At 43.3% G+C, this 144,179-nt stretch overlaps 1 protein-coding gene across 1 annotated transcript; it reads right to left on the bottom strand.

Annotated features, from left to right (window-relative positions):
* Positions 1-34,475: 34,475 nt before the first annotated feature.
* PWWP2B (PWWP domain containing 2B) lies at positions 34,476-109,205 on the bottom strand. Its single transcript, XM_073595670.1, has 3 exons — positions 108,931-109,205; positions 94,531-96,190; positions 34,476-34,764 (listed from the first exon to the last, which is right to left on the bottom strand). The coding sequence occupies exons 1-2, from the start codon at positions 109,071-109,073 to the stop codon at positions 94,543-94,545; spliced, it is 1,791 nt and encodes a 596-aa protein (XP_073451771.1). The 5' UTR covers positions 109,074-109,205; the 3' UTR covers positions 34,476-34,764; positions 94,531-94,542.
* Positions 109,206-144,179: the final 34,974 nt, after the last annotated feature.

Here is a 144,179-nt window from a genome sequence, read left to right as displayed (position 1 = left end):
GTATGTAGGCAAACTTCCAAATTCTGCAAATCATTTTTTTTTCCTTACTGTAATTCTACTTTAAGACCTGTTAGGCTCTGCTAGAGGTTTCATGGTCTAGCAAATTTTATGATGGTGCTTAACCGCTTCCCGACCAACCGCCGCAGTTATACTGCGGCAGGTTGGCTCCCCTGCGCGAGCCGTCATAGCTATACGTCGCAGGGTCGGGATAGCAGGCGCGTGCCTGCTACACACTTCCCTGTTCTGTTCTGACAGGAGTGACAGATCGTGTGTTCCTATTAGCTAGGAACCACGACCCGTCACTTCCTCTAGTCAGTCCCCTCCCCCTTCAGTTAGAATCACCTCCCAGGGAACACAGTTAACCCCTAGATCGCCCCCTAGTGTTAACCCCTTCACTGCCAGTGACATTTTTACAGAAATCAATGCATTTTTATAGCATTGATCGTTGTATTAATGCGAATGGTCCCAAAAATGTGTCAAAATTGTCCGTTGTATCCGCCATAATGTCGCAGTCACGATAAAAATCGCAGATCGCCTCCATTACTAGTAAAAAAAAATAAAATAATAAAAATTCTATAAATCTATCCCCTATTTTGTAGACGCTATAACTTTTGCGCAAACCAATCAATATACGCTTATTGCAATTTTACCAAAAATATGTAGAAGAATACAAACTGAGAAAAAATTAGCTTTTTAAAAAAAAAAAAATGGGGATATTTATTATAGCAAAAAGTACAAAATTGGCATTCTTTTTTTGTTTATAGTAAAAAGTGTACTAAAGTGCTGATATGAACTAGTAAATAAAAAAAATAAGTGACAAATACTAGAAGATGACCAAATAATATAGCTGCAATTATTGTGTATGTGAACTTTTCACAGAAGAGAGTTTAACAAGACTCGTGGCCACTCATTACAATTAGAAGAAAAGAGGTTTAACCTTAAACTACGTAGAGGGTTCTTTACTGTAAGAGCGGCAAGGATGTGGAATTCCCTTCCACAGGCGGTGGTCTCAGCGGGGAGCATTGATAGCTTCAAGAAACTATTAGATAATCACCTGAATGACCGCAACATACAGGGATATACAATGTAATACTGACATATAATCACACATATAGGTTGGACTTGATGGACTTGTGTCTTTTTTCAACCTCACCTACTATGTAACTATGTAACTGATATCACACAAAAATTGAATATATACACTTTTTTTGTTTATAGCGCAAGAAATAAAAACCGCAGAGGCGATCAAATACCACCAAAAGAAAGCTCTATTTGTGGGGAAAAAAGGATGTCAATTTTGTTTGGGTGCAACGTCGCACGACCGCGCAATTGTCAGTTAAAGCGACGCAGTGCCGAATCGCAAAAATGGCTCTGGTCAGGAAGGGGGCAAATTCTTCCGGGGCTGAAGTGGTTAAAGCGTCCGGAGATTTATTAAAGACGTTTTAAGGATTATGTCAGGCTAATTACTGACCCACCTGTTCTAACTTTGGGCTGTGTTGATGGAATTTTTGATACTTTGCATTTTTTTTTTCTGGAGCCAACATATGAATTTTGAAAAAAATAAAAAACAAAAATTAGTGTGGCACTGTGCTCAGTACAAATCCTCATTCTCAGACCTCATTACTGTCCCAGGAGTAATCTCTCAGTAATGCAAGACACTTCAACGTACAATAAAACTTTTTGCAATGCATGTATTACCACATTGCAATATAGTGTTAACAGACCCTATATGTTTTCATTTTATTATCTGCATTGACTTTAGAGCACTAGTTCTTGAATCTAAAAATGTATTAAAAACCTGAAATCAAATGTCTAGTGTTTGGCACCGAGATTACCTCTTTCAGTTTACTTAGAATCTAATCCAGTCAATATGACATACAGCTTTACCCAAAGCCAGGGTTCTGGCATACTTTCACTTACTCATATTAATTAGCTTAGTCATTTTCTATAATTAAATGACAACATAAGTATGAATGCTTCTCAGTTTGCTTCTCATTTTGAAACCTGTACACATGATTTAACAGGAACCATATTTGGATGCAAAGTGCGTGATCTGAAAATCTGTGACTAAAGATGGTACTTTACCATGACATTTTTTATTCAAGTCTAGGTGCTAAAGAATAATTGTTCTAAAACGTTTTTCAAAACAATGAATTCACAAGCTTAGATGAATCAAAATCATGAATTGTTACATTTGCAGATAGAAACATCTGTTCATAGGGCAAAATTGGGCACCAAAGGGTGACAACAAAAACCATTAAAATCTATGCATTAACCACTTAAGCCCATTTTGCTGGCCAAAGACCACAGCACTTTTCGCGACTCGGCACTGCGCCGGCTTTAACTGACAATTGCGCGGTCGTGCGACGTGGCTACCAAACAAAATTGACGTCCTTTTTTTCCCACAAATAGAGTTTTTTTTTTTTTTTTGGTGGTATTTGATCACCTCTGCGGTTTTTACTTTTTGCGCTATAAACAAAAATAGAGCGACAATTTTGAAAAAGAAAATATATATTTTTTACTTTTTTGCTATAATAAATATCCAAAAAAATGTTTTTAAAAATCAAATTTCTTCATCAGTTTAGGCCAATATATATTCTTCTACGTATTTTTGGTAAAAAAAAAAAAAAAATCACAATAAGTGTATATTGATTAGTCCACAAACTATGGAAAAAATGATTTATGGCATTTTTATTTTATTTATTCTATAATAAATATCCCCAAAAAATATATAAAACAACATTTTTTTTCCCCTCGGTTTAGGCCGATACGTATACTTCTACATATTTTTGGTAAAAAAAAAAAAAAAAAAAATCACAATAAGCGTTTATTGATTGATTTGCGCAAAAGTTATAGCCTCTACAAAATAGAGGATAGTTTTATGGCATTTTTATTAATAATCTTTCTTTTACTAGTAATGGTGGCGATCTGCAATTTTTATCGTGACTGCGACATTATGGCGGACACATCGGACAATTTTGACACATTTTTGGGACCATTGTCATTTTTACAGCGATCAGTACTAGAAAATTGCACTGATTACTGTAAAAATGACACTGGCAGTGAAGGGGTTAACCACTAGGGGGCGATCAAGGGTTTAAGTGTGTCCTAGGGAGTGATTCTAACTGTGGGGGGGGGGCTGTGTGTGACACATCATTGATCATAGTTCCTGTTCACAGGGAGCAGAGATCAGTGACAGTGTCACTAGGCAGAATGGGGAGATGCTTGTTTACATTAGCATCTCCCTGTCCTTCCTCTCTGTGAGACGATCGCGGGTATCCCTGCAGACATCGAGTCCGTGGGACCCGCGGAGCTCGCGACGGGCACGCGCACGTGATGGCACGGCGGCAAATTCAAAGGGACGTACAGGTACGCCCATTTGCCTGTCTGTGCCATTCTGCCAACGTACATCGGTGCGCGCCGGTCGTTATGTGGTTAATAGGGCATTATGAGATCGGGGGGGTTGAAGCCCACTCAGACTTGTGTGCTTTGGTAATGCACGCTTATGCCCCGTACACACGGTCGGACATTGATCGGACATTCCGACAACAAAATCCATGGATTTGTTCCGATGGATGTTGGCTCAAACTTGTCTTGCATACACACGGTCACTCAAAGTTGTCGGAAATTTCCGAACGTCAAGAATGCGCTGATGTACAACACGTATGACGAGCCGAGAAAAATTAAGTTCAATAGCCAGTGCGGCTCTTCTGCTTGATTCCGAGCATGCGTGGAACTTTGTACGTCGGAATTGTGTACACACGATCGGAATTTGCGCAAACGGATTTTGCTGTCAGAAAATTTGAGAACCAGATCTCACATTTTGTGCGACGAAAATTCCGATGGACGCCGTCCGATGGAGCCTACACACAGTCGAAATTTCCGACAACAAGCTCCAATCGCACATTTTACGACGGAAAGTCCGATCGTGTGTACGAGACATAAAACTTGTGCATTAACGTGAATTGCCACAATGATGGCATGTATATGCAGCTGTTCTATGTGCATTGTCATTAATTGTGAGGTCTACCAGCAATGCCAAATAATGTTCCATGTTACAAACACCTCCGGGAATATCAACCCTGTTGCACAGCTGTGTCATCAGCAAAAAAGACACACACTATATTGTCAAAAGTTTTGGGACACCTGCCTTTACATGCACATGAACTTTAATGGGATCCCAGTCTTAGTCCGTAGGGTTCAATATGGAGTTGGCCCACCCTTTGCAGCTATAACAGCTTCAACTCTTCTGGGAAGGCCGTCCACAAGGTTTAGCAGTGTGTCTATGGGAATGTTTGACCATTCTTCCAGAAGAGCATTTGTGAGGTCAGGCGCTGATGTTGAACGAGAAGGCCTGGCTCGCAGTTTCTGCTCTAATTCATCCCAGATGTTCTATCAGGTTGAGGTCAGGACTATGTGCAGGCCAGGCAAGTTCATCCACATCTTTATGGTCCAAACCATTTGGTGGAGGGGGGATTATGATGTGGGGTTGTTTTTCAGGGGTTGGGCTTGGCCCCTTAGTTCCAGTGAAGGGAAATCTTAAGGCGTCCACATATCAAGACATTTTGGACAATTTCATGCTCCCAACTTTGTGGGAACAGTTTGGGGATGACCCCTTCCTGTTCCAACATGACTGCACACCAGTGCACAAAGCAAGGTCCATAAAGACATAGATTAGCGAGATTGGGTTGGAGTCCTGACTTCAACCTGATAGAACATCTTTGGGATGAATTAAAGCAGAAACTGCAAGCCAGGCCTTCTTGTCCAACATCAGTGCATTGCCAATGAGGAGGCAGAGACACGGGAGAGCTTCTGCTCTCGTGCACATTGCTGGATCAGGCTCAGGTGAGTTTAAGGGAGACTGAGGTGGGAGTTGCATAATGAAGGTTTTTTACCTTCATGCATAGAATGCATGAAAGTGATAAACCTTCAGCCTTAAAGAGGAAGTAAACCCTGATGGGTTTTACTTCCTCTTTATATCCCTGCAAAGTAAAAGCATAATGGGCTAGTATGCATCGCATACTAGCCCAGTATGTTGCACTTACCTGGAAACGAAGCCCGCGATGTCCGCGATGTCCCCGCTGATCTTCACCCCTCTTCCTTCCGGGGCCGTGGACTCCGGTTCTGGCTATTATAGGCTTACCTGTAGGTAAAAGTGGTGTGTAAGGGTTCACAGCCACTTTATGAACCACTTTAATATTTAGCAGAATTAAGTTTGGCTTTCCACAACAGTCACAGTTTCTCATGTGGCAAATGAATTGCCAACCCCTGTACTTGCCCATACTTACCTTATTCATCCTTCAGCTACGTCACTTACAAACAGAAGAAATACCACAGGACCCTTGTGGTAGACCACTAGTGACTGGTCTCTGTTCTGAGTGAATCCCATTTACAACCACACTCTGATATCTATCCTTTACCCAACTTCATATCCACTGAAGAGTTAAGTCCTAGCTTATACAACTTTTTTTTTTTAGATCATTATGTGGAACCATATCAAACCAATATGTCCACAGCACATAGTAAAAATAAATCCAATTAGATTGAATTTGCTGCTCTGAGTTGGACTTTAGACATACATTATTTGGTGGGTTGTGATACGCCCAAAACTAAAGGTTGTTATTAAGAAATGGAACCAAGCAAAAATCCCCCCCCCCACAAAAAAAGATCTCTGACATTTTCTGTAAATTCTTCAGGCAGCATGTTTGTTGGAACTTGAAGGAATAAGCATGTAGGACTTTAACAAAATCAGCTTCGTGCTGTGAGAGGCCTGAGTGCCTTCTCTGCATACCAATCTGATGTGGCAGCTTCCTGTCACTTGTAGTTTGGGCTGGGAATGCAATGATATGCCACGGCAGTTCACCTCTGTGAGACAGAACACTGCGCCCCCCAAACCAGAGACCTGCAGCTCTAACAGACTCAGACTGAGCCTTACCAGAGCTCTTCTTAGGTGGGGTGGCCATATGATGCCAGACACAGAGGAGTGTAAGGCTCCTGACAAGGGCAGAGCACTTTGACCCACCTAACCAAAGCCAGATGGAAACCCCCTCCTTGTGGCCAGCCCTCAGCCAGACCCGTTTAAATCAGGAGGTGTTGAAGAGCCTTTCATACCAGGGAAGTGCTGCCAATCCCCTCCTTACCCAGTTGGAACTGCATTTGGGTTCCTTCCCACAAAGAAGGTCCTTCAGGATACCATCATACCATGTAGGGTATTCCACAACCAGCAAAGCCTGCCATAATGCCAGTATAGAAGAACATCTCCTCTGCCAGACCATAATAAGAACCAGTGGCGGCTGATGGTATATTTCGGGAAGGGGGGCAGCAAACAATGCACCCACAGGCATATACCCACCATGACCCGCTTCCTGATTAGCGGGGAGGAGATTCTGTGTGAAAATAGCGAATATTCATTCACTATTGTCACACACTGTCCTTTTATTTTTGTATCAATTTTATTCCTATTACAAGGAATGTAAACATCCCTTTTAATCGAACTATGGGATGACAGGTCTTCTTTATGGAAAGATCTGGGGTTAAAAAGACCCCAAATCTCTTCTTTACCTTTAAAAGCAAAAAATAAAAACTACTTACTTTCAGCCTTCGATGACGCTCCGGTCCTCCAAGGCCAGAGTCGATCAAAGAGTATTAACTCTTTGATCGCCTATGGGAGCAGCCAGGCACACCGTTGGATTGTTTTTCGGGCAAACTGGTGGAAACAGTAAGCCCAAGAAACATCATCGAATGGCGGGAGGGAGGGGGGGTGGGAACGCTTAGGAAATCGTTCCAGTGGCTCATGAGCCACTCAGATCGGCTTCATGAGAAAGCAGGCCGTCGGCTGCAAAAAATAGTAACCGTGAAAACCGTAATATATATATATATATATATATATATATATATATATATATATACACATATTGTGGTCGGCAAGTGGTTAACACTTGGGAGGGGGTTCTTCAATCCTATTCCAAGAAGGTGGCTGTGCAGACACTGGGTGGTGAACTGTGGAATGAGCCCAATATAATGGTGCCAAGGTAAAATGGCACTTTGCTTTTTCCCACGCAAGTGCACCCGGCCAGGGCCCTCTTTAATATTGGTCGCTGGGCAAACATTTTCTTGGGCCCCCCCAGAATCCACTTATCAACTATTTTTAGGCAGACTCAAGGGGTAGCTGCTTTGGGCCCCACAACAATGACTGTGCCCAGGGCAGCTGCCCCTTTTCCCCTGTGTAAAAAATGTCCCTGCACCCGGCACTCCCACATTAACTCCTAGGGCAGAGAGAACAGTGAGCATACACCAGGTTTCCACTGAATGGTTCAAGGACACCCTATGGTCCCCATCAGTAGATTACAGACAGGTCAGCATGAACAAAGCCTCATCCACACAGCCTTTACCCTCCCGGTAGGCATTCTCCCTGGGGAGTCTTTAGGGACAGGATAACTACCACAGGTGTACACCATGGCCCTGGACCTGTAAAGCACTTTGTGGCTAACTACTAAGTAGATCACCGAATGCACAGATTAATGCTCAGGACACATTGCAGTTCGCTGGGGTCTGGTTTTGGCCTCCAAGGCTATGCCAAGGATAAGCAAATCCAGATGCTGCAACATCAGAAACATGTATGGATTTGCCTGTCTCATAGAGGAGATTACCAATCTTCTAGGATGCTATCGAAAAACATGATGGCATAGTTGCCAACATTGTAAAAAAAATTATATTCATCTGATTATATCATTTATAGTTTCAATAGACAATGTATACATAGTCATCTACATACAATAGTCCCATAGATGACAATATATATATATTTTTTCTCATCAGATTTCTATTTGTTTTTTATTCCCAGAGTCCTTTTGCATTTGCTACATTTGATAATTTACCTATTGCTGGAGTTCCTCTATTCAGATTGTGTTGTTGTACACAATCTCCACTAGATGGCTCCAATCATGAGCACATGAGCTCCTATGAGCCTTCGTCCTCTATGCTTGAGGAAGGCGCATGCCTGTAATACACAGTGCGCATGCGCCGAAATGTCGTCGCACAGCTAATGACGTCACCGCGCCAGAGGCCTGCCTTCCACAGCTCATCCGAGCCAAGCCTTGTTGTCATCCCTGGGACAGAGCTTACATATCCTGCTGGACGGGACTGTCTTTCCTTCCTCTCTCCCATGGACAGATCTGATTTACAGGCTACTCACGCTGGGACATCACTACTTGAGGAAAATCTGTGCTCTACTTGCCTTTTATCTATGTAAGTGGGCATATTCGTTTTGTATATTAAAGTCTTTTAACTGATCCTGATCCGGAGGCGCTTCTCTTTTTGTTTATCTCCTCCTGAGATGACCCAGGCTGCTGGAGAGAGAGGGGGGCAGATACTGACTCAGGTGCAACAGATCCTGAGACAGGAGTAGTACTGGGGCCACTATGTGAAGCCACTTCCTTACCCCCCATCCATACTGTTGCCATTACTGCGGCATCCACCCTCTGGCTTGTACTGGCACAGGCACTCTCCTTCATCTCTTGGAATCTCTCCTCATTCTCACACTTTTCTCTTAACACACCGGTGCTCTCCTTCAGAGTGGCGACCAACTTCTCCTGCTTTTTTAATGCCTCCTCCAGAGACTTCAGCTTGGATACTTCCCTCTTACTGTTTCCAGACTTACTTTGCAGAGATTTCTTTTTCCTGAGATCTTCTGTCATGACAGAAAGTTTCTGTTCCACTTTAGCAATGCGGCGAAGTCTGTTCTCCACTTTATCCAGGAGGACTGGTAAGGACTCCTCTTGCATAGGGACAGGCCCAGGATCCATTGCAGCTTGAGCACATGGAGTAGGCCTCAGTGCCTCTGGAGAGCCTCCACCTTCGTCTTCACTAATATGGTCCATGCTTGCCTGGGAAAAGCCTGCATGAGAGGCCCCAGGCTTGCTGCTTCTCTCAGCTGAGATCACAATGGAGTGTGCCAAACAACACCCTGCAGAACAGCACCACCTGGTGGAGAAGCTCCTCTGGTGCAGAGACTGATGTGACTGGCTCAGTGTTCTCTGTACAGCACTATGGAATATGTCAGAGCTATGTAATTGTATAATAATAATAATAATGATAGCGTGTGACTGTTGTGGGGACATTGAAGTGTAAGCTCTTCTGGCACAGAGACTGATGTGACTGGTTCAGTGTTCCTTGTCTCCGCCCCCCTGACAACCTTACCCTAACTCCTCCCCCACCTCAATTCACCCCTGCCTGGCTCCTCCCTCCCACCTTGTGATGTTTTGCTCATCTCCTATTTGCAGTGGAAGGAAGCCAGGCAATTCCCTAAGAGAAAACTCTGGAAAATTACAGAACGATCTGCACAAAACCTCCTGAAGCTACATTTCAACTTTCTGATCATTTTTCCTCCTGCTAGGTGCAGGAAAAGGATCTTGGTGGTGGTGGGGGAAGGGAGGCCTTGTTCTGGTGATAGGTGTGTGTTGGCTTCATTATAAGACACTTCTGGGGTCTCTGGGGATAAGAAGGGAAGCGATGATGCTGCGACAATTATCAAGGGATCGCGCGTCAGCGACTCCTGGAAACAATCGTTCGCTAATGACAGGATGTGACACCCTGATGACACCACTGCCAATGGAGGCGACATTTGTATGGCTTTTTTACATCACCTTGCACTATTGTATGTGAATGGTGGGACAGACTGGCAATAATAGTGTAGGGCAGAAGTGCAATGCTTTGCAGGCTCACCAAAAACATATAAGTGTGCAATGCACCTTGTAGTATCAGCCACTAAGAAAGATGCAATGCTCTGCAAAGCTCACTATTATATAGTCACATGCAAGGGTGCAATGCTCTGCAAAGCTCACTGTGCTATAGTCACAAGCAAGGGTGCAATGCTCTGCAAAGCTCACTGCGATATAGTCACATGCAAGGGTGCAATGCTCTGCAAAGCTCGCTGTGATATAGTCACATGCAAGGGTGGAATGCTCTGCAAAGTTCACTGTTATAAAGTTACACGCAAGGGTGCAATGCTCTGCAAAGGTCATTAATATATAGTCACATACAAAGGTGCAAAGCTCACTGTGATATAGCCAACATACAAGGGTGCAATGCTCTGCAAAGGTCATTAATATATAGTCACAGGCAAAGGTGCAATGCTATGCAAGCTCACTGTGATATAGCCCACATGCAATGGTGCAATGCTCTGCAAACCTTCTCGCGGAGAGCACTCCTCACATCAGCGTCCCCAGGCAGCGGTGATCTCCTTAATTACAACAGTAGCAGCTACGTGTTCAGTGGAGAGGGGCGGGGCAGTGCAACCAATATGCTTCAGTGTACAAGAGAATTGTCCACTGTACACTGAAGAGAGCAGCCGATTGGCTGCCCCTCCCCTCTCCACTGAACACAAGGGGAAATGTGGCGGCCATCTTTTTTGTAGCCCGCCGGCCGTTTTTTGCCTAAAACATTCCCGATTTTCCCGGAACAAAAGCAGAATCCCGGGAAATTAATCTAGACGAGTTCCGATCGGGACGAAGGTCCCAAAATCGGGATTGTCCCGGGACTGTCCCGGGACTGTTGGCAAGTATGTGATGGCATGGTGGAAGTGGTGTTATACTGGGCTGTCTTTACAGCTCTTGTTTGCCAGTATCCAATCCCCTGAAGGCAGTAGCATAACCCTATGTACCTGAATGTTCTTCCTATGCTCCGTAATGTACTGTTAGGACTCATATTAGGACTCATTTGCACAGGCATAGTGACACGAACGTAGTGACGTACTACGTGGTTTTTGAGCTCTTTAGCACCACCCTTTGGGCTCCTTCTGCTAATTTCGTGTTAGTAGAAGTTTGGTGAGTGTTGATTCGCGCTTTTAATTTCACGCTTTTCAATTAGTGCTTTTTAGTTCGCGCTTTTCATTTCATACTTTTCAGTTTTGTTTCTGAATAGCCGTTCATCAACCAGACATGTTGCGGAATCGGAGGAGATAACGTGTTATTTATTATTGGCCTTGGAGTTATTGCTTTGACCCAAGTCCAGTCCAGGAACAGGTTGAGGAGGATTTCTTGGACCAAAAATTGGTTGCTTTATTAATCGTGACCAATTATGTGATATGCCTTTGCTGCGGGAGCTCCAGGAGAATAATCCAGATGTTTTTCGGAATTATCTCCAGATGACGGACCCCTGCTTTCACCAACTCTTGGCATTGTTGATCCCCTATATTAAGAAGCAGGACACATGCATGAGGCTTTTATTTTATTTTTTGGTTGAATAATAATGATTTGATTTGGTATATTTTCTATATTTTTGGATGCATAGAATGCACTTTTTGGTAAAGTTCTATTAGCAGATAGCATGTCTAATTTTATTTGTTTTCTTTTTTTAATGCACAATAAAAAAAATTGTGGAGAATAATACTTGGCTGTGTGTTTTACTTCAAATGACAGTTTGGGAGTCGGCAGTTACATTTAAAAAAATACAATGTAAAATTGACACCAACATAGTTGTATCTTTGATCTTAAAAACTACGTTCTGCACGAAGAGGAGATATTTGTTCTCAGGCACTTTGATGTTTTTTGCACAAGAAGACAAGACTGTATTGCTGTTTTGCACAAAGAAGTCATATTACCTGTTTTGCACAGTTCATTGAACTTGGACATATTTTTATTTTCAGCACTTGTTTAACATTATTTTGCACTTTGGAATCAGTCACTTTATAGTATATTGTGGAGAGTGTTTACATTATTTATTTATTTTCGCTTATTTATCAAATCATTTGCATTTGTATTACTACCTTTAGCAGCACATTTCTCCTTGATAGAATACCTTGACTACTTGGTTTTCTGTGTTAGAACAGCGCAGCACCAACCCCCACCTGTTTAACATTTCTGTATATGGGTATGGATTGACCCTTATTCGGTAATAGCAGCTGTTTTATACTTATTGTTAATACTCATATGGTACCCTGTTTCCCCGAAAATAAGACCTAGCGTGATTGTCGGTGATGGCTGCAATATAAGCGCAACCCCCCAAATAAGCCCTACCCTGAAAATAAAACCTACAAGGACTTTAACTAGGGCTTATTTGGAGGGTAGGGCTTATATTGCAGCCATCACCGACAATCACGCTAGGTCTTATTTTCGGGGAAACATGGTAGCGCGGGAATATATATATACATATGTATATATCTTATTATAGCTTGAATATGCTTTGGTATATACCTGAAAAAAAAAAAATTTGTGCCTGTGTCCAAATATATATGGACCTAACTGTATACTACACCAGGGATGGATGGATGGCTCACAAGATTGTGTGCAGCACCTTACAAATCCATTGCAGGTACAGTAGTTGCTATATTTGTGCTTCCACTGTGGGTGGAACGGCTCGATTAGCGTTGACCTTTTAGGCGATGGGAACTGAGCCCATGTAATGTTTACTCTCCGGTTTGCATTTTCTCTTTCCCTCACCAGACACAGGGAGAGGTTGCACAAGTTTTCAGACTGCATTGTTTTGCAATGTAAAATTGATCTTTTTTGTATCAGCTACAACATTTGCTTTTCAAAGGATAGTCGCGTTCCCATCATACAATTGTGTTTGTAGAAGGAATTTTTTTAAAGAACCTTAATTATACAATTTTTAAAAAAAAAAGTGTACTCCCTTTCTCTGTATCAGAGGGAGAGGGGTCCCCAATGAAACCATATGTCAAGTTTATATAGAATTTATCAGCTAAATATAAAGACCTAGGGCTAGGCTGCAATTTTCAACTGAAAAAAGCAAAAAGTAAAACGCAATCCTACATTGGAGGTAGTAGTATTGAATACATAGGAAATGTTTTAGCCCATGCATTAGTCATTTTTTCATTCAACCAGTGGCTTGAATGAAAAAAATGACCCAATTCCCCCATCCACACACCCAAGGTGGATGGGGGAATTCTCCTCGCTAAGTTGTATTCTGCAGCAGGGAACTTCCTCGCTGTCAGACATTGGTGTGCGCAGCCTGTTGCATTAGGGTGTGCACACCAGAGCACAATCACACATTCATGTATATCAGCAGAGCAATGGACTGTGTCAGTAGAGCAAAGATTGGTGTTGGGGCAGTGGACAATGCCAGTCGTTTTTTTTTTTTTATTATTATTTTTTACAATTTTATTTTTTTCATTTTTTTACAATTTTATTTTTTTCATTTTTTACAATATTATTTTTTTTTATTTTTTATTATTATTATTATTATTTTAGGAGCCCCGTTATGGAGCTTTGGTGAAATATCAAGGGTCTCAACAGACCCCTGATGTCTCACTTTTGATACAGAAAGAAACTGAGGACATTGATTCCCCAGTCCATTTCTCTGTAGCCTGCAGTAAACATAGTTTACTATGCTTCCGTTTAGAATGAAGACAGGAGCGATCAGTACAGATCACTTGCTGTGTTCATTTAGAAATGGAAGAGGAGGGAAGCTGGCAGCACTGCAGGGGGAGAGAGGAAGCAGGGGGAGTCAGCACCACACAGGATGATTAGGGTGTGCCCAGGCACACCCAGCACACCCTGTGCGCACACGCCTATGCTGTCAGAATACACTGATCAGTGCTGCTGGTTACAGCCGATGGCACTGATCGATTGGAAGAAATCCAACAGGGCGGCTGTACAGAAGTCATTCAGTAGAGTAACTTCTGTACAGATACCAGCGGTGCACTTACAGTGGATATAAAATGTCTACACACACACACACCTGTGAAAATGTCAGGTTTCTGTGCTGTAAAGAAATGAGATAAAGATAAATCATTTTAGAACTTTTCCACCTTTAATGTGACCTATAAACTGTCCAACTCAATTGAGCAAAAAATGAAATCTTTTAGGGGGGGGGTGAAGTAAAAATTTAAAAAAATGGTTGCATAAGTGTGCACACCCTCTTATAACAGGGGATGTAGCGGTGTTCAGAATTAAGGAATCACATTCAAACTCATGTTAAATAGGAGTCAGTACACACCTGCCATCATTTAAAGTGCCTCTGATTAACCCCAAATAAAGTTCACCTGTTCTAGTAGGTCTTTCATGACATTTTCTTAGTCGCATCCTACAGCAAAAGCCATGGTACGCAGAGAGCTTCCAAAGCATCAGAAGGATCTCTTTGTTAAAAGGCATCAGTCAGGAGAAGGGTACAAAAGAATTTCCAAGGCATTAGATATACCATGGAACACAGTGAAGACAGTCATCGTCAAGTGGAGAAAATATGGCACAACAGTGACATTACCAAGAACTGGATGTCCCTCCAAAATTGGTGCAAAGACAAGAAGAAAACTGGTCAGGGAGGCTGCCAAGAGGCCTACAGCAACATCAAAGGAGCTGCAGGAATATCTAGCAAGTACTGGCTGTGTGGTACATGTGACAACAATCTCCCGTATTCTTCGTATGTCTGCGCTATGGGGTAGAGTGGCAAAACGGAAGCTTTGTTTTATGAAGAAAAACATCCAAGCCCAGCTAAATTTTGCAAAAACACATTTGAAGTCTCCCAAAAGCATGTGGGAAAAAGTGCTGTGGTGGCCTGATGAAACCAAGGTTGAACTTTTTGGCCATAATTCCAAAATATATGTTTGGCGCAAAAACAACACTGCACATCACCAAAAGAACACCATACCCCCTGGGAAGCATGGTGGTGGCAGCATCATGCTTTGGAGCTGTTTTTCTTCAGCTGGAACAGGGGCCTTAGTCGAGGTAGAGGGAATTATGAACAGTTCCACAAAACCTTCAAGCTTCTGCTGGAAAGCTGAACATGAAGAGGAACTTCATCTTTCAGCATGACAAAGACCCAAAGCATACATCCAAATCAAGAAAGGAATGGCTTCACCAGAAGAAGATTAAAGTTTTGGAATGGCCCAGACCCGAATCCAATTGAAAATCTGTGGGGTGCTATTCCACTCTCATGAGGGGATAGTGGGGAGCATGCATGAGTTCTTCACGTTCCAGGATCCAAATATCTCGAGTCTACAATGGGATGCCTTCAAGGCGTACTTGCGGGGTCTCCTGGTAACTGAAATGAACAAAGTTAAACATGCTTCCTCTGCCCTTAGGGCTGAGGTGGAATCTTGGGTTCAGGCTATGGAGCAATTGTACATTACAGATCCCTCTGATTCGACTAGGGAGGCTTGGCAGGCTGCCCAATCTGCCTATGAGCATTTGCTCTCCTCCTTGGCCGAAAAGAAGAAATTCTTCTCTAGACAGCCGTTCTTTGAGGAGGGTGAGAAAACTGGCTGCCTTTTGGCAAAGGTCACAACCTCTCACCAAAGATCCCCAGCTATAGGAGCCATCTAGTCCCGGGCGGGGGCCCCTAGTGCGCTTACCTGAGCTGATCATGCAGGAACTCACAAGTTTCTATGAATCTCTCTACAACCTGGTACTTCCTATGCCCAGGAAGACCTTGACCTCTACTTACAGAATGTCTCTTTCCCCGAACTGTCCGAGAGCCAGAGGAAGGAGTTGGAGGCTCCACTTACCATAGAATTGCAGGTAGCGGTTAGTTCTTTGCCCAACTGCAAAGCGGCAGGGGAGGATGGTATCCCCATAGAAGTATATAAACAATATTCTGATGAGTTGCTACCACATTTGCTGAAAGTTTTCAATGAGACCCGGGAGAGGGGTGTTCTCCCCCCTTCAATGTCAAAAGCAAATATTATTTTATTGCTCAAACCAAGTAAGGACCTGATTGATCCAGGGGCATACCGCCCAATTTCGTTGCTGCAGAGCGACGTCAAGATCTTGGCAAAGGTGTTGGCAATTCGCCTAAATAGCATAATAGCATCTATTGTGCATGATGACCAGGCTGGCTTCATGCCCAATAAATCCACGGCCATTAACCTGCAATGGCTGTTTTTAAATATTCAGTCCCAGGCGGATAACATGGGTAGCAGAGCGTTATTATCATTAGACGCTACAAAGGTGTTTGATAGTATAGATTGGAACTATTTATGGACAATATTGAAGAAGTTCGGATTTGGCCCTGCTTATATATCATGGGTGCGCCTTCTCTATAGTCAACCGCAGGCTGCTATCTGGGCCTTTGGTACCTTGCCTCATTGGCATTAGGGAGGGGAACTAGGCAAGGATGCCCGCTGTCCCTCCTCCTTTTTGCACTGGCTATTGAACCACTGGCAATTAAGATAAGGGCTAATCAGCGTATTACAGGTTTCTGTTATGGTAATATACAGGAAAAGATAATGCTATACGCTGATGATACCCTGCTTATGCTGGGAGATACTGATCTTTCCTTGCGGGAGGCCATGTTGACCATAACCAGATTTTCCGGTTTACAAATAAATTGGTCAAAATCTGCTCTACTCCTATTGGACGGGGATGACACACAATCTGTGACTTCCGCATGTCCTATACCTATTGCCACCTCCTTTAAGTATCTGGGGATTCAGGTCACATCTAGGCTGAAAGACTACATTCATCTAAACATCTCCCCCCTCCTCCGACGGTTTAGGGAAAAGTGAAAAACGTGGAACACCCTCCTATTATCGGTGGCGAGCAGAGTAAACTTGATAAAGATGATACTCATGCCGCAACCTTACTTTCTTCACAACTCCCCCATGGTTATCCCCTTAAAGATCTTCAGAATAGTAAACACCATTTTCCGCTGCCTCATTTGGAAAGATAGACCCTCTAGGATCAAACTAGAGCACCTACAAAGGCCCAAAGACGATGGGGGCTTGGCTTTACCAAACCCTTGGTTGTATTACCTGGCAGCACAGCTGCAACATCTCATTGGCACATTTGTATCTGTGGGAGAGGCAGAGACTGGGTCTCAAAGTTCTTTGCAGACACTGATGCTCCATACTGTACGCAGAGGACAAATCCCTATGGCCTTGGAGGCTCTAGCCTTTGCTAAGCCACATAAAAAAGTACCCGACCTATAGTCTAGTTCAAAAGGTGTGGAATAAATCCAAATATCTCCAGAAGGTGGATGGCTATACTGCTTATAGTCCTTTTTGGCTGAACAACACTTACACTGAATTGGCCAAGCTGCTAGGTGGAAAGCATATGGGGTTACCCATCTTAAGCAAATTTTCCATAATGGGGTGCTATGCACCTTCACCGACCTGAAGGAGACATACAACCTACCGTCCTCAATGCATTTCCATTACTTACAACTCAGCCACGCAGTTGCGGCACAAAGCCGGTCTTCAGAGCGACATCTATGCCCGACCCCAGTGTTTAGCCTTATTAGGGATGCTGTTATATCTAAAGGTTTTATTTCCCAATGTTATGCTATGATGTTACAATCCATTTTGAAGCAACACCCCCTGAAAGTGAAGGAGAAATGGGAGGCAGACGTTGGGCAGCTAGATGGGGAGCAATGGGAAGAGATATTTCAGGCGATAGGTACTTGCTCACTGAATGTATCACAAAAACTTTCCCAGTTATACATACTGTTGCGAATTTACTATACTCCCCACAAACTCCACCTGATGAACCTACAATCCGAATCCACATGCACTAGATGTAAACGTGATCATGGAGACCTCATACACCTACTATGGCGCTGTCCCAAACTACACACATATTGGGGCGGAGTAGTGACTACGTTCAACTCAGTATTTAAAGTTTCGCTTCCACAGGACCCAAGAGCATGTCTCCAGGGTGCAATGGAAGGATAGGAGTGGGAGGTGCACACTAGAGAGGCTATTCACAGAGTCTTATTCCAGGCCAGGAAACTAATCATGATACATTGGAAATCTGAACATCCCCGACCATAAAGGAATGGATTACTAACATTGGTGCGGTGCTAGGAATGGAGAAACTTATATATCAGCACAGGGGAAGTACACCCAAATTTGAGAAATTATGGACACCATGGCTAGATGTACTGGGACTTGCCCCGGTGGATCTGGTAGCAGACAGATTATTGGGAATCAATGTTGGTTGAGTACTAGGTTATGAGGAATAATGGAACCTGCGAAAGAGGATTTAATGTTGTATATTGCTGTTGTTGTGATGCGTGGTACTAAACTGTATTGCAGTGATGATAATGTTTGCATACCAATTCTGTAAAATAAATACATTTTTGTTGGATAAAAAAAAAAAAAAAATCTGTGGGGTGATCTGATGAGGGCTGTGCACAGGAGATGCCATCACAATCTGGAAGATTTGGAGTATTTTTGCAAAGAAGAGTGGGCAAATATTGCCAAGTCAAGATGTGCCATGCTGATAGACTCATAGCCAAAAAGACTGAGTGCTGTAATAAAATCAAAAGGTGCTTCAACAAAGTATTAGTTTAAGGGTGTGCACACTTATGCAACCATACTATTTTATTTTTACTTCCCTCCACCTAAGGTGGAGGTTCTACAGTTTTTAGGTCACATTAAAGGTGGAAAAAGTTCTGAAATGATTTATCTTTGTCTCATTTTTTTACATCACAGAAACCTGACAATTTAACAGGGGTGTGTAGACTTTTTATAGCCACTGTAGCTCTGCAAAAGATCAAAGAGTGCAGTCTCTACCTGCCAGACAGGTAAGTATTCTTCTTTTACAAGTTGCTGCTAGTTTAACCACTTCAATACCGGGCACTTATACACCTTCCTGCCCAGACCAATTTTCAGCTTTCAGTGCTGTCGCAGTTTGAATGACAATTGCACGGTCATGCTACACTGTACCCAAACTACATTTTTATCGTCTTGTTCCCACAAATAGAGCTTTCTTTTGGTGGTAATTGATCACCTCTGCGTTTTTTATTTTTTGCTAAACAAATAAATAGAAAAACTGAAAATTTTGAAAAAAATAAAAGTTTTGCTTTTGTTTCTGTTATAAAATTTTGTAAATAAGTACATTTTCTCTTTCACTGATGGGCACTGATAAGGCGGCACAGATGAGGTGGCACCAATGAACGGGCACTGACGATGGGCACTGGTAGGCGGCACTGATGGGCATTGATAGGCGGCACTGATGGGCACTCATGGGTGGCACTGGTGGGCACTGATAGGCGCTGAAAGGCTGCAAAGATGGGTTCTTATGGGTGGCACTGATAGGTGGCACTGATAGGCATCCCTGGTGGCACTGGCAGGCATTGTGAGTGGGCACTGATTGGCAGCTGCCTGGGCACAAATTAGTATTTCCCTGGGGGTCTAGGGGGGGCATACCTGGTGGTCCAGTGTGGATGGCCATCCTGGTGGTCTTGGGCGGCATGATGGTGGTCCTGGGTGGGATCCGAGGGGGGGCTGTGCTGATAAAAAAAATCAGCACAGACCCCCCTGTCAGGAGAGCAGCCGATCGGCTCTCTACTCGCGTCTGCCAGACGCGAGTGAGGAAAAACCGATCACCGGCTCTTCCTATCTACATCGTGATCAGCCATGATTGGACACGGCTGATCACGTGGTAAAGAGTCTCCGTCAGAGACTCTTTACGTAGAACGGAGTTGCGGTGTGTCAGACTGACACACTGCAACAACCATCGCCGCGATGCACGCCCCCGGGGTGCGCAGCAGCTTAATATCCTGAGGACGTCATAGGACGTCCAGTCAGGATGTTGAAACCACTTTGCAGCCGTCATTCTGCTATATGACGGGCGGCAAGTGGTTAAAGCAGAACTACACTGCATCTGAGAACCGCAAATGCAAAACGCTATTTAAAGCGTTTAACCTTAACCCAAAAAAATTAAAGAAAATATGGATACTGCTCCTTTAAAGCATGTTATATGACACAGTGCTTGTCCTGTGTCATTTGGCCCCCCTGTAACACCTAAAAAACCTGGCTGATCCTGCCAGTTTCTTCCCACCCCTCTGTAAACTGACCACAGTGTATAATGTTTGCTGAGACCAGACAACGTGGTCAGTTTATGTTCCTCTGTCATCAGCAGCCTGCTATCTGCTCTACTCTCTACTCCTGTGTCCTCCCTCCCCCCTCCCCCCTTCCTGTGCTCTCATAACATTAACCTGTATACACCATCAGCACTGCCTCCTATTGCAGTGTCCCCCTCTGTGAATGATTTATAAATATAAATGCTGTAAATACCTTACTTTACGAGCCGAGATTGCAAACACATGACCAGCCCACTCTCTCCTCCTCCCTGCCAGACTGACATCAGCAGAGGAGTCTCAGCCCCACCCACTGCATCTCTCAGAAGAGGAAAGGAGAAAGCTGGCTTGTCATGTGATTGCCATCTCAGCAGTGAAATTAGGTATTTACATCATTTATTTTTATAAAATCACACACAGAGGGGGACACTGCAATAGTAGGCAGTGCTGATGATGTATACAGGTTAGAGTGGCTTAATAACCACTTTAATTCAGTTGTAATATTCAAAGCAAACTCTCCCATCAACCCATGTCTCAATGCCTTATTTTGCTGAGAAATAGCTTTGAAAAACACCCCCAAGCTTTTCTAGCCGTGGCCATCTTGAGTAAGGGCAAATAATGCATGTAGCTTTTTCTTCCTGGAATCCATCTGCCCTTAGCTCAGGTATGCAAGTAGGAGGTTTTGCTTAGCTGAGAAAACCCCTCCTGAAGACTCCTGGATTTAGGCCAGAAAACCAGAAAGTAACTGAAGAAATGTAAACAAGTAAATATGATATACTTTCCTGTTTACAAAGGCTAACAGCATAAGAATTAAAAATAGTCAATGTTGATTGAGAGAGTGAAATATTTAATATGAGGGCAACTTTGAAATGTGCAGTCCAATTATATCACAAAAGAGGGTGCCATCTAAGTGCAGCCGTCTTAACCTTTATATTCCTATTATGGATGTGATGTTGCAGCTGGGACTTCACTTATTAGAGCATTTGGTTGCTTTTGTGCTATAACTAGTGTCTTGTATAGTCCAATTATACCAGAAGCTGTGCAAACAGTGCTTGAGATCATCCTTCTAATATAGCTTAAAGGGTCAGCTCATCTTTTCAGAAAAACGGAAAGGTGGACACTCTACACACTCCCCCCCCCCCCCCCCCCTGCTGGTCCAAGATGTCAGGATGTACTTACCTCCGTGAACGATGAGCTGTTAAATAGCCACAGAGCCAGTGGCAGCGAATTTGAAATCCCCGCTCTCTTCCCCTTCTTTCTTCTGTAGCACTTCCAATATGGATCAGAACGATTCTGATTGGTCCGCTCTGGGATGTGACCACTTTGACCAATTGGAATTATTCTGATCCGTCCCGGAAGCCCCACAGAAAGAAGGGGAAGAAAAGCAGGGATTTTTTAATTCCTGGACCGCTACCAACATTTAAAGGACCAGCACACTAACGTCTCATAGACTTGAATAGGCTGTACTTGTATCGCAGAAGCAACACCATGGGGTATTAGTATGTAGGCCTAAGCAGCCTGCCACTAGATTTTTACCAGCCAGGCTTCAAACAGAAACCACAGCCATCGGGGGGGGGGGGGGGGGGTAAGGGACAGATTAGATCCCTTTCATACTGAGGAGTTTTTCAAGCACTTTTGCAATAAAAAAAAAACGCCTGAAAAGCTCATGAAAACTGCTCCCCATTAAAATCAATGGATGCTTTCACACTGGGGCGGCGCACTGGCAGGGAGGTGAAAAAAAGTGCCTGAAAAGCTCTTCAAAAGCACCTCAAAATGGTTCCTGCAGCAGTTTTGTTAAGTCACGTGACCTTCAAAAAAAAAAAAAGGCGCACCGCTAACTACTCAAAAGCACCTGAAAAGCGATCGCCCTTTTATACGCAGTTTTCAAGCTCCTCAGTGTGAAAGGGGTCTTACAGAACATTTGCTTTCATTTATTTATGTCTTCGCACAGCGGTGCGTTTGTGAGGTCCTGCAGCTCAGTAACCTGCGGCATGGTCAGTTGCAAGGTGGGAAAATGCAGCATGTATCAATGACATTGTGGTGTGAACAGGGCACACAGGGTACACGTCTTTGCATTGATCTATGCAGATCCAGGCATGTGGTTTGAACAAGCCTAGGGAGATCAGTATGTGATATGTTTGTGCATACTGTGACATCACTATGACATTACACACGCTGATTGGTTACCGTATATTCTCGAGTAAAAGCCGAGTTTTCCAGCACATTTTTTAGGCTGAACCCCCCCCCCCCCCCCCCCCTCGGCTTATACTCGAGTGAGGGTTGCCCATCTGCAGCCGTACCTTTGATTACTAAAACAGCGGGTGTCTCCCGCTGTGTCATGCAGTCTGTTCGGCGGCCGTCCATTGTAACAAAGCCGCGCCTCGTCCGTGATAGACAGCACACTGATACAATGCTGGGAAACTGTATCAGTGTTCCGTCTACCACGGACGAGGAGGAGGCGGGGCTTTGTTACAATGGACGGCCACCGAACAGACTGCATAACACAGTGGGAGACACCCGCTGTTTTAGTAATCAAAGGTACAGCTGCAGATGGGCACAATGAGGCTGCAAATGGGCACAGTGAGGCTGCAAATGGGCACAGTGAGGCTGCAAACGGGCACAGTGAGGCTACAAATGGGCACAGTGAGGCTGCAGATGGGCATTTCCCACCCTAGGCTTATACTCAAGTCAATACGTTTTCCCATTTTTTTGTGGTAAAATTCGGTGGGGCTTATATTCGGGTCGGCCTATACTTGAGTATATACGGTAGCTTTGCCAAATGTCACTTTGCTAAAAGTGCTTCAACGTCCTTGTAGTGTTAATTGTTTTACATATACAGAAAGGTTCACTGCTTCGCCACAGATATTATGCTTCAGCACTTCTGATAATAGGTGTTGCCTGCCAGCAGCTCACAATCTGCTTCACAAATATACCATATGGATAAATGAAAAGAAGCTGCACCCCATAATAAAAGCCATAAAGCCCATTTTATTCTTTGGTGCACAGACAATTCCACCTGAGCCTCCCTCCTTTATAATATTAATTCACTACTCAGGAAAACACAGCAGAGTCTACAATAAAGCAGTATTAAACCCTAAAAGAGAAATGTAATACATTGCCGCATACCAATCCTTAAAACGTAGTGTCGGCATTTGTTTCTTTTTTTGGCTGGGTTCACACAACTGCAATCACAGACATCGCATCTAATTCACACCGCATTTCTTTGCAGATCACATGTGATGTCTGTGCGATGCAAATTCAGGCATACAGCCGCATTCGAGGATGATTTTTTTTTTTTTTTTGGTCCACACTGGAAATCGGATCGTATGGGGTGTTCCTGCACCATTTCACAGTTCGCACTGCAAACCGATCTGGGGTTGTTATTAACTTTACATTGATACCTGCAGATGTCAGTGTGAACCGCCGGCGACTCTGGTGCAATGCGGGAACCCGCACAGGAATTGCGCTGGTTCCTGCATCGCACAAGTGTGGACCGAGCCATTTTTTTTTTTAGTGCATTTTCAGTTTTTGCAGAAACACACTACAGTTTATTTAAAATGGTTTCCTACAGGTCACGTTCACATCTGTGTATTTTTTGGAAAGGGCCAGGGACTTTTTCCTGGTTTTTGGTTCCATAGACTTCAATAGATCAAAATTGTGTATTGAAAAACGCAAAACGCACCTGGAATGTGCAAACTTTTTTTTCCCACCTGGTGATCCGGCCAGTAACATTTCCTGTTGGAGAAGCAACAGAAACACTCTTGGACAACAGCATTGTCAATCTGGGGAGAGAGTAGTGATAAGCCTCGTACACATAAAAATAATCAGATGAACGATTGTCCGTTTTTTGTTTTGCATGCTAGTCTCATATCTAAAACTAGGGTGGCACCGATACTAACATTGATATCAATACCGAGCATTTGCACGAGTACTTGTACTCGTGCAAATGCTCTGACACCTAATCCGATACCTGGGCAGCCTCACAGATGATTGGTGCGGCGGGGTTGGTTACAATCACAGATCTCCCTGTGTGGCTTTCAATAAAGCAGCTGACAGCCGCTTCTCCTCCTCCTCTCCCTCCTGCGGCTTTCAGCTGCTTTAATAAAAGCCACACAGGGAGATCAGTGATTGTAATTGCCGCACCGATCACCGCCGACTGCCCTCCTCCTCCGGTCCCTCTCTGTGTCCTCCTCTGGCTCCCCCTCTATGTTTCCCAGGTCCCCCCGATCTGTCGGACTGGAGAGCGGAGGAAGGAGGCGGTAAATCTGTCATTTATCGGCTCCTTCCTTTTCTGAATGAACAGAGTCAGTGACCACTGACTGCCCATTCATAACTGAGCATAGTAAACTGTGTTTACGATGCTTCAGTTTACGAACGGACAGTCTCCTGTCCATTCATCTTCAGTGCAGCTGAGGCTGCTGAGAAAGGGACTGGGGAATCTATGTCCTTAGTCCCTTTCTTGGTCTCAAAGGGGAGAGGTCAGGGGTCTGTTTAGACCCCTGATATCTCACTAAAGCCCCCCACTTAGGGCTGATAAAAAAAAGAAAGAATTGTAATAAATATTTAAAAGTTAAATTGTAAAGGATAAAAAACACCTCCCCAAAAAAGAAAGCATTGTAAAAAAAAAAAAAAAATACTATCTATAATATATATAAAAACTGACATAGTCCACGCCTCGTCAGTGCCATCTATCAGTGCTGCAGATTAGGGCCACTGTCACATGACATTTCAAAAACTATCGGTATCAGTGAGTACTTAAAAAAAGTATTGGTAGTATCGGTGCAACACTATCTAAAACCAATAGGTTACAAAGTTACAAAAACTCTTGTAAGACAGAATACAACTTTCCGAGCATTTTTTGTACAAATACTATACAAATTACACAAAAATCGTTTGTATCGTAGGAGAAATATTTTTGTGTTTGTCCCTTCGGATAATTTCACATGAACTGTCGTGTTTGGCTCTCGAAAGCTGTGTGCTAACAAACAGATTATCAGACGACGGCTCCAAAAGCGGTATTTTTTTTATCCGATTTTGGCGCCTTTCACATGGACGGATGTTCTGCCGCAGGTAAAAGCATATAATATGTTCTGTGAAATTCAAGACTCCAGGCACTGCGATCAGCTACATTTGTACAGTTAGATTACCTGCGTTTAGCTGCGTTTGGAACATTCTTGACATTTCTGATGTGCTTCCTGTTGCTTTTCTTTCCTTCTTGCCGCTGCTATCCGCAGGAGAAATAGTACTCTGCTATTACCAGCAGTTATGTGCAGATAGCTGCGCTAAATCGCTCCTGGACGCAGTCAATTCTGTTTTTTCTATCCACACAGAACCGCAAGTAACTAAATCGCAGCTAAACGCAGTGTGTGTGAATGGGGCCATAGGAAAGCATTGTGTGCTTTTAGCTGCGGTAGAAAACTAGAAAATCCGCAGCTAAAAGCACCATTCTATCCGTCCATGTGAAAGGGGTCTTTGTGTTCATTGTACTAGGCATTACACATACTAGCAGATTTAGATGGACTTGACTAATAAATTAAAGCTGAACTACAACTAACACTTGTTAAGTAGTTGCAACCAAAGTTCTTTTTTTTTTACTTTTTGTATAAACTTTTTACATAAATGAATAAAATCTCACCATTGTAAACACTCCTGTCAGTGGTAAATGGTTTGAGTTTGTCACAATCCCCTGACTGCTATTTTTGCTGGACAGCTTGTTCTGTTAAAAGAAGTTGAAACATATCAGACTTCGACCCCTTTCACACTGGGGCGGTTTTCAGGCGTTATTGCGGTAAAAATACCGCCTGCAAACCGACCCAAAACAGCCGCTGCTGTTTGTTCAGTGTGAAAGCCCGAGGGCTTTCACACTGAAGCAGTGCGCTGGAAGGAGAAGAAAAAAAATTCCTGCAAGTCGCATCTTTGGAGCAGTGAAGAAACGGTGTATTCACCGCTCCTGCCCATTGAAATCAATGGGGAAGCGCGGCTATAGCCGCGCTATGCGAGCGCTTTTAACCCTTTTTCGGCCGCCAGCGGGGGTTAAAACCGGCTAAATACAGCCGCAAAAACTACGGTAAAACAGCGCTAAAATTTGCGATGTTTTACTGCCGATGCCCCCACCACCCCAGTGTGAAAGGGGCCTTACTGGCCAGAAAACCAGGTGAAAATAAAAGGGAAAATTAAATAAATAATGCAGTCACTACATCTAACAATCAGTAAGCTGGAACGTGTTTGATTTTTGTTTTTGGGGGTTTAATACTGCTTTAATGTGGTTGTAAACCTTGGTCTTGAAATCTGAGCAAAGCACATATATCTGCAGTGTTTACTTATCTCTCTCCAAAGCTCTAAGGCCTCATGCATCCTGGACGTTTTTTTTTTTTTTTTTTTATTACAGCTGCTGTTTTTGGCTTTAGGCATTTTTTTTTCTGCAGCCAGTAAACTCCCCAGCATGTTATCCTATGTGTCCATGCACACATAGGCTGTTAACAGCATTTTTTGGCAGGAGCGTTTTCTGGTTGCAAAAAAAAAACCCCCAGAACTAGTGGGTTTTAAGAGTTTTTCAGCTGTAAAAACACTAACTCTGATAAAAGGTTAAGCTATTCAGCGTTTATCAGCATGTTTGAGCCATAAGTATTTGTGAGAGTATAGTTGTGCTAAAAAAACGCTACAGTTAAAAGAACACTACTGCAAAAACGCAGAAAAACTCATTCTTCAGCGAACGCTACTGGCGTTTTTTATAACGTCCTGTGTGCATGAGGCCTAAGTGTTGTTTCTCTCTGGTGCTTTGTTCCTTTTATCAGCATGAGTCACTTCTGAGAAGTTTTCCTGACACAAGATAAATTTGTGTTGGGAGAGAGGAAAAGGGGGGGGGGAGAGCTCAGCACACAGCTGGTCTATTCACAACATAGTTCTTCTGCCTATGTGGAGGGGGGTGTGTTCCTTTTCTCCAATCAGCTCTCACACACTAACTGCAGCTCTCCGCCCCCTCCTATGTGCTCTGACAGATGGAGGAGGATTTTAACATTTTTCTGCCCTTTTGAAGAGGTGTAGAGAAGAGATATGCAGATGATAACACACCAATGGCAGAAACTGAACTACTAAAGAGTCTCTTAATGATGGTGAAGGAGGAGAGCGTAAAAGCTGGCCTGAAATCGAACATTAAGAAAACTCGGATCATGGCAACTGGTCCTATCACTTCTTGGCAAATAAGAGATGGAAACAGTGTCAGATTTTATTTTCCAAGGCTTCAAGATCACAGCAGATGGTGACTGTATCCATTAAATTAAGAGACGCTTGCTTCTTGGGAGGAAAGCAATAGCAAACCTAGACAACACTATAAAAATCAGAGACATCACCCTACCGATAAAGTGCCGTATAGTCAAAGCTTTGGTATTCCCAGTAGTAACCTATGGCTGTGAAAGTTGGATCATAAGGATGACTGAACAACTAAGAATTGGTGCCTTTGAACTATGGTGTTGGAGAAGACTCTTGAAAGTCCCTTGGATGGCAAGAAGATCAAACCAGTCAATCCTGAAGGAAATCAACCCTGAATATTCACTGGAAGGACAGATCCTGAAGCTGAAACTTGAATACTTCAGCCACCTAATGCGAAGAGAGGACTCATTGGAAAAGACCCTGATGCTGGGAAACATGGAAGGAAAAAGGAGAAGAGGACAACAGAAAACAAGATGGATAGATAGCATCATCGAAACAATGAACATGAAGTTAAGCAGCTCCAGGAGGCAATGGAGAACAGAAAAGGTGGCGCACTATGTTCCATGATGTCAAAGAGTCGGACACGACTAAACAACAAGAGAAGAGAAGACAGCAGATAAACAAGTAAAACCTATGTAGGAGGATTTGTTTCATCTCTGTGTATCACATGAGGCTGTTCACTTCACTGGGTATATGTGAGGGTTTACATCCACTTTAAGCTCACTTTTGAGGGAGATCAATTAAAAACTGCATTACAGCTTCTTTTGGAGCATGGCTTTCTTTTTACATGTGGTATAGTGGTGCTTTACATGCTTGACCAGAATATAAAACAACGTTGGAAGGCTGGCATGCCATAGTCACCGATCACACGGTGCCACTATTTGTAAAGACCACCTTACTTCTCCAGGGATGGTATTGTAACTTTTTTTTACCTTAAGAAGAGATTTCTTCCTGCACGACTATCACCATGACTGAAGGGAGGGAAATACATTCAGTAGAGAAACATTGGATTTTTTTTTTTTTTAAAGCTAAATGAAAAGCCAGGATCTCTGAAAGACTGCTATGCCCACCTTTAGAAGCATGCTACACCCATTTTTAGGGTGTAACACGTAACATGCCCCTAGCAACCCACCTCCCCGCTTTGTGACAGCGAACAAGGGATCTTCTTCCTGTACCTGCGGTCACAATTTCAAAACAGTGGAGCCATGTGGGGCTCCTTCCACAAAACTGCCTCATTTATTAACGGTTTCCAGCCAAAAAGGAGGTACGTGCAGACAGCTGAGTGTTTGCAGGATCCAGGTATTGCACCCACTATCTGCAGACTAATGAACTATGAGAGCGCTCACCAACGCCCTTGCAGTTCATTGAATCCTACAAGCCAGCCGCTGTGGTGGAAGATGGTAGTTGTAGTTCATTTACAACCGCACTGGTTTTAAATTGTGGCAGTGGGTGTAGGGAGAAGATCCCCCAGCCACTGTCACAGCAGGGGATCGGAAAGGGCCTGCAGCATTACAGGCCTCCTCAGACCACCGTCCAGAGCACTCTGCAGCATTACAGGCCTGCTCATTGTCCTCAGACCGTCCAAAGCTGAAATGTTAAAAGGACAAGACCCTTTGCAAAACATGTGGAGCGACACTCGCTCGTAAAAATACAAACAAGCTTGAAGCATCATTTGCGGACATTCCGGACAACTCATCCCGAAATTCTTACAAGGTAAGCACAGTATACTTAACTCCACTTTTGGACTAAAACGATTTTCGTCAACTAAAATGTACTGGAGATTTTAGTCAAATAAAACTAACACTATTTCAGTAGACTAAAAACAAGATTCAAACTAAAATGTCATTTTAGTCCTAAGACCAAGACTAAAACTAAATCGAAATTTGATGCCAAAATTAACACTGGTGGACAAGTGTCTTTTATACACGTATAGAGTTGTCGTTAGGAGCGCCTTCTTAAATTGACAGGACTAATCTGTGTACCACATGAACACATACTGTAGCCAGTCCGTGGGAGCCAGAATTATTGTTGGTTGGTAGGGGATCAAATGCTAATTTTAGTCACTGGACTGCAACTTAATTTATAACATTTGTATCATGTGTTTTTACTGGCTTCTTTTTATATCCTGTCTCTATCATATAAAATACATCTATGATAAAAAATGATAGATTCTTAATTTCTTTGCAAGTGGGCAAACTTACAAAATCTGCAGGGGATCAAGTAAATTATTTCCCCCCACTGTACACCATGTCAACAATTTGATTTGCATCTTTAACTTGTGTTGTGCATGTATTTTAACCACCTCCTGACCGGGCGTTGTAGCTAAATCGCCAGGTGAACTTGGCCTTAGCCTTTCTACCTTAATAGCAAAAAAAATAAATAAAGTAGTAGTTTTAAATACCCCCAAAAATAAAAGGATACAAGGAGTCACTCGGGAACACAATTGCATAACCGAGCATCAAACTATTACAATTCCTGGCTTAGGGTTTTAATGATTACAGAGCCGCATTAACATGAAACAAATTAATTGTTGCCTAGAGTTCAGCTTTAAAATCAGTGATTAACCTGCAGTTAATGTTTGGCGACAGCGATGTTCACTGCTTTATAAATAGCTCACTAAGCTCCACCAATTTTTTTTTTTTTTGCTCCATTCAAAACATTACAGGGAGTTGGAGTTGCATTTTATGTACTTCTGAGAATTCCCACATCTGCTACTGCAGTCAAATGGCAGCATATTCTTTAAATGCTTTAATGCAAGTTACATAGGCACACATTTAAAGGCAACTTTTTGACAATACATTAAAGTTCCAACACTCCAGCCAAGGGTTGGAGACCAACTGGTTTATTGTGGTCCAAGTCCTAATTTGAGGGATTTCTCAGGTCCCAAGCAGTCACTGGGACAAGAAGTGAAGCCTCAAGAAGCCAAGTCCCAGATTAACAAAAAAAAAAAAAAAAAAGTGTGAAAGACCTTCAAACCATTACCCACATTGATAATTTCACCCCATTTTAAAAAAAATAATAAATGCACTTTTTTTTTTGCAGTTAAAAAATTGGGCATTTATTATTTCATTCTAGGAAGCCTGCAAAGCATTGCACCTGTGATCAGCAGATAATAGGTGCAATGCAGGGCTCTTGCAGACTCAAGATAGCTGGCTGCTCGTACCTAGTACGGCAGGCAGTTACTTGAGAGCAGGAAGAATCGATGAACTATGAAGGCACTCAGAGCCGGTTCACACAGGGGCGACTTGTCAGGCGACCTAGCCGCCTGACAAGTCACCTCCCGTTCTGTACAATGGAACCGTTCTAACAGGAGCGACGCAAGTCGCTCCGACTTAGAAAACGGTTCCTGTACTACTTTGGGGGCGACTTGCATAGACTTCTATACAGAAGTCGCCGCGGAAGTCGTTTGCAGGTCGCCTCGCTGAGGCGACCTGCAAGTCGTGCCGCCCCTGTGTGAACCGGGGCTCACCAGCGCCCTTGCAGTTCATTGAGAAATACAAGCCACCAGTTGCAATGGCTGAAATTAGTTGTAGCTCATTCATTCATAGCAGGTGGGTGGAAAGGACCTGCTGTCACAGAGTGGGGGAGATAGGCAGTATTGGCAGCACAAATTAAAACATGTTACATGTTCCACCCGAATTATGGGTGTAACATGTTCCACAAGGTATACTTATAATTTAAAATATGTATAGTTTTCTTCTAGAACTACTGTATGTCAAACTCTGCCAGATAGTGGACTTTTCTTGTCATTTGGGTTTGGACTGTGCAGGACAAGAATTTAATGGCCTCAAAAAGAGGAAGGCGCTTGAACTAATGGAAACACTGGCTACATTATTACAGTACCATTCTGAAAATAGGATTACCACCCACTGTAGTGATTTAGAGCCGGCTGTGACAAATGCCAGGATATGCCATTATATGTGTACTGTAGGGTTAGAGAGCTGCATAATTCTGGGAAAAATGAGAATCGTGATTTTTTTTTTTTTGCTTAGAATAAAGATCACGGTTCTCGCAGTGTAACATGATCTTTCACGTTATACAAAAAAAATGGGCTAACATTAATGTTTAGTTTTTCTTTTTTTTTTAAATCATTAAAGTGTCTTTTTTTTTTTTTGAAAGACCGCTGCGCAAATACAGTGTGACATAAAATATTGCAACAACCACCATTTTATTCTCTAGGGTCTCTGCTATAAAAAAAAAAAAAAATTATATATATTTATTTATTTGGAAGTTCCAAGTAATTTTCTAGCAAAAAAAAAAACAAACAGATTTTTAACTTGAAACCAACAAGTGTCAGAAAAAGGTTTAGTCTTTTGTGGTTAAACTTCCCTCATTAACAGACCAACTTCATTCCTTTGATCTAAAGAACAAAACGTTACAATGTTTATAGTTAGCTCAGTGGCTGAGGGATGTTGTGAAACTTGGCAGACTGCCTGTTTTTTTTCTTGTTTTTTTTTTGACAGCTGTCGGCTTGAGCCGAGAACTCTGCATAGAATCGTGAAAATGCTTTGTTAAGATCGCGAGGGAGGAAAGACTCGTGATCTCATCTCGATTCTCAACGATTAATCGTGCAGCTATATGAAGGGTCAGATCACGTAAAGGTCTTTATAACATATTGGGTAGAGCTTCAAAAAACACAGCCAACATGTTTCAACTATGACACCAGCCATTTGATGGCTTGATGGTATGGTTGAGAGCTACTCAAGGCATGCCAGAAATGGAACGGTTTTGGCAAACCTTTAAATTGGAGGGTTTAGTTCCACTTTAAAGGCAAAGTTCACCCTTTCTAGAAAATAGCCAATGCAGTATAGAGGTCACAGTAGTTAAAGATCTGTGCAGCTTTGTGAAATGTTCATAATTTTTTTTTTTTTTTCCTGTAGGCAATTTGAGCTCTCCTCAGAAGCCCGACTTAAACATCTCCTAATAAGCTAACCCAACGTCCTGACTTGTTGCTAGGATGTGAAAACCCTCACTCCCAACATTACAGGCGTAAAAACTAACACTTTTCACATCCTAAGAACAATTTTAGATGTGGGAGTTGCTAACTAGAAGTTTTATTATCCAGGCTTATGGGCAGACCCAAATGGCCTACAGGAAAAAAAAAAAAAATGAACATTTTACAAAGCTGCATTTTAATATCTACATGGGCCCCTTGACTACCTAGGTTATGTTCTGAAAAAGGCAAACTTAGCCTTTAAGACTAGCTAAAGATTAGCATCTCCTAATGGCACAAAGAATGGCTTGGTGGGTGAGGACGTGCCCTTAGGATTGGTGAGTACCAAAACATGGTGTAGGAAAGGCGCGTTCCGTGCAGGTTTCCCACACCACGATGAGAATGCACTGCCTTTGCGATCTGTTGCAGATGCCAGTACCTTAATGGCACTGGGGTTGATTCACTAAAGGCAAATGCACTGTGCACTACAAGTGCAGTAACTGTAGATCTGAGGGGGAAGAGCTAAAATGGGGGGGAGCTGAAATGGGGGGGGGAGGGAAGCGGAAATTAGGGGGGGTGCAAGAGTCGAAGTGATGGGGGGAGAGAGAGAGAAGAGTCGAAGTGATGGGGGGGGAGGGAGAGAGAGAAGAGTCGAAGTGATGGGGGGGGAGGGAGAGAGAGAAGAGTTGAAGTGATGGGGGGGGGGGGAGAGAGAGAGAGAGAGAGAGAGAGAGAGAGAGAGAGAGAGAGAGAGAGAGAGAAGAGCCGAAGTGATGGAGGGGGGAGAGCCAAAGTGATGGGGGGAGCTGAAATGAGGGAGGGGGGGAGAGCTGAAATGAGGGGGGGAGGGGGGGAGAGCTGAAATGAGGGGGGGAGGGGGGGAGAGCTGAAATGAGGGGGGGGGGGGGAGAGCTGAAATGAGGGGGGGGGGGGGAGAGCTGAAATGAGGGGGGGGGGGGGAGAGAGCTGAAATGAGGGGGGGGGGGGGGAGAGCTGAAATGAGGGGGGGGGGGGGAGAGAGCTGAAATGAGGGGGGGGGGGGGGGAGAGAGCTGAAATGAGGGGGGAAGCTGAAATGAGGGGGGGGGGGAGCGGGAAGAGCTTAAATGAGGGGAAGCTCTGCTGATTTCTATCATCCAATCGTGTGCAAACAAATATGCAGTTTTTTTTTTTTATTTTCCTTGCACGTCCCCCTCAGATTTACAATGACTGCACTTCCAAGCAGGGCTGCTGATGGGGGTGGGGGGCACCAGTTCTCCTGTAGGGGGCCTGGGCACACAGGGGGGCCTGAATAGCAGGAGAAATCAATGTGGTTGGGCGGAGGGACAATTACAGAAAGATGCCCTGTGCGGCTCTCTGCAGCAGTTGAAAGCTGATTTCTCTCCCTCCTGCCAGCTTTCAGCTGCTGCAGGGAGAGAGACAGGGCATCGTTCCTGTAATTGCTTCCCCCCACACCGGTCCCCCTCGTTCTGCCTACTTCTAAAACACACATCCCCCCGTGTGCCCCCTGTCACTGTGCCACAACCCTACCCCTCTCCCGTGGCACTGCCAGCTTCCCTGTCCTGTAAAAAAAAAAAAAAAAAAAATTAAACATTGTAAGTAAAAATGGAAGCTTTTTTTCAAAAATTATAATTTAAATAAACAAACAATTTAAAATAGGGCCAATTCACACAGGTTCTCGGTTAGGTTTGTGTTCGCTAAAAAGGATTTTAGTGTATTGTGTGTGAAAATATTGTTTTGACATATTAGGGGGACCCTACCAGGTAGGCTGTACAGGGCCCCGTGATTTTACAGCTGCCCTGCTTCCAAGTGCACATTGGATTTCCCTTTAGTAAATAAACCCCACAGGGTTTGTGGACACCAGATCACATGGTACTGCAGTACCACGTGATTTGGTGCGCCACGCTTTTTTGTAGCGCATGCACCACTTTTGCGCAGTCCGGTGCGATCTGTAGCCCATTCAAATTAACAAATCGCACTGCGGACAGCATTCCTGTGCAATTCTAGTATGAACCGGCCCTTAGTCGATTGCAATTCAAAATCCTCATTTGACTGCTATGTACCTTTCATTCATTTTTAGAAAGCAGACCAGCTGAAATAAAAAAGGCACTGGAATACAGTAAATAAAAAAAAACAAAAAAAAAAACTTTAAAAATAAAATAGGTTTTTACTAGTTTGGGAGAAAATCAACCAATACAGAGCCTGAAAAAAGTTCATGTAATCTAGTAAATACATGAAGTTCACATTAGGATTTAAAAACAAACCAAAAAAAAAAAAATAAAATAAAAAAAATAAAATCCCTAAAACCATTGTTAAATAAATACTAGTTGAAACTACAGTTTCCTTTGGTAGCGATTTCAGAAAAAGAACATTTTGTGCAGAAAAGATCCAGATTGGGTAACTGATATTTTGAAACTGTTGAATTTTACCTTTGAAGACACTTATTTTGAGTTTTCTAGGATGTTTTTAGCTTTGATTAAATACTCCTGTTTGGTTATGTTGTTTCATAGCTTTTAGTCTATTACCTGTAAACTAAGCAGCAGCAAGATTTTTTATTTTTTTTTGTAGTTAAAAAAAAAAAAAAATTAATAAATTAAAGTTTGCGTTTGTTTGTTTTGCGGTTCTTAAGTCCCTATTATTAAAATGCAGAGCAGATTTATTTGTGGGTCAATGTCCTTGAGAATTTTGCATGTCAGCTCTGTAGCAGGCTCCTCTTTGAGGTCCAGGTGACCGCCGTCCTTCACACATGACCAGAGAACTCATCTCGCTGTCAAAAGTGCGGCCGCTGCAAGAATCTCCATTGGGAATTTGTTAGGATGGTTATAGGCGTAGTGAAACTCTAGTAGAACAGCTGTGTTCCGATCTTCTGATCTAAAGAAGAGAAGAGAAAAAAAAAATATGAATTATGTATGGCCACACATTTATTTACTATTGACAAATGACGAAGCAAAATCAAGATCAGATATTTTACCACAATAAAGGGCTCTTCTACACGGGCTCCATAGTTTTTAGGCATTCGAGATTTTTTTTTTATTTTTAAACGGATTTTGATTTCTGTCCATTGCTTTCAATGGGCCTGTACACAAAAGGTGCATAAATAACCGTAAACTAGCACCAATTTTACAGCAAAAAAAAAAAAATATAAAAAATAATAATTCACGCAAATCTCACCTTCCTCCCTTGAATAGTAGAATATATTATTTTAATATTTGGCACTAGAGGATTTTTTTAATGTACATATACAGAGGAAATTCACACTTTACAGACCATACGTGTTTTTTTTTTTTTGCGCAGGACCTGCCAAGAAGATCCGGCATTCATACACAAATCGCACATGGAAAAACGCCTTAGACAGGGTTCAGACTGCCATACGGAACGGCTCACAACAGGAGTCTGGTGCCGTCCCTGCTCACCGTTTCAGGTCCGATTTGAATTCATCCAAAAATTCGGACCTCAAATGGACCAAAAGACGCACAGGAACTCTGTGCAATTTGCACCGGAGATGTGTAAGCCGGCTTCAGAGAGCCAGTCACAATCTCCTAACATGCAAATTGGATGCGGGGGGGGGGGGGGGGGGGGGGCCCATATCCAATTCGCAACAGTGTGAACCCAGCCTGGTTCACACCTATGCTGGGTGCAGTTTGCGTTTTTCAATGCACGTTTTTGATCCATTGAAGTCTATGGAACCAAAAAACAGAAAAAAAGTCCCTGGTCCTTTTCTATAAAATGCCCAGATGTGAACTACATCCATAGGAAACCATGTTAAATGGACTGTAGTGTGTCTCTGCAAAACTGAAAACACACTAAAAAATGCATTTTGTATTTCCCCCCTCCGAGGTACGGCGTATAACACGCACCTGCGATTTTCCCCCTATTTTCGGGGGGGGGGGGGGGGGGGGTGTGTGCGTGTTATACGCCAATACTGTAAATCATATCTATATCAGGAATAGTAGAATCAAGGTATTTTAGAGCGCAGGCCACACAGGGAAAGTGAAACTATTCAATGAGCTGCATAGAAAAACTAAGATGCAAAATTCTGTTAAAATTCAATTTTTTTTTCTATGAAATCTAATATTGGAAGCACAAATATAAAATATATACAGGTATACAAGTATAGACAATACTCATGACCCGTTTAGTAGTTGTGCAGGCTCTTGTGTGAAGAGTTGTGCCCAGTGGGACAATGTTTGGTGCCATGGAGGACAGTATACCCTTATCTTCAGCTGGTCAAGGAATGTCCAAATAGACATAACAAACAGTCCTTGAAAGGCAACAAGAAAATATCTGTTCATTTCCCAACAAGACAAATTCAGCTCCAAGGCCTATATGATATATTTCGTGAGCTCTGTTATCTCCCAAATGCTTCACATGGAATCGTAGGTGAACCAATAAAAAAAAAAAAAAACAAAACAAAAAAAAAGAAAAAAGATGAATGAGCAAAAATTACACACAAAACATGCTCATTTAAAAGAGGAGTTTCACCCGAGGTCCAGTCAAAAAAAAAAAAAAAAATTAAAAGTCAGCAGCTACAAATACTGCAGCTGCTGACTTTTAACCACTTCAGCCCCGGAAGGATTTACCCCCTTCCTGACCAGAGCACTTTTTACAATTTGGCACTGCGACGCTTTAACTGCTAATTGCGCGGTCATGCAATGCTGTAACCAAACAAAATTTGCGTCCTTTTCTTCCCACAAATAGAGCTTTCTTTTGATGGTATTTGATCACCTCTGCCGTTTTTATTTTTTGCGCTATACACGGAAAAAGACCGAAAATTTTGAAAAAAAATGATATTTTCTACTTTTTGTTCTAAAAAAAATCCAATAAACTCAATTTTAGTCATACATTTAGGCCAAAATGTATTTGGCCACATGTCTTTGGTAAAAAAAATGTCAATAAGTGTATATTTATTGGTTTGCGCAAAAGTTATAGCGCCTACAAACTAGGGTACATTTTCTGGAATTTACACAGTCTTTAATTTATGACTGCCTATGTCATTTCTTGAGGTGCTAAAATGACAGGGCAGTACAAAACCCCCACAAATGACCCCATTTTGGAAAGTAGACACCCCAAGGAAATTGCTGAGAGGCATGTTGAGCCCATTGAATATTCATTTTTTTTGTCCCAAGTGATTGAATAATGAAAAAAAAAAAAATTACAAAAAGTTGTCACTAAATGATATATTGCTCACACAGGCCATGGGCATATGTGGAATTGCACCCCAAAATACATTTAGCTGCTTCTCCTGAGTATGGGGATACCACATGTGTGGGACTTTTTGGGAGCCTAGCCGCATACGGGGCCCCGAAAACCAATCACTGCCTTCAGGATTTCTAAGGGCGTACATTTTTGATTTTACTCCTCACTACCTATCACAGTTTTGAAGGCCATAAAATGCCCAGATGGCACAACCCCCCCCCAAATGACCCCATTTTGGAAAGTAGACACCCCAAGCTATTTGCTGAGAGGCATGTTGAGTCCATGGAATATTTTATATTTTGACACAAGTTGCGGGAAAGTGACAATTTATTTATTTATTTTTTTTTTTTTTGCACAAAGTTGTCACTAAATGATATATTGCTCACACAGGTCATGGGCATATGTGGAATTGCACCCCAAAATACATTCTGCTGCTTCTCTTGAGTACGGGGATACCACATGTGTGGGACTTTTTAGGAGCCTAGCCACGTACGGGCCCCCGAAAACCAATCACCGCCTTCAGGATTTCTAAGGGTGTACATTTTTGATTTCACTCCTCATTACCTATCACAGTTTCGGAGGCCATGGAATGCCCAGGTGGCACAAACCCCCCCCAAATGACCCCATTTTGGAAAGTAGACACCCCAAGCTATTTGCTGAGAGGCATGGTGAGTATTTTGCAGCTCTCATTTGTTTTTGAAAATGAAGAAAGACAAAAAAAAAAATTTTTTTTTTCTTTTTTTAATTTTCAAAACTTTGTGACAAAAAGTGAGGTCTGCAAAATACTCACTATACCTCTCAGCAAATAGCTTGGGGTGTCTACTTTCCAAAATGGGGTCATTTGGGGGGGGGTTTGTGCCACCTGGGCTTTCCATGGCCTCCGAAACTGTGATAGGCAGTGAAGAGTGAAATCAAAAATTTACGCCCTTAGAAAGCCTGAAGGCGGTGCTTGGTTTTCGGGGTCCCATACGTGGCTAGGCTCCCAAAAAGTCTCACACATGTGGTATCCCCGTACTCAGGAGAAGCAACAGAATGTATTTTGGGGTGTAATTTCACATATTCCCATGGCATGTTTGAGCAATATATCATTTAGTGACAACTTTGTGCAAAAAAAAAAAAAAAATAATAATAATTTGTCTCTTTCCCGCAACTTGTGTCACAATATAAAATATTCCATGGACTCGACATGCCTCTCAGCAAATAGCTTGGGGTGTCTACTTTCCAAAATGGGGTCATTTGGGGGGTTTTGAACTGTCCTGGCATTTTATGCACAACATTTAGAAGCTTATGTCACACATTACCCACTCTTCTAACCACTTGAAGACAAAGCCCTTTCTGACACTTTTTGATTACATGAAAAAATTATTTTTTTTGCAAGAAAATTACTTTGAACCCCCACACATTATATATTTTTTTAAAGCAAATGCCCTACAGATTAAAATGGTGGGTGTTTAATTTTTTTTTTTTCACACAGTATTTGCGCAGCGATTTTTCAAACGCATTTTTTGGGGAAAAAACACACTTTTTTACATTTTAATGCACTAAAACACACTATATTGCCCAAATGTTTGATGAAATAAAAAAGATGATCTTAGGCCGAGTACATGGATACCAAACATGACATGCTTTACAATTGCGCACAAACGTGCAGTGACAACAAAATAAATACATTTTTAAAAGCCTTTAAAAGCCTTTACAGGTTACCACTTTAGATTTACAGAGGAGGTCTACTGCTAAAATTACTGCCCTCGATCTGACCGTCGCGGTGATACCTCACATGCATGGTGCAATTGCTGTTTACATTTGACGCCAGACCGACGCTTGCGTTCGCCTTAGCGCGAGAGCAGGGGGGACAGGGGTGCTTTTTTTTTTTTTTTTTTTTTTTTTCTTTATTATTTTTTTGCTTTTTTATCTTATTTTAAAACTGTTCCTTTCATTTTTTATTTTTTTTAATCATTTTTATTGTTATCTCAGGGAATGTAAATATCCCCTATGATAGCAATAGGTAGTGACAGGTACTCTTTTTTTTGAAAAAATTGGGGTCTATTAGACCCTAGATTTCTCCTCTGCCCTCAAAGCATCTGATGACACCAAGATCGGTGTGATAAAATGCTTCCCCAATTTCCCAATGGCGCTATTTACATCCGGCGAAATCTAAGTCATAAAATGCTCGTAGCTTCCGGTTTCTTAGGCCATAGAGATGTTTGGAGCCACTCTGGTCTCTGATCAGCTCTATGGTCAGCTGGCTGAATCACCGGCTGCATTCTCAGGTTCCCTGTTGAGACAGGAGAGCCAGAGAAAAACACGGAAGACGGTGGTGGGGGTGGTGGGGGCATTCTCTCCCACTGCTTGTAAAAGCAGTCTAGAGGCTAATTAGCCGCTAGGATTGCTTTTACATGAAAGCCGACCACTGGCTGAAAAGAATGATACCAAGATGATACCTAAACCTGCAAGCATCATTCTGGTATAACCACTCAAAGTCGTGAATGCTGTACCTGAAGACAAAAATATGGTTAACAATAAAGCACAGTAAACGGTAAAGTATAAAAAATTGCATACCTGAAAAGCAAACATGATAAAACATAATAACAACAATAAAACATTGCAGAATAGAATACAGTAAAAAAGAGCAGAACAATAGAGAGAATAGAGAGAGAGAGAATAGAGAGAGAACAATAAAACGACAACTATTATTTTTTATTTTATATTTTTGTTTGTGTTTTTTTTTTTTTTACACTTTTTTTGTAACTGTAAATTTTATAACTGTAACCGGTTCCAGGTTCGGGTCTCTCAAAATGCGATGGCATCTTGGGAGACCCTGTGAAAGTGTGCCTAGTCTGTGCAATGCTGTACCCTACGCTAATACTCAACTAGTGAATGGTAGCGTTCAAAACATTCACCAATGCAAAGACCAGGATTGTCAGGACAGGAGGGACAATAATAGCGGGTGTCACGCCTATATCCGCGCTTGCTGCAGACACAACATCTTTTTTGGGGGGGGTTCGTTGGGTAGGGGTAGGGGTACATAAAAATGCCTCTCATGCAGCCGACTGCATTTGGTTGGGGATGTGAATGGGGGAAGTACGGGCGCTGCAGAAGTGGTGGGTTCCCAATTAGGATTGGCGAATGCAGCAGGAAGGGCACTATGGGCACGACGGGCCTGTGTTTGTCTTTTTGGTGGCAGCGGGACTCTACTTGTGCTTGCCACCTCACCAGCTTGAACTGCACTTATGGGACTCGCCACGTCACCAAGTGTTACTGCAGTGCTGGTTTGACTACGACCGGGGTGTACTAGGCCGCTGGCGCTTGCCAGTTCACCAAAACGCTACCAAAAAAACTGTTAACGATCGCAGGGATCAGGCCTGACTCTGCGAACGCTGCAGTTATGCATTTAGTGTTTTGTAAGTGACAGTGATCGATCGATACTGCACTTGGGTGGGCTGGGCTGGGCCGGGCGGAGGGGCAAAACGCAGGTGCTAGCAGGTATCTGGGCTGATCCCGCTAACACTGCGTTTTTGGGAACCCTAAACTGCTGGGGACGCCAGTATAGATCTGATCGGATCAGATATTGATCAGTTCAGATACTATACCACTAAGGGAGGTGTACGGTGCGTGCGTGGGTGTTAGCGCTACTGGCACTAACCTGACGCTGCCTGGGGCTGGTGCTTGCCAGTTCACCAAAACGCTACAAAAAAAACTGTTAGCGATCGCAGGGATCAGGCCTGACTCTGCGAACGCTGCAGTTATGCGTTTAGTGTTTTGTAAGTGACAGTGATCGATCGATACTGCACTTGGGTGGGCTGGGCTGGGCCGGGCGGAGGGGCAAAACGCAGTTGCTAGCAGGTATCTGGGTTGATCCCGCTAACACTGCGTTTTTGGGAACCCTAAACTGCTGGGGACGCTAGTATAGATCTGATCGGATCAGATATTGATGCGTTCAGATACTATACCACTAAGGGAGGTGTACGGTGCGTGCGTGGGTGTTAGCGGTACTGGGACTTACCTGACGCTGCCTGGGGCTGGTGCTTGCCATTTCACCAAAATGCTACCAAAAAAACTGTTAGCGATCGCAGGGATCAGGCCTGACTCTGCGAACGCTGCAGTTATGCGTTTAGTGTTTTGTAAGTGACAGTGATCGATCGATACTGCACTTGGGTGGGCTGGGCCGAGCTGGGCGGAGGGGCAAAATGCAGGTGCTAGCAGGTATCTGGGCTGATCCCGCTAACACTGTGTTTTTGGGAACCCTAAACTGCTGGGGACGCTAGTATAGATCTGATCGGATCAGATATTGATCCGATCAGATACTATACCACTAAGGGAGGCGTATGCTGCGTGCGTGGGTGTTAGCGGTACTGGCGCTAATCTGACGCTGCCTGGGGCGACGCATATCACCGCCGGGCGATCAGGGGGCTAAATCTTTATTCGGTAATAAACGGCGGGTGCCCTGACACTATAAAAAATAAACAAACTAACCAGCGTCACCCGTAACGGTTATATAGTGATCAGTGGTGAAAGGGTTAACTAGGGGGCAATCAAGGGGTTAAAACATTTATTAGGTAGTATATAGGGGTCCCTGTCGCTATAAAACGCTGACGGCGAACCTAAATATTTACCTCCCTAACTAGCGTCACCAGCGACACTAATACAGCGATCAGAAAAATGATCGCTTAGCGACACTGGTGACAGGGGGTGATCAAGGGGTTAAAACTTTATTAGGGGGGTTAGGGGGGTACCCTAGACCTACAGGGGGCCTAACACTCACTGCCCTGACACTGTAACTGTCACAAACTGACACCAATACAGTAATCAGAAAAAAAAAAAACAAAAAAAAAACCTGCTGGTGTCAGTTTGTGACAGGGGGGGGGATCGGGGTGTTTAGTGTGCCTGGCATGTTCTACTGTGTGTAGTGTGTTGGTGCACTTACATTGCAGTCTTCTCTCCTCGGCCCGGAACGGAAAATACCGAGCCGAGGAGAGATGACATCATTTCCTCTGCCTCTGTGTACAATACAGAGGCAGGGAAATGATCCCATTGGCTGAGAGCGATCGCGAGGGGGGGGCCACGAATGGATGGCCTCCCCCTCACCTCCGATCGCCGGGGGAGATTTGCCGACCGCCGCAGGCACCGGGGGGGGGGTCCGATCGGACCCCCCACCTGCGGGCAGGCAAGGACGTACATATACGTCCTTTTGCCTGCCCGTGCCGCTCTGTCGACGTATATAGTCGTGCGGCGGTCGGCAACTGGTTAATTGGACACTTACCTGTCCCTGGGTCCAGCGACGCGGGGGATCGAAGCCCCGCTCGTCTCCCCCTCCGTTCAGCGGCGCCGGCATTGCAACTGTGGGCGCCGGGCTGTGGCTTCACAGCCTGGCACCCACTGCGCATGCGCGAGCGGCGCCACGCGCCGTGATTGGCTGCTCAGTCACCTGGGACCTGTAATGGGTCCCAGATGATTGACAGGAGGGAGGGAGTAGAGCCGAGCCCTTCCTGTGCCTGGGGGGAAGTGATGTCACCAGCCCAGGCACTGGAAGAAGAGGCAGACTACGAGGGACCCCCTAGCAACAGGCATTTAGAGGTAAGTAAAAAAAAAAAAAAAAAAAAAAAATCCAAATTTTTTTGGGGTTTTTTTTTTAGGATTTTTCATGTACTTTTTTTTGGGTGGAACCCCACTTTAAGACGAAACGTTTTGCCTAGGAACAGGTAGTGCAAAGTGTCTATGATTTCACTTATTAGACAGAAAACCCTGTTCTGTGCACCCCTTTGATTTAGTTCCTCTTTCATACTAGGGCCTTGCTTTCCCCGATATCTGCCATTAACCTGTACAAAGTAAAGCTGTCCATACACTAACAGTATTATGTTAGAAAATCTTTATTTTTGGAATGTTCCTTTAATTTTCCCAATGGTTAATGGGGTGAAATCTGCAATTGTTTTCACCAATAGTGCCTAAAAATAAATTCAAGGGAGCAATGAAGAAAACTGTTTTCTAGAACAAATATAATTCTAACTGTGAATGTGGTTTTTGTTATGGAAAATTCATACATATTGTAGTACATATGTTCTAGGCACAATACGTCTAGATCAGTGGTCTCCAAACTGCAGCCCGAGGGCCGGATGCGGACCTTTGCTGGACTTTATCCGGCTCTTGGGGCACTATTCCTCTCAATGATATGAGGCACTATTCTTCCTATTGACACCAAAGATGGGCACTATTCCTCCCAATAATACCAATGATGGGGCACTATTCCTCCCACTAATACCAATGATGGGACACTATTCCTCCCATGACACCAATGATGGGGCACTATTCCTCCCACTAATACCAATGATGGGACACTATTCCTCCCATGACACCAATGATGGGGCACTATTCCTCCCACTAATACCAATGATGGGGCACTATTCTCCCACTGACACCAAAGATGGGGCACTATTCCTCCCACTAATACCAATGATGGAGCACTATTCCTCCCACTAATACCAATGATGGGACACCATTCCTCCCATGACACCAATGATGGGGCACTATTCCTCCCACGAATACCAATGATGGGCCACTAGTCTCCCACTGACACCAATGATGGGGCACTAGTCTCCCACTGACACCAATGATGGGGCACAATTCCTCCCACTAATACCAATGATGGGGCACTATTCTCCCACTGACACCAAAGATGGAGCACTATTCCTTCCACTCACACCAGTGATGGGACACTATTCCTTCCACTCACACCAGTGATGGGACACTATTCCTTCCACTCACACCAGTGATGGGACACTATTCCTTCCACTCACACCAGTGATGGGACACTATTCCTTCCACTCACACCAATGGTGGGGCACTAGTCCTCCCACTGACACCAAAGATGGAGCACTATTCCTCCCACTGACACCAAAGATGAGACACTATTCCTTCCACTAATACCAATGATGGGACACTATTCCTTCCACCAATACCAATTAGGGGACACTATTCCTCCCACTGACACCAATGATGGGACACTATTCCTCCCACTAATACCAATGATGGGGCACTAGTCTCTCACTGACACCAATGATGGGGCACTATTCCTCCCACTAATACCAATGATGGGACACTATTCCTCCCATGACACCAATGATGGGGCACTATTCCTCCCACTAATACCAATGATGGGGCACTATTCTCCCACTGACACCAAAGATGGGGCACTATTCCTCCCACTAATACCAATGATGGAGCACTATTCCTCCCACTAATACCAATGATGGAGCACTATTCCTCCCACTAATACCAATGATGGGACACCATTCCTCCCATGACACCAATGATGGGGCACTATTCCTCCCACGAATACCAATGATGGGCCACTAGTCTCCCACTGACACCAATGATGGGGCACTAGTCTCCCACTGACACCAATGATGGGGCACAATTCCTCCCACTAATACCAATGATGGGGCACTATTCTCCCACTGACACCAAAGATGGAGCACTATTCCTTCCACTGACACCAATGATGGGACACTATTCCTTCCACTCACACCAGTGATGGGACACTATTCCTTCCACTCACACCAGTGATGGGACACTATTCCTTCCACTCACACCAGTGATGGGACACTATTCCTTCCACTCACACCAATGGTGGGGCACTAGTCCTCCCACTGACACCAAAGATGGAGCACTATTCCTCCCACTGACACCAAAGATGAGACACTATTCCTTCCACTAATACCAATGATGGGACACTATTCCTTCCACCAATACCAATTAGGGGACACTATTCCTCCCACTGACACCAATGATGGGACACTATTCCTTCCACTAATACCAATGATGGGGCACTAGTCTCTCACTGACACCAATGATGGGGCACTATTCCTCCCACTAATACCAATGATGGGGCACTATTCTCCCACTGACACCAAAGATGGAGCACTATTTCTCTCACGGATACCATTTATGGGGGGCTATTGTTCCTCCTACTGACCACAAGTACTATATTTTTTTATTTATTTTTACCTTCATTGACTACCAATAGAGGCCCTTTTCTACTCTCATTGGCCAGTCTGGCCCTCCTAAAGTTTAAAGGACAGTAAACTGGCCCTTGGTTTAAAAGAAAGTTTGGAGACCCTCGGGCTAGATCATCAAAACCTGTATACACAGTGGCTATGTTGGTGTAGACAACCAACTAGTAAAATTGGACTTTTACCCTCCCCATTCACTTCCTGCCCCCTGCCTTTCACACAATTGATTGCTTACATTTATTTATTTTTGGACAATACCATTCCTGGGAACCCCTTACAGCACTTATGGGTGTCTCGCCTAAACGAGAATTACTTAATACAGTTAGTTGCCTGCAGCCTCCTGGGATGTGTGATGTGGGTATCCCAGGAGGTCACAGGGTACTTTACGGCATATGGATTGTGCTATCAGGGGGGGCCAACCGTCTCTTCATGGCTTTCACAGCCTGTCCGGTAATGACATGCATGCGCATGGACCTGCTGCAAGAACCCGGACGAGATAGTCAGCCCCTCTAAAGACATCAGAAGAAGATGGTGGGGCCGGGTGGGCTGCAATGGAGAGGCAGATCCCTAAATTACACTGCGGGCGGTACAAGTATGTTTTATGAGCAAAACTCAGCTATAGAGGTGGAATTTCTCTTTAAGTTAAGAATGCATTAAATCAATTTTTTTTTTTTTTTTTAAGTGAAATATGAATGTGTTAATGATTTTATTCAAGTCTTCGGATAACACCTGCTTTGAAGGGAATCATAAAGCTGTATCTGGCTGCAAGCTTTTGCAATGTACACTGTTTAGGCGTCACCACCCTACCATGACACATCACACAGACATGCAGCTTTCTCACATGACAATGTTTAGCCAGGAGAAAAAAAAAAAAAGAAAAAGAGGACTAATATGTGAGAAGCATAATAGGCATGAAGTGGTGGCAGTCATCTGCTAAAAAAAAAAAAAATAAAAAAATAAAATAAAATATACATTTACTAGGAATGAGTACACAAAACTATATTCAGGGCTCTGCAAATCAGGCCAGTACTGTATACAAGTGAAACTGCTGTGTTTGCTCCTAACAAGATTTGCCCAATCGTTACTCCCACATTTTATTAAAACAAAACAAAAAAACAAACAAAACAAAAAAAAAACAAACAAAAGAGTCTGTGCCAACTATCCTTGTTTGGTTAAAGAGGGAGTCCACCCAAACCTCAAAAAAAAAATAAAATAAATAAAAAAAAAAAATATTAAAAGCCAGCAGCTACAAATACTGCAGCTGCTGACTAATAAAATGGCCACTTACCTGTCCCAGGGTCCAACGATGTCGGCAGGCGATGCCGAGAACCCGCTCGGTTCTCGGCAGCTGCTGCCGCCATCCTAGGTGAGGGAATCAGGAAGTGAAGCGTTGCGGCTTCACTTCCCAGTTCCCTACTGCGCATGCGCAAGTCGCGATGCGCATCGTAAGTGGTCCCCGCTCTCTCCTGGGACCTGTGTGTTTCCCAGGAGAAAGCGCGAAGGGACAGGAAGAGGCATAGACTCCCATGGGAGTCTATGCCGGAAGTGGATACAAATACCTGTCTTAGACAGGTATCTGCACCCCCCTCCCCCCTGAAAGGTGCCAAATGTGACACCGGAGGGGGGGAGGGTTCCGAAAAGCGGAAGTTCCATTTTTGTGTGGAACTCCGCTTTAAGTGGAAGAAAAGCCCAAACCCAACTATTCTTAAAATTGTTCCCTCCCCCACCTCCTACCTGTATTAAAAAGAAAAAAAGAAATTTGCTCCAGTCTGGTGATGTAATCCCGAAGCTCTGCCTCACCGGAATGCCGATGACGGTTTGGCCATGGGAACCTATGGGTGGCATCACTGGTCTGGGTATTCCCAGCCATTGTCAAAGTGCGGAGCTGCATGATCACATGACTGGACCGGAGCAAATTAAAAATAGGCAAGTGCACACATCCTTATACAGGTTAGACAGGGTAGGTAGGAGGAGGGAACATTTTTTAATTACTTTGTCTTTTCCTCCACTTCAAGACCAGCGTTACAAAATCTGCCAGTGGTGCTTGGGACGATAAGTTTCTGATCACTAAACGGTGAATTCATAGCTGGTCTTGGTAGGCAGATTCAGAAAATGTCTTGCTAATGTGAGAACTACTTCCATTAATCTAGTACTGGGGTCTCCAAACTTTCTAAACAAAGGGCCAGTTTACCGTCCTTCAAACTTTACAAGGGCCACACTGTGACAGTAGATAATGTGCTGGCGTCCGGTGGAGTAAACAATGTGATTGGTATTAGGGGAGTAATAGTATGCCACCAGTGTTGCCCGTGGAAGGATTCGTGCCCCATGGTCGGTGTCAGTGGCAAGAACTATGCCCCACTGTAGCGGACAGTGGGGGGGGGGGGGGGGGGTTGGGGGGCGAAGCAAGCAAAGGGCCACAGTATGGAGACTAGAGGTCGACCGATATGGGTTTTTGTCTGGCCGATGCCGATATTTAGAAATTGTGGCGGCCGATATACAATGCCGATTTTTGTGGCTGATATTTTAGGCCGATTTAAAAAAAAAAAAAACCTCACCCACTCCACTCCTCCCTGCTTGCTCCTGTCACTCTACCACACACTTGATGTCTTCAGTACAGATGGCAATGGTTGGCTAAGGCAGGTGGCACTGATTGCCACTGGAAGGTGGCACTGGCTGGCACTAACAGATGGCACTGGCAGGTGGCACTGGTTTGGAACTGACATGGCACTGGTTGGCACTGGCAGGTGGCGCTGGCTAGCAGTGGCACTGATTGGCAGTGGCACTGGAAGGTGGCACTGGCAGGTAGCACTGGTTTGGAACTGGCAGGTGGCACTATTGGCACTGGCAGGTGGCACTGGTTGAAGGTGGTAGGTGGCACTGGTTGGCACTGATTGGCGGTGGTACTGGTAGGTGGCACTGATTGGTGGTGGCACTGGCAGGTGGCACCGATTGGCGGTCGGACATGCAGCACACAAGAATGAGGCACATGGTACCCGACATCATGCCCAGTTCTATGTCTATTATACAATCCTGAAATTTCTGTAGCACAAATGATTGATTACATTCTCTATTTACCACCCTAGACTTTAATTGATATGAAGATTAGTCATTTAACTACATATAATGTAGGACTATTGTTTTAAATCTACACCTGCAAAATCAACCTCTTACTGCCGGTTCACACAGGGGCGACTTGTCAGGCGACCTAGCCACCTGACAAGTCGCCTTCCGTTCTGTACTGGAACCGTTCTAATAGGAGCGACGCAAGTCGCTCTGACTTAGAAAAAGGTTCCTGTAGTATTTTTGGGGCGACTTGCATTGACTTCTATACAGAAGTCGTTTTGCAAGTCGCCGAAGTCGTGTGCAGGTCGCCTCGGTGAGGCGACCTGCAAGTCGTGCCGCCCCTGTGTGAACCGGCACTTAAAGTGGTTGTAAAGTCAGGCTTTTGTTTATGTTAATGCAGTCTATGTGCAGCAGCCCCACTAATACTTACCTGAGCTCCATCTCTGTCCAGCGACATCCACAAGTGTCTAGGCCATCTGGGACTCTCCCTCCTGATTGGCTGAGACACAGCAGCGGCGCCACTGGCCCCTGCTGCTAGCAAAGTCAGTTAGCCAATCAGGAGAGAGGAGGCAGGGCCGAACCGCAGCTCCATGTCTGAATGGACACACAGAGCAGCGGCTCAGCTTGGGTGCCCCCATAGCAAGCTGCTTGCTGTGGGGGCACTCGACAGGAGGGAGGGGCCAGGAGTATAGAAGAGGCACCCGAGAAGGAGTATCTGGGCTGCTCTGTGAAAAACAACTGCAACAGAGCAGGCAAGTATAACATGTTTTTTTTTTCTCTCTATTAAAATAACAGACGACTTTACAATCACTTTAATCTCTAAAAATCTTTTTGGAATATGATGGTCAATCTCCCTCGATCTGGGGCTCCATGCAAGATCTCACCTCGTGGAGTTTCAATGATCATGAGAACAGTGAGGAATCAGCCCAGAACTACACGGGAGAATGTCAATGATCTCAAGGCAGACACTACACTGTGAAGGACCGAAATCCTGTAGCGCCTGCAAGGTCCCCTTGCACTAGAAAGCACATGTACAGGCCCGTCTGAAGTTTGCTAATGAACATCTGAATGATTCAGAGAACTGGGTGAAAGTTGTGGGGTCAGATGAGACCAAAATCGAGCTCTTTGGCATCAACTCAACTCGGAGGAGGAGGAGGAATGCTGCTTATGACACCAAGAACACCATCCCCACCATCACACATGGAGGTGGAAACATTCTTTGGGGGTGTTTTTCTGCTAAGCGGACATGACAACTTTACTGCATCAAAGGGATGATGGACGGGGCCATGTACCGTCAACTCTTGGGTGAGAACCTCCTTCCCTCAGCCAGGGCATTACAAATGGGTCGTGGATGGGTATTCCAGCATGACAATGATCCAAAACACACGGCCAAGGCAACAAACAGGGGCTCAGAAAGAAGCACATTAAGTTCCTGGAGTGGCCTAGCTCCAGATCTTAAACCCATAGAAAATATGTGGAGGGAGTTGAAGGTTCGAGTTACCAAACGTCAGCCTCAAAACCCTAATGACTTGGAGAGGATCTGCAAGAGGAGTGGGACAAAAACCCTCCTGAGATGTGTGCTGGTGGCCAACTACAAGAAACGTCTGACCTCTGATTGCCAACAAGGGTTTTGCCACCAAGTACTAAGTCATGTTTTGCGAAGGGGTCAAATACTTTCACTCAATAAAATGCAAATCAATTTATAACTTTTTTTGAAATGCGTTTTTTTGGATATTTTTGTAGTTATCCTCTCACGGTTATAATAAAATCTACCATTAAAATGATAGACTGATCACTTCTTTGTTGGTGGGCAAACCTATAAAATCAGCAGAGGATCAAAAACTTTTCCCCCCCTCACTGTATACTTTAGGCGTGAAATCTTATAATCCAATGCAGACAATTCAGTACTGTCCACTATATGAAATTCTGAATAACCTACAAAAGCAGCAAAAACTAGACTGACCAAAAGCACACCATCCTGCGCAAAAGAAATTGTGAATATCCCTTTAAAATGATTTGGCAGATTAGCTGGGAGAAGGAAAAAAAAAAATCCATTTATCATTCCTAAGCAACAGCACAAATGATTGATGACAGAGCTATGAAACCACTTGGGACCAGCAAGGACGCAATCAATATTAAGAAGAAACATAATTAGACATCCTAATCAGTAGCGCAGAGACACTCCCCACTTCTAAAGCAAATGACCGTTTCGCTCTAATGTGCCTTCGACTTAACCATGTATTGAACTGTATTTCTGGTACAAAGCCGCCGGAATAAAAAAGCCTATTTACTTAGTTAATGAACAAACTAGGTCAAGTGTGAAGTCGATAGCACACATTTATAGAATCACAAAATACAGAACTGCGGTTTGTGCGCCTATCATTGACAATTGGAAAGAATTTTTATTGGTTTCCTAAAGCCGTGTGAATTTAGACCAGTCCCCAATGAGCCAGTTGAAATGCGCTATGTGGCTGGCTCTACTGGGCCCCCTCCCATCCGACATCCTTCACCTGAAATACAGAAGAAGCAGCCAGGCAGGAAATTGTCAGTTTAAGAGCGGCTTCATCCAATCAGATGCAGCCGCTATCGGGGTCTTCTTTTAGTCTTCATAAGCTTGCAAGCTTATGAAGCCCATGCGATTTTCTTTCCTGCAACCACTGACTGTGTTGATGGGGGAATCCTTCCCACTGAGCTATAGCGCTCTCCCAGCAGGGGGCGCAGAGAGCTGTTCCTGCTGGGGTACCGCAATTATCGCTAGAGCCTACTGCCACTGACAAAAGTCGCATTCTGGTAATCCGACATGCTGGTTGTACCCAAAGTCGATTGATGGATCGACTTGGGTACATTCAGCCTGACCCTGCTGAACCAGCCAAGATTCAAGCCATCTATGGTTTGGCTTTAGCCTGGTACCAGCTGTTAAATATCTGAACAGTGGTTGCATCCGATTAGATTCAGCTGCTGTTTGGCCAATATTTTTCTTTCCAGCCCCTTCCATTTTTCAATCCATGGAATTCATTGCAGGAGGGTGGAGACAGGGCTACCCAAGCAGCAAATTTTAGCTGGTTAATCAGACATTCACCCAAAATTCATAGTGTATATAGTCAAGTCAGGCTGAAGAGAAAAAAAAAAAAAAAAAAAAAAAGGGAGGAGGACACAAGTCCAACAAATAGAAAAAAAATAAATTGAAAACTTCCATAAACAGAACTATTCCCACAATTGATCGAGGAAGGAAAAAAAAAAATCCCTAAAGAAGCATGATCCAATTTGCTCTAAAAACAGGTAAAAAAAAAAAATCTATTCCTAATCCTCTAAGGCAGTGTTCTCCAAACTTTGCTTAACTTTTCCTGGCCCATGAGGAATTATTCCTGCCATTGACACCAACAATGGGGCATAATTCCCTCCACTAACAACAATGGGGCACTATTCCTTCCACTGGCATCAACAATGGGGCACTATTCCTCCCACTGGCACCAACTATTTCTCCCCCTAATATTGGGCATGGTTTACTCCCATTGGGCACAGTCCGGTTCCCCCTAAAGTCTGAAGGACATTAAACTGGCCCTTTCTTTAGAACGTTTGGAGACCCCAGATCTAAGGCAAATTCTCTGTTACTACTGGCTGGGGTAAGAAATGGAACAGTTAGTTTACTGGGTAATGTTTATTATATTGTGCTCAATGTGTTGAACCCCCCCCAGCGTTTTTGAGTTTAATACTGCATTAAACACAGCCACCAATCCCTGGGGCTGTTTGGTCTGCATGAAAAAAAAAAAAAAAAAAATATGTTATTGTGTTGACCTCTGCAATTCCCCCTGGCATGCTGTCAATCAACTTCTGGGCCACATCCTGACTGATGGCAGCCCATTCTTGTATGATCAATGCTTGGAGTTTGTCAGAATTTGTGGAGTTTTTTTTGTTCACCCGATTCTTGACCACAAGTTCTAAATAGGATGAAGATCTGGGGAGTTTCCTGGCCATGGACCCAAACCGTTGATGTTTTGTTCCCCAAGCCACTTAGTTATCACTTTCACCTTATGACAAGGTGCTCCATCATGCTGGAAAAGGCATCGTTCCTCACCAAACTGTTCTTGGATGGTTGAGAGAAGTTGCTCTCTGAGGGTTTTTGTACCATTCTTTATTCATGTGTTTAGGCAAAAAGTTGGGAGCATGAAATTGTCCAAAACGTCTTAGTATGCCAATGCCTTAAGGGTTCCCCTCACTGGAACCAAGGGGCCAAGCCCAACCCTTGAAAGACAACCCCCACATTCTAATCTCCCCTCCACCAAATGATTTGGACCAGTGCCCAAAGCAATGGGACGAGCAAGTTTGGGGTGGAGGAACGTGACCGACCTACAGCCAGGCCTTCTCGTCCATTATCAGTGCCTGACCTCACAAATGCGCTTCTGGAAGAATGGTCAAACATTCCCATAGACACACTCCTAAACCTTGTGGACAGCCTTCCCAGAAGAGTTGAAGCGGTTATAGCTGCAAAGGGTGGGCCAATTCAATATTAAACCCTACGGACTAATGCCCCGTACACACGAGCGGAATTTCCGTTGGAAACATCTTGCATGGTTTTTCCGGACGGAATACCGCTCAAGCTTGGCTTGCATACACACGGTCGTACCAAAGTTCTCTGAACTTTCGACCGTCAAGAACGCGGTGACGTACAACACTATGACGAGCTGAGAAAATGAAGTTCAATGCTTACGAGCATGCATGTTTTTTGTGGGTCGGAATTGCATACAGACGAACGGAATTTCAGTTGGGGTGAGGAACGGCGACCCATCGCTGGGGCCAGTGGGAGGAACGGCGACCCATCGCTGGGGCCAGTGGGAGGAATAGTTCCTTGTATCAGTGGGAGGAATAGTGTCCCAAGGGCCTGATAAAAGCAAGCAAAGGGTCGCATCCAGTCCCTGGAGCCGCAGTTTGGAGACCACTGCTTTATATCTTTAGATCACCAGGTGCAGAATATTTGCTGCCTTGGGAAAGAATGCATAGTCTCAGGATATCGTTTCTAAAAAAAAAAAAAAAAAAAAAAAAAAAAAAAAAAAAAAAAAAAGGGTCAGGCAGAAAAGCTTTGTCATGATCCCAAGTAATAAACGTTAATAGCTCAGCAAGATGATATGGCTGAAAAAGACAGTAGAAAGCAATGTACTTTCCCTGCAGGAAATTGCATGCAAAGCTATAAAGTAAAGTGATACTTGCCAATCTGCTCTGCACTACAGGCACTCTACTGAGCTCTATCCATATCTAATAGAACCGCATAGACTAACCCTTCACAAATTTGCTAATGCGCAAACCTTTTCTGTATATACAAACTTCACCACGACATCATCTCTAACTGCAAGGATTTAAATTGTTGTTTTTTTGTGTAGCTTTTCTTCTTTCAACTATGTAGAGCTGATCATCATCAATAAAAAGAAAAAAAAAGGAAAAAATAAATAAGGCAATAAAATAAATAAGGAAAAATATCAGGCATAAAGCAGTAGATGGAGTCAGACAATGAACAGCAAATTAGCTATGTTTCAGCAAAAGCAGATAAAACGTATCAATGTCTGCAAGTTACCGTTGCGGGTTCCTACATCGCTCCAGAATCGCACACTGGTTCACACCGACATCTGCGAACCGCTGGGGGTGCCAATGTAAAGTTGACGACACCCCAGGATCTGATCGCAGTGCGAACTGTGAAATGGTGCAGGAATCGGATCGCAGGGGTGTGAACACCCACGCGATCTGATTCAAGTGTGGACCAAAAAAAAAAAAAAAAAAAAAAAAAAGGGTCCTGCACCATTTTGGTGCGAATTTGATGCAATTTCAGCCATACAGTTTTGTATGGCTGAATTTGCATTGTACAGACTTCACATGTGATCTGCACAGCAATGAGGTGTTAATCAGATGCGATGTCTGAACACACAAGTGTGAACCCAGACTCAGTCGTGCACAGTTGTCCTGTACTGAAATTGCTTACTATGATGTCACTGCACAATACAAGTTTCTCACAGTGTGCATTAGAAGCTGCAGCAAGTCTGAAAGAGCTTATCTCATTTCCTGGCTGAAAGACATCCAGCATCATCTAGCTCGTTGGTGCTCAGCCTGTGGCCCTCTAGCTGTTGCGGTACTACAAGTCCCATGAGGCATCGCAAGCTGCTGACAGTTACAAGCATGACCCTCAAAGGCAGAGGCATGATGGGACTTGTAGTTCTGCAACAGCTGGAGGACCAAAGGTTGAGCACCCATGATTCTAGCTCTTTCCTTCCAGCCTGACTGATCCTGGCCCGCCCCTTACATTCACTGGATTTCAGTTCTTTCAATCATGGAGGATGGAAGTCTAAATGGTGGGGAATGGCGGGTGGTCTGGTAGGATCCTGCAGCTCAGGTTTTTTTTTTTACCTTAATGGATAGAATCCATTAAGGTAAAAAAATCTCCACACTCACAGAAGTAGTTTCTAGGGTAAATTTGCATTGCCTATATGAATACTCATATGTCAATATCTATGGCAGGGATCCTCAAACTACGGCCTTCCAGCTGTTGCAGAACTACACATCCCATGAGGCTTTGTAAAACTCTGACATTCACAGATATGACTAGGCATGATGGGAATTGTAGTTCTTGAACAACTGGAGGGCCATAGTTTGAAGACCCTTGATCTATGGCAATAAAGATGGCGTCAAAACGGAATTTGGAATTTAACCATCTTCTGAAAAGTTCAATGGAATGGCAGGTGAACAACGAGTAACCTAAAAAGGTAGCAAGTGAGGACTAGCAGTAGTAGTAGTTGTTGAAGGATACTACGGACGTAGTACTATCGAGAGTGGATTTTTTTTTCTTTTTTGTTATGTTTAACGGTTTCTTCTATTGTTTTATATATGTTACGCTCTACAAGGTCAAAATTGGTAATTCTAAGTAAGGTGATCGACCTCTAATAATAGATCCATGTACAAGATATGTAATACACTTCATATCTGGGCTACGATATCTATGACTCTAAAAGATGAGATTAAAAATACTTTGAATATCACTATTACTAATGTATCCATGATAGGATGTCATACATGGAACATTATCTGTAAAGTACCAACTTGTTACCTAAAATATTTGTACAATCTGCATTTATGTAAATTTGTAACCCTGTATTTGTTCAAAACTAATAAAAATCTTAATGTAAGGTAAAAAACCTTGGAGTATGAATTTTTTTTTTTTTTTTCCTGATTTATACTTACCTAGGTGGATGCTGCATCTGTTCCCCGATACCGCTACACTGAGAACCGAGCAATCAAACACCGCCGACCGCTCAGTTCTGACAGCTCCCCAAACAGAGAGCTGCTGACGGTCAATCAGCAGCTCTCCGCTCTGCTTTCTCCTCGCCCATTGGACGCTGGGCCGTGGAGGGAGCGGCCATCTCAGGCTCTCAGCGGCTTGCTGTGAGGCTAAACGGGGTGCAGGTACCTGGTGGATCTAGACTTCCATTGTCGCGATGACGTGGTGCTTGGACTGATAACGGTGGCGTCCACGGAGAGTGGACTTCAGCCTGCTCTCTGCTGGAAACGGGTCACAGGAACACAAATTGAATTGCACTCCTGTGACCCATAGGATAAGTACAGGTAAACGAGCTTTGGCTATACTTCTCCTTTAAGGGTTTAGAACCACTTTAAGAAAGGCCATGGGGGGAGTGGAAGAAAGCAGGATATGTCCCGATGCAGTAGAAACGCCCTATGTTCCAAAATCAGGTAAAGTTAATGTGGTTGTGAAGGCACAAGGTTTTTTTATTTTTTATTTTTTTAAATCTTCTTTATCTTTTTTTTTTTTTTTTTTTTATCTTCATGCATTCTATTCTTACCTGAGCCCCCTCTCAATCCAGCGATGTCCAGGAGAGCCTTGCCTCCCTGGGGTATCTCACCCATGATTGGCATTTCAATCACAGCCAGTGAGCCATCAGGAGTACGAAACCCCCGGAGAGGCAAGGCTCTCCTGGACATCGCTGGATCGAGAGGGGGCTCAGGTATGGAGGGGGATGGGGCCGAGGAGCGGTGGCTCAGGTGCCCCCATAGCAAGCGGCTTGCTGTGGGGGCACCTGGCAGGAGGGAGGGGCCAGGAGCACCGGCGAGGGACCCGAGAAGAGGAAGATCTGGGCTGCTCTGTGCAAAACCACTACACAGAGCAGGCAAGTATAACAGGTTTGTTATTTTTTTTTTTTTTTTTTAAAACAAGACTTTAATATCACTTTTTAGACCCCTTTCACACTGGGGCGTTTTTCAGGCGCTTTTGGGTTAAAAATAGCGCCTGTAAAAGCACTTAAAACATGCCTCCCCTGCAACCCCAGTATGAGGGCCCAAGTGCTTTCACATAGGTGCGCTGCGCTTGCAGGACGTTAGAAAAAGTCCTGCAAGCAGCATCTTTCGGATGGTAGAGGAGCGGTGTGTACACCACTCCTCCACCGCACCTGCCCATTGAAAATCAATGGGTAGTGCTGCCGGAGCGCCTGCAAAGCGCTTCGGCAGAGCGCTTTGCGGGCACTTTTAACTCTTTATTAAAAGTGCCCCGCTAGCAGCCGAAAAGCGCCGCTATTACAGCGGTAAAGCGTCGCTAATATTAGCAGCGCTTTAATATTAACTTATATTAGCAGCACTTTACCGCTAACGTCCCCCCTCCCAAGTGTCAGTGCCCTTAGGAGATTAATTGCAAAACATACGCATTTACAGAAATTCTGATTGGGCTTCTAGTTGGGCTCAGGGGGCCAGATTCTTTCATATTTATCGAACGTTTTGTTTATTCTTGCTGTCAAGTATCCCATGAGCTTGATCTCTCTAATATGAGTGTATAGATTACTATTACAATTATTTTATTATAATACGGCATTTAAATAGCGCTAACAGTTTGCTCAGTGCTTTACAAAATGGAGGGAGACCGTACAGTTATAATACAATTCAATACAAAAGGGATCAGAGGGGCTTGCTTGTGAGATCTTACAATCTAAAGGAAAAAGTGTCAAATGATACAAAGAAATAACAGAGATGAGTTGATAAAGAAATAGTGGTGTTTATTACTTATAGGCAGAATAGGCCTCAAGAGATTGGCTTTCAAGGGATCGCCTAAAAGTGGATAGAGTAGGAGATACACAGATTGGGGTTACGGAGTTCCAGAGGATGGAAGAGGCTCTGATAAGCATGGGTGGAGGTGACAAGGAAGCTAGAGCACAGGAGGTCTTGGGAGGAAGAATAGTTTGGTTGGCTTTTTGAGAAGAGGTTGGTGATATAGCTGGGGGCAGAGTTATGGATTGCTTTGTAGTTCGTATTTTGGATTTTATTCAATGGGTACGAGGAAGCCATTGGAGGCATTGGCAGAGAGGGGTAGCAGACACCAAACAACTGGTAAAGGTTAAGGAGTCTGGCAGCAGCATTCAAGATGGACTGAAGGGGAGATGACCTATGTAAAGGTAGGCCAACGAGGACGGGGTTTCAATAGTCAAGGTGAGCGATAACCAGGAAGTGAATCCGTAGCTTTGTGGTGTCGCTGGTTAAGCCATTTTGGAAAGGTTGCGTAGGTTGAGGCGGCAAGATTTGGAGAGCGATTGGATGGAAGGCCAAAAGGAGAGTTGAGAATCCAGGATAACACCTAGCTTGAGGTTTACATGGGATTTGGAATGGTTTCTAATGTGGGTGTTCTTAAATACCGATGGCTCCTGCTGATTCCTTCATAACTAGCATGAAGGCACCTAAAATCTGGCATGAAGTATCTGAGATGTGGACACAACTTTGCCCACTGTACAGAGGAAATATCTATAGAATTAATATATCTAGCCATGTCCTAAACACATAAGCATCTAGATGGTGAAGAATTGGAGGAGGTTTACAAGAACTATGACAATTTATTTTTCAATGAAAACAGGGAAATCATGACACATCCAGTAATTTGTACCATTGATGAGTACAATCAGGGCTTTTTTTCAGGGGGAACTTGGTGGAACTCAGTTCCACCACCTCTGGCTCAGACCCTTGTGGGCGGCTGCTCACCACAATCACTTGTAAACACATAAGTCCGGTTTCTGTGTTTACAAGTGTGTAACCCCCCTGAACTCTGCACTCTGTATGTAATGCAATCCTGGTATTTAATGCCTCTTTAAGACCCTCCTACTGTTCGTTAAATTGAAATTCACCACACCCACTATTTGATGTGATTTGGAGGGTGTGTGTTGGTGGAGGGGTTTTGGGGGGTTGTGGTTGAGTTCCAGCACCTATTGTTTGAGGAAAAAAGCCCCAAGTACAATAGAAATCGGATATCCGGATACTTTGACTCATCATATGCCAACTCCTAAGGAATCATTATTTACAAAGCATACAGATTAAAAGAGCAGAGAACACCTTCAAATACAAGTAAAACTAACAAACACTATACGCCTTTGGCAAGTATTATTATAATCTTTGGGCTTCGTGGTATTGAGTCTACAGACATCCTTCCAAGCTTATTCAAAAAGGGAAGAAACATTCAAAATGTTCCTTCATAGCAACCAGGATGGCAAGGCCAAATTTAAATTTCTGTAAAAGATAATTTCCTGAAAAATTATATTGTATTAGATTTTAAAGCTCGCAATAAGTTTTTTTTTTTTAACCAGCTGCGAAACATTTTGATAGCTGAGCTGCAGGCAAACAAAACGGAGCACGTTTTTCCTAGGCATGCAGTTAAAAAAAAATATTGGTGGAAGTGGGGGAGCAGTGTACTAGGGTTTCTGAATGCTGATCATCTATCTGGAATGGCGGAAAAGGCAGCTACAGGCCCTGGAGCTACTCTGCCTTTGGGCGCACGAGCGCAGTCCTCCCTATCCATGCATAAATTACAGCGGCGGGTTTTTTTTTTTTTTAATGATACACCCAATTAAAAGCAGAGGCTCCAATAGGCTTCAAAATAGGGTGGGCTCAGGACACAGAGCATTGCGTCTGGAGCCCACCCAGTTGTGTTGCAACAGCGAATGAATATTCGCTGTTGCAAAACTGATCCTCCTCCTGGCCAATCAGGAAGGGGTAGGACCCATCAACAGGTTGGCTGAAAGGACAGGCGATCCTATTCGACGCCTAGGAAGAGGGGAGGAGACGAACAGCGTAGCTGCTGGCCGATGCCTAATCCCCGCCACTGCTTGGTGCCCTGATCCCCGCCGTTCCTCGGATGCCCCGATCTCAGTTGCTCCTCAGATGCCTGCTGATGCCCGATCCCCACCGGCGAGATGGGGTAAGGGCCGGTGGACCAACTGGCAGACAGCAGGGGGGGGGGGTTTGAGTTTCTTGCCACCCCCCCCCCCCCAAACAAAAGACCACTAGCCACCACTTGCTTTAGGCTTCAGCTTATATAGGAGCAATGTGAACAGCAAGTTGAAGCTTTTAACGTACCATTCAGCCCCAGTTTGTAAATGATGAACAGAGTTTGTCATGGGAGTTGTGATTGCCACTTTAGGCAAGCTGCTAGCAGGCTTTAGCAGGATTTCAACAATCTTCTACAAGACCTGAGGCCTGCTAGCAGCTTGTTTAAAGTGGCAATCAGCACTCCCATGACAATCTGGGTTCATCATTTACATACTGAAGCTGCATAGTACTTTAAAAGCTTTATATCAGGAATATGAAATGTTGGGTGTACATATGCTTTAAGGGATTTAAGTGTCTGGGTGGGTATGTGTGTGTGGGTGGGTGTGTGCTTCAGGCTGGGTTCACACTAGAGCACCTCACATCAGGGGTCTGGTGCATCTCCATTCACCGGTTCTGGTCCGATTTTGGCTGAATTCAGGCCTGAAACGGACCAAAAGACACGCAGGACACCTGTGCAATTCACACTGGAGCCGCTGTGGAGATGTGTGAACCATTGAGAGCCAGTCACAATCTCCTGACATGGGAATTGGATGCGGGTTCACCCTCTTCCAATTCGCAATAGTGTGAACCCAGCCTTAGGGTAGAGCTGCAGACATGACAAAAGACTACAGGGCTTGACAAAATTTGCTTTGAATCTAGTAGCCATCTAAAAAGAGCCATTTTTTTCAACCAACAAAGCTCACGGGTAGAACATGTAACATGTTCCCGATGATAAACGTATCCTTTAACGCTTTTGCTGCCAGAGCCATTTTTTTGTATTTTTTTTGTGCGTTTAAAAAATAAAATTTTAGGCCTGAAGATTACATAAACCCCCCTCCCTAAAACATTGTATTTTTTTCTGAAAGCAGACACCCTAGAGAAGAAAATAGTGGTAGTTCCATTTTTTTTTTATCACAATATTATTGCAAGTAAAACACAAAACACATTTAAGTACATTTTAGGGGGCACAAAAGCGCAATAAATGACCCAATTTTTTTGGTAAATCAATGCCCAAATCGTCAAGCCCTAAATTTGCATGCTAAACTTCAGTAACCTATATTTTCCATAGGCGATGCTTTAAAAAAAAAAAAAAAAAAAAAAACCCTATAGGTCATCAGCTTAGAGTTGAAGGAGGTTTGGTGCTAGAATTATTGAACTCATTCCGGTGTGCATGGTGATATGTAAGATGTGTATCGGAATTGACTTTTTTAGGCATAGGCACCCCGACACGTGCGTTTACGTTTGTACGTTCATATAATTGGGGGGCCTCTTTTTTTTTGGGGGGAGGGGGGGGGGGGATTTTATGTTCTTGGATGCAATTTTAATTTTTTACATCTGAAAAAAAAAATACCTTTACTTAAAAATCCCCCCCCCCCCCCCCCCCTTCCCCGTGATGATTTTTTTTTGGTGACAGGTTCTCTGCAATGAGACATCCAGGGTCTAAAAGACCCTCCACGTCTCCCCTGAATGTAATGCAAATCGCACTGCATTACATGCTTTCCTGGCCATGATGGCAATACGCGTCACTTCCAGGTCAGCAACAAGAAGGGGAGGAGAGCGGATGTGTCTCTGCTCCACCCGGTGGCCCCCACTACACTGGTCCTGGGCTCACAGATAGGCAAGCGGAGCGTGCGATACATAATGGGTGGGGGGGTGGGGGTGGTGCATGGAAGCATTTCTTGTCGCCATTGTGACCTGGTGCTTAGGATTTGTTGAGCACTGGTGAAACCATGCCTTTATAATTTCTCCACAATACTTCTAGATACAGAGATGGATGAGGTCTTGTTTTACCAATTGCCGACCAGGCCTTTTTAGGAACTTTTTGTTTACAAGTTTAAATTTGTGGGGTTTTTTTGCTAGAAAATCACTTAGAGTTTGGCCTTGCAACCCTGGTTGCTATGAAGCAACAATTGGATGTTTCTTCCCTTTTAAAATAAGCTTGGAATGATGTCTGTAGAATCAATACCACAAAGACAAAAACTACAATAATACTTGCCAAAGGCGTATAGTGTTTGTTGGTTTGTTTTACTTGTATTTGAAGGTGTTCTCTGCTCTCTTTTAATCTATATGCTCTGTAAATAATGATTCCTTAGGAGTTGTCACATGATGAGTCAAAAGTGTTCGGATATCCTATTTCTATTGTACTCATCAGTAGTACAAATTACTGGATGTGTCATGATTTCCCTGTTTTCATTGAAAAATTATTTGTCATAGTTCTTGTAAACCTTCAATTCTTCACCATCTAGGCGCTTATGTGTTTAGGACACGACTAGATATATTCATTCTATTAGATATTTCCTCTGTATAGTGGGCAAAGTTGTGTCCGCATCTCAGATACTTCATGCCAGATTTTAGGTGCCTTCATGCTAGTTATGAAGGGATCAGCAGGAGCTATCGGTATTTAAAGAGGGAGTCCACCCAAACCGCAAAAAAAAATAATTATTAAAAGCCAGCAGCTACAAATACTGCAGCTGCTGACTTTTAATAAATGGCCACTTACCTGTCCCAGGGTCCAGCGATGTCGGCAGGCGACGCCGAGAACCCGCTCAGTTCTCGGCAGCTGCCGCCGCCATCCTAGGTGAGTCAGGAAGTGAAGCATTGCGGATTCACTTCCCGGTTCCCTACTGCGCATGCGCGAGTCGCGCTGCGCATAGTAACTGGTCCCCGCTATCTCCTGGGAGCTGTGTGTTTCCCAGGAGACAGCACGAAGGGACAGGAAGAGGCATAGACTCCCATGGGAGTCTATGCCGGAAGTGGGTGCAAATACCTGTCTTAGACAGGTATCTGCACCCCCCTCCCCCCTGAAAGGTGCCAAATGTGACACCGGAGGGGGGGAGGGTTCCGAAAAGCGGAAGTTCCATTTTTGTGTGGAACTCCGCTTTAAGAACACCCACATTAGAAACCATTCTAAAGCCCATGCAAATCTCAAGCTAGGTGTGATCCTGGATTCTGAACTCTCCTTTTGGCCTTCCATCCAATCGCTGTCCAAATCTTGCCGCCTCAACCTACACAACCTTTCCAAAATAGCTTAACCAGCGACACCACAAAGCTACGGATTCACTTCCTGGATATCGCTCACCTTGACTATTGAAACCCCGTCCTTGTTGGCCTACCTTTACATAAGTTATCTCCCCTTCAGATCATCTTCAGTGCTGCTGCCAGACTCCTTAACCTTTACCAGTTGTTTGGTGTCTGCTACCCCTCTCTGCCAATCCCTCCAATGACTTCCTCTTACCCATTGAATACAATTCAAAATACGAATCCACATACGAATCCATAACCTCTTCTCAAAAAGCCAGCCAAACTGTTCTTCCTCCCAAGACCTCCTGCGCTCTGTGGCATTCCCTTCCACAGGCGGTGGTTTCAGTGGGGGGGCATCGATAGTTTAGAAAAACTATTAGATAAGCACCTGAACGACCGCAACATACAGGGATATACAATGTAATACTGACATATACACACACATAGGTTGGACGTGTGAACTGGACAGCATACTCCAGGTGCGGCCGGACCAGAGTCTTGTAGAGTGGAATTATTATCATTTTATCTCTGGAGTTAATCCCCTTTTTAATGCCAATATTCTGTTTGCTTTGTTAGCAACAGCTTGGCATTGCATGCCATTGCTGAGCCTATCATCTACTAGGACCCCCAGGTCCTTTTCCATCCTAGATTCCCCCAGAGGTTCTCCCCCCAGTATATAGATTGCATTCATGTTTTTGCCACCCAAATGCATTATTTTACATTTTTATAAATGAAACCTCATTTGCCATGTAGTTGCCCACCCCATTAATTTGTTCAGATCTTCTCGCAAGGTTTCCACATCCTGCGGAGAAGTTATTGCCCTGCTTAGCGTCATCCGCAAATACAGAGATTGAACTGTTTATCCCATCCTCCAGGTCGTTTATGAACAAAATAAATAGGATTGGTCCCAGCACAGAACCCTGGGGGAACCCCACTACCCACCTCTGACCATTCTGAGTACTCCCCATTTATCACCACCCTCTGAACTCGCCCTTGTAGCCAGTTTTCAATCCATGTACTCACCCTATGGTCCATGCCAACGGACCTTATTTTGTACAGTAAACGTTTATGGGGAACTGTGTGAAATGCTTTTGAAAAATCCAGATACACCACGTTTACGGGCCTTCCTTTATCTAGCTGGCAACTCACCTCCTCATAGAAGGTTAATAGATTGGTTTGGCAAGAACGATTCTTCATGAATCCATGCTGATTACTGCTAATGATACCGTTTTCATTATGAAAATCTTTTATATAGTCCCTTATCCCCTCCAAAAGCTTGCATATTATTGATGTTAGGCTAACTGGTCTAATTCCCAGGAATGTATTTTGGCCCTTTTTTAAATATTGCTGCTACATTGGCTTTTCTCCAATCAGCTGGTGCCATTCCAGTCAGTAGACTGTCAGTATCAATTAGGAACAATGGTCTGGCAATTACTTGACTGAGTTCCTCAAGTACCCCCAGGTGCAAGCCATCTAGTCCCAATGACTTATTAATGTTAAGTTTCCTAAGTCTATTTCTAATTCTGACCTTGGTTAGCCATGAGGGTGCTTCCTGTGATGTGTCACGAGGACAAACACTGCAGTTTTGGTTATTGAAGCCCCCCAATTCCCTTGTGAAGACTGAGACGAATAAATTCAATACCTTTGCCATCTCCCCTTTGTAACCAGATGCCCTTCCTCATTGTTTATGGGGCCAATATGGTCTGTCCTCCTTTTTTACTGTTTATATACCGTATTTATCGGTGTATAACACGCACTTTTTCCCCCTTAAAATCAGGGGAAAATCGCGGGTGCGTGTTATACGCCGATCCCCTGCGATCCTGAGCTTTCGGCGCCAAAATACATCTTCTCGGCCACTTTCGGCTTCACTCGAGCGCCGCCCAAACCTAGCCGAGTGTACTCGGCTAGGTTCGGATAGCTCCACTCACAGTCATGCCCATCCCGGGCGGGACTACGAGTGGAGCCGAAAGTGAACGAGAGCCGCCGAGAACCGGCTCTGTGTATTTCGTCGCCGGCGGCGCCATTTTCAAATCGCGGTCGGCGATTTTGAAGCTCAGGATCGCAGGGGAGCCACTTACAAACTGCAGTGACAATGAAAAAGTTTAACTGCAGCCTGAGCAAGGCTGCAAATGGACACAGAAAGCTGCAGATCAGCACTGAAAAGGCTGCAAATGACACTAAGGGTGCTGACTGCAAGGCTGCAAATGACACCAAGGCTGCTGACTGCAAGGTTGCAAATGACTGCAAGGCTGCTGACTGCAAGGTTGCAAATGACTGCAAGGTTGCAAATGACTGCAAGGTTGCAAATGACTGCAAGGCTGCTGACTGCAAGGTTGCAAATGACTGCAAGGCTGCTGACTGCAAGGTTGCAAATGACTGCAAGGCTGCTGACTGCAAGGTTGCAAATGACACTGGACAAGCATGCAGATGGAGGCTGTGCAAGGCTGCATTGATGGGCATTTAAATGTAAGTTTTTTTCCTTAAAACATTTTTTTCCTTATAATTCCCTCCTAAACTTGGGGTGCGTGTTATACGCCGATAAATACGGTACTTAAAGAATTTCTGGGGATTTTTTTGCTCTCCTCTATGTGTTTTTCGTGTTCCATCTTAGCCACCCTAATTGCACCCTTAAATATCTTGTTACATTCTTTGTAAACTCTGAATGCTGATGATCCCTCAGCCTTGTATTTTTTGAAGGCCTTCTTCTTTGCTTTTATATGCAGTTTTACATTGGAGTTAACCCAGCCAGGACTTTCGTTCGCTCTTTTAAAATGATTTCCCAATGGGATACATTGGCTAACGCCCTTATTTAATATGCTCTTAAAGCAAAACCATCTCTCCTCAGTGGTCTTTGTTTCAAAGATTTTATCCCAATTTATATCTTCTAGCAAGGTTCGTAGTTTAGGGAAGTTTGCCCTTTTGAAATTCAATGTCTTTCCCCTTGTCTTTCCCATTTGTGTGATTTATACTGAAGTCAATTGACCTGTGATCACTGTTTCCTAAATTGGCCCGTATTTCCACATTCGTGATCAGGTCTGTATTGTTGGTAATCAGTAGATCTAGTAACACTTTATTTCTAGTTGGTGCGTCTACCATCTGACCCATGAAATTGTCCTGCAAGACATTTAGGAACTAGCAAGCCTTGAACAAATGCATGGTTCCCTCCGACCAGTCGATGATAACACTTCCCATCCCTGCTGCTAATCCAAATCGTCATAGGAGGTCCGCCTCCCCCTCCTCCCTCAGGTTAGGGGGCCTATAGCATACTCCCAGTATTTTCCCCTTAGTTTCATCCCTTTGGAGCTCTACCCATAAGGATTCCACCTCCTCCCCATCTCCCTTAGTGATGTCATCTCACATTCACTTGTACATTATTCTTGATATATAGGCATACCCTCTCTATCCTTGCAATAAAGGGGAATACCCTTGAATTGTGGCCAGCCAAAGATGGGGACAACTTTGTCACGTGCCGTCAAAACAGCAAAATCTTCCTGTGCCGGACTGCATTTGGTTGTCGGTGTTGTGTCCAAACAGCAATTCCTCAAAATCTCCAATTAACGATGGCTTAAAGAAAAGTGACGTGGTTGGAGTTTCTGATGAGTTGGCTAATTTGACAGAACACCGGTCCTCCAAGACAAGCAAAGCTATCAGAGACGATCCACGTGACCCGCCAGCCACGTGACCCACCAGATCGTTTCTCAAGCACGCCGGTAAAACCAGCAAGCCTGAGAAACACCGGCAAGTGGCAGGAGGCAATGCTGTGCACCATTGCCTGGAGAAGTCAGGGGATGATGCATTGGGATTAGGATACTTCAAAGGAAAAGAAAAGCAGAGTATCAATAGATCTTGGTCACTGGAGTAAATTTCAAAAAAAGTGTGGATATGGAAAGGTGTAGCCTCCACTGCCGAACATACCATGTGTATGTGATATTATGAATGTTCAGCTATATGTACACATGACATACTCATCTCCTGTAATTCAGGCTCTTTTTGTTCCCATCACCCTCTATGCCTCCAAGGACACCTTTGCAGTATTATGAGTGACAAGAACAGTCAGAAGAAAGGCTTCTGCATCAAGTTATCTCTACTGATTCAGCTGTCTCTCATTAGTAGCTGTAGATACCAAACAGCTGTTGACGACACACACCAGAAATACCGACACAAGTGTGATTACGGCCTTACAACCGTTCCCCGAAACTGGCAATTTCTAAAAACCACCATTTTTTACTCTATATAACTGCCAAGTCCAGCAGACTCAATACTACAGAGCGTGTTCCTTTATGATGGAACCTACATACGCTCTTTAACCACTTTCACCCCCTTCTGCTGCATTTTTCCTGCGCTGGAACGATGTAAAACGCATCAAAAATGCACTGGAACACTCCAAAAAACGCACTGGAACACACATGTGCTTATTTAGGGCCAGTTCACACCATAGAAAAGCAGCCTGGTTGCGTTCCAGATGCTTTTCTGCATGCGCTCTTTTGACGCGTTTTTGATGAAGTCCAGTGCATTTTTCCCAACTTTTTTTTTCTTAACCACTTCAATACGAGGCACTTGTACACCTTCCTGCCCAAGCCAATTTTCAGCGCTGTCGCACTTTGAATGACAATTGCGCGGTCATACTACACTGTACCCAAACAAATTTTTTATCATTTTGTTCCCACAAATAGAGCTTTCTTTGGTGGTATTTGATCACCTCTGCGTTTTTTATTTTTTGCACAACTAATAAAAGACCGAAAATTAAAAAAAAAAAAAAAAAAAAAAAAAAAAGGTTTGTTTCAGTTAAATTTTTTTTGTAAATAAGTACGTTTTCTTCTTCAATGACGAGCACTGATATGGCTGCATTGATGGGCACCGATGAGGTGGCACTGATGGGCACTCATAGGCGGCACTGATGGGTGGGCACTGATGGGCATCACTAGTTTTTATTGTGCCATAGAGGTGCCAGTCAGTGCCCATTTGTGGGCAGTGATTGGCATAAGTTGGGCATTGATTTTCACATGTGGATGGCCATGGGGGGGATGTACCTGGCCATCCACATGTTAGGAGCTTCCCTAGCGGCTTCCCTGGAGGTCTATTGTGGGCATCCGAGGGGGGGGGGGGGCTGTGCTGATAAACAATCAGCGCAGACCCCCGTCAGCTCTCCTCTACTCGCGTCTGTCAGATGCGAGTGAAGAAAAGCCGATCACCGGCTCTTCCTGTTTACATCATGATCAGCCGTGATTGGACACGGCTGATCAAATGGTAAAGAGCCTCCACCGAGATCGGTGTAGCGGTGTCAGACTGACACACCGCACCATCGATCGCCGTGATGCGCGCCCCCACGGGCGCACGGCGGCCGTTATCCTGCAGGACGTCATATGGCACCCAGTCAGGATAACTGAACCACCGCCCAGCCGTCATTCTGCTATAGGCCGGGCGGGAAGTGGTTAAATAAGGACATGTGTGTGTTCCAGTGCGTTTTTGATGCGTCTGACAGTGTTCCAGTACAGTCTAGTGCAGGAAAAATGTAGCATGTTCTTTTTGGAAGGTTGGAAAAAAAAAAAAAAAAAGGAGGGGGAAAAATGCACTTGGCTGCACCAAAAACGCACTGAAACGCGCCAAAACACGCATGCAGAAAAGCATCCGGACTGCGTTTCTACGGTGTGAACTGGCCCTGAAAAACAAAAACAAAAAAAAACAAGTATTTCTTAGTTTGCAATACATAATTTTGTTAAAGAGTAATCTTTCTCCTTTGCTGGTGAGGCGGCACTGGTTGGCACAGGCTGGACTGCATGGATAATCAATGCACTGATTATCAGCACAGACCCCCCCATCAGGAGAGCCGCTTATTGGCTCTCTTCTACTCATGTGCTGTCAATTCAAGTAGAGGACTGCCAATAACCAGCACTTCCCATTTACACCGTGTTTAGCTGTGATTGGACACAACTGATCACATGGTAAAGAGCCTACATCATAGGCCAGTGATGGCGAACCTTGGCACCCCAGATGTTTTGGAACTACATTTCCCATGATGCTCATGCACTCTGCATTGTAGTTGAGCATCATGTGAAATGTAGTTCCAAAACATCCGGGGTGCCAAGTTTCGCCATCACGGTTTTTACCATGACTGGGATGCAGTGTGTCCGCGCGACACATCACACCACCGATAGCGGTGTTGGGCATCCTGTTCTGAAGGACGCCACATGATGTCCAGTAAGAACAACGAACCCCCCCACTCCTGGCTGTCATTTTGCTATAGGCCGGGCAGGAAAGTGTTAACCACCTCAATACCGGGCACGTTCACCCCCTTCCTGTCCAGGTCAATTTCCAGCTTTCAGCCCCCTTTGAATGACAATTGATCAGTCATGCAACACTGTACCCATATGAAATACAATCTACAAATACACCAACACTCTATACATTTCCTTTCCTGGGTTTTAGGCGTATCGCAGTGAATTTTTATGGTAAGGCTACTTTTCACACTGGGGCTGCACCGCGTAAGTGGTAAAGCGCCGCTCGTTTTAGTGGCAATTTACCGTCGTTTTAGCGGCCGCTAGTGGGGTCCCTTTAGCCCCCGCTAGTGAACAAAGAAAGTGTTAAATCCGCCGGTGTTTCGGCGCGTCGGAAGCACCTCCCATGCATTCCAATGGGCAGGGGCGGTTTAGGAGCTCTGTATACAGCGCTCCCAAACCGTCACCAAAGATGCTGCTTGACTTTTTGTAAATGTCCCCTAAGAGCACTCGGGCTTTCCCACTGGGGTGGCACGGGAGGCAGTTTTTGGGCGCTATAATGTCTGAAAAACGCCTTCAGTGTAAAAGTAGCCTTAATAAGGACACCATAACTCATGTTTTTTTTGTTTTGTTTTTGGCATTGCACAATAGTGATTATTACAGTGGCTGTAATCTTCATTACCTAGCACATGTTAATTTTAGGATGTATATAGTTTATAGCGCCTACTTTATATTTTATGTTGCATGCCCATGCTGTTCCTTCAGAGTCCTGTGCTGTAAACAGCGGCTCCCGCGCCCATGCGTGGAAGTGACGTCATCACATGCCTGATGAAGGGGTCCTGCGTGGCTCCGAAACATTGCTTCCCTTTATTTTATACTATGTGATAACAATTTTGGACCCAATTTTGTTGATCCTGGTGTGCTGGTGACACTTCCTTCTAGTGACGTCATCAGGCCACGGCAAATCAGACGGGCAGAGGATGCAAGACCGGGGGGGGAAGATGGTAGCCCTGTCAGCATGTCACTGGAGGGATTCGTTCTAAGGTAAGTTTTGAATAATGTGCTAGTATGTGATGAATACTAGCACATCCCAACTACGACACTACCTGCCTGGAGTTTGCATGTTCTCCCTGTGCCTGCGTGGGTTTCCTCCAGGTACTCCGGTTTCCTCCCACACTCCAGAGACATGCTGGTAGGTTAATTGGCTTCTGTCTAAATTGGCCCCTAGAATATGAATGCGAGTTAGGGACATTAGATCAGGGCTCGACAAATCCCAGGCGCCAGGTCGCCATGGTGACTAGAAATTGTGTCCTGGCGCGTGGGCTGCGGGGTCTTGGCTGAGAAGGTGGCCTCGTAGGCCTTCCAGACACAGAGTACTGCCCGGCACGGTCATCTTTAGGGAACGCCTTTAGCGGCGGCAGCGGGGATGGAGCAGCGCGGCAGCTACTGTCATGGCTGGAGGAGCAAGCGGCCATCAGAGTGCAGTCCAGCTGGGGATCCCTGGGGGCTCGTAATCCCCCGCTGCTGTCGCTCTCACCCAGGGTATTACTGGAGCAGGCCCGGCTTGAGGGAGGTGGCGACCGGGTCAGGGACATGGGGGCTCCGGAGTCGGTGGTTTCCCGGCACAAGAGCGTCCTGCACCTCTTGGTGGAAGAGAAGCTGAGCCGGGGAGAAGAGGTGCTAAGCCGGGAGCAGTTAACTGAAATGCTGGAGAGCCGGGCCAGCGGCTGGGAGGAGTGCGAGGAGGTAATCCCCTGCCTGCCGACATGACGGGCACACACTGCACACAGCAAAAGTTTTTTTTTTGTTTTTGTTTTTTATATTTTTTCCTTTTTTTTTTAAATTGCTTTATCATATGCTAAATTTTCCCATAGTAGGCTTGCTGAGCCTAGTAGTTCTTAAAACTTTTTATTGCACATTTAATTTGTTCATTTTCCTTGTGCAGCATTGAAGTGGATACTGGCAATGTAATATGAGCCCTGTGTATGAGTGCATGGCGCGCAGCCCTCTGCACACATTGTCCATGTGTCACCGCCCGCCCCTATGTGCAGCCTTCTTAACAAGGACAATATATGACGCAGACGTTGAATCTGACAGTTCCCCCGAGTGGGCTCATTGCAGAGTAATACCAAAAAAAAAAAAAAAAAAAAAAAAAACTGGCTCCTAACTTTTTTAGCTGGCTCCTAGATTCAAAAAATTTTTTCAAACCCTGCATTAGATTGTAAGCTCCTTGAGGGTAGGGACCAATGTGAATGTACAATGTAATGTGTAAATTAACGCTGCTATATAAAAGTACTTTAAAGTGGATGTAAACCCAATGTCATCCTTTCTAAACTCCTGCCATAGGGGTTATCTATAAGGATATACATGCCTCCTGCATGTATCTTTACCTGTCAAATGTCTCCCCTCTGTCTGTTATGAGACCCAAAAAACTGCAGATTCTGTGGGTGGGTCTGTTGTCTGGAGCTCGGTGGGTGGAGTCGTGATGTCAGTAGACTCCCCGCCCACCTCTACACTCCCCTTGTCAATATGCATTTTCTCCTGTGTATTTCTTACACTGAACTTCTGTTATGTTCTCTAACATCCAGTGAAAAGACAGGAAAGTAACCACATGACCACATGCCAAATCATGGTGAGGTGTGGAACAGCCAATCCTTGCAGAGCTGCTAAAGAAAGCAGTGGGGGAGGGAATTAAAAAATAATGCATGTTTTAGGCTGGTGCACGAGATATGTAAATCACCTGTCACTCACAGCAAGGGGGAGGAGCTGACAAAGTTTTTCTCAGTTTGTCAAGTTTTATCTCACTGAACAATAAAAGAGGATTGCTCAGAGCTGGATTAACTCTTTGTGGTAAGACTGGGCTCAAATGATAGGAAATCTTATACTCTACAGTATGATATTAAAAAAAAAAAAAAAATGTCGGGTTTACATCCACTTTAATTAATAATAATTATAACTTTACCTTGTAAGTTTAAAAAAAAAAAAAAAAAAAAGCATTGCGGTTTACCATCGCTTTAAGAAGGCACAAATATTAATTTTTTAATGCCGCATTTGCAGGGCACATAATTGCACAGTCCTGAAAAGACCTATATATAAAAAAAAGGAAGTACCGTATTTTAATAACAGCCTGCAGGCGCTCCACAATGCATACAAAGCACATTGCAGGGAACGAAGCCCTATACGAGCCAAGTGAAAAGTAAATAAAAAGAGTGTAGTCGTTTTTTCCCCATATAAAAACGTTGGATACGTCAGTTCACGATAATGTACAAAATATATCGACGGGGTGCAGATTACCTCTATAGTAACAGGTGCCATTATTGTCACCTCTCTACTGGGGCTTACAGTTTCACAGGCAATATCCCTCCCGCGTATGCCGGATTTAGCTGTCTATGTGACCTATTCATTTGGCCTCCCTTGTTGCCATAGGCATGTCAAAAACTTTGTGGCTGATATTGATTCCAATTAATTCCTTAACATGATGAAATTGAAGAGGGCAACAGGTGAAAAATACACCGGCTTGCAATTATTTTAACTACCGTACTTAAAAGGCAGAAACTTGCAGCCAAGCTTGGAAAAAAAAACCAGGACAACTTCGAGACTTATTTCCATGGTTATCTCTATAGGAAGGGATGTACTTTGAAAACTAGCTTTTAGTTAACCCCTTCGGCCCCGGAAGGTTTTACCCCCTTAATGGCCAGGCCGTTTTTTGCTATACGGTACTGCGTTACTTTAACTGACAATTGCGCAGTCATGCGATGCTGTACCCAAACAAAATTGACGTCTTTTTTCCCCCACAAATAGAGCTTTCTTTTGGTGGTATTTGATCACCTCTGCGGTTTTTATTTTTTGCGCTATGAACAAAAAAAATAAATTTTATATATTTATTCATAATATATATATATATATATATATATATATATATATATATATATATATATATATATATATATATATATATATATATATATATATATATATATATATATTTTTTTTTTTTTTTTTTTTTACTTTCTGCTATAATACCTATTAGAGCTGCACGATTCTGGTTAAAATGAGAATCATGATTTTTTTTTTTGCTTAGAATAAAGATCACGATTCTCGCGGCGTAGCGTCATCTTTGACATTATACAAAAAAAATTGGGCTAACTTTACTGTTTAGTTTTTCATTCATTAAAGTGTATTTTTTACAAAAATATTGTGTTGGAAAGACCGCTGTGCAAATACAGTGTGACAAAATATTGCAACAACCGCCATATTATAATATATAAATAATTATATATATATATATATATATATATATATATATATATATATATATATATATATAAAAATAATAGGATGGGGTGCTATGGATCCCTGAAACTAGGGGTGGGCAATAGGAAGTTTTTGGGTGGGATTTTCAAGGTGCCAGGCAACAAAATAATATAATTACAGGATCCAAAATATAAGAATATAACAAAAGTTTATTACAAAGAAGAACAAATTTAAAAATTATAGGCTGTACATAAGATACGCAGATATAGTTACATATCTACACAGTGGATGGAAAGAGTGGTCACTCAACAGTAACATGGAGTGACTTATCCCGACATGTTTCGCCTTTTACAGCTTCTTCAGGGGATGCTTTTTTCACAGTTAGATGTGATAATGCGACTTGATGTTAGGCCAAACGAGAAGCAGACACTGGATGACATGCAGACCAAGCCGGTCAAGTAGGGCTCAAAGCAGGGTCAAAAAAGCTGATATATTTAAGTAAGCCAAGTCTATAGCAAATGCAAGGGTGCCTAAATTTTGGAATGTTATCTCATAGGAAGAGATGTCTCAGCGTAGCAGCCCTAACAGTGTCTGACGTATCTTATTTACAGCCTATAATTTTTAAATTTGCTGTTCTTTGTCATAAATTTTGTTATATTTTTTTTATTTTGGAGCTTGTAATTATATTATTTTTTTGTTGACTGGCACCATATTTTATACACACACACACATTTCAAGTAATTTTCTAGCAAGAAATACTGGATTTTAAACTTGTAAGAAATAAGTGTCAGAAAAAGGTTTAGTCTTTAAAGCAGTTGTGTGCCCGCAAAAAAAAAAAAAAATTAAATAAATAAATTTAAAAAACCTGTAAGGCAAGGCATAATGAGCTAGTATACTAGCTCATTTTTAAATACTTACCTTACAACGAAGTGCTGGCATCGCCTCCCGGTCACCGCTGAGGGAGCCGATATGTTTCCTCGGTGTTCTTCCGGGTTCGTGGCCGGAGCCGCTATAACATCACTCCCACACGGGAGTCCTCTTTCCGGCAAGGAGCTCCGATTTTCCGGCAGCATCCACCAGACCTTCAGAGCGCATGCGCCGCTGGCATTAGCGGCTGCATGCAAAGTGACTATCTCCTAAACCGTACAGGTTTAGGAGATATTCATTCTACCTACAGGTAAGCCTTAATATAGGCTTACCTGTAGGTAAAAATGTCAAAAAGTTCATTCCTTTGATCTAAAAAGAACTAAATGTTACAATGTTTCTCTTTATCTCTGCTTAAGCCTAGGTCACATTGGAGTGATTGGGCATGCGATTTGACATGTCAAATCGCATGCCAAACCGGCGGCAATTGCCAGCAATGGCACCGTTTAAAATCGGTGTGAGGCCGCATTTGCAGCGCTGCACCGAGTCCCAAAAGTCGTTTCTGTACTACTTTTGGCCACTTTGGGGTGCGCTTTCTATAGACATCTGTGCAGCAACCCACACAGATGTCTCTAAAAATCGCCCCCGAAGTCGGGAATTAAATTGTGCGAGCTCAGCTGAACTCGCACCATTTCATTCAATCTTCATTAATTTAGGCCAAATATGTATTCTTCTACATATTTTTGGTAAAATAAAGTATATATTTATTGGTTTGCGCAAAAGTTATAGCATTTACAAACTATGGGATAGATTTTGGGACTTAATTTTTTTATTGTTTTTATTGGTAATGGCAGCGATCAGCGATTTTTAGCAGGACTGACATTGCGGCAGACAAATCTGACACTTTTTGGGGACCAGTGACACCAATACAGTGATCGGTCCTTAAAAAAAATAAAAAAAATTTGTAGAAAACACGATTACTGTATATAAAAAAAAAAAAAAAAAAAAAAAAGACACTGGCAGGGAAGGGGTTAACATCAGGGCCGATCAAAGGGTTAAGTGTGCTCCTAGGGAGTGCTTACTGTGTGGGGGATGGACTGACAGGAAGAACACAGAGATCCGTGTTCCTGCTTACAAGATCTGTGTACTTCCCCTGTCAGAACGGGGATCTGCCTTGTTTACATAGGCAGATCCCCGTTCTGCCTCTTTGTGGAGCGATCGCGGGTGGCTGGCGGACATCAGGTCCGCCGGACCCGCTGATTGGCTCCCCCAACGTGCAGCGGGCGCAGTATCTATTGCAGGAAAGAACGTCCATGTACATTGTTTCACACAATAGAGCCACCCTGCCGCTGTATATATACAGTAAGTGGTTAAAGGGTAACTCCACGCTTGTGGGGGAAAAAAAATTGCAAATATATAGTGTGTACAATTGCGACACAAGTCACATTGTAATTGAATGTTATTAAAAATTACCTTTCCTTTTCAATCTGCAGCTCTGTCATTTTCTGAAAATGCAATATCGCTACCTGGTGGTATTCTGTACACAGAACGCCCTCCCCAGAAACATTTCCTATTTGTGCGATTGGCTCACTGATTTTCCCAGAAATCTGCATTAAGATACAAGTCAGATTTCAGGCATCCCCTGCAACAAAAATGTCATTTTTGGTGAGATACTCCCAATAGGAAATCCCATCTAAAGGGATGCAGGCCCAGCAGCTTTACTCATTAGTGCTCTGCAGGTGCACAGCTGATTGATAATTATGAAATGAAACCACTCCCATTAGACCCACTTTCCACACATGGATACAGAGAAACACACAGGGATTTCTTCAGAACAAAAAAAGGTAGAAATCTGTAACAAAGTTTTTAAAAATCCTTGCAGTGTACATCGATCACCCAGAGGGGAATGTTTTTTTTTCCCTCAACAAAAGTGGAGTAACTCTTTAACCAGGTTAATTGTTTAGCAGGCCTCACAAATCCCATAAGTGAGAAAAACAAAGCGCCTAATAAAGTCAGCTGACCCCTAACCTCTTCAAGTCTTTTACTGGAAATATGAACTACCATTGAATGTTTGGAAACTCCCAGAAATTTGTATGGGTTGAATAGAAATGGATACTTTTTTTAAGAAAGCGGAACTAAACTCAATCAACATTAACTGTTTTTAATCCTTTTAGCCTTATTAAAAATAGAAAGGAAAGTATATTTTTTCTTATTTTAAAAACTTTTCTTGAACATTTCTTTAGTTACTTCCTGATGTTTGGCCTAGGTCAAAATGACATCAATCCCAGGAGTCAGGGACATTTTTTTTTCTTCATTCATCTGGAGGAGGGGGGAGGAGGAGCTGTCCCAGCTAAGCACCTCCCTACAGATTTTCTGAGCTAAGGGCAGATGGATTCCAGGAAGCAAATGCTACAGGAATCATCTGCCCTTACTCAAGATGGCCGCAGCTAGAATGCTAGAGGGGTGTTTTTCCAAAGTGATTTCTCAACAAAATAAAGCATGGAAACATGGATCGGTTTTTTTTCTTGAGTATTAAAAATTATTTAAATTGCTTTTTCAGTTTGTTGGTGCTCAGATACAGCTAAGTTTCACTTTGGGATGCAACTAAAAAACTTGGAAAGTATAAAAAAAAAACACTGCCATCAGATATCTATGGTACAAGAGACTTTCGGGGGAATTCAAGAATTCTCAAAAACGCCACATTTCTTATGCTCCGACTCTTTAAAATGGCCTGCACCAAAGTCTAAAACCTCTGCCGCTCGTTTCAGTAACTTGCACGTGTGGCCGATTCGGTTAGTTCTTAATAGCACCAATTTACAAAGTGGCGCTATCAATGCACCAAATTCAAAATGGTGACAGCAAATAGGGGGAGAAGATCCCCCGCTTGCTGTCATTAGATGCAGCTGATGAGGGAGATGCTGCAGGAGTGGGAATATGTTCCATGTTCCACCCTAATGTAATACGTTCCCGAAGGTGAATTTCTCCTTTAAGGCAAAAGTATAAGTTATCCTACATCAGGGGTGCCCAAACTTTTTGAACAGTGAGGGCCACTTAAGTGACTCGGTAACTGGTTGCAGGCCACAATGAGCAGAGCGGGCGAATGGCAAGTCTGTGTTCACACTGCATATGCAGAGAGACACGGACACAGCCCGCTCTACTCTATAGAGCCCACTATATTTTTAGCGGATCGGATTGGAGGTAGGCGGGTGTAAATGGACACAAGGCCGCATACATCTGCCGCTCCTCAGAGGTGAATAGAGAGTACGATTGGGTTGGACCGATCGCGTGAAAGGGGCTGTTTTCACACTGATGCGCTGCGGTTTACCTGCACAGCGGGTGCAGCGCAGTGCACCTGTGGCTTTCCTGTGGGTTAGCTGCACTTTGCCATAGACTTCTATTATTTCTTTCTGAAACCGCACCAAACCCGCAGGTAATAAGAGAAGTCTATGGCTCAGTGCAGGTAATCTGCAGGTGCGCTGCACTGCACCTGCGTATCAGTTTGAAAGCAGCCCAGTAACCACTGCAGAACAGATATACACTGTGATTTTAGCAATAAGGAAGACAAAGAACAGCGCCCTCTAAATGCAGCAAGTTAATTCATTGAGTGGTTGAAAATAAGCATAGAGACACTCACAAACGAGCAACATTTTCCAGCATGGGTATATGTGTGTTCATCTGTGCTGTTCCGGGGTGATGCATGGCATCACTGGCTGATGATGGTGATCAGTTGTCCGGCCACGATCCGGCTGCACCGTTGGCTCACAGTGCTTCCAGACAGCTGGAGTGCCAGCCTAGAGCACGATAGCTGGAGCGCCAGCCCAAAGCGAGCCACTGGTTGGACACCCCTGTCCTACATAGACAGGCAGAGTGCCCGTCTCTGTAGGCTGCGTGCCCTGTCCTACATAGACAGGCAGAGTGCCCGTCTCTGTAGGCTGCGTGCCCTGTCCTACATAGACAGGCAGAGTGCCCGTCTCTGTAGGCTGCGTGCCCTGTCCTACATAGACAGGCAGAGTGCCCGTCTCTGTAGGCTGCGTGCCCTGTCCTACATAGACAGGCAGAGTGCCCGTCTCTGTAGGCTGCGTGCCCTGTCCTACATAGACAGGCAGAGTGCCCGTCTCTGTAGGCTGCGTGCCCTGTCCTACATAGACAGGCAGAGTGCCCGTCTCTGTAGGCTGCGTGCCCTGTCCTACATAGACAGGCAGAGTGCCCGTCTCTGTAGGCTGCGTGCCCTGTCCTACATAGACAGGCAGAGTGCCCGTCTCTGTAGGCTGCGTGCCCTGTCCTACATAGACAGGCAGAGTGCCCGTCTCTGTAGGCCGCGTGCCCTGTCCTACATAGACAGGCAGAGTGCCCGTCTCTGTATGCCGTGTGCCCTGTCCTACATAGACAGGCAGAGTGCCCGTCTCTGAAGGCTGTGTGGCAGCATGTTTGTCCATACTTTGGATAGGTGGGTTGTACAAGGGAGAGGGAGGAGGGTTGGGAATCGATAGATGTTTATGTAGTTTGTATGGTTCTCGTGACCTGTTGAGCCTGGGTATGCACAATAGGCTCTGTGTTTGTATGTTTTATTTATTTTTCACATCTAATAAAAAGAATTAAAAAAAAAAAAAAAAATTAAAAAAAAAAGTCCACACTTCTTTAAGTTGGCCATAATCTAGTTAAATTTTTTTTGAAAATCATCATTTCTGGAACATTTATCTTATGGTTGGTGAGGTCAAAACAACAAATCATTTTTGACTTTACTGACAAGAGAATTCAAACGATTTTTGATGGAAAATTTCTCAAACAAAAGAAATTATATTTGTCAATGTGGTTCAGGAAAAAATTCATGAAGATTACAATGTTGTTCTTAAGCACAAGGTCTGCACATTTTAAGGAATTCCAAAAAATTAGTTGATTCGGATGACGAGAACAAATGTTCTGATAAATGTTTTTTTTTTTAGAATTTCTGTACAAAATGTTCAAACAAAACTATTACTGTACGACCAGCTCAAGGCCTCATGCACACTGAACGTTATAACAACAATTTAAAAACAACAGTAGCTTTGCAGTGAGTTTTTCAATGTTTTTAGCCTTTTTTCAAGCATTTTTTTTTTTTAAATCAATGAGATCAAAAATGTTATAAAAAACGCTGGCGAGCCGCATTTGAGCGTTTATTAGCGATTTTTGAAGTTAAAACGCTCTAACAGCTGAAAAACTTCTCAGAATGCACTAGTTTTTTTTATTTCAATTTTTTTTTTTTTTTTACAGCTTAAGAACGCCCCAACCAAAAACAGTTGATAACAGCCTATGTGTACATGGACATATAGAATAACATAATGGGGAGTTTATGGACTGTAGAAAAAAAAAAAACCGCCTGACGCCAAAAACATCAGCTGTAAAAACGTCCAAAAACATCCAGTGTGCATGAGGCCGCAAGAGTTAATTTTTTCCCTAGGAGATAAAACAGAAAACGCATTGATTAGGCAAGTGTCACTTTGATATGCCTTCTACTCAGCTGGGGTTCCAGAGGAGCTCTTTAATCACGGACACATTTACATTACATACATTCTGTGGCTAATTAAACACCATGAGACAATTACCTAGCCGTAATGAAAGCAACGGGATGCCAGTTCCCCTCTTGGGTGCTCTTTACATGCAGACTAGACTTTGGGTCATTGTAAAAAATACATTGCAGAGAAGGAAAAAAAAAAAAAAAAAAAAATATAAATAAATTATATATATATATATATATATATATATATATATATATATATATATATATATATATATATATATATATATATATATATATATATATATATATATATATATATATTTTTTTTTTTTTTTTTTATTTATTTCAGTCCATTCCTACTTACTTTATAACTTTAGATATTACAAATACTTTTTTCTCCTTTCAGCCCTTGTTCGCACTGCTGCAACTTTGAATCTGACATCGCTGCGCGATTTCATCGGGGCTTGCATACGATTTCTTTAACAGAAGTCAATGCAAGTGGAGTCGAAGTTGCACCAAAATAGTGCAGGAAGCTTTTTTTAAAGTCAGAGCGACTTGAGTTGCACTGATCAGAACGGTTCCATTGCCGGTAGCGGGGCGAGACTTGTCATGCAACTTTGGACTCTTAAGTCGCATGACAAGTTGCTGTAGTGTGAACCAAGGCTAAAGCTGTTAAGAGTCCGAGCCAATCTGGAGGATCTCCAGAGTGCTTCATTTCATTACGGAACGTTATAGATCATAGAAGGAAAACTTGACGGGAGAAAAAAAAAAAAAAAAAACGCACTACATCTCAAAACAGACCCTATATAAAATTAGTAAGCAAGCCATACTGGACTTGGGTCAGTTTTTTTCAATTTATTCAATAAGCAGACAATGGAAAAAAAAAAAAAAAAAAAAAAAAAAAAAAAAAAAAAAAAAAAAAAACCAAAACTAACCTGATTCCCCCATCTACCCTGTTTCCCCGAAAATAAGACCTACAGGGACTGTAACTAGGGCTTATTTGGGGGGTAGGGCTTATATTGCAGCCATCACCGACAATCACACTAGGTCTTATTTTCAGGGAAACAGGGTAAAAACACTCCCTTTAGATTGTAAGCTCTACGAGCAGGGCCCTCCTGTCCCTTCTGTATTGTAATGTCCCCCCCCCCCACAATTGTAAAGCGCTGCGCAAATTGTTGGCGCTATATAAATCCTGAAGAATATTATAATAAAAATAAATAATAATAATAATATTAGTAATGTGGATGGGGGAATCCTCCCCACTATGTATTTGTATTTTGAAAGCGGGGAGTCTCCCTTCTGTCAGAATACACAGATCAGCACCGCAGTCTATAGCGCACAGCACTGATCAAGCAATCGAACACTAACGATCGGTACATCTACTTCTGTCCTTGTTCACATTGACACAATTTGGTATGCGATTTGAAATGTCAATTTGCATGCCAAATCGGCGGCAATTGCACCATCTGAATCGGTGCGACGCCCACCGTTTCCCAAAAGTAGTTTCTGTAATACTTTTGGGCGATTTCGGGTGCAATTTCCATTGACATCTGTGCAGAAACCCGCACAGATGTCAATCACCCCCCGAAGTCAGGACTGACATGCGGGAATGAAATTGTGTGAGTTCAGCTGAACTTGCACGATTTCATTCCCTCACTCAGTGTGAACCTGGGCTTAGTTCAACAAACGTGGCCACACATGAAACAGAATTCGGCTGGTCCCTACTGAACTGGCTGAATTTTGATCCATGTATGGCCAGCATATTCTTCTACATATTTTTGGTAAAAAAAAAAAAAAAATGCAATAAGCGTTTATTGGTTGGTTTGCGCAAAAGTTATAGCATCTACAAAATAGGGGATAGATTTATGGTATTTTTATGAATTTTTTTTTTTTACTAGCAATGGCGGCGATCAGTGATTTTTATCGTGACTGCAACTTTATGGCGGACAGATCGGACACTTTTGGCACCATTCACATTTATACAGCGATCAGTGCAATTAAAAATGCATTGATTACTGTGTAAATGTGACTGGCAGTGAAGGGGTTAACCACTAGGTGGCGCTGTAGGGGTTAAGTGTGTCCTAGGGAGTGATTCTAACTGTGGGGGGGATGGGCTATGCGTGACACGACACTGATCACCGCTCCCGATCACAGGGAGCTATGAACAGTGTCCTGTCACTAGGCAGAACGGGGAAATGCTTGTTTACATCAGCATCTCCCCGTTCTTCCTCTCGGTGACACGATCGCGGGTATCCCTGCAGATAGAGTCCGCGGGACCCGCGATCACACTCACTGAGCTCGCAGTGGGCGGGTGCGTCGCCAGCACGCATGCCCGCAAACCGCTTCTTAAAGGGCAACGTACAGGTACGTTAATCTGCCTGTACGTGCCATTCTGCCGACGTATATCAGCGTGAGCCGGTCGGCAAGCGGTTAAAGGATATGTAAAGGTTCATTTAAGAAAAAAAAAAAGCCGTACCTCCTCTGTGCAGTTGGTTTTGCACAGAGTGGCCGCAATCCTCCCCTTCTGGGGTCCCTCAGCGATGCTCCTGGCTCCTCCCCTTCTCAAGTGCCCTGTTGGAGAGCCGCTCTCCTTCGGGGCACCCGTGCGGGCGCGCTCCCGTGTCCTGCTGCTGCGTCTATTTACACGGACAGCAGGACTCGGCTCCGCCCCTTCGGCTCCCGTGTCACTGGATTTGATTGACAGCCAATGGCTGCTACTGCTGCTATCAATCTATCCAATCAGGACCAGAGACACCTGCTGGAGCTGGTGTGCTCGTCCCCGCCACTAGAAAGACCGGGTTCAGGTATGTAAAAAGGGAGGGTCGGGGGGGAAGCTGCATCACAGGAGGTTTTTCACCTTCATGCATAGAATGTATGAAGGTGAAAGACCTTGAGGGTGTACAACCCCTTTAAGGGCCGATCTCACCATATGCATTGGACTGTACTGGGTAGGCTTGTCCAACAGTCAAGGCAATTTTCCTTTTTTCAGATTAGTTCAGCTTACACTGAACCATCGTATCCCTTTAAAGCCTAACTACATATTTACTGTGACATCACATTATTTTCATACATCATCCGCCCGCCTCTCTGCCTTAGCTAATCAGAAGAAGCCTTCTATTCATTCATAGAACACAAAGCTCCCAGTGATTGGCTGAGCAGCACCCGGTCCGGGTTAATTCTGTTCCGGGAGCGAGAGAGGAAGTCGGCATCCCGCTGTCAGAACACAGCTCTGTATATTGTATGTAGTTGATGGTACAGTTTATACAGCACACCCAGCAAGCACATCTGTTAGAGAAGGAAATAGTTCCTTGGGCCAAAATTAAATATTTAACCACTTCAGCCCCGGAAGGATTTACCCCCTTATGACCAGGCCATTTTTTGTGATACGGCACTGCGTCGCTTTAACTGACAATTGCACAGTCGTGCTACGCTACACCCAAATAAAATACATGTCCTATTTTACCCCACAAATAGAGCTTTCTTTTGGTGGTATTTGATCACCTCTGCAGCTCGCTCTCTCTCTCTCTCAAAAATTATATATATATATATATATATATATATATATATATATATATATATATATATATATATATATATATATATATATATATATATATATATATATATATATATATATAAAAAAAAAAAACAAAAAAAAAAAAAACACACACACACACACAACACACACACCCCATTTTTCTACTTTCTGCTATAAAAACAAAAAAAAAACAAATGTATTCATCAATTTAGGCCAATTTGTATTCTGCTACATATTTTTGGTGAAAAAAATCCTAATAAGTGTATATTGATTGGTTTGCGCAAAAATTATCATGTCTACAAAATAGGGGATAGATTTATGGCTTTTTTTTTTTTTTTTTTTTTTTTTTTTACTAGTAATGGCAGCGATCAGTGATTTAGTGGGACTGCGACATTGCGGCGGACAGATTGGACACCTAACGGATATTTTTGACACTTTTTTGGGAACCAGCGACATTATTACAGTAATCGGTGCTAAAAATATGCACCGACATTGTACTAATGACACTGGCAGGGGTTAACATCAGGGGGCGATCAAGGGGTTAAACGTGTTCCCTCACTGTGTGTTCTAACTGTACGGGGGATGGGCTCACTGGGACAACACACAGATCCGTCTTCCTGCTTGTGACCTCCCCTGTCAGAATGGAGTTTTTCCTTATTTACACAGGCAGATCCCCGTTCTGTCACTGCGGGGGAACGATCGCGGGTGGCCAGCAGACATCGAATCCGCCGGACCTGCTCATTGGCTCCCCCGCTGCCCAATGGGAGCTGACGTGCCCACAGATCACCGTGTACGAGCCCGACGTACACCTACGGCGATTTGCGCAGCCGAGCCAACCTGCCACCGTATAATGGCGGCTGGTCGGCAAACGGTTAAAGTCACAGAAAACGTGGAGTTAGGCTTAAAATGCCAGATTTAGGCTCTTTTTTTAAAAAAGCTTACCTTTATCAGATATCTATATAGGACATGCAGTACTTTGCAAAAAAAAAAAAATAAATGCACAAAATATTTGCAGAAAAAAAAAAGTTTTTTTTTTTTTTTACACCGCAGCCTCTACAGCAGGGGTGCTCAATCGGTGGCCCGCTGAGCTTCTGATGTGGCCTGTGACCTCCTGCTCTGGGATGGCGGGTTGTTAAGCTCAGATCACTGATTGCCAACGTGCCATCCCAGAGCGTCAGAGTGGATGGAGATGGCGGCGGAGGAGGAAGCAAAACGGCTGTGGAGGGAGCAGGAGCCGCATAAGCGGATGCTTCCTCTATAGCACCGCCTCCTGTCCCTAGCGAAGCGCATTTGGTATCACTACGTCTGGGACAGGAACCTTTCCAGCAGCCAGTGATGTCAGCAAAAAGTGAAAGATAAAAAGGTCAGTTTATTAAATATCAGTTTAGCAATGGGCATATTATTATAGTTTGCAACGGCCATATATGAGCAATGGGCATCGTTCTGCAATGGTTATTAGGCTGCTTGCACACGGATTTGCAGGTATAGCGCACCTGCCGGTTAGCTGCACTGAGCCATAGACTTCTATTACATCCTGTGGATTTGGTGCTCTTCCTGAAAGCGCACCAAAACTTCTGAACGCAGGATTTTTGGTTATGCTTTCAGGAAGCGCATCACAACTGCAGGACGTAATAGAAGTCTAAGGTTCAGGGCAGCCAAGCTAGAAGTGCACTGCGCTAGCGGTGTGGGTAACCCGCAGTGCATCAGTGTGAAAGCAGCCCTATAGGGGCTCAGGACAGCCAAGGCTTGGGGGGGGGGCATAGTTTATTGTGGCCCGCGACCAGTTAATAAATCACTTATGTGCTCTGCAAAAGGTTGAGCGCCCCTGCTGTAAAGCATTGTACCTGCAATCAGTAGATTGCGGGTGCAATGTCAGGCTCCTGCAGACTCTCAGTACAGCTGTCTGCCCGTACCGCTCATTTCTACTGGATTGTGCTTGGGACTCCTACAGAAAGGTATCCTCAGATGATCTGCTCCTTGCTATATTATAAGCACTGCCATAATCACTGCAACGTAGCAGACGCAAGGTGAATATACGACTGCAGTCATTTCCATCCTCCCCCAAAATGCAGGACTATTCCGACATCTCTATGGGCGGTAACATATGGGTCCAGACCTTGTATGTTAAAGCGGTGTTCTGCCCCGCCCTTTCAAAAATGAAGTCAGCAACTACACATACTGCAGCTGCTCTTATTATTATTTTTTTATTCACAGCCGGGTACTTACTGTACATGCCTGTAGAGCGCTGCGTTCTCTCACTGGCACGGCTGCAGGGGGAAGGGAAGAGGGAGCTGGACTTGTGACGTACCTCACCACGGCGAGGTCCGACAAAGTTAGGACAGGGTACCTGTCAAAAACAGGTACCCGCTCCCCCCCACCAAAAAGTTGTCCAATGTGACACCGGAGGAGGGGGGGGGGGGGGGACCATCAGATAAGCAGAAGTATCACTTTTGGGTGGAACTCCGCCTTAACCACTATGTCACTTATCTATACTAAAACCCAGGTTGATTGGTGAATGTAATCATGTGATCAATAGTAATGTTTCAGCTTTGTACACACGGGCTTAGAGAGCAGTGTACACCACAAGCTTTTAGAAAAGCGTCTGCAATGCTTTCAGCAAGTCTGAGCAGCATTGTTAAAGCATTTGAAGGAACCATCAGCTCCAGTAAATGGCTCTGCAGCACACATTATATTGGGAGTGCCGTCACTTTAAATGAGCTGCTAGCTAATAAGTAGAGTGGAGGCTTACTGACAGCAGACGGCTCGGGATGAGTCAGAACACCTATTATGGGCTGTGTTTAGGATCCCCAAAATGAAGCTGAAGTTTGCTGTAACCCTTTTACTGCCACGGACAGAAGAGTTACATTGGAGAAGAATTGCATGCAGCAGACCGACTCAGTAAAGCCCCATACACACCATTAGATTTTCTGCAGATTTCGGTCTTCAGAAACCATGTGGTGCAAGGGCCTGTCTGACTGCATACAAATTGAAACTCTTAAAGGGGTTGTAAAGCTTCGTGTTTTTGTTCACCTTCAGGCATCTTATGCATAAAGGGAAAAAACACCTGGCAGTCACCGGCCCCCCAGTTTTACTTACCCGAGCCCCTTTATCATCTTTGGCATGGGACGCACCGTCCTTCTCTCCACAGAGTCCCGGCTTTGATTGGATCGATTGATAGCAGTGCAGCCATTGGCTCCTGCTGCTATCAATCAAATCCAATGACGGGGGGGGCAGGGCCGAGTCATACCTTCAGCTTCTACGGACACCGAATGAATGAATGACTCGGGAGCGCGCCCGCAAGGTAACCCCCTCAGGAGAGCGCTTCTCCTAGGGCAGTGATGGTGAACCTTGGCACCCCAGATGTTTTGGAACTACATTTCCCATGATGCTCATGTACTCTGCAGTGTAGTTGAGCATCATGGGAAATGTAGTTTCAAAACATCTGGAGTGCCAAGGTTCACCATCACTGTCCTATGGGGTTATCTAATGGGGTTATCTAATGAGCCACGAGAGCTGCCGGGGGACCCCAGAAGAGGATGTTTGGGGCCACTCTGTGCAAAACGAGCTGCACAGTGGAGGCGAGTATGACATGTTTGTTATGTAAAAAAACAAAAAAAAACAAAAAAAAAAAATAAGCTTCAGTATCACTTTAACCACTTGCCTACCAGTCCAATTCTGGACATTTCTCGCCTACGTGTAAAAATCATAATTTTTTTGCTAGAAAATTACATTAGAACCCCCAAACATATATGTTTTTTTAGCAAAGACCCTAGAGAATACAATAGCGGTCATTGCAACTTTTTATCTAGCACAGTATTTGCACAGCAATTTTTCAAATGCGTTTTTTTTGGGGAAAAAAAAAAAAAAAAAAACACACACAAAACAGTAAGGTTAGCCCAATGTTTTTGTATAATGTGAAAGATGAAGTTACGCCGAGTAAATACATACCTAACATGTCAGGCTTCAAAACTGCACACGCTCGTGGAATGGCGCCAAACTTTGCTACTTAAAAATCCCCTTAGGCGACGCTTTAACATTTTTTACTGGTTGCATGTTTTGAGTTACGGAGGAGGTCTAGGACCAAAATTATTGCTCTCGCTCCAATGTTCGCGGTGATACCTCACATGTGTGGTTTGAACACTGTTTTCATATGTGGGCGGGACTTACGTATGTGTTCGCTTCTGCGTGCCAGCTCACGAGGACAGGGGCGCTTTAAAAAAAAATTTTATTGTTAATTTTACTTTATTTTAGCTTGACACTTTTCCCCCCCCCAAAAATTTTTGATCACTTTTATTTCTATTACAGGGAATGTAAACATCCCTTATAATAGGAATAAGCATGACAGGTGCTCTTTACAATGAGATATGGGGTCAGTAAGACCCCACATCTCACCTCTAGGCTGGGAAGCCTGCAATAAAAAAAAAAAAATAAATAAATAATCAGCGCTTCCCAGCCAAAGTGGCCGTTCTTTTAAATAGAGGCCTGGCGTGACGTCATAACATCGTGCCCGGCCTCCGAACGATCAGAGACTCCAGCGACCATCTGGTCCACCGGAAATCTCTATGCTAAACATCCGGGGCTGGCGGATCCTGTGTCCTACTCACCGATCGTAGCGGTGAGTCGGTAGAAGCACCGGAGGGCGGCGGGAGGGGGGCGCGTTCCCTCTCGCCTCCCATAAGAACAATCAAGCGGTGGAACAGCCACTATGATCATTCTTATGGTGCACAGATTCGCCGGCTCTAAAAGACGATATCTGAATGATGCCTGTAGCTATCCCCGCTCAAAGCCGAGGACGTCATTTGGCGTACGGTGGGCGGGAAGCGGTTAAGCCCCGTACACACACTCAGAAGATAAATTTCGTCCGATGAACGATCTGCCGATTTTTTGATCGTTAGTATGATGCTTTCGACAGCCGATTACGAATTTTCGGCAGACAAAAACTGGATGTGCAGGCTTGAAAATTTGTGTGTGATGTGACCACAACGTCCGATTTTCTTTTCATTAGTACGGTTTTCTGACAAAAAAAAAAAAAAATCTGAAGAGCAAAACTAGGCATGCTCAGAAATGAAAGACTTCATACAAAACAATTCAACACATTACGTCACTTCTGACATTGAATTCTGTCGTCAGAAAATTTTCTGATGGTGAGAACCCTCTTCACTTTCGATTTGAGACGGGCATCAAACAAAAAAAACGGATGAAAATTCGTCCAATAATCTGACCGTGTGTACGGGGCTTTAAGGTTTGACCTCATATTTTATGGTTTTGGTAAATATGAAGACAAAAATCTGCAGAAAATCTAATAGTGTGTATGGGGCTTTACCCTCATGCAAATCTCAAGGTTGCTTCAGCAGCCCAAAACAACTACACCCAAGAAGTACCCAACACCTTCCCCTTTTGTGAATGGATGTGATCAGCAGCTAGCAAGCCGTTGATCACATTCACAAATCATGCAAGGTCAGCTTCTGCTTCTCTAAATACCTAATCTCTGCCGATGTAATCTGACAGGCAAATGGCTGCGGATCAGATCCACAACGCTGCATCTTCCCTTGTAACCCCTTCCTGCGCTTATCCCTCTCCGAACCTTCCTCACTTTACAACCGTGGTTCTCCTGTCCTCGGAACCCACTAACAGGCCAGGTTTTAAGTATTACCTTGGTGAGATGCAGACTAGAATACTGCAATCACTGAGCAGCAATTGATATCACCTGTCATGTATTTCAGTTATCTTGCAAACCTGGCCTGTTAGGCCTCATGTACACTGCAGCTGGTAAAAGGATGTTTAGCCCAGGTTCACATTGGTACGATCTGGCATGTGATTTGTCAAAAATCAAAATTTTATAAAAAAAAAAAAAAAAAAAAATATTGGATGAGAGGACCTCTTTAACCACTTCAATACCAGGCATGTAGACACCTTCCTGCCCAGGCCAATCTTCAGCTTTTAGCGCTGTCGCAATTTGAATGACAATTGCGTGGTAATGCAACACTGTATCCAAACAAATTTTTTATCATTTTGTTCCCACAAATAGAGCTTTCTTTTGGTGGTATTTGATCATCTCTGTGGTTTTTATTTTTTGCGCAACAAATAAAAAAAGAAATTTTTGGACAAAAAATAGTTTTTGTTTCTAATAAAAATTTTTGTAAATAAGTACGTTTTCTTCTTCAATGATGGCCACTGATATGGCTGTACTGACGGGCACCGACAAGGCGGCACCAATGAGGTGGCACTCATATGCGGCACTGATGGGCACTCATAGGCGGCACTGATGGGTGGCATGGATGAGCACGGATGGGCACTGACAGGTGGCACCGATGACACTGATATATAATGGTGCCAGTCAGTTCCCATTTGTGGGCACTAATTAGCACAGATCTGGCATAATTTGCATGTGGATGGCCATAAGGTACATACCTGGCCATCCACATGTTGCCCCCTTCCCTGGTAGTCCTGGCGGCTTCCCTGGTGGTCTAGTGTGGGCATCCGAGGGGGGGCTGCGCTGATAAACAATCAGCGCAGACCCCCCCTATCAGAAGAGCCACTGATCGGCTCTCCTCTACTCTGTCAGACGCGAGTGAGGAAAAGCCGATCAACGGCTTTTCCTATTGACATTGTGATCAGCCGTGATTGAACACAGCTGATCACGTGGTAAAGAGCTTCTGCCGGAGGCTCTTTACCAAGATCGGTGGAGCTCCACCGATCGCCGTGATGCGCCCAGTCAGGAGAACTGAACCACCGCCCGGCCGTCAATCTGCTATAGGCCAGGTGGGAAGTGGTTAATGTGCGATCTGGGGTCAAAAAGACCTCACATTTACACTTATGTCTTTCAATAAAAAATAAAGTAAAAATGTCCCCTTTAAGACCATTGGGCGGAAGTGACGCTTGACGTCGCTTCTTTCATCCAATGTTATAGAGCCGAGTGGGGGGCCCCATCATTCATCATAGACCCCAGGATCTCTTCTCTGCCCTCAAAAGCATTTAATCAAACCAAGATTGGCTTGATCAGATGCTTGTATGGCCGCTAATGGTTTGTAAACAAAAAAACTAGAAGGTGCACCAAATGAAAATGTGGGTGCCGAAACCAAAAATACAGGATGCACTTGGCCGAAAACCGAAAAAAAAGACAGTTTAAAATGTTTTATATATAAAATTGTATTATATTCGTAATATCAATTTAAATGAATATGAATTTATCAGCTATTATTGTCACCTTTAGCACAAGAAAATCTTAAGAAAAATGCATCCCTTTAAATTCTATGCATGTCTGCACACCGGTCCGTTGGGCTTCCATTGTGGTGTTAAAAATCCAGCTTGGTGAATTTTGTTTAGAACAAAAAAAAAAAAAAAAAAAAAAAAAAAAAAAAGGAAGGGCACCTCCTAGTTCAAATGTATTGAAAACGCAGCAAGAACACATCATTAACATACCTGTGTCACATTTTTGATGCGTTTGAGTCACATGACCTATGAAAAAAAAAAACAAAAAAAAAAAAAAAACACAACACACACCATAAGCACAGTAAATCATGGTTAAATCGCCCCAAAATTGCCGTAAATGCACTGCGAGTTTGCAGTAAAAAAAAAAAAATCATGATGTGTTTTTGGTGCCATTGTCGGCACCTTTTTCTCTTATCAGCCGAATGAGGATAACACCATTTTCGGCCGTAATGTTTCAGCGGCTGAAATTTCGGTACATCCTTAAAAAATAAAAAACACCTGTAAGTGACAAGGGGGAAAAAAAAAAAAAAATTTAAAAAAAGGGAGAAGAGGAAAAAAAAAAAAAAAAATTAAAAAAAAGGAGAAGGGAAAACAGGGAAAAGGGAAAAGAGAAAAAAAAAAAACAAAAAAAAAACAAAAAAAAACACACAACAGCCTGCTTATACATGGATCGAGATTCGGACGGTACCTGCTGAACCGGCTGAATTTCAATCCATGTATGCCCAGCTTTACACTTTTGAAACAACTGACACTGAACCTCTATTATAACAAAATTGACAAGAATTACTTTGTTTACCAATTTGAGATCTCAAGCAGTCGATATCACCACACATGACCAAGTGGCACATAATCGAGACGCTTAACTGAACTGCAGGACCGCAGAATCAAAAAAGACAGGCCAGTCATGCAAAGCCCAATATTTTTAGTCCTCATATCCCCATTAAAATCTGATGGTCCCAGCTCCGTGTACACATTGCATCTCTATACCGAAAAAGAATAAATGTTGCCACCCACAGATCTGCTGTTGTGTGTCTCAGTCTTGGATTTCCAAAGACTTGCCTTTGTTTCTTCCAATTCAGGATATGCAAGTGGACAGATTTCACCACACATATTGTTTTTTTATAATAATGAAAAATGGCCTACCTGTCTAAAACACAACTAAATTCCAGCAGAGAACTATGTGATTTATGAGCGGAGATAAGTACTTGTTACAGGTCATAAAAAAAAAAAAAAAAAAAAAAAAAAAAAAACACCTTTGGTTACACCAATTTGTTCTATAACTTTGAGATGAAAATTTTCTCCTTGTCTATAACGGTTATTAGGACGTTGGTCGATGCCTTATGGAATCTGAGAATTTCCTATGCAATTCATTGGTTGATATTGCACCCCCTCTGTTAGTGTCCCTTGCTCTTTATACAAAAAAAAAAAAAAAAAAAAAAAAAAAAGGGTTGTATCCCTTATATACTTTAAAATCTTGACTATAAACTTATTGAAAAGAAAAAAAAAGGGGTTGGTTTCCCTTGAATGGGCTTGGGCTGCCAAAGCATGGCAACTTACAACACTTACACTGGATATAAAAAGTCTACACACCCCTGTTGAAATGTCAGATTTCTGTGATGTAAAAAATGAGACAAAGATAAATAATTTCAGAACCTTAAAAAATAAAATAAAATAAAAAAAAACGAAAATAATGTGGTTGCATAAGTGTGCACACCCTCTTATAACTTAGGACAGGGATCCTCAAACTACGGCCCTCCAGCTGTTGCAGAACTACACATCCCATGAGGCATTGCAAAACTCTGACATTCACAGACATGACTAGGCAGGATGGGAATTGTAGTTCCTGAACAACTGGAGGGCCATAGTTTGAAGACCCCTGACTTAGGATGTAGTTGTGTTCATAATTAAGTAATCACATTCAAACTCATGTTAAATAGGAGTCAGTACACACCTGCCATCATTTAAAGTGCCTCTGATTAACCCCAAATAAAGTTTAGCTGTTCTAGTAGGTCTTTCCTGACATTTTCCTAGTTGCATCCTACAGCAAAAGCCATGGTCCGCAGAGAGCTTCCAAAGCATCAGAGGGATCGCATTATTAAAGTTATCAGTCAGGAGAAGGGTACAAAAGAATTTCCAAGGCATTAGATATACCAAGGAACACAGTGAAGACAGTCATCATCAAGGGAAGAAAATATGGCACAACAGTGACATTACCAAGAACTGGACGTCCCTCCAAAATTGATGAAGACGAGAAGAAAACTGGTCAGGGAAGCTGCCAAGAGGCCTACAGCAACATTAAAGGAGCTGCAGGAATATCTGGCAAGTACTGGCTGTGTGGTACATGTGATATCAATCTCACGTATTCTTCCTAAGTCTGGGCTATGGGGTAGAGCAGGGATCCTCAAACTACGGTCCTCCAGCTGTTGCAGAACTACACATCCCATGAGGCATTGTAAAACTCTGACATTCACAGACATGACTAGGCATGATGGGAATTGTAGTTCCTGAACACCTGGAGGGCCGCAGTTTGAAGACCCCTGGGGTAGAGTGGCAAGGCAGAAGCCTTCTCTTACAAAGAAAAACATTCAAGCCCGGAAAAAATTTTCAAAAACACATCTGAAGTCTCCCAAAAGCATGTGGGAAAATGTGTTGTGGTCTGTTGAAACCAAGGTTGAACTTCTTGGCCATAACTCCAAAATATATGTTTGGCGTAAAAACAACACTGCACCAAAAGAACACCATACCCACCGTGAAGCATGGTGGTGGCAGCATCATGCTTTGGGGCTGTTTTTCTTCAGCTGGAAGTCAAGGTAGAGGGAATTATGAACCGTTCCAAATACCAGTCAACAGACACAAAACCTTCAGGCTTCTGCTAGAAAGCTGAATATGAAGAAGAACTTAATCTTTCAGCATGACAACGACCCAAAGCATACATCCAAATCAACAAAGGAATGGCTTCATCAGAAGAACATTAAAAGTTTAGGAATGGCCAAGCCAGACCTGAATCTGATTGAAAATCTGTGGGGTGATCTGAAGAGGGCTGTGCACAGGAGATGCCCTCACAATCTGACAGATTTGGAGTGTTTTTGCAAAGAAGAGGGGGCAAATATTGCCAAGATGTGCCATGCTGATAGACTCATACCCAAAAAGACTGAGTGCTGTAATAAAATCAAAAGGTGCTTCAACAAAACTGTTAGTGTAAGGGTGTGCACACTTATGCAATCATATTATTTTCGTTTTTTTATTTTTCCTTCCCTCCACCTAAAAGATTTCAGTTTGTTGTATAGTAGGTCACAATAAAAGGTGGAAAAAGTTTGGAAATTATTTATCTTTGTCTCATTTGTTTTACATCTCAGAAACCTGACATTTTAACAGGGGTGTGTAGACTTTTTATATCCACTGTATGTTCAGGAGCAATCAGACCTTTAAAAGATTTGGCTGTATACCTGTTCGGAATCTTGATGGTTAAAGTGGAGTTCCACCCACTTTTACAACTCTTCAGCATCCCTCACTAAACTGTGCTCTGTAAACGAATTGGATATTTTTTTTTCTCAGCACTTACTGTATATCTGCTGTATTCATTTTTCACTTCCTCCTCCCTGGCCGTGGCCCATCGCATCATTTCCTGTTTGCAATGCCTTCTGGGAAGGGGCGGCAACTTCCTCTGACACTGCCGTTGCTATGGAAACCTGACCTGAAACCTATTACACTGCTTGTGCTGCACTGAGCATGTGCGAGATCTGCAAGGATGAGATCCAGGAAGAAATACAGTCTGGCTTCAGATGCCCACACTTAAGATGGCCACGGCCTGCTGTAAGTTTATAAAACAACAAACTACTGCTATAAACTAACAAAACAGACCTTCGTTTACAGACTAACTTTACTAGAATACATTAAGCTTGTGCATTATAGGGGTATTTTTTTTTTTAAAAAGTATAATTTCGGCCGGAACACCACTTTAAGATCTTAAAAAAAAAAAGCGCATTGTATGGTGATGGTGGCTGTACATAGGCAAGAAAATGGTTTGGTGCAATCACACTCCCTCCTCCAATCTGATCAACACCAAAATGGGTATCAAATATACAGGTCAGTCAATTTGGGCACGTTACTTGCATTAAAAAAAAAAAAAAAAAAAAAAAAAGGCCTACATAGTGAAATTGTTCTAAAGCTAAACTAAATAGAAGCAGATATATGACGACAACGTATACTGACATGCCTCATATGATAATCTATCCAACCCAGCCATTTTCTACCCAGCTGTTGCTTAGCAATGATAAGCATGAGACATTCAAGTGACATCAAAACTGGTATGTGGAAAAGTACCTTCACACAAAAGCATGAAACAGTAAGCACACAAAGTTTAAACCTATAATGGTAATAGCAGAAATTTCCTGTAAAAGGTTTTTTTTTTTTTTTTTTTTTTTTTCCCTGTAAACTTACCTTCTAATGAATTTACGTTTCACATTGCATTAACAGTTCCCTAATTTCTGGAGTCAGATGATTAGTAGCCCTGGCAGCTTCGGCAATAGCTTTACGGTACACTCCTTTTTTCTTTCTATTGAACCTCAGTTTAAAAAATTCTGAAAAGGAAGAAAGTTTTGAAACGGATAAACTGGAGGTCGTTGGAGAACCAAACCATGAAACCGTTGCCTCTTGCCATGTAGGATCACCGTTTTCCTTTTGAGTAACATTAATACTCAGTATACGGGCAGGCCACCAAGGAAAGCCATGGACCTTCCCCCATACGATATCTCCCACCGACATAGTCTTTCCATCTACAGTGATGCAGTTTGACACACTTTTAGAGTGAAGTCTCACCATCAGTGGTGGGACAGTTTTCTGTTCATCTTTAGAAGAAGAAACATCATCACCAGGCATAAGGTCACAAAAATCCATCCTATTTAATTCCAGACAAGTCGACTTTGATTCCTCTAGGCTGTCGTTACTGCACAACGACGCACTAGACGAATCTGCTTTCCTTTTCCGGTAATTCATAAGTAAATTCAGGTTATGTCCCTCGTTGCTGTGTGGAAATCCTTTGAAGTCATCATCTTCCCCAGAGCTTCCCAAAGACACATCATGATAACTTCTTTCTGCAGCACTGTCCATGTAATAAGCCGAGGAATCCGTTTCAGACTCTTGGCTGCTCTGCAGCACATTCACTTCATCAATGATCTCAGATTTATAGACTGAAACGCTTTGTCCATCACTAATCCTTTGTGGCTTTAGTCTGATTTTGGGCGGTGGAATATCTACATTGGAATGCAATGGCTTAGGTAACTTTAATTTCGGAATAGAAGCTACCTGACTGTCTGTTAATCTGTCCGCTAAACGTTTAGGAGCTTGACACCGTTCGGTGTCCTTGGGCATCTCTTGGTCCCTACTTCCATTTTCCTGGGTTTGCTTTGGACAAAACGGCTCAACAGAGCCATGTATGCGTGATGGAATCTTAACCACTTCCCCTTTGCCCTGTGGTGTACTATACGAGATCTTTATGACAGGACTCCTAGGTATCAAGTCTTTGGGGGGACTCCTGTGTAGCAAGTCTCTAGAAGCACTATGTTCCTCTCTCTTCTCCTTTGTGGTCGTTCTCTCTTCAGGATCGGACTCCGCTTTATGGCGTTCCTTATCCTCACTTTGTAATCTTTTGCCACTTCTAGCGTTATGTTTATCCTTGGGAGACTCCTCCGCATTTAAGGTGTTTTTACACTTCTCACAAAGGACTTGTCTAGGCCGCAGCCTTATTGTGCTCATTATTAGCCTCCCGGGATCTCGGTTCCTTGACATTCGCCTCTTTGTCCTTTTAATACTGCGTGGGGGCGGTTGAGGCACCCACTGATTGTACGAGTGTCTTATCCACAGAGGAGGGGGAAAAGGGGCACCTTCGAAGTATGGAGGATAAGAAGGAGCCGTACCTGGGGGTGGAAGGAGTGGAGGAGCTTGATCAGTGTTGCTTTTTACAGGGAGTCCAGTGTCTTGAACAGGGGTTTCTGACAATGGATGGGAGAAGTTGGCATCTGTCGGAATACTGTTACAGGAACTGTTGGGAGAGTCTTCATTTTTTGGAGCAGAAGGTGGTGGCATGCAGAACAACCCAGACCTAGTGAAGTACAAACAGAATGTCAAAAAAGGCCTGCTTTTACCCAAACACACATGCAGTCATGAGATCTGAGTGAAATCATTACCCCCAAAGATCAGTGCAACAAGTACAGTAAATACTAACAGGATCCTATTGTGCCAAACCACCAAAAATGCAATATTCCTGAAAAACTCCTGTGTGCGAAACAAACACATAAAATGTGAATAATCATTTGATTATTATATAAACAATAAAAATGTATCTGAAACTCAAATCCTCAAAAACAACACAGTCCACAATCTTCTTTGCGGACTGTGTTGTTTTTGAGGATTTGAGCTTCAGATAGATTGTTTATATACTAATCCAGGGGTCTCCAAACAGCGGCCCGTGGGCCTGATGTAGCACTTTGCTTGCCTTTACCCGGCCCTTAGGGCACTATTCCTCCCACTGACACCAAAGACGGGTCACAATTCCTCCCACTGACACCAAAGACGGGTCACAATTCCTCCCACTGACACCAAAGACGGGGCACAATTCCTCCCACTGACACCAAAACCAAATTTTTTGCACTCCCAATGACCATCAAGCCTATTGCATTGTTTACTCCTACCGATGCCAGGACATTTCTGCCACAGTCTGACCCCCCTAAAGTCTGAAAGACAGTAAGACCCCTTTCACACTGGGGCGGTTTGCAGGCGTTATTGCGCTAAAAATACCGCCTGCAAACCGCCCCAAAACAGCCTCCACTGTTTGTTCAGTGTGAAAGTCCGAGGGCTTTCACACTGAAGCGGTGCGCTGGCAGGAGAAGAAAAAATCTCCTGCAAGCCGCATCTTTGGAGCGGTGAAGGAGCGGTGTATTCACCGCTCCTGCCCATTGAAATCAATGGGACAGCGCGGCTATACCGCGGCAATACCTATAGCCGCGCCATACGAGTGGTTTTAACCCTTTTTTGGCCGCCAGCGGGGGGTTAAAACCGCACTGCTAGCGGCCGAATACCGTTGTAAAACAGCGTTAAAAATAGCGCTGTTTTACCGCCGACGCCCCCTACCGCCCCAGTGTGAAAGCAGGGGTTAACACTGATAACACTGGCCCTTTGTTTCCAACGTTTGGAAACCCCCTGTACTATTCACATTATTATGTATTGTTATTTGTTGCACACACAGGAGTTTTTCGGGAATATTGTTTTATGGATAGATATAGATATAGCTAGAGATATAGAGATATAGAGATAGCTAGAGATATAGATATAGAGATATAGAGATAGCTAGAGATATATAGATATAGATATAGCTAGAGATATAGATATAGATATAGCTAGAGATATAGATATAGATATAGCTAGAGATATAGATATAGATATAGCTAGAGATATAGATATAGCTAGAGATATAGATATAGATATAGCTAGAGATATAGATATAGCTAGAGATATAGATATAGATATAGCTAGAGATATAGATATAGCTAGAGATATAGATATAGCTAGAGATATAGATATAGCTAGAGATATAGCTAGAGATATAGCTAGAGATATAGCTAGAGATATAGATATAGCTAGAGATATAGATATAGCTAGAGATATAGATATAGCTAGAGATATAGCTAGAGATATAGCTAGAGATATAGCTAGAGATATAGCTAGAGATATAGATATAGCTAGAGATATAGCTAGAGATATAGCTAGAGATATAGATATAGCTAGAGATATAGATATAGCTAGAGATATAGCTAGAGATATAGATATAGATATAGCTAGAGATATAGATATAGCTAGAGATATAGATATAGATATAGATATAGCTAGAGATATAGATATAGCTAGAGATATAGCTAGAGATATAGATATAGCTAGAGATATAGATATAGCTATAGATATAGCTAGAGATATAGATATAGATATAGCTAGAGATATAGATATAGATATAGCTAGAGATATAGATATAGATATAGCTAGAGATATAGATATAGATATAGCTAGAGATATAGATATAGATATAGCTAGAGATATAGATATAGCTAGAGATATAGATATAGCTAGAGATATAGCTAGAGATATAGATAGAGATATAGATATAGCTAGAGATATAGATATAGCTAGAGATATAGATATAGCTAGAGATATAGATATAGCTAGAGATATAGATATATTTTTTTAACACATACACACACTAGGTAAAGTAAAGAATCACCCCCTTTAAAATAATCACAATTTGTTGCTTTAAAGTCTGAACTGAAGGACAGACAGTTTTCATTTTGACAGTGGCAAGGCACTGTCAAAAGATCTCTGGGAAAAAGTTGTGGACAGGCACAAGTCAGGATACAAAAACAACCCTTTCAAAACTGTCTTCATTTCAGGCCACAAAACAAAATGTTATTTTCTATACCCACTGTATTTATGTATGTATGCCTGCCTATTTATAAATTACAGAGTTTTTTTTTTTATATTTGTTTACTTTGAGCGCAGTGATCTTTGTGATATATAAAAAGGAGCATAAAGAGTTTTTTCCAATAACGACATTAACATGGAACTTCTTGATCTAAAGCAGGGGTCTCCAAACCTTCTAAACAAAAAGGGCCAGTGTATTGTCCTGCAGGCTTTTTTTTGGGGGGGGGGGGGGGGGGGGGCGACTGTGGCCAGCAGGAGTGGGATTTTTTTTTTTGCCATAAGTGGGAGTAACCATAGCCACATTCGATATTAGGGGTAATATAGAGCCCTGTTGGCATCAGTGGGAGAAATGGTGCCCCATAGTTGATATCAGTTGGCAAGATAGTGTCTCATATCACTGGGAGTAATATGACCCAAGAGCCGGATAAAGGCAAGCAAAGGGCCACATCTGGCCCCTGGGCCACATTTTAGAGACCACTGATCTAAAGTATTCAAAAGAAAAAAGGTATCTTGCCTCTGCCCATTTAGAAAATGAAATACACTGGATGAAACAGAGAATGGTTACTTCGAAACAATACAAATCAGCCCTGTCACTACACTTCCCAAAAAACACAGGTCTAAAGCCAGCCATGGATGGTTCAAATCTCAGCCAGAGAATCTAACCATCTATGGGCAGGCTGATTATACACAAGTTGACCGATCGATCATCGTGGGTACAATCAGCCAGTTGGATTTTTCATCAATTATTGCCAGCCACTAGCAATACTAAAAGGCCGGGGTGAATACAATAGCTCTGCAGGAGGGACTTCCCCATCAACAATGCCAAACAAGGTAGTCACCAACAGAGGAATGATCTTGGGTTGGGAGAGATATGACTGAGCAGGACAATCACTGTCTCCAAGGGATAAGCCAACATTGGAAAAGTTTGTAACCTGTGTGCTGCACCTCCCCCCTACTCCTATAAAACCTAACACAGGAACAATTCTGTGACCCAGCCCTGTTCAGGCATGAAGCAGGGCCAAAAAGCCTAACGAGATGATAAAATTTAGCCTTCAACTGTTTGCTCACACCTAAGAACATTTTGGTCAGGGTAAGGTTTTCAAATGTAAAATCCAACCCTCATCATTCCAGATAAGAGATGCCTTAGGCTGACCATACAACGATCATTTATCAGATCATTTGATACCATCAATGCCTATACGAATTCCCTATAAAAGTCCTGAAATATTTTGTCAGATTATCTTGACAAGGTTGCAAATTTGACACATTTTTGGAATAGATGGACGGGAATCACATTCACGGTTAAGCCGGTCATAGACGGTTCAGCCAGTCATAGACGGTTCAAATCCTGCTGAACCAGCCGAGATTCGAACCATGTACGGGAAGGCTGATTGTACCCAAGTTGATCTTCCGCTGGGGGAACACAATAGCTCGGCGGGAGGGATTTCCCCACCAACACCGACTGTTGATAGAGGAATCGAGCACCATCTGTGGCTGGCTTTAGACTTTTGTTCAAATCAGATAAAAATGTTCCATCCTCCTCCTATTTTCCTTGCCAAAACAATTGATTTGATAACACTAACCATTAAAACAATATAACCAACGTTTCAAATAGGACCACTATCAAAGTTCTACTAACGTATGGCCCTTCACCCCGGTCATGTCTGGTCCAATCAGCAGAGGATCCATGAACTGATCCACTGCCAAATCGGAGCAAAACAGACGTGTTACTTTTGTGACTTCCATATCCATTCAGTATTTTCCTGTGGGACCTTTCTGGATCCAAATTAGATCTACGGGCAGCTGGGTGTAAATAGACGTGTGTCCCTTCACATCAGACGACCTCAGAGCCATCAGGTTTGGGTCCAAAAAAACTGAAATGGATGCAGGCGCTTACTATTTTTAATTTTTTTTTTTAATTCTAGGAGGTATTTGTCCATATATTACATCCGTATGCCCATAGACATATAAAGAGAGCTTACAGATTAATCTGATCGGACTGCCCATGTGCAAGGGGCCTATGGCTAGCTTTATCCTAACAGTTGAATAAACAAACGAATTTGTGATTTAAAGTAAACTCTCATTACCAATTTGTGTATAAATTACAGTATGAAGAAGAGGAAGGAGTTTCTTCACCATCAAAGCAGTTGACAGTAAACACCGACTGCAATCATAAAAAGGCTGTGACTCGGAGACTCGACTCTTTGTTTTACTTTACATTTAAATAACCACAAGGTACCGTGGCAGCTCAAATGTTCCTCGGTACAGTGACTTTACTTTTTGTCTATTTACCAGCACTGAAGGAAAAATCGAGCAAACACAAGAGAAAGGCAGCAGCAGATCACTTAAAAGCAGCATGCACGCCCCCTCCCCCACTTCACAGTAGAAGGCTTATATTCATTAAAGCTGATTAGAAGCAAGGCCCCGGCCAGCTGCCCTTTCATGTTCCTTTCTGGCCTGAACACCTCTGTTTTATCACGATGCCAGCCTACAGTTTCATGCCAGGAAGCAACTCTAATCTTTATCTATTAGGACCCATGCATGTACTGTCCAATACAAGTCAATGGCTGTACGCAGCCGCGTTGGGCTAAAACACTGATGGCTCCCCAAAGGTGCCACTTTCGAGCACGACCTTGTATAGCCATTTACTTGTATTGGCCAGAGGAGACACACACTGGATGCCTTCGCTGCCATTGTATTATTGGTGGGTTTCCAGTATGTTCCTGCACCTTTAAAAAGGAGGGGTGGGCTCCCTCCAGGAATACTTGTCCATACTCTATCCATTAATATATATGTGCTCCAACTCAGGAGACTCGTAATTTAGAGATTTAGGACTGCAGTACACTAGGGTGCCATGACGTGGCAGCTGCAGCCAACGCATATATTTGCAAATGTGTGCAAACTAAACCCCTTGGTTTTAATGTGAACTGTTAGACAGGGTCAATTTGTTTTTTTGCAGGGTGGCAAGTGAGCTGGGAATTTTAGTTTGTTGGTTTTAGACATGTGTCACCCTTCCATATGCTCCTTGCTACAAAGGCCAGTTAAAGGTTGGGGTGGTTGCCATTTGTTGTAGCTCCCCAAAAAGTGCCACTCTCAAGCATGGCCTTGTACAGCCATTCACTTGGCGGCTGTACGTGGCCAGAAAGTGCCAGCACACAGGAGCCACTATAAGCATTTCTGTGCATGAGGCCTTAGAAACGAAAGGTAAGCAATCCCAGAGAACCCAACCATCTACTTCTAAGCTGAAGACCAGGAATGACCTCAAGCATGTTCAGATACTCAGATTGACAGAGCTGGTAATTATGATGTCATCCACTTGCCTCTCCCCATTCAGGTTGGTAAAAAGTTGGGACAATAGAGGACTTGTTAGAGAAACTTGTCCGATAGTCTTTAGTAGGGACGATCTCAGGCATGTTCGGATCCTAGTCTAAAGCTATCCCACCAGGAAGCGGTCACTGCACCAAGCCAATCATAGGTGGCTGAAGTATTTCCCACCTAGCAGCCTTACGTAAACGCGTGGCTGTGGGGCGGTGAATGCTTCAACTGCAAGTGATCTGCTTTATGAAGAGACAGCCTCCTGGTGGCATAGCTCAAGTAGGTATGGACGACTATCCCAACATGCCTGAGATCATCCCTACAAAAGACCATTGGGCAAGTGTCTCCAACCAATCTTAAGAGGAGAGGCGGGCAGATGACAATACGATTACCACCTCGGCCAGAGAAAATCTAGTATGGATCGATTAAATATTAAAGAGTTTATCCTGAATGGAGGAGAAACATTCAGACTGACTAGTTATGGCAGTAGACCGGAAGCCACCCAACACAAGTACCTGATAAGTACATAAGTATATAAGTACCTGAAATAAATAATAAATAAAACACAAGGCCACATATTGTATGTATCTAATGCTACTACAAATATATTTAGGGGAGGTTTACTTTTACAAAAAAAAAAAAAAAAAAATTCTAATACACATTTTTTTTATTCCACGATTAGATAAATTAAATTAATATTCTGAAAATGAAAAATTTCAAAATGAAGTTCTACTGGTGTCTGACCAGCTTTAGGAAAAAAAAAATCCAAGAAATATGCAATTTCTCTCTAACCACTTTATAAAGCAGCCATGCGACTTCAATAGAGCGAGCCTGACCCACTAATCAGAGGTATAACTAAAAGCCACAAGCCCTGAAATCGAACAAGAGCCTTGTGTGTGTGTTCTGCACATGAGTTTTAAAAAAATCCTTAAAAAGGCAAATTAGAGTCTTTTATGTTTTTAAATGCTGAAGGCAAGAACCGTAATGTATGCTAATGCCATATTTTTCTAATTTCTTTCTATGCAGAATTTGTAAACATATGTTTTTCTATAGCTGCTTCCCATTTAGCAGGGGTCCACAATCACTATCTTTGAACGACAGTCACCTGCATACCAGCTTAGGAGTAGTAATGAGATTTCATTGATTCCAAACCTGGATGTCAGCGGTCATTGCTGGGCCACTGAGCTGCAAGTAGGAGATTCATCACCCCGCAGTTGACATAAACAAGGCAGCATTAGGTCTACGTCATGTACCCAATGTGGGCACATGGCCGCATTAGGTCTACGTCATGTACCCAATGTGGGCACATGGCCGCATTAAGTCTACTTCATACACCCATGTGGGCACAGGGGAACATTGGGTCCGCTTCATTAATCCAATGTGGCTGCATCTTCATATTAGGTCAACATCACTGATCTAAAATTACCATACTGCCATATTATGTCAATGATGTTATGAGCATCACCACCCTGCAGCTGCACATATACAAAGGGGTGGGGATGCTCATGACCTCATTGACCTAATATGGCCATACGGCCATGTTAGGTCAATGATGTTGGCCTAATATGGAGACGTGGCCACGTCAGGTCAATGAAGTAGACCTAATGTGGCCATGTCCCCATACTGGGTCAATGGTGTCGACCAAATGCGGCCATGTGCCCATATCAGGTCAATTTCCTACTGGCAGCTCACTGGCCCAGCAATGACAACTAACTTCTGAGTTCAGACCGAACACAAGCTCATCCCTTCTTAGGAGGCTTAGGTCTATGGCAGCAGAAGCCAGCAGTCAGAGGGAACATTGGTCAATCAGGTTAGAAAACCTGTTCTTATCACTACAGCTCTTAAAATAATCTGCCAACACTTAATTTCCCTGCTTTGGCATAAACATGCAAGGCCGGCAGAGCCAACTGTGTAGATTTGTACTCTGTGGAGCGAAGCAGATTTACAGTCTTCAGCGTGGTGGAACCAGACTGCCTGCCCGTCTTGCTGCCCTCCAATGCTTATGGGAAGCCCTATTGTTCACCACACTGAGTGCAAGTCTATCAGTCACATCTGACTGTAGACAATGCAATCTCTATGGGGCAGAATTTGTACCTCAGTAGTTGTTGACTGAGGTTGGATGACTGCTGTACTCTACAGATAAAGCAGCCTCCCACAACCAGGGTTCCATTGATCCCTAGGATTCCTCCAGAGGTTGCTAGGGGTTCCTCAAGCAATGGGCAAGTTCTGCCTCTCAGATAATTAACCATTGAAACCAAAGATCTTATTAGCCATCTGTAAGTGGGGGATTCTTCACACTGACCACAAATGTAAGGAGCATTCTTCCAACTGACCATCACGCTAATAATCAGTGATCTAGTCATTATTAGCAGGGGGTCCTAGAGACTGGAATGTTGTTTCAAGGGTTACTCCGAGTTAAAAAGGTTTGGAAAGGCTGCTCTTACAAAAAGATAATTTACAAACCCATTTATGTAATGCAATGAGAATTGGCTCTACGAGTATTAAAAAAAAAAATGTTAAAATTTAAATAAGTATAAATTTACCCTTAAAGCGTAATCAAGCAATTTTGGAGCTTTTGTATATGCATTTTAACAGACTTGAACATTTTTGTTTGACAATGGAAAGCTAGCAGGAGGGGAGACAAAATAAAATTGCATTTTTCCAGGCGCTCCCATAAAAGTTTATTGGGTTAAATACGCCAGACTATATCTCATATATTTTATGAAGCTTTGAGTGAAAAGTGACACTCGGATGTGAAGGCCACCATTGAATACAATAGGAATCTTGATGTTAAGCGTTAAAACACTTCAGGAAAAGCACTTCAAATCGCTCAGGGATGAATGGGGATATTGGGGTTAGGTGTGCCCCCACTCACACTTGAGCGTAATGCCTAGTACACACATGAGAAAATTAAACAAACAAAATAGGACTTTCGAAGCGATCACCTGACTTAAGTGTATTCAGGCGATCTTGCAGCATTTGTTTTTTTGTACATGCTTTTTTTTGGGACTTTTTCAGACGTAACTTTTTTGTTTTAGCCTATGGAAAGCTAGGTACTAGAGGGGGGTGGCAGGAAATTTCATTAAAATTAATTAAATTCAAGATACTAACTATAACTTACAAAGCCATCCACAACCTGGCCCCCAGCTACATCTCTGACCTAGTCACAAAATACCAACCTAATCGTTCTCTTCGCTCCTCCCAAGACCTCCTGCTCTCAAACTCCCTTGTCACCTCATCCCATGCTCGCCTTCAGGACTTCTCCAGAGCCTCCCCCATCCTCTGGAATGCTCTACCCCAATCCGTCCAATTTTCTCCTACTTTATCCACTTTCAGACGATCCCTGAAAACCCATCTCTTCAGAGAAGCCTATCTGGCCCCCACCTAACAGCTGTACATTTATCTTCTCAATCAGCACATCACCCACAGTTATTAGCTCTTGTATCTTTTGACCTTCCCTCCTAGATTGTAAGCTCTAAGGAGCAGGGCCCTCTGATTCCTACTGTATCAAAGTGTATTGTAATTGTACTGTCTACCCTCAAGTTGTAAAGCGCTACGTAAACTGTTGGCGCTATATAAATCCTGTATAATAATAATAATAATAATTAAAAGAAAAAGTGTATTCAGGAACCCCCACTGAAGTCTATAGGTGCCAAAAAAAAAAAAAAAATCACATGGCTCTGCCCTAAAGAAACTCGTTAACTTTTTAAAGCTTTCAGCTTCAAGCAACACGATGCTCAACTGTGAAAGAACACCACTGAATATAATGAAAATCTTGACGTTGAGCATTAAAGAGCTTCAGGAAATGCACTTCAAATTGCTCAGGTGTGAATGGCGTCTTGGGATCAAAATGATGAAATAACTCAATATCTGAGAGTTTGGGGAAAACGCTAGAGGTGCTATTCTCAACCAGCATTATGTGGAACCTTGGGAATCCTCAAGAATATGCTAGGGGTCCCTTGAGCTATGGTAGATTTACCTCCTATTTGATGGTACCTGCATAGTTCTGGAGTCAATGCCACTTGTAGAGACAAGGGTATTATGCCAATGATCTTTTTAGCTGTCTATAAGGAGGTCCGTTCTACCCAAGGTTCTCCACCAGTGTAAGGAGGTCCGTTCTACCCAAGGTTCTCCACCAGTGTAAGGAGGTCCGTTCTACCCAAGGTTCTCCACCAGTGTAAGGAGGTCCGTTCTACCCAAGGTTCTCCACCAGTGTAAGGAGAACCGTTCTACCCACCGCCCCACCAGTGTAAGGAGAACCGTTCTACCCACCGCCCCACCAGTGTAAGGAGAACCGTTCTACCCACCGCCCCACCAGTGTAAGGAGAACCGTTCTACCCACCGCCCCACCAGTGTAAGGAGAACCGTTCTACCCACCGCCCCACCAGTGTAAGGAGAACCGTTCTACCCACCGCCCCACCAGTGTAAGGAGAACCGTTCTACCCACCGCCCCACCAGTGTAAGGAGAACCGTTCTACCCACCGCCCCACCAGTGTAAGGAGAACCGTTCTACCCACCGCCCCACCAGTGTAAGGAGAACCGTTCTACCCACCGCCCCACCAGTGTAAGGAGAACCGTTCTACCCACCGCCCCATCAGTGTAAGGAGAACTCTTCCCACTGACCACCAATGAATTGGTTTTAGCAGAGGTTCTTCATGACCTGAAAATGATTTTAAGCGTTTCTCTGCTGCACTGGAATTTTTCTTTGAGTCAAAAAGGTTCCTACAGATCATACAGGAGGTGACAGGGACGGAAGGCAAGAGAAAAGCTGTTGATATCTGTACAGACTTATGCGAGTAGAACATATTTCTTGGGCCCCCCCAACCCCAGTGAGCTCAGCAGAACCTTCAACCCCCATCAGTTCCACCCCAATGATGGAACTTCAGGACTCATTGACAGGACTTCTTCAGGACACAGGGGCTCCCTCAGGTGTTCTATCACGTATTTTATGATAAGCGTAAGGCATTAAGGCATACATTTCTAGACCTTTCTCCTGTGAGTAAAGTGCCCCCTCCCCACTTGCCTACTGGTCACTTTACCCCCTTTCCTGCCCAGGCCACTGGGGTTATTTTTTGATGAGGCTGCACTGACGGGGGGCCCCAATGACGAGGCCCAATGACGGGGCTGCACCGAAGGGGCCCACTGACGGGGCTGCACCGAAGGGGCCCACTGACGGGGCTGCACCGAAGGGGCCCACTGACGGGGCTGCACCGAAGGGGCCCACTGACGGGGCTGCACCGAAGGGGCCCACTGACGGGGCTGCACCGAAGGGGCCCACTGACGGGGCTGCACCGAAGGGGCCCAATGACGAGGCTGCACCGATGGGTGGCCCCACTTGCTCTGGGCTGCCCAGACCCGACTTAGAGCAGCTGTCAAAACCGGGGAAAACAGAGTGCTCGGGGCCATTGCCGAGCCTGTTCAGTGCTACCAGTCCTGCTCTGAGGTGAGGCTGAGAGTCTCCCCGGACAGCTTGGCCTGGACACACACTCAGTGATCCTATAGGAGGAGCTCCAGAAGCCCGGAGTGGGAGGCTCCATGGTGTCACCAAGAGCCGTACAGGGGACACTTCCTGCCAGGGGCTCCGCTCCATCCCCATCAAATCTGCTCCTCCCCTGACCCGCCCCTCCTACATCCTTACAGCCCCAAAATCTCCCCTAGTCCCGCCCCTCTCCTCCTTTAACCCGCCCTAACAGCGCCACCCCACCCCACCCCCCCGGCACAGCGACACCCGCTGCCCACCCGGCAAAGACAGGACTGGCGTCTGTTCCGGGACTTCCTCTAAATGCCGCCCCCGGCTACCCCACTGAGGCCGACAAAAGCCCAGGCGCCAGGACACAATTTCAAGTCGCCATGGCACCTGAGATTTGTCCTCATATTATGAAGCTGTAATGGATATAAAATAGATAGTACAGCCCCGATGTGTGGGCAGCATAAAGCCAGCCATACACTATACAATCTCCCGCAACTTTACCAAATATAAGAGGATAAAACTAGCCAATAAAATCATTATCCAAACCTGGGAAAGACCCATACACTGCATAGCTGGCAGTAGATCTAAAGAAGATTGTACAGTGTATGGTCAAGTCTTAGGTTTGAATTCACATTTCAGTGTTTTGGGGGAAAAAAAAAAAAAAAAAAAAAAAAAAACAACACTGGCCGTACAATCTGATTGTACAAATCTCTTTTAGATTGACCAAAACCATATAGTGGAAGGACAAACCTAAACAATGCGTACCATCAGTATCAGAACCAGGCAGAGCCCCCCCAGGATGGTGGATGTTAAGGAGTTTGTCCAATCAGATTGCACGGTCAGCCCATACACTGTACAGAGGATTATGATTGTATCTTCTGTTTTAGGACTTACTAAAATAGAATCGAACGTTTTATTGCATTTGCAGCAAACCAGGCAGGTCCTGACAATACAGTGGATGGTGGATCTAAGATAGATTGTATTGTGTATGATCAGACCTAATAGTGGCCCTATGTGTGTCGACTTTATTACCCAATCGATATGCAATTCGGTCAAAACCGGATTTCCATACGACTCATTCCGTCTTTGTATTCGATCATTTATCCAAGTGTGCCATAAAGACGATTGTATAGAAGCCACCATCTGATCCCCGCCGATAGGAATAAATCAATCAATAATCGATCGATACGACTCACACAGGGAAGCGGATTTCTGCCGTTACTTGGACGATCCGATCATTTATTATCTGTCGCCTCCGTTTCCACCGTGCAAACTCACAATCAGATTGATGGAGATACGATTACATTGATGGACAATCATCTCAGCGCTGACAATCGATGCAAAACTAAAAATCGATAATAATTTTGCACCCTGGATGACCGATTTAAATTTGATTAAAATCATACAAAAACGGAGTGTAAATCGATGGGAAGAAAGTTCCTAGTTATTGGAATGTTTGCAAATGTGATTGTTTTGTACTAAAATCTCACATCAGTTGGATAAAATAAAAATCTAAAGTCGTGTGTGTTCCATGATGGAGATTGTACGATGAGGTTGTACAGTGTATGGAGGGGGGGGGGGGTACTTACTTTTTCCGGCAGTCCAGGAGGATCCCGCTGTACGACTTCTCCCCGCAGCTCAGAGTCACCAGCAGCGTGTCGTTCACCATCTGCTCCACCACCACCGGCACCAGCGAGCCGACCCGCAGCTCCTGCCCGGCCTCGGCCTCCATGCTCCTCGCTCCGGCTTCCGGATACCAGCTCCGGCCTGTACAGTGCGCAGCGCCCCCCTCCTCCTCCACCGCTCTTCCGTCTGACCTCCCGGGATCCGGGTGACGACACAACACGGCAACCACGCCCCCCACACCCCCCTCTCTACACGGCTCTACCGCCGCCCCTCTCGCTTTTGTGACGTCACGGGAGGACAGCTGGCTTTGTGACGTTACAGCTGGGAATCCTGAGATCTCCAAAACATGGATACAAGTCCTGAGATCTCCAATCCATGGATACAAACCCTAAAATCCCCCAATCCATAGATAAAAGTCCTGAGAGCAACAATCCATGGAAAAAAATCCTGAGATCTCCAATGCATGGATACAAGTCCTGAGATCTCCAAAACATGGATACAAGTCCTGAGATCTCCAATCCATAGATACAAGTCCTGAGATCAACAATCCATGGAAAAAAATCCTGAGATCTCCAATCCATGGATACAAGTCCTGAGATCTCCAATCCATAGCTACAAATCCTGAGATCTCCAATCAATGGATACAAGTCCTGAGATCTCCAATCCATAGATACAAATCCTGAGATCTCCAATCCATGGATACAAGTCCTGAGATCTCCAATCCATGGATACAAGTCCTGAGATCTCCAATCCATGGATACAAATCCCGAGATCTCCAATACATGAATACAAACCCTGAGATCTCAAATCCATGGATACAAGTCCTGAGATCTCAAATCCATGGATACAAGTCCTGAGATCTCCAAAACATGGATACAAGTCCTGAGATCTCCAATCCATGGATACAAACCCTGAGATCTCCAATCCATGGAAAAAAATCCTGAGATCTCTAATCCATGGATACAAACCCTTAGATCTCCAATCCATGGATACAAGTCCTGAGATCTCCAATCCATGGATACAAGTCCTGAGATCTCCAATCCATGGATACAAGTCCTGAGATCTCAAATACATGGATACAAATCCCGAGATCTCCAATCCATGGATACGAATCCCGAGAGCTCCAATCCATGGATACGAATTCTGAGATCTCCAATCTATGGAAACAAACCCTGAGATCTCCAATCCATGGATACAAATCCCAAGATCTCCAATCCATGGATACAAACCCTGAGATCTCCAATCCATGGATGCAAATTCTGAGATCTCCAATCCATGGATACAAATTCTGAGATCTCCAATCCATGGATACAAATCCAGAGATCTCCAATCCATGGATACAAATCCCAAGATCTCCAATCCATGGATACAAATCCAGAGATCTCCAATCCATGGAAATGAATCCCGAGATCTCCAATCCATGGATACATCTCATACATGGACACATCTCATACACGGATACATCATAGCTCCCAACTGTCCCTGATTTCGAGGGACTGTCCCTGATTTGGAACAATATCTCTCTGTCCCTCATAGCTCCTCATTTGTCCCTCATTTTGATCTGATCTATATAGTTGTATATAAAATGCACTATTTATTTTTCTAAAAGTGTTTCCCAGAGCTAAACCTTTCATCCAATTTCTAAATTGCTACATTTGTAAATTCCACAAGCCAATATAATGGGAATAGTAGTGGTAAAACTAATCAATATCTTTTGTGCAATTCATCTTTAAGGGGGCGTGACAGGGGGCGTGTCCTATGCCTACATACTTTTGCTAATAGATGTCCCTCATTCCCATCTCAGAAAGTTGGGTGGTATGGATACATGGATACATCTCATACATGGACACATCTCATATATGGAAACATCTCATACATGGACACATCTCATAAATGGATATATCTCATACATGGATACATCTCATACACGGATACATGGATACATCTCACACATGGACACATCTCATACATGGATACATCCAGGGCTTTTTTTCAGCTGGAACTTGGTGGAACTTAGTTCCACCAACTTTGGCTCAGGTCTTCTGCTCCCTGCTCACCACTATCACTTGTAAACACATGTTCGGCTTCTGTGTTTACAAGTGACAGCTCGTCTCCCAACGATCTGTTACCCTGAGCGGCTCCCACTGAGTGCAGGATTAGGACAAGGGAGATGCAGGTGCCCAGGGTGCAGTGCAGATGCCTACACCCCTACTGGATGATCTCCCTGCAAGTGAGAGAGCCGGAGCCACCTACAGTGTGTGAGAGTTACTAGAGCCAGTTGGGTGCTTCAGCTTAATACAGCAACAGAAGTACGACACATGGAAGATGGTGGCGCATTTAATGAGGGGAAAATATGGGCGTTAGAGGAGGGTTGCATGTAGAGGTCAGAGCTGAGAGAGGGATTGAAGTGAGATATGGAGGAAGGCTGAACTTCCAACTCTGCACTTGGTACCTAAAGGGGCACTAAATACCAGGAGTGCATTAAGATCCTCCCACTGTTAGTAAAATTTGACCACACCCACTATTTGGTGCTGTTTGGAGGGTGTGTGGGGGTGTGGGATAAAAAGCCCTGGATACATCTCATACATGGGTACATCTCATACATGGACACATTTCATACATGGAAACATCTCATACATGGATACATCTCATAAATGGATAATACATCTCATACATGGATAGATCTCATATATGGATAATACATCTTATACATGGATACATCTCATACATGGACACATCTCATACATGGAAACATCTCATACATGGATACATCTCATAAATGGATAATACATCTCATACATGGATAGATCTCATACATGGATAATACATCTTATACATGGATACAACTCATACATGGACACATCTCATACATGGACACATCTCATACATGGATACATCTCATACATGGAAACATCTCATCCATGGATACATCTCATCCATTGACACATCTCATCCATGGAAACATCTCATCCATGGATACATCTCATCCATGGACACGTCTCATCCATGGACACATCTCATACATGGATACATCTCATCCATGGACACATCTCATACATGAAACATCTCATACATGGATAATACATCTCATACATGGATAATACATCTCATACATGGATACATCTCACACATGGAAACATCTTATACATGGATACATCTCATACATGGATACATCTCATACATGGACACATCTCATACATGGACACATCTCATACAATGATACATCTCATACATGAATCCATCTCATACATGGACACATCTCATACATGGATCCATCTCATGCATGGACACATTTCATACATGGAAACATCTCATACATGGACACATCTCATCCATGGATACATCTCATACATTGATACATCTTTTACATGGATACATCTCATACATGGACACATCTCATACATAGCTCCCAACTGTCCCTGATTTCGAGGGACTGTCCCTGATTTGGAACAATGTCCCTCTGTCCCTCATTCCTCCTCATTTGTCCCTCATTTTGGTCTCATCTATATAGATGTTTTTAAAATGCACTTTTTATCTATCAAAAAGTGTTTTTCAGCACTAAATCTGATTTCTAAATTGCTGCATTTCTAAATTTCAAAAGCCAATATAAAGGAATATTATTGGTAAAAAAAAGCACTTGTGGGATTAATTAACCTTTTGTTTTTGGTTAATTCTCCTTTAAGGGGGTGTGACAGGGGGCGTGTCCTATGCCTACATACGTTTGCTAGTAGGTATCCCTCATTCCCATCTCAAAATGTTGGGAGGTATGCTCATACATGGACCCATCTCGCACATGGACCCATCTCATACATGGACACATCTCATACATGGACACATCTCATACACGGATACATGGATACATCTCATACATGGATACATCTCATACATGGATAATATATCTCATACATGGATACATACATATCATACATGGATACATCTCATACATGGAAACATCTCATACATGGACACATCTCATCCATGGACACATCTCATATATGGAAACATCTCATACATGGATACATCTCATACATGGATACATCTCATACATGAATCCATTTCATACATGGATACATCTCATACATGGATCCATCTCATACATGGATACATCTCATACATGAATCCATTTCATACATGGATACATCTCATACATGGATCCATCTCATACATGGACACATCTCATACATGGATACATCTCATACATGGACACATGTCATACATGGATACATGCATCTCATACATGGATACATCTCATCCATGGACACATCTCATCCATGGACACATCTCATCCATGGATACATCTCATCCATGGACACATCTCATCCATGGACACATCTCATCCATGGACACATCTCATACATGGATACATCTCATCCATGGACACATCTCATACATGGATACATCTCATCCATGGACACATCTCATCCATGGACACATCTCATACATGGACACATCTTATACATGGATACATCTCATACATGGACACATCTCATCCATGGATACATCTCATCCATGGACACATCTCATCCATGGGTACATCTCATCCATGGACACATCTCATCCATGGATACATCTCATCCATGGACACATCTCATCCATGGACACATCTCATCTATGGACACATCTCATACATGGATACATCTCATCCATGGACACATCTCATACATGGATACATCTCATCCATGGACACATCTCATCCATGGACACATCTCATACATGGACACATCTCATACATGGATACATCTCATACATGGACACATCTCATCCTTGGATACATCTCATACATGGATACATCTCATACATGGATCCCCCAACATCCCCACTCCGGATACAATGGAGAGACACCTGGAAGAATGATACATTGTATCCGATCACTGATATCCATCCATATACATTATACAGATTATATCCATCCGTATCCATTCTATACATTGTATCCAATCTCTGATATACATTCTATACATGGTATCCATCCGTATACATTCTATACATTCTATACATTGTATCCAATCACTGATATACATTCTATACATTGTATCCATTCATATACATTCTATACATTGTATCCAATCACTGATATACATTATACACATTGTATCCATCCATATACATTCTATACATTGTATCCGACCACTAATATACATTCTATACATTGTATCCATCCATATACATTCTATACATTGTATCCAATCTCAGATATAAACTATATATATTCTATACATTGTATCCAGTTATATACATTCTATACAATTGTGTCCGGTCATATACATCATATACATTGTATCCAATCTCTGACATGAATTATATATATTCTATACATTGTATGCGATCAACTGATATGAATTATATACATTATATACATTCTATACATCCATATACATTCTATACATTGTATACAATCTCTGATATAAATAATATACATTCTATACATTGTATTCAATCTCTGATATACATTCTATAAATTGTATCCGGTCACTTATATACATTGTATCCAATCACTTTTATACATTCTATACATTGTATCCAATCACTTATATACTGTACATTGTATCCTATCGCTGATATAAACTATATATATCCTATACATTGTATCCAGTTATATACATTCTATACAATTGTATCCGGTCATATACATTGTATATATTATATCCGGTCATATACAATGTAACTGGTCATATACATTATATACATTGTATCCAGTCACTGATATAAATTATATATATTCTATATATTGTATCCGGTCATATACATTCTATACATTGTAACTGGTCATTTACATTACATACATTGTATCCGATCTCTTATATACATTAAATATATTCTATACATTGTATCCGGTCACTGTTATATTGTAATAGGAGGCATCTGTCAGAATCTTGTATTTCTGGAAGACTGAGCTCTGTGTTGGGGGAACCTCTCTATTGCTGAGTGCCCAGTGCCCACTATGATAAAGCAAAGCAGTGCAGCGCTAAAACCAAAAGTCCAAATACTGTCCCTTTAAAGTAGAATCAAATGTAGATAAGAGAAAGGTTCTCCTCTGTGGTGATATAGGTGCTCAAGATATTTCATGCAGTGCTACATGTCCGTGATACCACCACCGGCCAACCAAACCGCTCACCTCAGCATAAGGACCCCTGAATTAACAGATGGGTCAAAACAGCATTTACCACGCTTAGTGGAAGGGGATGAAGACTTGTCTGGGAAGATGGTCCCACGGTAATGGAGATGGCACTCAAAATTGCAGGTCATATCACATGTAATAGAAATGAAAGTACATAGTGCACACTGCGTGGCTAAAACGGATATCATTTATTAAAATTAGGTACTCACAAGCACAGCACTATGCCCTAGTGCTGGGATACAGATAAAATGTCATCAAAGGATAACGTAGGTTAGATGGTGGCTGCAGTGATGTCCAGAAACTCCCGCACGCGTATCGTCCTCCTCGGGACTTCGTCAGCGGTAATTCCCCCCCCCCCCCCCCCCCAAGAAAAATGTAAAGTCAGCAGCTACAAATACTGCAGCTGTTGACTTTTAATATATGGACACTTACCTGTCCAAGGAGCCCACGAATCTTCGGATCGGCCGTTCGGGTGCAGCCGCTGCCATTCCTAGTACGGGAACCCGGCGAGACCTTTCGGCTTCACAGCCAGTTCCCTACTGCGCGTGTGCGAAGCGTGCTGTGCTTTCCAATTGGTCCGGCGGCGGAGGAAAGAGGAGGAGGCCGGACTTCCGAGAGAGCGGGCTGCAGCACCCTCTCCCGGAAGTGGGGAGCGGTACCTGTCAAAAACAGGTACCCGTCCCCCCCTCTCCCCTGAAAGGTGCCAAATGTGGCACCGAACAGGGGGAGGAGACGGATAAGCGGAAGTTCCACTTTTGCGTGGAACTCCGCTTTAAGGCACCCGTTGATTTGGGTGGGTTCTATTGCCTGCCAAATTGCCAATCGCGACCCATTCAAGTAAATGGGGCCACTCTGCAAGTGCCCCGCAACTGCATGCCTCTGTCTGGTCCAAGGGGTTAAAGCAGGTGGTGAGAAAGCAGCACAACCCTGCCTGCTTTAACCCCTTGTTTGCTGTACTGCACAAGATTGCAGGGCACTTCCAGAGCGGCTTCATTCATTTCAATGGGTCATGTTTGGCAGATGCTACACCCACCAACCATAACAGGGCGTAAAACTCTTTCTGCGGCATTTGTGTACACCCCCTGCAACATTCATCTGGAGGGTTCACTAATTACAACTATAAATACCCGGGTATATGTGCACAATTCCCAGAGGACTCTTGTTGGGCCCTTTGCTGATAATTCCTGTTTGTACATTGGATGTATGTACTATTATTAATCTTTTCCTATACAAATCTTGTATTATTTCCATATTGGTGTGCATCTATATTTTTATGGTTCTGCTCCCAATTACTTTGATTATATTACTGAATAATTTCCCAAGCACTGCAGAGCGGGAGACGCCAACCAGTGAGGTTTTCCGGGAGACGCCAACCAGTGAGGTTTTCCGGGAGACGCCAACCAGTGAGGTTTTCCGGTACCTATGTGGGGATCTGATATTTATAAGACCTGGGAATTGTGCAGCTACATCCAGACTTGCAGCCTTATTTAAGACTTTGGATAGCGCTCCCAGCCCAAATAAAACTACAGACTTTGTTCTGGCAATCTGCCATCCCTGGCTCCCTGTGATCATCAGGATAATGAAAATAGGTAAATTCCTGTTCTCATAAGATTACCATATATGGTTGGTGCCCATTTACACCCTCGCTGGCATTGCTTCATCCATTTTGTTATATGGTGGAATTATTTACATGTAAAGACAAAATCATGACTACATACACTCTTATTTAATACCCCTGACGAAGGTGCTTAAACCAGAAACGCGTCGGCTACCAGGATCATTATATACCGGAGAGTAACAATCTTTTTTTTCATATATACAGTGGAACCTCGGATTACAAGCATAATCCGTTCCAGGAGAATGCTCGTAATCCAAAGCACTCGCATATCAAAGCGAGTTTCCCCATAGAAGTCAATGGAAATGAAAATAATTTGTTCCGCATTGACTTCAATGGCATGCAATACTGCATGAGGCCAGAGGTGGGGGGGGGGGCGCCGGAGAGCCTCGGAAACGGCCGGAAAGGCCAGAGGACACCTCCGCTGACCTCGGCAAACCTTGGAATAACTCCGTTCCCGAGGTTTGCCGAGGTCAGCCGAGCTGTCCTCGGGCCTTTCCATGCATTTCCAAACGGCTACGATCGGCTGTGAGCCGATCGGCGCCCCCCCCCACCTCAGGCCAAACGCGGTACTGCACACGCTTTGGACTGAATCATGCTCGTTTTGTGAGACAACACTCACAAACCGAGTTACGATTTTTAAAAATATAGTGCTGGTATTGCGAAACGCTCGTTAAGCGCATTACTTGCAATCCGAGGTTCCACTGTACCATGTAACTCATTGTTTTTTGTTTTTGTTTTGTTTATGATGTTTTGTCTACTTTTTGAAGTATTTTTCACGTCCTTTTAATACCGGTCCTATTATGATCGAATGTTTTCATGTACATTCAATAAAATAAACTTTTTTGACAATACATATGTGTTTGTTGCCTACAAAGTCCCAATGAAGGGGGATTTCTTTTTCTTAATTGAATAATTTCCCAAGAAGGGAATCCCCTCATAAATATGAAAGCTGTTAACACAAAGTATTAACAATATGCAAAGGGCTAAAGGAAGGCAGAATAATGCTCAGGTATAATACGGCATTATGCACATGGCACTCAAAAGTATGAAGAACAAATGTACCACTGACTCAATTAAAAGACTGCACTTTTTGAGGGGCTGCTTGAGAGTAGTGGTACCCCGCAGTACTGTGATATCATTTTAATGACAGATCTGTTGCATTAAGTATAATATCCAAATGTGTTTGCATCTTCTTTTTTCTGTTTTCTAATTTTTGTAAAATAAAGGGTATTTTTGTAGATACAGTGTATATATATATATAATTTTGGGTGTGAGTACATTTCCCCGGGTTTCAGTCTTCTAAGGGGAATGTTCATCCAGGACTAAGAGGAGTGCATTGCATTAAGTTAATGAGAAGAACACTAAACTACATTAGGAACTAACTGCCCCCCCCCCCCCCCCGACTCACGGTCTAACTCCTTTGCAATGGGTGTCCCAATTTAAAGTGTTACTAAACCCACAACAGTAAAATCAGTCTGTTTATGCAGCATAGCATGCTTGTTATACTCACTGTGGAACTTAAGGGGTTAATCTTCTGCCTTGTGTAAAAAGGCTGTTTGATCCTGTCTCCTCTGATCCTCTCCTCCTTCCACTGTCCTCAATATATTTCCTGATAATACAGAGCCAGCGGGCACTCTGCACATGCTCAGTTTAGTGTGTATTGCTAGAGAGTTTTTTTTTTTCTAGTGCATGTGATCAGCACAGGCCAATCAACACTGTCCACAGAGGGTCAGGGGTCCTGCATCCTGATAGGATAGTCACTACAAAATGAAAACTCCTCCTACAAGCTTTAACCAGACACTGATAGAAGTCACAAGACTGCTATATACTGCCGATGATAAAAGGTATATAGCAGTTTATAATTACTAAAATAATTGCATTTCCATGTTCTGTGTACTGTGGAGACCAGATATAATGAATGCAGGGTCCTGGGTTCAGGAACACTTTCTATGGGTTGTAAACCCTCAAGGTTTTTCACCCTAATACATTCTATGCATTAAGGTGAAAAACCTCCTGTGATGCAGCAGCCCCTCAGAGACCCCCTTTTACTTACCTGAACTCTGTCTTTCCAGCGACGGGGACGAGCACACCAGCTCCAGCTGGTGTCTCGGGTCCTGATTGGATAGATTGATAGCAGCGCAGCCATTGGTTCTCGCTGCTGTCAATCAAATCCAATGACGCGGGAGCTGGGGGCGGGGCAGAGTCCTGCTGTCTGTGTCAATGGACGCAGCAGCAGGACACGGGAGCGTGCCCGCATGAGTGCGCCGATTGAGAACGGCAATCCAATGAGGCACTCGAGAAGAGTAGGTGCCAGGAGCGTCACTGAGGGACCCCCAGAAGAGGAGGATCGGGGCCACTCTATGCAAAACCAACTGCACAGAGGAGGTAAGTATGATATGTTTGTTTAAAAAAAAAAAAAAACCTTTACATATCCTTTAAGTATCTAGGAATTGTCATACAAAATGATCTCTCCTGCTATCTGGCAGATAACCTCTACCCTGTTTTACAGCACCTTATACTTAAATGTCAGGTTTGGAAGACACTTCCTCTGACTCCAGTAGGCCGTGACCTTTCTCCCGAAGTTTCTGTAATGCCACGTACACACGACCGGACTTTACGGCATACTTGGTGCGGCGGACCGGAGTCCGTCGGACAATTCGATCGTGTGTGGGCTCCAGCGGAATTTTTTTTCCCAAAAGTTCGACGGACCTAGAAATGAAACATGTTTCAAATCTTTTCGACGGACTTGAGTCCGCTCGTCTGTATGCTAGTCTGACGGACAAAAACCGACGCTAGGGCAGCTATTGGCTACCGGCTATGAACTTCCTTGTTTTAGTCCGGTGTACGTCATCACGTACGAATCTGTCGGACTTTGGTTGATCGTGTGTAGGCAAGTCCGTTCATTCGGAAAGTCCGTCAAAAAGTCCGCCAGACCTAGTCCATCGAAAAGTCCGCCCGTGTGTACGCGGCATATGTCTTCAGAAATACCCCAGTTCCTATCCTTGTTTCGTTCTTTACAAAATTGGATAAGATTATTACATCCTTTATTTGGACAGGATCGGTTCCTCGGATAGCAAAATCTGTACTGCAGGAGGATTGACATTGCTTTGCTTCCAGAAATGCTAATCGCTGATCACGGTACACTGGTTGGTGGTTTGCACAAACACAATCAAATCCATCAGTTAACCTGCAGGCTGCTGTTCAGCCCCGACTAACCTGGTATATAGAGGGATGAGGGCCACATCACATATGACAACTCCAATGCGTACAACGGTTCGGGTTTGGGAACAGAAGACAATGGCTCTAGGTGCAGTTAATTCCATTTCTCCACAAACCCCATTGTAGGGCAACCCTGTGTTGCCACACCTAAAATCTATTTACCTTGCAAAAAGATCTGAACAAATTAATGGGGTGGGCGACTACATGGCAAATGAGGTTCAATGTAGAAAAATGTAAAATAATGCATTTGGGTGGCACAAATATGAATGCAATCTATACACTGGGGGAAGAACCTCTGGGGGAATCTAGGATGGAAAAGGACCTGGGGGTCCTAGTAGATGATAGGCTCAGCAATGGCATGCAATGCCAAGCTGCTGCTAAAAAAGCAAACAGAATATTGGCATGCATTAAAAGGGGGATCAACTCCAGAGATAAAATGATAATTCTCCCGCTCTACAAGACTCTGGTCCGGCCTCACCTGGAGTATTCTGTCCAGTTCTGGGCACCAGTCCTCAGGAGGGATGTACTGGAAATGGAGCGAGTACAAAGAAGGGCAACTAAGTTAATAAAAGGGACTGGAGGATATTAGTTATGAGGAAAGGTTACGAGCACTGAACTTATTCTCCCTGGAGAAGAGACGCTTGAGAAGAGATATGATTTCAATATACAAATACTGTACTGGTGACCCCACAATAGGGATACAACTTTTTCGCAGAAGTTTAACAAGACTCATGGCCGAAATTAGAAGAAAAGAGGTTTAACCTTAAACTACGTAGAGGGTTCTTTACTGTAAGAGCGGCAAGGATGTGGAATTCCCTTCCACAGGCGGTGGTCTCAGCGGGGGGCATTGATAATTTCAAGAAACTATAAGATAAGCACCTGAATGACCGCAACGTACAGGGATATACAATGTAATACTGACATATAATCACACACATAGGTTGGACTTGATGGACTTGTGTCTTTTTTCAACCTCACCTACTATGTAACTATGTAAATATTCTCGACCCTGGCATGTGGGCTAGATATGGTATAAGGAAACTACAACAGATCATGCCAGCCGGTCAGCTCCTTCCCTTCCCTACTCATAAGAAAAAATTCCAGCTTCCTTTATGGATGCTTTTGTAGCTGAAGTGCAGTGCAGGCATATTTCCCAGTGGCAGTCACTGTAAACATCTAATAGAGTAGAGAGATTCCTTACCACTCGAAATGCAGATAAAATCTTTTCTTCAATTTACCGTTGCATTACTGATAGTGATACGGATTGAGACTCTAACCCAGTGATGGCCAACCTTGGCACTCCAGATGTTTTGGAACTACATTTCCCATGATGCTCAACTAGTTCCAAAACATGTGGGGTGCCAAGGTTCACCATCACTGCTCTAACCTATTCCACTGCTGGCAGGCAGACATTCCCACCCCCATGGAGGTGGACTGAGATGAAGGGGTTCATCAGTTTATACCCACAGTTTATTTGGCGACAGATAAATTCATACAGCCTAAATTTCTTCATAGGGCCTACTAAACCCCCCAGCGCTTCTCCTGGATATACTCTACACATTCTGAGACGTGTCCCAAATGTCAACAAGCGGTGGGGATGTATTTTCATGTAATCAGGGAATGTCCTCTTATTCAGGACTTCTGGAAGACAGTGGTACTGGAGACTAAGGCCCCATACACACTATTAGATTTTCTACAGATTTTTGTCTTCAGATTTGCCAAAACCATATAATATGAGGTCAAACCTTAAGCTGAACAACTGATTTTTATCTTCCCAGTGAAACCTGAGCTTCAATTCGCACCACACATGTGTGCACCCAGGCTAAGAGTTTCAATTTGTATGCAATCAGGCCCTTGCACTACATGGTTTTGGTACATCTGAAGACAAAAATCTGCAGAAAATCTAATAGTGTGTATGGGGCTTTACACACTTAGTGATCTCTCTATAGGGCTGGATCCAAAAACACTTTTATTGGGAATTTGTGACTCAGTGGCTCAATCTACCCATAAAAAGCTTTTTGTGTTTCTGTTTGATTTTCAATGCTAGAAAGACCATTCTTAAGAATTGGAAGCAATCTGACCCTCCTACAATCACCCGGCTGGTGTTTTTTTTGGGGGGGGGGGGTGGCAGCAAACAACCCCCCCCCCCAAACGGCCGGCAGCACCCCCAACCCCACTGTTTTCAGTTCGATCTGGTGCTTACCCCATCTAGGTGGGTAGTGGGTGGCGGGCAGCATGCATCGGCTCTGGGTCCTCTCCTCCATCCGTGGCTTCCAGCGTGCGGCTCCTCCCCTCGTCCTAGGCATCCAATAGGATCACCCGTCCTTTCAGCCAATTGGGTGACGGGTCTCGAAACCCGCTTCCTGATTGGCCAGGAGGGGAATCGGTGTTACTATGGCGAACATTCATTCGCTGTTGTAACACACCCGGGTGAGCTACATTCGCATTCTCTGTGCCCCGAGTCCACCCTATTTTGAAGCCTATTAGAGCCTCTGGCTCTAATAAGGTGCTTCAAAAAAACACCCTGCTGCATTAGAATCCATGCATCCGGCGTCCTGCAGGGGGGCCGGATGCATGGACAGGGGGAGGCGGTGATGGATGGGGGGGCGGCGCCCATGCACCCTTAATGGACAGGCCGTTTACTAATCGACTCAGTATTGCCCCTTTATAAGCTCACCTGCATGTGACAGCTCCCAAACCCTGCCACGTAACAACACACGCCGGAGACACCGGCCTGTGACGTCGCAGGGTCAGAGCTCTCGCACAGGACACGCGCGAGGCAAGTCTGTATACAGACGTTCTGGAATCGGTCACCCGTGATCTCTTTGCCTCATCTCATCTCTCATCGACATCTCACCTTATCTCATCACTTTTTATATATTTTTTTCATGTCAATCCCACACTCACTCACTTTATCACTGACCCATAATCATGGTTTAGCAAGTTGCCAGCATATCCATGCCTTTACCTTATTTATTCAGATTCCGGTCGTCATTATTTGTGGCTCTCCCGAGTCGCCGCGGGAGACCATCCTTTAGTGGTGGCGCTCTGCTCCTAGTGGCTGTGCGGACGTGGGTAAGCAGCCTCGCTCCTTTCCCCCCTTTTATCCCCTTCATTATTTCTCCAATCATTATGCTGCATTACAAGCTATTTCTTTGTTACTTTTTTGCCTTCCGATTATTATATTATCTGTTTGATTCCATCATAGATATCCTCCCGATGAAGCGGCCATTGTCGGCGAAACTGGTCAAGGAAAAAGACATCTGTGATCTATTGTCCTACTGTGATTCTCCCCTTCGGGGGTCAGTCTTTTCACTGGTGACATAACTGTACCGCTACCATGTTTTTATTTGTAAATGATGATTTGTTTGTTGGCATCAATAAATCCTTTGTTATATTTTTAGATCTCTGTTATATTATTTCAAATGTATTGTTTTTACTGTACCGTGATAGTCCAATTGCCCCCCCTTTCCCGTGGCAACCTAGCTGGGGACTAGGTTACCAATCTTTCTACTCAATTATCTCTGGATGATGGTACAAGTCCCTATCAGTTCCTTTTTTGATTACCCACCTTAGAGGCCTGCCTACTTTCTATATTTCTTAATTGGCTTGGTTGTCCTGTTGAATTAGAATGTACACTGTCTAGCTTATCCTCAACTCTCTACTATATGTCTATTAGACCTGATAGTTGTTTGGCTATGTTGCTTTTATATTTTCATTATGAAGTTATTGGTGCCCAACTCTGACCTTATGTTTTATGGACCACTTAATGGATTTCCCTGTATCCCCAGATGTTTTACTCTTTTTGTCTACAATTTCTCAGTGTATTATGTGCTTCACTGTTATGTGACTTGTGAATGTTACTTTTTAATGGATGAATAAAACATTTCTGGTAAAAAAAAAAAAAAATACATTAGGAACAAGACGTCATTTTTGTGAATTATTTTCTTTTTCATAATAGCTGACCATTTAACCCTTGCAGTCCAGGAAGCATCAGTTTGGCTTTAACTGCTTGACGACAAGCCGCTGTCATTATACTGCGGCGGGTTGGCACGGCTGCGCAAAGCGCCATAGGTGTACGTCGGCCACGTCAAGAGTGGTAGGGGGCGCACGCGCGCCACAGCGCGACGCCCGGGCCCATGTGCGTGGCCTGTGGCCGCGATGTCCACCGGCCACCTGCGATCGCTCCACAGAGAGCAAGAACGGGGATCTGTCAATGTAAACAAGCAGATCCCCGTTCTGAAAGGAGTAAAGAGAGATCTGCTGTCCCTAGTGATCAGGAACAGCGATCTCTCTCCTCCTCCAGTCAGTACCCCAACAGTTAGAAACACCTCCCTAGGGAACACTTAACCACTTGATCGCCCCCTACTGTTAACCTCTTCCCTGCCAGTGACATTTATACAGTAATCAGTGACTATTTTTAGCACTGATCGCTGTATAAATGTCACTGGTCCCAAAAAAGTGTCAAAAGTGTCTGATCTGTCTGCCGCAATGTCTCAGTCCTGCTAAATCAGGTCGCCACGATTACTAGTAATAAAAAAAAATTATAATAAAAATGCCATAAATCTATCCACTATAGTGTAGACCAGTAGTGTATTTAGGTTTTGTGCTGCCCTAAGCCTGACTAAACTCGTGCAACCCCTAATTTAAATATGACCCACCCCTTTCTGTCAAGGCCACACCCACCCTGAAATTTTCGAGTGGGGACATTAGTTCTGAGGTGTGTGGGGGGGGGGTTGGACAATGGATTCCCTTAATTTGCATAGATATCCTCTCACTTCCTGTTTGGCTATGGGGCAGGAAGTGAAGGGAAATCTCTGCAATGGGACAGGGATGGTAAAAAATAAACTGATAGGGGCTATAACCCTCCCTTACTCTATCCAAAATGAAAAAAAAGTGTTGCCCATAGTTCTATTTTAAGCAAAAATTTCTGATAATTTTATGGAGAGGACTAAGAAGATATAACCATGCCAATGGTGCAGCATAAAACATATAGCACAGTGAGGAAGGTGTGTGGTCCAGGATGATAGGACAGTCAAAATTAGAAGTGCCCCCCCCCCACAGTTGCGGAATGCCAGCCGCCCACATACCGGAAACAGTGCGGCCGGTTTATGGGGACGCTAGACTAATTTGCCTCTCAGCCCAGTCAGCCCCATAAGACTGGCGCTACACTAACAGTGTAGCACAAGCCGGTGGGGACTCTTTCCGTGCTGCCCCCCTGCAAAGTGCTGCCCTAGGCCTGGGCCTTGTTGGCCTAGGTCAGGACACAGCGTTGGTGTAGACGCTATAGCTTTTGCGCAAACCAATCAACATACGCTTATTACGATTTTCTTACCAAAAATATGTAGAAGAATACATAGTTAGTTACATAGTTACATAGTAGGTGAGGTTGAAAAAAGACACACGTCCATCAAGTCCAACCTATGTGTGTGATTATGTGTCAGTATTACATTGTATATCCCTGTATGTTGCGGTCATTCAGGTGATTATCTAATAGTTTCTTGAAGCTATCAATGCTCCCCGCTGAGACCACCGCCTGTGGAAGGGAATTCCACATCCTTGCCGCTCTTACAGTAAAGAACCCTCTACGTAGTTTAAGGTTAAACCTCTTTTCTTCTAATTGTAATGAGTGGCCCCGAGTCTTATTAAACTCTCTTCTGCGAAAAAGTTTTATCCCTATTGTGGGGTCACCAGTACAGTATTTGTAAATTGAAATCATATCCCCTCTCAAGCGTCTCTTCTCCAGAGAGAATAAGTTCAGTGCTCGCCTTTCCTCATAACTAAGATCCTCCAGACCCTTTATTAGCTTTGTTGCCCTTCTTTGTACTCGCTCCATTTCCAGTACATCCTTCCTGAGGACTGGTGCCCAGAACTGGACAGCATACTCCAGGTGCGGCTGGACCAGAGTCTTGTAGAGCGGGAGAATTATCGTTTTATCTCTTGCGTTGATCCCCCTTTTAATGCCAATATTCTGTTTGCCTTATTAGCAGCAGCTTGGCATTGCATGCCATTGCTGAGCCTATCATCTACTAGGACCCCCAGGTCCTTCTCCATCCTAGATTCCCCCAGAGGTTCTCCCCCCAGTGTATAGATTGCATTCATATTTTTGCCACCCAAATGCATTATTTTACATTTTTCTACATTGAACCTCATTTGCCATGTAGTCGCCCACCCCATTAATTTGTTCAGATCTTTTTGCAAGGTTTCCACATCCTGCGGAGAAGTTATTGCCCTGCTTAGCTTAGTATCGTGTGAAAATACAGAGATTGAACTGTTAATCCCATCCTCCAGGTCGTTTATGAACAAATTAAATAGGATTGGTCCCAGCACAGAACCCTGGGGAACCCCACTACCCACCCCTGACCATTCTGAGTACTCCCCATTTATCACCACCCTCTGAACACGCCCTTGGCATCCCTGGCCTAAACTGATGAAGAAATTTGTTTTGTTTTTTTTGGATATTTATTATAGGAAAAAGTAAAAAACATTGTTTTTTTTTCAAAATTGATGCTCTTTTTTGTTTATAGGGCAAAAAATAAAAACCGCAGAGGCGATCAAATACCACCAAAAGAAAGCTCTATTTGTGGGGAAAAAAGGATATCAATTTTTTTGTTCTACAGCATTGCATGTCTGTGCAATTGTCAGTTAAATACCACCAAAAAAGCATTGTGTGAAAAAAATGATAAAAATGTAATTTGGGTACAGTGTTACATGACCGCGCAATTCTCATTCAAAGTGTGACAACGCTGAAAGCTGAAAATTGGCCTCGGAAAGAAGAATGCCCAGTATTGAAGTGGTTAAAAAAAATTGGGGGATATTTATTATGGCAAAAAGTAAAAAATATTTTTTTTTTCAAGATTGCCGCTCTTTTTCTGTTTTTAGCGCAAAAAATAAAAACCGCAGAGGTGATCAAATACCACCAAAAGAAAGCTCTATTTGTGGGGAAAAAGGGACGCAAATTTTGTTTGGGTACAGCGTCGCACGACCGCGCAATTGTCAGTTAAAGCGACGCAGTGCCAAAATGTAAAAAGTGCTCTGGTCAGGAAGGGGGTAAAATCTTCCGGGGCTGAAGTGGTCAAAGCGACGCCGTATCGCAAAAAAATGGCCTGGTCATTAAGGGGGCAAATCCTTTCGTCCTTAAGTGGTTAATTGGGAAAAATGTTTAAAGCCAGAATTAATTACCCTTTACATTTCATTGTTTGTGTAAATGGTCAAAGCATATTTTTTTACTTAAAAAAAATTAAAAAATCCGGTTTAAAGTAGCATTGTGTTCAGAGTTCTATGTCCAGAATCCTCTTTATGTTCAAACAGAGCATGTCTGTAGCCCGATGACTGATTTATCCTGCCACTGATATAACTCTAAGTGATAAATCCTGCAGAGCAGCTGGACATAAGTTTTACTACCATGAAATAATGGCCGTGACAGTTCCCAGTGTGTGTGCTAAGAAATATAGGCTCCTCTGCTGTTTCATTCTATAGGTGGAAGGCAGCAATCTCTCTTCCCAGTCTGGTTTAGAAGGACCATAAATATCAGCATCTGTTTACGGGCATTATAATATAACCAGAGGTCAGGTGTATCTATGAACATGGTGTAAGGGAACAGGCAGGTTTAAATTTCAAGCATCATCATTAAAGGGCGACTCCACTTTCGTGGGAAAAAAAATAGCAAATAAAAAAAAAAAATAATAATAACATAGCGTGTACAATTGCCACACAAGTCATATTGTAATTGAATGTTATTAAAAAAATTACCTTTCCTTTTCAATCTTCAGCTCTGTAATTTTCTGTAAAAATGCAATGCAATATGGCTACCTGGAGGGGTTCTGTACACAGAATATGTACAGATTGCCCCCCAGAAAAATCATTTCTTGCTTGTGTGATTGGCTCACTGATTTTCCTCAGAAGTCTGCACTAAGATACAAGTCAGATTTCAGGCATCCCCTGCAACAAAAATTTCATTTTTGGTGAGATACTCCTAATAAGAAATCACGTCTAAAGGGATGCACGCTCAGCATCTTTCCTCATTAGAGCCCTGCAGGTGCAGCAGCTGATTGATAATTATGAAACCCCTCCCATTAGATTCACTTACCACATGGACACAGACAAACACACAGAGTTCTCTTCAGAATACCAAAAGGTAGGAATCTGCAGCAAGGTTTGTTAAAATCCTTGCAATGTACATAGATTACTCAGAGGGGAATGTTTTTTTCTCAAACAAAAGTGGAGTTAAACTTTAAAGTGGTTGTATACCCTGTACTACCACGTTTACCTACAGGTAAGCCTATAATAAGACTTACCTGTAGGTACCGTGAACATCACTGTTTAGGAGATATTCACTGTATCAGCATGTGCCAACGTCATTGGATCTAGCGCACTGAAGAAACTGCACATTGGTGCCGTTTCTTCAGGAGCTGTGCTATGACCGGCGGCTCCCGCGCGTGTGCGGGAGTGAGGTCATCGCGGCTTCGGCCAATCACAGCGCTGGAGCCCGCGAACCTGGAAATAACGCCGGTCACATCGGTGTACGGGGACTGCTGCAACAGCTTCGATCTAAGGTGAGTATTTCATAATGAGCTAGTATGCGATGCCTTTGTCTTGCAGGTTGTTTTTTGGGGTTTTTTTTTTTTTTTTTTTTGAGTCTTTAAAACCACTTTAAAGAAGGAGTCCAGGTGTAGATATTTCTACATAAAAGTAAGATACAAGGAACACTCATGCACTGCCCCTGATTATGTCAGACAATACCTAGACTGACCAATCCAGAGCTGCTACATACACCCTAATGTGTTCCCACATCAAATAGAAATATAAAATTAAATAAGCGTTGCACTACTGCTATTTACCATGCAAACTACAAAGTGATCATATAAAAACCACCTCACTAAAAATCATAACTAGTCCCTCTAACAAACCCATGGTACATCACTGAAGTGAGCATACATCATAAATATCATAATATATATCATATATAAATATATATCATATAAATAAATATGACTAAAGTATTTGTACGTGAATAAGTCTTTATTAACAATCCACCAATGCAAGATTGACAAAAAGCAAAATAATAACAGCATTTATAAAAGTGGACTAATCCTTATGAGGAAGCAAATATCATTGATATAAATAACATGAATAATAAATAGACAGTAAAAAGTGCTAAAAAACAAAGTCCCATTGGTGCTTAACAATTAAAGTGGGGTTCCACCCAAAAAAACAAAAATACCTGAAAAATTCTAAAAAAAAAAAAACAAAAAACATTTCTATATTTTTTTTTTTTTACTTACCTCTAAATGCCTGTTGCTAGGTGGTCCCTCGTAGTCTGCCTCTTCCTTTGCCTGGGCTGGTGACATCACTTCCCCCTCGGCACAGGAAGGGCTCGGCTCTGCTCCCTCCCTCCTGTCAATCATCTGGGACCCATTACAGGTCCCAGGTGATTGAGCGGCCAATCACGGCGCGCGGCGCCGCTCGCGCATGCGCAGTGGGTGCCAGGCTGTGAAGCCACAGCCCGGCGCCCACAGTTGAAATGCCGGCGCCGACGAGCGGAGGGAGGGGACGAGCGGGGCTTCGATCCCCCGCATCGCTGGACCCAGGGACAGGTAAGTGTCCAATTAAAAGTCAGCAGCTGCAGTATTTGTAGCTGCTGACTTTTAATTTTTTTTTTTTTTTTAATGGACCCCCTGGGTGGAACTCCTCTTTAATTCAGCATAAGGGTTCATTTACTAAAGTTAGAGAGTGCAAAATCTGGTGTAGCTCCGCAATCAGCTTCCAGGTTATATTGCCAAAGCGTAAAGGGGCTGTAAACCCTCAGGGTTTGTCACCTTAATACATTCTATGCATTAGGGTGAAAAACCTCCTGTGATGCAGCTGCCCCCCAGAGCCCCCTTTTACTTACCTGAACCCGGTCTTTCCAGCGACGGGGACGAGCACACCAGCTCCAGCCGGTGTCCTGATTGGATAGATTTATAGCAGCACAGCCATTGGCTCCCGCTGCTTTCAATCAAATCCAATGACGCGGTAGCCAGGGGGCGGGGCCAAGTCCTGCTGTCTGTGTCAATAGACACAGCAGCAGGACACAAGTGCGCGCCCGCACGGGCGTCCTGAGGGAGAGCGGCTCCCCAACAGGGCACTCGAGAAGAGGAGGAGCCAGGAGCGCCGCTGAGGGACCCCAGAAGAGGAGGAGCGGGGCCACTCTGTGCAAAACCAACTGCACAGAGGAGGTAAGTATGTTTGTTTTTTTTTTTGTTTTTAAAAAAAACAAATCTATAGATATCCTTTAATTGAACAAGCTGAAGTTTTAAGCTGATTGGCTACCATGCACCAGATTCTGAGTGCTCCAGTTTTAGTAAATCTCTCCCACAGTATCTTGCCCGTGTACAATAACACTTAAACAGGACAATGCTCCACCACCAAACATACAGTAATACACACTCACCTCCCAAATAGACCTATTCGAAATATAGGTCCTACAGTATGCGCTTGAAACTCATCAGTATGATCTCTCTTCCATGGAAGTATACTCCTGGTCCCATAAAATATGCGTGCTGGTCCCTTTATCTATGTCCAGAGTGTCCTCAGAAGAGGAAAGAGAAATTCGCCAATAGTGTATTCTTTGTATTAAAATGTTAAATAAATCCAAGAGAAACACTCACAATGGGTAAATGAGTCACAGTCTTCTCAATAAGTATGTAAAACAAGCGGTTCACCACTAACTTCCGAATTCAATCTCGGACTGGAAGTGACGTCACCCAGCTCCGCCTGACGTGTTGCGTCACTTCTTGCGTGACTTCTTCAGGGAAAGGATTTCTTTTCCTCTCACATCTGGTTTAGGTGTCCAGTTACTAAGCGAGGGGAAATCTACCTAACAGGGATACAGCAATACAAACCAGACAGAAGACCTTTGCCTCTCCATTTAAAATGTAAAGTGTTTTTGTGACTTATGATGATTCTTAAAGCTGACCTTTTTTTTTTTTTTTTTTTTAAATCAAATAGAACTTTATTGAAAGAACAATGAATGAGAAGCAGTACAGCACACAAGATCTTGTACACATTAGGCATAAATCTTCAACCTTTGGCATGTAGCACTAAATCACATAAACTCAGTACATCCGCATACGACTCTGATCAAACAATAAAACAAACAAACAGTATACTTCTATGAAGAATGGAGATCTTGGGCAAAATACTCATTCCAATAACTATCATATCCCTTTTACAATAGTGGACGGTCCATAATTAGATCAACTGAAGCTAGACCAGGAACAGCCAGGGCGCCCAAATTTTGTTGAATTTTTTTCACATTAGCCCTGTGCTGATAAATGTACTTTTGCAGCCTGATCGTATCGCCCGTTTGATTCAACCACTCCTTCACTAAAGCTGACCTTTACTCCTTTTTTTCCTTGAAGAATATCGCTCCTTCCTTCCTCCACTCCTTTCATAAATTCGCAGATAATTCTTTATAAAAACTTTTTTATATGGAGTGAAGCCCATGTTTTTACATGAATGACACCCCCAGCTGCTCAAAGCCACCTGGGACAGTCATGTCATGCATCTCAGGAGGCTTCGGGTCAATTTAGAATCTTGCATCATTGGCACCAAATGGTGTTTCCCTGTAGTTACGTTTGCTGCACTATTCTCCTCTTGAGCTTGGTTGAGGTCTTTATATCCCAACCTTTTCAAGTATGCATGTTGTGAATACTCTGGCCTTCTGTTATTCTTTGATCCTAAATCTCAGCATTGCCCAGATTGCATTGTCTTTTCTCCTTCTGATCCTTTGCTTTTCCCATCCCAGGTCCTGCCTTAGTTCTCCTTGTACCTGCACTCTGTATATGGTTGAGTTATTAACCTTGTAGATATCTTGTATCTAGCCTTTCCGAGTTTGATTGTTCATTATTGTTTGCCTTTATTTCTGCTATCAGTGTGGTGTTATTTGTTAGCTTGTTTACTTTGCAGTGTAATCACTTATTATATATCCACTGATGCATAATAAACTCCCTTACGCACTGGAATTCCTGTGCCGGTAGTTTCAAATTAGGCCACACATTTGCTGAACAAAATTCCTACCTAGAAATTCATAGTAGTAAAACTCAATGAACACATCAGAAATACATCATGTGACATCTAAGGTGAATTAGGCTGGCCTAGGCTGACCACGGCGTGGATAGACAAATCTCCCACAGGTGAACAGGAAGACCACAATAAACAATGTTTAGGACCCCACTGCCGCCACACATTTACAGCGCTGATTTTAAAGATTTACATGTGAGTGTATCTCTCATTTTTAATAAATTAGATACCTGTTTTATGGATTTACACTATGTGGCCTTTCCTTTTTCCTCTCCACCTATTACTATTGCCATCTGCTTCCTAACATCATCCTGAGGGACACACCAGTCCACGGTTCATTCCAGGACCCCCATCTTTACAACCCCTCTGGATCACTTATAGCCACCCACCACCCAAGCCTGCTTTGACCCAACTGGGCGTATGTCTCTTTGGGTCCATTAGATCCGGTAAGCCTTCTTATTGTCGGTGGTGGTGTGCTTTTTTTGTCTTCACTTCAGATGTCACGCACTTATTGATTTGTTCCTCATATGAAGTCACGTAATTTCTATGGACTATCAGTTATTATGAGTCTTATAAACATGGAGGACTTTCTTCTAAGTTTCACCTAGATGTTTTCACCATCTCTTGGACTATATTGTTTCTATGTTGGACATTTAAGATTGTTTTAGCGCTACACGTATTTTGTTAGGATGCATTTTTAGCTCACACAATGGATTTACATATGGTGTGCAGACACTGCTTTGTCTTCATATTAAGACTAGGTTGCCTCCTAGATGATTCACCTCTGGATCTTACGATATTGTCCTTGCAGATTTGCATATGAAGATATACACTCACCAGGCACTTTATTAGGTACACCTGTTTAATTGCTTGGTAACACAAAAATGCTAATCAGCCAATCACACGGCAGCAACTCAATCCGTTTAGGCATGTAGACATGGTGAAGACAACTTGCTGAAGTTCATCATCAGAAGCATCAGAATGGAGAAGAAAGGGGGTTTAAGTGACTTTGAACGTGGCATGGTTGTTGGTGCCAGACGGGCTGGTCTGAGTATTTCAAAAACTGACGATCTACTGGAATTTTTACACGCACAACCATCTCTCGGGTTTACAAAGAATGATCCCAAAAATAGAAACTATTCAGTGAGCGGCAGTTGTGTGGACAAAAATGTCTCATTGATGTCAGAGTTCAGAGGAGAATGAGCAGACTGGTTCAAAATGATAGAAAGGCAACAGTAACTCAAATAACGGCTCATTACAACCAAGGTATGCAGAATACCATTTCGGAATGCACAACACATCGAACCTTGAAGCAGATGGGCTACAGCAGCAGAAGACCACACTAGGTGCCACTCCTGTTAGCTAAGAACAAGAAACTAAGGCTACAATTCGCACAGGCTCACCAAAATTGGGCAAAGGAACATTGAAAAAACATTGCCTGCTCTGATGAGTCTCGATTTCAGCTGCGACACGCAGATGGTGGGGTCAGAATTTGGTGTAAGTAACATGAAAGCATGGATTCATCATGCCTTGTATCAATGGTTCAGGCTGGTGGTGTAATTTGGGGGATATTTTCTTTGCACACTTTGGGAACCTTAGTACCAATTTAGCATTGTTTAAATTCCACGGCCTACCTGAGTATTGTTGATGACCATGTCCATCCCTTTATGACTACAGTGTGCCCATCTTCTGATGGCTCCTTCCAGCAGGATAATGCACCATGTCACAAATCTCCAATCATCTCACCAGTGGACAATGAGGTCACTGTACTCCAATGGCCTCCACACTCACCAGATCTCAATCCAATAGAACACCTTTGAAATGTGGTGAAACTGCAGCAACTGGGTTATGCTATCATGTCAATATGGACCAAAATCTCTGAGGAATGTTTCCAACACCTTTGTTAAATTTATGCCATGAACAATTGAGGCAGTTCTGAAGGCAAAAGGGGGTCCAACCCCTCCGGGTACTCCGGTTTCCTTCCACACTCCAAAGACATGCTGGTAGGTTAATTGGCTTCTGTCTAAAAAAAGTTAAAAAAATTGGCCCTAGTATATGAATGTGAGTTGGGGACCTTGTGGGCTCCTCGAGGGTAGGGACCAATGTGAGTATGTGATGTATGTGTGGAGCGTTGCGTAAATATGGGTACCTTAAATATAATAATAGATGAGCATCTTAATGAGACACAATGTACAGGAATAGGGACAATTGTAGACACGCACCCACACTCACTCAGGTTGAACTGGATGGACTGGTGTCTTTATTCAACCTTACTAACTATGTAACTATGTAACTATGTAACTATAGTAATGGCAGAAACAGGCCGTTGCTTTCAATTCATGTTTGCTGGTTTCAGCCAAGTCTTATGTGGCCTTTCCAAAATCTTGGCTGGTCCATGGAGGTGTAGGCATAGTTCAGTGTGCCTATAAATGAGCAAGAAGTATAAGAACATTTTAGACTGTGTGTTTCCATTAGAATTAATCATAAACTAAACACTGAGCTTAGATACTAGGCTTCACTTAATGGAAATATAATGACTGCTGCTTCAATGTCTTTTTCTTGCCATCCTTCACGGTAAGGCCATTATGCGTTCCTTTCTGTTTTATTAAGCTAAATGGAAATTCTATTAATAGTACATAGCAGCATTTTGGCTGAAAATGTTGTTACTTTCCATAAACAAGAGATAAAATAATAAGCAGCATGAATGCTTCCACTAAAATGCTATTTTGAACTTGGTTGTGAATATCACACACATTAGGTCCTGACACTATATAGAAAAAAAGGCACTGACAATGTCAAGATGTGATTTTTACTTTACTATTACCTACATTTTAATTTTTATTATGTTTGTCGGAGGAATAACTAAAAACCATAGGATCCTGGTACAAATTCTTAAAATAGGTCTTCTCATATATCAAACAATAGCCTTCAACAGTACAGTTCTGCCATTTGATATAATAGGCTTTTTATTTGCAATAAGCCTACGATTTGCCCAGTAAGCAGAAAACAGAACAGAAAATGGTATTTAAATGACAGCACAATACTACATTTGTCATGGTCAGGGGTCAGGTTCGGAGGCCAGTAGTTATGGCAGTAGAGAGGCTGCCACAAACTGGGAGGATAACTAAACAAGCAGGTCACCATGGCAGATGACTCAGTTGAGGTGCGTGGTCTAGTACTAACTGGTCTTCACCAGAGCTCATGATGGTGGAGATGGGTTTTGCTGACAGTTAGTGCCAGGTCGCAGTCCTGAGGATCACCCCAACAGGAGATGATGAGCAAGCCGAGGTCTACTAGTAGATATAGAAGGCAGGGATAAAGTAGAAGCGTAGTCAGCAAACAAGCCAACAGTTGGTAACAAGTGGTTTCAGAGAGGGAGCAAGTGAAAACACGGTTGAGGAACAAGCCAAAGGTCGGTAATAAGTGGTAGTGGAGATTAGGACAGCTGCAGGTATGCAAAAACAAAAACAAGATATGGGCTGTAGAGAGCACAATAATCTGGCAAACAGGGAGTGCAGAGACATGGCATAAATCAGGAAGTTTATGGGAGAAGCGAAGAGTTCAAGGTTCACCAGAAACAAGAGACAAGGCAAGAAAGTCCAAAGGATCAGATAGGGAGCTGTCCAGCATCTCAAGTGACCCGGCAAGAAGAGCCACTGCTGGACACAGCAGAGGTTGTGGGTTCAGATCCCCGTCCTGAGAACTTTATTGCATAAGTCGAATGCCGCGTACACACGAGCGGATTTTCCGTCAGAAAGATCCTGGATGGTTTTTCCGATGGAATTCCGCTCAAGCTTGCCTTGTATACACACGGTCACACAAAAGTTCGCTGAACTTTCAACCGTCAAGAACGCGGTGACGTACAACACTACGACCAGCCGAGAAAATTAAGTTCAATGCTTCAGAGAATGCGTCGAATTGTTTCCGAGCATGCGTAGGAATTTTGCACTTCGGAATTGCTGCAGACGATCGGAAATTTCCGATCTGAACTTTTTCTGACCGAAAAATTGAGAACCTGCTCTCAATCTTTTGCTGGCTGGAATTCGGCCAGCAAAAGTCCGATGGAGCATACACACGGTCGCATTTTCCGACCAAAAGCTCTCATCGGTCTTTTGCTGGCCGAATTTCCGATCGTGTGTACGCGGCAGAACATGTTCTCAGACTTATGCAAGTTTTGTGGTTTTCCTCATAGAAATACTAATTATTTTACGCACTGATTGATATAGGTTCTCTAACTGAACTTCCCTGTGGTCTTGAGAGCACATCTACAAAACATGCATTGTTTGTGGGGCCTGTGGACTGGTTCGAGAACCTTTGCTTGACTCTATACAGAATGACATCTGAGTATACCAATGCTAAAGAATTTAAGCAGCATTTGTGTGAGCGCCCGATAATCGTATACAGAGGCAGCCTCTGGCTCTAATCAGGTGCTTAAAAAAAAAAAAACCCTGGCCGCTGTAAATCATGCGCCCTGAAAGGGGCCGGACACATGAAAAGGGGGTGGCCACGGCGGCCATGGATAGAAACTCTTGCTAAGCAGGCATCTATCCATTGCATATACAGGGTGGCCTGGACAGAGGGGGCGGCCCCCGGGAGCCCCTAATGGACGGGCTGCCCCTGATCTTATAGGTCCTAGAGCAGTAGTACTGTCTGTACCCCCTGTAGTTATAAATTACCTTGTAGCTCTTACTTGCTTTTTCCATTCTGTTGGTTTAAAGCAAACAAACCGTGGGTAACTTAAACTAATGAAAAAAAAAATCGATATGAGTACCTTCAAGGAAAACCCTACGTCAAAATGATTAGTACAGCCTTTCTCAACCTTTTCAGCACTAAGAAACTCTTGAAATAATTTTGTGGCCTCAGGGATCCCCTGCTAATGATTATTTCAACTAACGCTCACAGAACATTAGCATTATGGTCAGTGGGAGGAATGCTCCTTACATTTGCAGTAAGTGGGAAGAATTCCCCTTGCAGAAAGCTAAAGAGATTTATGCCAGTAATTACTTATCTGAGAGGTGGTTGTTCATTGGTCAAGGAACCCCTAGCAACCCCTGGAGGAACCCTGGTTGAGAAAGGCTGGATTAGTAGACCACGTGGATCCAAAGATATGGCCAGTTATATACAAATCTTAACACTTTCTGCTAAAGTAAAATTTGACCTTGAATCCATACGTTCTATGTTTTTCTAGTGGTGTATCTACAGTAGTGGTTCTCAACTCCTGTCCTCAGGACCCACTAACAGGCCAGGTTTTACGTATTACCTTGGGGGAGATGCAGACTAGAATACTGCAATCACCGAGCAGCAAATGATCTCACCTGTCATGTATTTCAGTTATCTTGCAAACCTGGCCTGTTAGTGGGTCCTGAGGACTGGAGTTGAAAACCACTGATCTATATAGTGTTATAGATATTTAATAAAGGGTTAACAATAGGTAATGGAGTGAAGGAGTTTTAACAATAAATGGAGCAGTGTGTAGTGTCGTCCTCACATCTCCTGAGGATGCCACAGAAGGGGAAACCCAGGTTGGGATATTTGGAAACTTTTAAACACTTGTATTATGGTTACCCTAATTGCAAAAAAAATATTATAGTCTAGTTGTAGCTCTGGTCTACACTATTGTTTGCTTCTACTACATTGCAGTGCGATGAGTATGTGTGCTTTGAACACTCTGTATTTTGTTGTATTTTTGAGATTTTACCTCCTTACCGTGCTCTGAAATTCTTGATGATCACAGTTCACAATATTTGGATAATATAGTTGTCCTCACTGACCAACAGTAAAACTTGGCAGGTAGGTGAGGGCAGTGCCAGGCTTGACCTTTCCTGGAAAAGCCAACATTTGCATACATTTAGCTATCAATATTTCTAGATCTACTAGTTGCATACATATTCATAGTTTTAGGGCTCTTTCTCACGGGGCGGATCAGCGATGATCCGCCCCGTGAACATCCGCTGGCTCAGCGGGGATCGCTCCGCCGATCCCCGCTGAGCAGGAAGATGACAGGTGCATCGCTGCACGTTGTGCAGCGACGGACCTGTCAGAGGGCCGCTCTCCCCTATGGGGGGATCGGATGACGACGGTCCGTAGTGTCCGTCGTCACCCGATCCGATCCGAAAACGGATGGAAAAGTAGGTTTTTCCTCCGTTACACTTTTCGGATCGGAGCGGGGTCGGATGTCAGCGGACATGTCACCGCTGACATCCGACGCTCCATAGGGATGAATGTATGTCCGTTTTTCATCCGAAAACGGAAGGATGAAAAACGGACATACGGATCGTCCGTGTGAAAGAGGCCTAAACTGAAGGTAACCTTTTCTTATGTTTTTGCATTAGATCATATGTTCAATCTGTATCTCCCAGGTTTGTGACATACCTACTTAAAGTGGAAGTAAACTTTCATCGATTATTTGTATCCATAGGTAAGCCTATAACAAGGCTTACCTGTAGGTACTGTAAATATCTCCTAAATGTGCGCCGTTTAGGAGATATTTACTGTATATGCAGCCGATGACATCATCGGCACATGCGCTCTGAAGGAACGGCTATTTATGCCCTGTGCCATGACCCGCAGCTCCTGTGTGCATGCGCGGGAGTGACGTCATGCAGCTCTGGCCAGTCACACAGCTGGAGTCCATGGTCCACCGACCCGGAAAGAAGACGGGTGAAGATGAATGTGGCCTCCAGCAGTGACAACGAGGGCTTCATTTTCAGGTAAGTTTCACATTATGCCTTTATTTTGCAGGTCAGAAAAAAATAAAAAACATTGGTTTCCTTCTCTTTTAACCACTTGCCGACCGCTGCACGCCGATATACGTCGGCACAATGGCAGCGGTGGGCAAATGGGTGTACCTTTACGTCCTCTTTAATTGGCGGGGCTAGTGAGCGCGCGCGGTGCGTACAGCGTGACCACGCCCACAGGTCCCGCAGACTCGATGTCCGCCGGTGTCCTGCAATCGTGTCACGGAGCCGCAGAACGGGGAGATCCCTAGGTAAACAAGGCACTTCCCCGTTCTGCCTAGTGACATGACAGAGATTTATTGCTCCCTGTCATCAGGAGCAGTGATCGCTGTCATGTCAGTGGTAGCCCATCCCCCCCACAGTTAGAATCACTCCCTAGGACACACTTAACCCCTTGATAGCCCTCTAGTGTTTAATCCCTTCCCTGCCAGTGTCATTTACACAGTAATCAGTGCATTTTTATAGCACTGATCGCTGAATAATTGACAATGGTCCCAAAGTAGTGTCAAAAGTGTCCGATGTGTCCGCCATAATGTTACAGTCATGATAAAAATTGCAGATCGCCGCCTTTACTAATAAAAAAAAATGAATAATAAAAATGCCATAAAACTATCCCCTATTTTGTAGACGCTATAACATTTGCGCAAATCAATCAATATATGCTTATTGCAATTTTTTTTTTTTTTTTACCAAAAATATGTAGAATACATATCGGCCTAAACTGAGGAAAAAATTAATTTTTTTTATATATTTTTTGGGGATATTTATTATAGCAAAAAGTAAAAAATGCTTTATTTTCAAAACTGTCCCTATTTTTTTGTTTATAGCGCAAAAAATAAAAACCGCAGAGGTGATCAAATACCACCAAAAGAAAGCTCTATTTGTGGGAAAAAAGGACTTCAATTTTGTTTTGGTGTAACGTTGCACGGCTGCGCAATTGTCAGTTAAGTCGACGCAGTGCTGAATCGCAAAAAGTGCTCTGGTCAGGAAGGGGGTAAAATCTTCCGGGGCTGAAGCAGTTAAGCTCCATAGAAATATTTTCCATGTTTACAAAGCTGTGACATAATCTCCCAGATACATATGGGTCTCGCAGTTACAAAAGTCAGGTCTTTGTGTGGAGAATTCCAGTTTGTACTATGCTGTTTTAAAGTGTCACTAAACCCACATCATAAAAAACTATCAATAAATGGTTGTTCATATTCACTCAGTCACTATGAGATTCATTTTCTGTATTCTGCAAAAAACCTGGTTGATCCTGCTGTTCTTTGTCTCCACCTTCTATCCATGTCCCCAATGCAGCTAGAGATTTTGCAGAGCAGTGTTGGCAGCTCTGCACATGCTCAGTTTTCAGTGAGTTTCTAAGCTGAGCATTTCCTCCCTATCACTTCTGAGCAGCCCATGTGACTATAGAGTCACACATGTGGGCGTGTACACAGTGGTAAGTGACAGCACACTCCCTCCCTTCTCCTCCATGCTCACTAACAAGCTTAACAAAAGGATGTTACATCTTGATTGATGGAGGCTTCTCCTCCCTGGTATTCTAAGGCACAGGACTCAGGGGCGTGACACAGACTGTGACTGGCAGAAATCCGCCCACACCATGTTATTGCCAAAAAATAATAAAGATTTAATTTCAAATATATATTTGTATGTTGGACGAAACGCGTCTGCCACTGACTGTACTCACTGTGAAGGCTTTACAATAAATATTTTTTATGGTACAGATCTACCAGCTACTTGTTTTTACTGATGACTCCATTGTCTTTCGGTGTATGGGAGGACACCTCAGCTTGGACACCCTGACCGCAACTTCCAATGTAAAATTTAATTTCCACTGTTCTGAGCCATACAACCACTTTTTGTTTGAAATATATTTGTATGACAGTTTAAAACAGTTTATTGATTTTTTTTTTTTAACTCTGTATTCCAAAGGCCGGAGGGCGCGATGACCACCAGGCACCCGCGATCACTCGTGACAGAGCGAGAACCGTGATCTGTTTGTAAACACACAGATCCCAGTTCTGTCAGGGGAGAGGAGAGAGATCATTGTTCCTACCAAGTAGGAACAACAATCTCTTTCCTCCTCTAGTCAACCACATTCCCCCCCACAGTTAGAACACACATAGCAAACCCATTTAACTCCTTGATCGCCCCCTAATGTTAACCCCTTCCCTGCCAGCGACATTTATGCAATAATCAGTGGCTATTTATAGCACTGATCGCTGTATAAATGTCACTGGTCCCAAAAAAGTGTCAAAAGTGTCCGGTCTGTCTGCCGCAATGTCTCTGTCCCGATAAAAATCGCAGATAGCCGCCATTACTAGTAAAAAAAAAAAATAATAATAAAAATGTCATAGATCTATTCCCTATTTTGTAGACGCTATATCTTTTGCACAAACCAATCAATATACGGTTATTGCGATTTTTTTTTTTTTTTTTTTTTTTACCAAAAATATGTAAAAGAATATATATCGGCCTAAACTGATAAGGACATTTATTTATTTTTTTTTGGGGGGGATATATATTATAGCAAAAAGTACAAAATATTGTGTTTTTCTCCAAAATTGTCGCTCTTTTTTTTTTTAGCGCAAAAAATAAAAACTGCAGAGGTGATCAAATACCACCATAAGAAAGCTCTATTTGTGGTGAAAAAAAGGAGATACATTTTGTTTGCGTACAGCGTCGCACGACCGCGCAATTGTCTGTTAAAGCGACGCAAAGCCGAATTGCAAAAAAATGGCCTGGTCATTAAGGGGGGAAATCTGCCGGGGCTGAAGTGGTAAATCCTGCAACATAAAAAGTTCTAAAACTATAAATGCCATGATCATTGAAGAACACCTTTGTGTATAATTTATCAAACCTGACAACAATTATGTTTTGTCAATTACAAGCTTTTCTCAGGAGGTAAGAGGAGGCGCGGAGCAGCCTTAATCCATGACCGGTTGGGTCAAGTTACCCAGCCACTATCATTAGCTGCACAATTTGGGGAAAAAAATCCATATAGTTCAACCACAAAGCAAAAAAAAATCTCATTTACACTCCCTTTTGTGAGAACAAATGTTACCAGCAATTACTGGCAAGAAGTCTTCTAACAATGATATAAAATGTAATGATATAAAAAGTCAACAGCCCAATACTAGACAAAACAGGCGAAAGTTATTAATAAAACATAATATTATCATTCCTTGGAGGGCGTGGAAACTTCCTTTTGGACAAAACATGTAGGAAGGATGACATCCCCATGAATCATATCAGTGTCTGGGATGGGTTTAACGCACGTATTGTACACTTAGGTATATATACATATATTCCATATGGAAAGCTATATATGAACATACTGTATATTACCTGCAAGTCCTTTTAATCATAGAGTTTTGTTTTTCTGTATCTCTCACATGGATACAGCAGTAGAATACCAATAACTAAATTTGGGGGTCTGAGTAGCAATAAACGCAAACATTTATTATATCGTTGCTTACCATTAATCACTTAAAGACTGAGCCTCTTTTTGAGATTTGTTGTTTACAAGTTAACCACTTGAGCCCCGGACCATTATGCTGCCTAAGGACCAGAGGACTTTTTCCAATTTGGCACTGCATCGCTTTAACTGCTAATTGCACAGTCATGCAATGCTGTACCCAAATGAAATTTGCGTCCTTTTCTTCCCACAAATAGAGCTTTCTTTTGATGGTATTTGATCACCTCTGCCATTTTTATTTTTTGCGCTATAAACGGAAAAAGACCGAAAATTTTGAAAAAAAATGATATTTTCTACTTTTTGTTATAAAAAAATCCAATAAACTCAATTTTAGTCATACATTTAGGCCAAAATGTATTCGGCCACATGTCTTTGGTAAAAAAAATGACAATAAGCGTATATTTATTGGTTTGCGCAAAAGTTATAGCGTCTACAAACTAGGGTACATTTTCTGGAATTTACACAGCTTTTAGTTTATGACTGCCTATGTCATTTCTTGAGGTGCTAAAATGGCAGGGCAGTACAAAACCCCCCCAAATGACCCCATTTTGGAAAGTAGACACCCCAAGGAAATTGCTGAGAGGCATGTTGAACCCATTGAATATTTTTTTTTTTGTCCCAAGTGATTGAATAATGACAAAAAAAATATATATATATTTACAAAAAGTTGTCACTAAATTATATATTGCTCACACAGGCCATGGGCCTATGTGGAATTGCACCCCAAAATACATTCAGCTGCTTCTCCTGAGTACGGGGATACCACATGTGTGGAACTTTTTGGGAGCCTAGCCGCGTACGGGGCCCTGAAAACCAATCACTGCCTTCAGGATTTCTAAGGGCATAAATTTTTGATTTCACTCCTCACTACCTATCACAGTTTTGAAGGCCATAAAATGCCCAGATGGCACAACCCCCCCCCCCCCAAATGACCCCATTTTGGAAAGTAGACACCCCAAGCTATTTGCTGAGAGGCATGTTGAGTCCATGGAATATTTTATTTTTTGACACAAGTTGCGGGAAAGTGACAATTTTTTTTTTTTTTCACAAAGTTGTCACTAAATGATATATAGCTTAAACATGCCATGGGCATATGTTGAATTACACCCCAAAATACATTCTGCTGCTTCTCCTGAGTACGGGGATACCACATGTTTAGGACTTTTTGGGAGCCTAGCCGCGTACGGGGCCCCGAAAACCAAGCACCGCCTTTAGGATTTCTAAGGGCATACATTTTTGATTTCACTCCTCACTACCTATCACAGTTTTGAAGGCCATAAAATGCCAAGATGGCACAAACCCCCCTAAATGACCCCATTTTGGAAAGTAGACACCCCAAGCTATTCGCTGAGAGGCATGTTGAGTCCATGGAATATTTTATTTTTTGACACAAGTTGCGGGAAAGTGACACATTTTTTTTTTTTTTGCACAAAGTTGTCACTAAATGATATATTTCTCACACAGGCCATGGGCATATGTGGAATTGCACCCCAAAATACATTTAGCTGCTTCTCCTGAGTATGGGGATACCACATGTGTGGGACTTTTTGGGAGCCTAGCTTCATACGGGGCCCCGAAATCCAATCACCGCCTTCAGGATTTCTAAGGGCGTAAATTTTTGATTTCACTCCTCACTACCTATCACAGTTTTGAAGGCCATAAAATGCCAAGATAGCACAAAACCCCCCAAAATGACCCCATTTTGGAAAGTAGACACCCCAAGCTATTTGCTGAGAGGCATGGTGAGTATTTTGCAGCTCTCATTTGTTTTTGAAAATGAAGAAAGACAAGAAAAATGTATTTTTTTTTTCTTTTTTCAATTTTCAAAAGTTTGTGACAAAAAGTGAGGTCTGCAAAATACTCACTATACCTCTCAGCAAATAGCTTGGGGTGTCTATTTTCCAAAATGGGGTCATTTGGGGGTGGGGTTGTGCCATCTGGGCATTCCATGGCCTCCGAAACTGTGATAGGCAGTGAAG

The sequence above is a fragment of the Aquarana catesbeiana genome, linkage group LG08 (genome assembly GCF_042186555.1).
Source record: "Aquarana catesbeiana isolate 2022-GZ linkage group LG08, ASM4218655v1, whole genome shotgun sequence".
Lineage (NCBI taxonomy): Eukaryota > Metazoa > Chordata > Amphibia > Anura > Ranidae > Aquarana > Aquarana catesbeiana.
The sequence above is the reverse complement of the archived record's forward strand: the minus strand, read 5'-3'. Positions and strand labels throughout refer to the sequence as shown.

Bases quoted from the DNA above. Each gene is read 5' to 3' on its own strand.
- PWWP2B (XM_073595670.1), bottom strand. From the start codon at position 109,073: ATGGAGGCCGAGGCCGGGCAGGAGCTGCGGGTCGGCTCGCTGGTGCCG. The intron at 96,191-108,930 runs GTAAGTACCCCC...GTACTTCACTAG, and splicing joins CTCCTGGACTGCCGGAAAAA to GTCTGGGTTGTTCTGCATGC.